General features: G+C 39.6%; 1 protein-coding gene and 1 long non-coding RNA gene across 2 annotated transcripts in view; one reads left to right on the top strand and one right to left on the bottom strand.

The window, feature by feature from the left end:
- Positions 1-60,471: 60,471 nt before the first annotated feature.
- Positions 60,472-111,422, top strand: LOC133065302 (sodium- and chloride-dependent creatine transporter 1-like). Its single transcript, XM_061156105.1, has 4 exons — positions 60,472-60,525; positions 96,432-97,389; positions 107,269-107,342; positions 111,294-111,422. Exons 1-4 carry the CDS (start codon positions 60,472-60,474, stop codon positions 111,420-111,422), a joined length of 1,215 nt encoding a protein of 404 aa, XP_061012088.1.
- Positions 111,423-125,143: 13,721 nt separating this feature from the next.
- The window catches only part of LOC133065505 (uncharacterized), a 23,820-nt gene continuing 4,784 nt past the window's right edge, over positions 125,144-144,179 (bottom strand). The window contains exons 2-4 of the long non-coding RNA XR_009694900.1: positions 128,048-130,354; positions 125,964-126,412; positions 125,144-125,233 (exon numbers count right to left, since the gene is read on the bottom strand). This is a non-coding gene — a long non-coding RNA (uncharacterized LOC133065505). The remainder of the gene's footprint in view (positions 125,234-125,963; positions 126,413-128,047; positions 130,355-144,179) is intronic.

Raw genomic sequence — 144,179 nt, 5'->3', positions numbered from 1 at the left:
ATTCATTGTAAATACACACATACATGTATGTATATATATGTAGGGCTTCCCTGGTGGCTCAGTCATAAAGAACCCACCTGCCAATGCAGGAAAAGGGGGTTCCATCTCTGAGTTGGAGAGATCCCCTGGAGAAGAAAATGGTTACCCACTCCAGTGTTCTTGCCTGGGAAATCCCACGGACAGAGGAGCCTGGTGGGCTACAGTCCATGGGGTTGCAAAGAGTTAGACACGGCTGAGGGACTGAACAACAGCAATGTGTATGGTGCGTGTGTATGTGTGTTTGTGTGTGCATGTGTGTGTGTTTCCTATGTGTCAGAATCATGCTAGGCCCTGGGGATTCACAGATGACTCAGGCAGAGCCTTGCCTTCTTGGAGCTTTAAATGGAGGCACATTAGAGATGATTTAGCCCAAAGCTTTTGTGTTTGATAAACTGAATTCCAGGGAGCTAACTGGAATTCTTTAAGAAGGTGGGATAACTTGAGAAATTTAAGCAGATATGCTCTATCCCATCTCCATCACCTACGCACTATCTTATCCAAAGATCCCATTCTGGTCTTTTTATATAGTGGGATTCCCTGTTAGTCTTCCTTTCTCAAAATAAAAGAGTCCTACTAAAAAAGGAACATGAGGGGAGAAAAGAGAGAGCAATCCAACCTTTTATCTTTTGTAAAGAAAATTTAAGTTTTGAAGATGAGAAGCATTTTGTGACATATTTGGTGACAATCTGGGGAGTCCTGCTGGCCTGTGGTCAAGATGTCACAACGGGTTGCCGAGGAGGCCAATGTAGCCTGCCCTCTGCCACCTGCCACTTAATCTTTTTGGGAGGTAGAGCTTGCCCACCTGTGAAGAAAGAGGCTTAGAGGCAGGTGTCAGCAGCATGACCTCCTTCCGACAGAACAGAAACAGGAGCTGCATTCCTGTCCTATTCACTACGGAAGCTTAGGGACATCTTGGTTTACCAGTTGATTTCTGTTTTTCATCTTAGGTTTTCATGCATAGGAGAGCATCTTGCTCTAATCATAAGAATTGTTTAGGAGCTCCTCTGGACTCCAGAGCATTTGCTTGTATTCTGAAGGACATCAACTGTTATTTTCAAATTTATCATGAAGCAGGGTTTGAAACTCTTAAGACTCCAGTGATGATCCGGGTCAACATGATAGAAGGCAGAACTGTGGCAAAATGTTGACTCAGTGAACTACGAGGGTGGGACAGTGGTGAGAAATCAAGTTCTAGTCGAAGAGCACAGATGAAATTGATTCATAACAAAATTTGAGTCATGCAAAATTAGTATATTCCAGGGATCTTCTATACCATATCATGCCTATATACATAACAAACTGTATAGTATACTTAAAAATCTGTTAAGAGAGTAGATCTCATGTTTAGGGTTCTTACCAAAGTAAAACCCATCAAGGACAGGTAGGAGCATTTTCCTTTCCCTCTGCTATGGATGGCAGGCATGAGTCAGAGAGTGCTCAGCCTTGGTTTGTCTGGTTTGAGAACAGAAATCACCCTGACCCTTGGGCATTCTCTGTAGACAACCAGGAGCTTCTACATCAGCCAAGGCAACTGGGCCATTTCAATCCTTCCCACTCCCTTTCTGGCTGATATCAAGCAAAGGTCCAGCCCCTTTTGTTCATTCTTAAAATGAACTGTTCTTGTCTTCTCAAACTTTGAACTAGAACACCCATTCTTATGTCTATCCTAGAATTTTTAAAAAAAATATTTCAAGGATGAAATCCCCAAGGTAAGATACTACCATTCTGAGAAATTGAAGGAAAGAAGAGGATGAACCTGAGATATTGTGAAGCCAGTACAGGAGATTAAAGAGAGGTGAAAAGATGTTTTCACAGGGCCTAAGACATTGCATTCAACCCTTTAATAATCATTTGTTAATTGAATGAATGAAGGCTGAGCATAAGAAGTTGGATTTTATCAAACTATGATTAGGGATCACTGATCTTCAAACCTTGTATTTGAACATCCAGAAAATTTCCCTGATGAATACAGTGACTCAAGCATATGTCCAGCATCAGAGGTATAGGCAGGGAAATAGAGAAATCTGAGATAGGTTGAAATATAGTTCCTGTGGAGTCCCCTTGTACATCTGTTTCCCTTGCCCTGTATATGCTACATCATGATGCCAGGATCTGGTGGAAAGGAGCATTTGGATGGCTTTTTCAATAAGAAATTGTAGAAAAGGATGAATTCCTGAGACCCTGATCATGTTGAGAGGACTAGGAACTTGCCAGAATGTTAATATAAATGACCTTGGAAAAGAAGAGAAATTGGTATTGAGCTTTTGCCATCTTCCCAAGACAGAGTTCAAGTGGATTTGACATAAACTTATAGAAAGACAGTTTAATTGAAGCCTTAGAATAAGCAAAATCCAGTAAGATTCTCAGTTTAACAGAAAAGAAGTTCTGATTAAATTTGTATTCATTTATTCTCTTAAGAGCTTGTATGGGCATTTCCACAAGATCAGAGGCAAGCTGCTCCCTTCCCTTCTGCAAGGCTCAAGCTGAAGTAGAAAGGAGAGGAAATTAGTATGTGGGTGGGTGCTAAGCCGCTCCTATCAAGTCTGACTCTGTGTGACTCCATGGACTGTAGCCCGCCAGGCCCCTCTGTCAGTGGGATTCTCCAGGCAAGAATACTGCAGTGGGTTGCCATGCCCTCCTCCAGGGGATCTTCCTGACCCAGGAATCGAACCTGCGTCTCATGTCTCCTGCATTGGCAGGCAGGTTCTTTACCACTAGCTCCACCTGGGAAGATAAATGTCTTTAATTTGGTGAAAAGAAAAAAGCAGATGTTAGTATTGGATAAATTAGGATGAAGAACGGTCACATCCATATACTGAGATTATCTATAAATAGTGAAAGGTCAGAACTTTCACAGACACATTTTCTTTGAAACGAAATGTTTCTACTTCTGCAACAGGAAGTGAGCTATTTGGAGATTTCAAAAGAAAGCTTATCAGGCTTCATGTAAATTCAGTATTAAGGGGTCCTTAATTCTCAGGGGTCCTCCAGCCAAATGACTCAACATTGTTCTACAGACAAGAAAACATAGGCTTTGAGAGACAGATGAACACATTTCAAAATTAGTGGCCTAACAGTGGCAAGAATTTATTGATGCACCCTCACTGGTACTCTTTTCTTCATGCGATTGCCTTAGTAAAATTCATTAAATCCTTAATCTCTGTGTTATGTATGTTCACCTTGATTTGGGCACCATGGGAGACTAGGAGACAGATGACATCATATGTGCTCACAGGAAAATGTAAACCTCATTGGGAAGAAAAGACATACAACACTATTAGAAATAGCCTTACACGGCAATTCATGTGCCAGGATTAGTGTTGTCACTAATTCCACTACGTATTAATTGATATTTGATCTTCACAATAGTCGTGTAAGACAAAGCGACCCATTTGACAGATTTGAAGCTTAGGCTAAGTGATTTGCTCCTGGTCAAATAGCTAGTATGGTGCAGAAATGGAATTTGAAGTTGGTACTTACTTAAAATTGAGGTCCCTCCCGCTATATCTTGCTACATTTCACTCTTGTAAAACTCTTGGTTTTTCACTAACAGACATAAGAGGCACAATAATCAGTCATCTCTAGAATCTGTTGTCATAAAATTGATAAGGTGAAATAATTTTTTAAGCGTTTGAATTCAGCAATGCCACTGTTTGAGGAGTGAAAGATACTTGAAAAAATCTGCTGGTTTCACTAACTTGTGCATTACTTGACAGGTGTCAAATATCATGGAGATAGAGCCTCAATCATTTTACTGAATTCCTGCAGAATCAGAATATTCTGAGGACTGTTTGTTAGTCAGTATTAAACCACAGCATCATTGCAGAACTCATGGGAAACTCATGAATAGTGAATGTCATGTCCCCCCCCTAAAAACAGGGACTTTTTTTAGGTTTCCAGATGTGTTTTCTAAAACAGTGAGGGATCACTATAAAAAGGGGGGAGATGTACTACAAAAATGGGCATGATTCATGAACAAAAATGATAATAAAGGAAATAGGTACATTAAACCACAGCTCTGCAACTCTAAAACTACAGTGTTAAGAGTCAGCCAAACACAATCTACAGTAAATAGTTTGAGCTAAAATCTAAGCCCATGCATTAAAAAATACTATAGTCATAAAAGAAAATTAAAAGGAATACATTCTTATTGTAAATAATACTATGAAATTTTGCACTTAAAAAATTAAGGCTAAAATATCATTCTGCAAAGAATAGTTGCATATAAAAATGCAAGCCTTAATCACTGAGAAATTCATGACTTTTTAATTTGCTTTCCAAAATTACCCAAGAGATTTTTCTCGGTGAGAACAAAACACATGGTTAAATTATTGTATCTACTCACCAATTTATTATTGTTTTGTTTGTGGCTTGTTGGATTATTTTTTGGCTTCATAGAAAGCCAAAACTAGTTTGGAAATAAGCTCCTCAAAAATACTAAGCTGGAGATGAAACCAAGCATGGAAAATGTTGGCTTGTAGAATGTGATTATGAATCACTAAAGATGATACCAGAAATCCACATGAAATATCCACCCTAGAAACAAAATGGAGATATGAAATGCATGAGCTGGAAGAGCATATCTAGTGTCACAGTTATTGAGAGTCAGACAACACCAGAGAGAAAAAGAAACCAGGGTAGAAATTACTACAGCTTCTGACTCCTGGTGCAAAATGGAATGAAGTTCCCAAAGATAGGGAATTCAAGAATTATATTTATATATTCTGGGGTTTACCAACTGGAATTCTTGAGCTACATTGGAATTTGCCTTCAGACTAGATTCCAGCAGCCAACTTGCATTTTCATAGCAATAGTAACCCAAACAGGACATCTTGATGCAGTTTAAAGTGGTTAAGTTAAAATAGTTATTTCCTCAAAAGAGGAATACAGTCTTTGGCCATTGTTTCATTCCTCAGTCTTTCTAGAGGATGACTCCTTAAACTTTTATTTTTATGTCTCCTTGGTCAGTTCAGTTGCTCAGTATGTCTGACTCTTTGTGACCCCATGGACTGCAGCACGCCAGGCCTCCCTGTCCATCACCAGCTCCCGGAGTTGACTCAAACTCATGCCCACTGAGTCGGTGATGCCATCCAACCATCTCATCCTCTGTCGTCCCCTCCTCCTCCTGCCTTCAGTCTTTCCCAGCATCAGGATCTTTTCTAATGAGTCACTTCAGGTGGCCAAAGTATTGAAGTTTCAGCTTCAGCATCAGTCCTTCCAATGAATATTCAGGACTGATTTCCTTTAGGAGGGACTGGTTGGATCTCCTTGCAGTCCAAGGGATTCTAAAGAGTCTTCTCCAACACCGCAGTTCAAAAGCATCAATTCTTGGTAAAGATGTGTTGAAAGCACCTGCTAAAAATTTTATTTAGAATCTAAAACTCTAAAGCTTGATAACTTGATATTTAAGCATTTTCAAAATGTTCCCAAGTCAAAATTATGGCATAAGAATGTCTAGGTCAAAAAGTTACATACTTTTTCAGAGTATAAAAGCCAAATGCTATTTAACAAAATATGTTCTGTAAGATCTGTATGAAGAAAACTGCAACTCTGATTAAAGATATCAAAGAAGAATTAAATATGGAGAGATATTACACAATCATTTGTAAGAAAACAACACTGTCAAGATGTCAGTTCTTCTAAACTTGATCTGCAGATTCAATGCAATATACAATCCCCTTCAAAAGACCAGTAAATTATTTGTTGGGTATTGAGAAACTAATTCTATGATTTACATGAAAAGGTAAAAGGTCCAGAATAGCTAATTCATTATTGAAGGGTAAGAACCAAGTTGGAGGACTATACCACTCAAGAGCTACTGTAAAACTTCAGTGAACAAGACAGTAGAGTATTGCAAAAGAACAGACAAATAGATCAGTGGAGCTAAATAGTATGGTAAACTAATCTTTGACAAAGTAACAAAGGCAATGCAATGGAGCAAAGATAGTCTTTTCAACAAATGGTGCAGGAACAGCTGGCCATGCACGTGCAAAAAAATGAATCTAGACACAGATTTTACACCCTTCACAAAAAGTAACTCAAAATGGATCACACACTTAAATGTGAAACACAAAACTATAAAACTAGATGATAACATAGGAGAACCCCTGATTGGTCTTAGGTATGGTGATAACTTTTTCATACTACAGCAAAGGCACAATCCACAAAAGAAATAATTGATGAGCTAGACTTCAAAATTTAAAACCTGCTCTGTGAGAGACAATCCAAAGAGAGTGAGAAGACAGGCTATAGACCGAGAGAGATATTTTCAAAACGTACATCTGATAAGGAACAGTTATACAAAATGTATAAAGAACTCTTAAAATTCAACAAGAAAACAAACAGCCTGACTTTTATATTATATTTTATATTTTATTTTTTATTGAAGTATAGTTGACTTGCAATATTATACTAGTTTCAGGTGTACAACATAGTGATCCAATATTTTCAGAGATTATACTACATTTACAATTATTATAAAATATCAGCTATATTCTTGATACTGAACAGCCAATTTTTAAAAGGGGCCAAAGACCTGGACAAGCATCTTACCAAAGAAGATGCACAGATGGCAAACAAGCATACGAAAAAATATTCAGTGTCACATATCATGAGGGGATTGCACTTTATTTTATTTTATTTTATTTTCAGATAGTGGAGTTTATTACACCGGTGGGCCCAAGGCAGAGTCTCCTCTTAGCCAAGATCCCCGACCAGCATTATGTGAAAATCTTTTATACCCCATGTGTACGTGTCCAAACCCACCAGCCCAAATCCCTCTAGGCTTACAAAGGAAGGGTAAATACAATCACAATAACCCCATCATTCACGTGTTATGTGTTCAAACAGTTAGTAATCAATAAGCCCACGGTTACATTCCAACCAGTTAATAACCGATAAGCCTGTGCTTACATTCCGATAGATACTGTCCGGAGGCAGGGGTGATTAGTGTCTTCCCTGCCCAGAGCGGGGTCTTATCCTTCCATTGTCATTCCCACAGGCGCTAAGCACAGAGTTCAGAGTCCACTGAAGAGGTGGCCATGCACGACCAGCACAGACAGGCCTGAGATGGAGTCCAGGCCCTGTGAATTCCTTTTTCATTCCCCCCTCTTGATGCTGTTAGTTTCCATAACGAGCATTATTTATTGAGATATATTGTATGATCAAGATTACTATCCACCAGTAATATTTTCATGTTAAATGTCAATACCCACCAGGGGAGTCTGTCCATTACCCAACAGTTGGAATTTCGTGCGCACGAGATTAAGACGTTGTCCTGTGCAGGAACAGTGGTCAGGTTCAGAATTGCGTTGGTGAGGCCTAGCAGCAGGAGTCTCCATCCTGTAGAGGGCTCGTCCGGGACCTTGTTTTCTTTTTCCTTCCTAGAATGATCTTGGTTTCCCGTGGGTCGGTGGGGTCCTTCTGTGTGGTCCACTCGGCGTCCTCTGCGTCAGCGTTGTATGCCTTCTTCGCTCTGGTGTGATGGATCCAAGGGGCAACGCCTGCAACTTTAACTGTAAAACAACATAAGGGCCCTTTCACCAAAGGGCTAGCAAATCATGTTTCCAATCTTTGACCCATACTTGGTCACCAAGTGTAAACTCACGAATCTGTTCCCCAAGGGGGAACGGCACCCTCTCTTGTACAAACTTAGTTACCTGATTTATTACCTTACCCAGTTCCATCTTCTGTGAAATCCTATCCCCCCTTACCTGAGGCAAATTGGTTGACACCTGTTTTATTATGGGAGGAGGCCTCCCATACACAATTTTATATGGAGAATAGCCTTGGGACTGTGGGGTCATCCTGAGTCTGAGCAGAGCCATCGGAAGCAAGTCCACTCAGGAGCAGTCAGTCTCTCTGATCCACTTGGAGAGTCTCTTTAAGTGTCCGGTTGGTTCATTCCATCTCAGAACTCTGGGCCTCCTCTTTGTAGATCTGTGCCTTCTTCTTCGACACCGGGTAACCTGCTTCCATCAACAGCTGGCTCAGGCAGCCAGCAGCAGGTCAAGGGGATCACACTTTAAAACAATGAGACAACACTGTTCACCTATTATATGTTGTCACCAAATTTTGTTGTCACCAAAATGCTGACAACACCAAGTGCTGGTGAGGATCTGGATCAACAGGAACTGAAGTAACGTGAAATGAAAGTCACTCAGTCGTGTCTGACTCTTTGCAACCCCATGGACTATACAGTCCGTTAAATTCTCCAGCCCAGAATAATGGAGTGGGTAGCCCTTCCCTTCTCCAGGGGATCTTCCTGACCCAGGGATTTAACCTAGGTCTCCCACATTGCAGGCAGATTCTTTACCAGCTGAGCCACAAGGGAAGCCCACAGAAACACGCATTCATTGCTGGTGGTAATGCAAAATGGTAGAACCACTTTGCAAAACCGTTTGGAATTTTCTTACAAAACCAAATATATGCTTACCTTATGATTCAGCAATCATACTCTTTGATATTTAACCAAATAAATTGAAAATGTATGCCCATCTGCACAAAAATTTTACAGCAGCTTATATGTAATTTCTGAGACTTGAAAGCAACCAAAATGCTCTTCAGTTGGTAAATTGATTGATAAAATGTGATACTTTGAGACAATGGAATTCAAGACTAAGAAGAAATGAGCTATCAAGCCATGAAACACATGGAGAACGTATAAATGCATATTACTGAGAGAAAGAAGCCAATCTGAAAGGGCTGCATACTATATGATCCCACTTTTATGACATTCTGAAAAAGGCAAAATTATAGGACAGTGAAGTGTTCAGTGATCGCGCCAAGGGTTGTGAAGAGGGAGGGATAAATAGGTGAAGTGCAGAGGATTTGGGAGGCCAATAAAATTATTCTGTATGATACTATAATGGTGGATACATGCTGTTTTGCTTTTTTTGAAACCCACAGAATGTGCAATGCCAAGAATGAGTGCTAATGTAAACTACAGACTTTGGGTGATCCAGATGACAGCGTAGGTTTACTGACTGATTGTTACATATGTATTACCATGGCACAGAATATTGGTTGTGAGGAAGTTGTTCGTGTGGGGAGACAGGGAGTATATGGGAACTCTCTGTACTGTACACTCAGGTTTGCTGTAAGTCTACAACCACTCTAAAAATATGTTTATTAACAATAGAAAAAAGCCATGTGCTTATATGACTTGTGTGGAGAGAGTGAGGAGAGGGTGGAGAGTGGCAGTGTTTCCAAGACAAGAGAGGAGGGAAGGCTATTCAACCAGGAATCTGCTCATGATACAATTAACAAGGGAGGTGAGATGACTTTGAAAATATCCACTAACAGCTTAGGGATTTGACTTGTCTTTTTGATTTTTGGGAAATATATACTAGAAAGGTGTATATAATATAAAAACACATTTCTTCAAGACTGGTCTAAAGACGGAGAAGCTCTATACAGTCAGCAAAAACAAGACTGGGAGCTGACTGTGGCTCAGATCAGGAACTCCTCATTGCCAAATTCAGACTGAAATTGAAGAAAATAGAGAAAACCACTAGACCATTCAGGTATGACCTAAATCAAATCCCTTATGACTATACAGTGGAAGTGAGAAATAGAGTTAAGGGACTAGATCTGATAGACAGAGTGCCTGATAAACTGTGGACAGAGGTTCGTGACATTGTACAGGAGACAGCAATCAAGACCATCTCCAAGAAAAAGAAATGCAAAAAAGCAAAATGGCTGTCAGAGGAGGCCTTACAAGTAGCTCTGAAAAGAAGGGAAGTGAAAAGCCAAGTAGAAGAGGAAAGATATACCCATTTGAATGCAGAGTTCCAAAGAATAGCAAGGAGGGATAAGAAAGCTTTACTCAGTGATCAATGCAAAGAAATAGAGGAAAACAATAGGCTGGAAAAGACTAGAGATCTCTTCAAGAAAATTAGAGATACCAAGGGAACATTTCATGCAAATGTTCAATAAAGGACAGGGCTTAATAAAGGACAGAAATGGTATGGACCTAACAGAAGTAGAAGATATTAAGAAGAGGTGGCAAGAATACACAGAACTGTACAAGAAAGATTTTCACAACCCAGATAATCACGATGGTGTGATCACTCACCTAGAGCCAGACGTCTTGGAATGTGCAGTCAAGTGGGCCTTAAGAAGCATCACTACAAACAAAGCTAGCGGAGGTGATGGAATTCCAGTTGAGCTATTTCAAATCCTGAAAGATGATGCTGTGAAACTGCTGCACTCAATATGCCAACAAATTTGGAAAACTCAGCAGTGGCCACAGGACTGGAAAAGGTCAGTTTTCGTTCCAATCCCAAAGAAAGGCAATGCCAAAGAATGTTCAAACTACGGCACAGTTGCACTCATCTCACATGCTTAAAATTCTCCAAGCCAGGCTTCAACAATATGTGAACCGTGAATTTCCAAATGTTCAAGCTGGTTTTAGAAAAGGCAGAGGAACCAAAGATCAAATTGCCAACATCTGCTGGATCACCGAAAAAGCAAGAGAGTTCCAGAAAAACATCTATTTCTGCTTTATTGACTATGCCAAAGCCTTTGACTGTGTGAATCACAATAAACTGTGGAAAATTCTGAAAGAGATGGGAATACCAGACCACCTGACCTGCCTCTTGAGAAACCTGTATGCAGGTCAGGAAGCAACAGTTAGAACTGGACATGGACCAACAGACTGGGTCCAAATAGGAAAAGGAGTACGTCAAGGCTATATATTGTCACCCTGCTTATTTAACTTCTATGCAGAGTACATCATGAGAAACGCTGGGCTGAAGGAAGTACAAGCTGGAATCAAGATTGCCAGGAGAAATTTCAATAACGTCAGATATGCAGATGACACCACCCTTATGGCAGAAAGTGAAGAAGAACGAAAGAGCCTCTTGATGAAAGTGAAAGAGGAGAGTGAAAAAGTTGGCTTAAAGCTCAATATTCAGAAAACTAAGATCATGGCATCCGGTCCCATCACTTCATGGGAAATAGATGGGGAAATAGTGGAAACAGTGGTTGGCTTTATTTTTCTGGGCACCAAAATCACTGCAGATGGTGATTGCACCCATGAAATTAAAAGATTTCCTTCTCCTTGGAAGGAAAGTTATGACCAACCTAGACAGCATATTAAAAAGCAGAGACATTACTTCGCCAACAAAGGTCCATCTGGTCAAGGCTATGGTTTTTCCAGTAGTCATGTATGGATGTGAGAGTTGGGCTGTGAAGAAAGCTGAGAGCCGAAGAATTGACGCTTTTGAACTGTGGTGTTGGAGAAGACTCTTGAGAGTCTCTTGGACTGCAAGGAGATCCAACCAGTCCCTCCTAAAGGAAATCAGTCCTGAATGTTCATGGGAAGGACTGATGTTGAAGCTGAAACTCCAATACTTTGCCCACCTGATGTGAAGAGCTGATTCATTGGAAAAGACCCTGATGCTGAGAAAGATTGAGGGCAGGAGGAGAAGGGGACGACAGAGGATAAGATGGTTGGATGACATCACCAACTCAATGGACGTGGATTTGGGTGAACTCCGGAGTTGGTGATGGACAAGGAGGCCTGGCGTGCTGTGATTCATGGGGTCTCAAAGAGTTGGACACAACTGAGCGACTGAACTGAACTGAATTGAAAGTTCCCTGAGAACTTTCTGGGGGGCTAAAACTATTTTTATATGACAATTGAGACATTATTTGTTTTTTTTTTTCCACTGTGCTGACATTTGTACCCATGATCCCAAAGAGATGGTGAATAAAAATGCTGGAGCCAAAAAATGGGTCAATGGCACCACATAGGAACAGTAGTTAGTATGAATGGAGTGAGTCTATCACTTCAAGGAAAACAACTCAGTATTTGTTGCCAATTGTAAAATTTGAACTTTGAAGCAAATAATTAGAATTTTGGAAAACTTGTATTCAACACTTAGAACTAGGCAGGTCCCAATATTTAAAGACTTTTTAGATGAGACCAGATGTAAAATAAAATGTATTAGCATTTAGACGATTCACATAACTCAGTGAACCATGATTTTCCAAACAACCAGTACATGATATAAAATTATTCTTGGATAAAGGACCAATTCAAAATGCAAGAAGACAAATAGGTTTTGCTATAAGGGTATTAAAAATTCATTGATATAGTTCTAGATACCCCATTGCAATCACCTTTAAGAAACTACCACCTGTCAAGTTTGGATATAATATCAAAGAATATCTAGAGTTATATGAAAAAAGAAAACTCTATTAATATAGTCTGAAATTCTCCAAAGAAATTTGGTAAAATGAAAAATGTTGCCACTCCCCTCATTCATTTTGTTTTACTCTGTTTGGCTTCTGTTTAGGAAATATTCATTTTTATAAGAATAAGTGATTTACATTATCAAGTAAGTTTATTATTGTAATTTTCAAATAAGTAAGGAGAAATATTTTTAATTGGTCAGTTTTCATTTTGAATACAGTAAATGTCATTAGACATAACTCACAAAAACAGAAGTTTCTTGGAGTCCGCAATGATTTTTAAGAGTGTAAAGGGGTTCTGAGACCAACAAGTCAAGAACCAATAATATAAAGAGATAATGAAACAAATACTATGTACCTAACAGAAAGATTAAAAAATGAAACATGAGTAACACTTTTGAAGCCACTGTATGTTCCACCCAGAATATAGCTCTTTCCCTTCTCCTGAGGCTGAGCATATTACATTCATCTTAAATTAACCATTGCTTTTCTGCATAGTATATCTCACATGCATATCTCCCTATACAATATTTCATCTTACTGTTTTTGAATGGCATATAGATGGAACTATCCTATATGTCATAGTTTGGATTTCCCTGAAAATAGGGCCTGACTTGGGTGCAGGTAGTATATTTTGGAGGTGATCCCAGGAAGCAAAAGTGTAGGGGTGGAAATAGAGATTAGAGAAGGGATAGAACAAATGAAAGTACATTAACTGAGCTGGGTGTTGCAGTGGGCAGCTGAGGCATAGTCCCTCTGTGCACTCTCTGAGGTAATGTGTCAAAGACACATTGCAGAACCAGCCTACCAGACCAAAGGGAAATAGACAGGGCTTTATTCACTGACTTAATCTCCATTTGCTAAAATTTGATCTTGGGGTCTTAACTCCCTTGCTTATTTAGGCTAAGTGGCTTCCCATGGTTCTGAGAAAAACCTGAGGCAGAAAAGCAGAGTGTCACCCCCCGCACCTTTGAACTTGAGGTGTAATAGGCATGACTAGCAGAGAAGGCAATGGCACCCCACTCCAGTACTCTTGCCTGGAAAATCCCATGGACAGAGGAGCCTGGTAGGTTGCAGTCCATGGGGTCTTGAAGAGTCAGACACGACTGAGCGACTTCACTTTAACTTTTCACTTTTCACTTTCATGCATTGGAGAAGGCAATGGCAACCCACTCCAGTGTTCTTGCCTGGAGAATCCCCGGGACAGAGGAGCCTGGTGGGCTGATGTCTATGGGGTCGCACAGAGTCAGACATGACTGGAGCACCTTAGCAGCAGGAGCAGCAGCAGCAGGCATGAAGAGTGTCCATCACAGCTGCCTGAAATCAGGTGAGCCAAAGGGACAGGGTGATGGGACCATATGCCATGATCTTAGTTCTTTGAATGTTGAGTTTCAAGCCAGCTTTTACACTCTCCTCTTTCACCCTCATCAAGAGATAAAGTTTTAGTTCCTCTTCACTTTCTGCCATTAGAGTAGTATCATCTGAATATCTGAGGTTTTTGCTATTTCTCCCAACAATCTTGCTTCCAGCTCGTGATTCATATGGCCTGGCATTTCGCATGATATATTCTAGATATGAGTTAAGTAAGCAGGGTGACAATATGCAGCCATGTTGTACTCCTCTCCCAATTTTGAACCAGTCAGTTGTTTCATGTCAGGTTCTAACAGTTGCTTCTTGACTTACATATAGGTTTCTCAGAAGACAGGAAATATATTATTTTATAACTTTCTTTTATCACTCCAGAGTATGTTATTGAGATATTTGGAGTTAATGTGAGTAGTTTTAGTTAATTCAATTGCTGCATAGTATTCCTTTCTCTGTTTCACAATTTAATTTCCATTATATTGTTTGATATTTGATTTATTTCTCCACATGGAAACCTTTGTTAATGCTACTTCAGAAACAAAATCACATAAACATTTCTGTGTCTTTGTATTCCATCTATAGTTTCCATAACCAGTTGAAATGAGTTCTCCACCTCACTGTATTTGCATTTCAAATCTTGCATGAATTTGATTGGCTAACCTAAGTCACATCTGGCTGCAGTGGATTCTGGGAAGTGGAAATTTTAGCCTTTTGGCCTCTGCAGTACAGGAAACACTCTAGAAATAGCGCCATACCCAATATACTAAGCCATCAGGCAACAGCTATGAAAATATAAAATACACACATCCTTAGATCCCATGATTTCATTCTCATAATCTATTCCATAAGAATGAATATATTAATATAAAGGAGCACATGTACAATGACATTTATTGCAGAACTGTTTGTGGTGAACTAAAAGTAAATGTTCTTTAATAAGTAAATGGCTGAACATGTTGAAATATGACCACATATTGGAATATTATGTGGTAAAAAAATGAATTAGAGTAATACCAGATGACTTGGAGTGATTCTCCCTTGAATGAGAGAAGCAAAACACAAAAATGTGCATATTATATAAGCTCATTTTTTTTGTAAAACAATGGCCAACAAAAGGTTATGTGTGCATATATACATACATATACGTGTGTGTGTGTGTGTATGCACGCATGTGATTCCCAGACAGTAAAGAATCCACCTGCAATGCAGGAGATCTGGTTTTAAACCCTGGGTTGGGAAGATCCTCTGAAGAAGGGAATGGCTACGCACTCTAGTATTCTTGCCTAAAAATCCCATGGACAGAGGAGCCAGGCAGACTATAGTCCATGGGGTTACAAACAGTTGGACATGACTGAATGACTAAGCATGCACACACACATACACACACACACACACACACACACACACACACACATATACACAGAGAGAAAGTGACTATAGAAGACCACCCATTAGGCTGTTAACAAGGCTAAAGGTATGGTTAGGAAAGTAGTATAAAACTAAGCAAGCCAAAGAAGAGTAGAGAAAACATACATAAAAACGGATGGCCCCCTCAGTGTGATTATTTTAGGAGGCTAGGATTTTAAGCAAGCTTTACCTTCTTTATATTTGTATGTACTATTTGTTTGTAAATAAATTTAGAAACTTGTATGTTATATTTAAAATTATTTATAATGCTTGCATGCAGGCTCAGTTGCTTCAGTCTTGTCTGACTCTTTGGGACCCTGTAGACTGTGGTCCGCCAGGCTCTTCTGTCCATGGGATTCCCCAGACAAGAATACTGGAGTGGGTTGCCGTGCCCTCATCTAAGGGACCTTCCCAACCCAGGGATAGAACTTACACCTCCTGAGTTTCCTAAATTGCAGGAGGATTCTTTACTGCTGAGCCACGAGGGAAGACCCTTATTTATAATAAATGTATATTATTTACACAATCAGTATAAAACAATAAATTTTTAGTGTTAAAAATTCCTTATTTCTAATGAAATTGGGGATAGAAGAGTGGTATAAAGGATTATTATTTCATATCACCTGCTTCTGTACCATTAAATTTGATACCATGTGCATTTCTATAACTTTGAAAAATGTTTAAAGAAATAATGTTTTTAAGATAGCAAATAAATTACCATTGTTTGGGCTAAGGTAGATTCTGACACTGTGCTTTGGAGCTCACCCAATTCTATCTCCTCATTTCATTCATTAAACTGCTTTTTTCATCAACCATCCATTCCTGTTGGCCTCTTCTCTGGAGATTAGAAAATGCTCACCTATCTCCTAGCTTAGAAGATCTTGATTCTTAGTATATCTAATAGCCAGGGTCTTTTGACTCTACCTCCTAAATCTCTCTCAAACCTTTCCAATTAGTTGCCCCTCATTTGGACTCATGCAATCTTTTATCTCTAGTGATACCACCTTCAAGACATCCTTCATGTCATCAGTGTGAACTTTGTAAATGTAAAACTGAATAAATCACGCCATTTTTAGAATTCTTGAATAACTTCCCATGACCCGCATGTCCAAGTTTAAACTACTTAGTATGGCATATGGGACCTACCCAATTACCTCTCTGAAATAAGTTACCACTTACGCACACGCAACTGACCTATCTTTCAATGTACTCAACTGTTTACATTTCCAAGTCCAGCTCCAAAAACTAATCTATGGCTTTGGGAAGATATCCTCTACCTGTGCATACTTCTCTGATACAACCTAGCCCTTGCATAATTCCATGTTACTGCTAGACTGTGAGTACCTCCAACGGGGGCTACATTTTACTTTCATTCATAGCACATGCTGGATATTTGCTATGTTGTATTTGTTTAATATTGAATGATCTAATATTTGCATACACAGGCACTGAATATCATATAGGGAAAAGTGACTTTCTCAGGTCATATGACAAGAAATAAGGCCATGTGAAATAAAACCCCACTCTTGCCTGGAATCTCTGTTGAGTGCTTTTCTCACCATAAACCATGTCCTTCCTGTTAGTTATACAAACCTTGCAAGATACTTTCATCTTAGACCTCAATTTTCTCGTCTTTGGGACAAATATTTCCAATAAATCATTCAACTCTGACATTTTCTTTAGCATGGTGGTAAGTTCATATCTCCACTCTATCACTGGGGAAAGTTTTACTTTTCTGTGTCTTAGTTTTTTTACCTATGAATTGATAAGAATAGTAATCTAATTCAGAGGGGTCTTATGATGATTAACTGAGAGAATAATTTGAAGGGCTTAGGAGAATGCCTAACTCATGATAAGTATTGAACATGTGTTGGCTATTACTATATCCTATATACATATGGAGCCAAAACACTTGAGCTCTTCTACAATTGAAGTGGGTGACCAGCCAAACTTCAGCTAACTGGATGCTTAAAAGCAATAGCTTAGCCAATTGAGTTTTGAATGACAAACATAGATAATTATTCTTAGCTTGTAGTTAGCTTTCCAAATAACCCATAAGGCAGTATAATATGTAGAGAATCTCCATAGCCAAAAATCCTATATTAAAAATAATTGTCAGAAAATGGCAAACATGTTATCATACTTGGATAGGTTTTTCCTCAACTATTTTGGACTATTTAAGCTCTAACTGTATTGCTAGCTTTATCTCACCTAAATATTGGCAAGGCAGTTTTGAAAGCTAAATGCCTAATATTTCTAACATAACTTTGCTGAAAATTTCTACCAACTCTAATATAAGCTTTTCTCCCCAAGCCTACAATGTATATTTTCATTAAAAAAAAATTGAAAAAGAATTTAGTTATATAGAAACTGAGTTTCTAACCTCTAAATTCATGCTTTTGAGATTTTTCTCTTTGTTTGGTTACTGTAACAGAAGATGGTTAAATACTCATCTTTGAAAATGTGTTGGAAATACATAGAAACTAGAATCACTCCCACATCCAATCAAAAGAACAAGAAAAAAGTGTCATTCAACACAATTATATGAGGCTGTGTATTAGACCATCTAGAATTGCCCCATCTTCAGACTGGCAGTCTGTGTTTCAGATGCCCTAGACAATACTAAATCAAGACTATCTTTGCCAGTGTGGTCTATGCCAGTGTGTATTCAGAAGAAAATCTAATCTGTATGTACCTCATTCATTTATAAATCATCAAATATTGATTTAACATAGCTGGGGCATCACCAAGAAACATCTAAGTTGTTTTATGATTCTCTTAACCAGCCTCCAACCCCCAAACAGAAAGCTATATTTTGCCTGCCATACACAAGACAGAATGTTGAATTTTGAATCACACATAGAAAGGGCCAGGCCAGTGCAATGCAGGGTGGAATTTGATTTTGATGTTCCAGGTTTTTCCTGCTGCTGCTGACAGAGAAGAGAAATCAAAAGCCAGAAAATAAATAAATAGAAGTAAAATAACGGCGAAGGTGTCTGTCTTGGTTCTCTACTAGGGGAGTTTGGCTTGGCTTGTCTTAGGAATCAGTATGGCAGAAAGTCTGTGTTTTCTGCCTGTGGATGTTGGATTGTATCTGGCAGGAGAGGAGGAGTGGGAGCCACAGGAAAATGAATGGCGATCCAGGAACATCTGCCTAGCTAGGATGCTGTAGGATGCCGCTGGGGCATTCCCAGTGGGCACTCTGGATCTAGATAAGCAGATGAGGTATCAGGAGGCAACCAAGATAGTATGTGCCTCCTGCATTCTCCACATGCCTGAGGCTGCTCAGGAAGCTAAGAGATGCTACCAGAAATGGCAACTGTTTCTTTGTCAACACAATCACAAACATGAAATGCAGCCGAGTAACTGGTTGTAAACGGGAGATCGTGCTCTGCTGGCGGCTGTGAGATGGGGCACGAAACTCTCCTCCATTCCGCCTGTTCCTCACCATGGGACTGCCATAACTGTTTGTTGTATGCCAGCTCATTAGCACCTCTCAGGCAGAGCAAACTACAGTCACCTCTGCTTTTAAACACCAGAGAAAAACGCTATAGACTACAGAAAACACAAAATAGAAGAGCCTCTGAATGCCCCTAGGCTGCTTGTGATTGTCATTTTGAAGAATTGTTATTACTCTAGTTTGATGCCAGTGGACATATTGAACTTCTTTCCTTAGTGCCATTGGTGTCAGCAGGATCAAAGGTGTGTGTGTGTGCACGTCTGTGTGTCTGCCCAGGCCTGGCAGGAGGTGAGATGGATGAAATGGGAAGAGAGGAGGAAAAATGGGCAACTGAAGAAGGAATGAAAGATGAGGGTAGATGAGAGCCCTGATTGAGGTTATACTGCTCATGGAAGATGAATCATTCTATAATATAGTTCAAAGAGGGGACCAGCACACATATCTCTTTCAAAGGCATTCTGTCCCCAGTGAACCACATTCTCTGAGCTTATTGAAAGAACCAAGAATCCCATTTATTGTGGGCAAGACTGATCCCAGATATAGAAAATGGAGCATTGGACAGCCTCAAGCTAGCTGTCAGAGCCTTCATGAGAGCAGATGAATCTTTACATACTTCTCTGAATGACATTTGTTTGGTATCTGCTATCCACCAGGCACTGTGATAAATGTCGGGCATATAAAGATGAATAATAAGATCTAGGCCAATCCAAAGGGGATGTAGAACTATCCCCTTTATAATATAATCAAATGTGTCTTATAAAAGGCTGAAGAATGCACAGCTAAGGAAGGAAGCATACAGGAGCAGTACTCAAACTAGAGGAAAGAGTTCCCAAAGGACACCTGAAGAAGAGAGGGAAACAGAATTCAACCAAGTGGACAAAGATAGGGGAGTTCTAAGCAGAGAGAATAATCACAGCTAACACTTACATACCATCTGTACCAAGAACTAGCCTAACCCTTTGCATATCATTTACATATCATTTAATTGTACAACAACCATAATGGAGACACCAAATCATCATGCACATTCCTGTTTTACAGATAAAGAAAGTGGGGCTGGAAGAGAACAAATAACTTAATTAAGAGCAAACAGCTAACAATGGGCAGAAGCAGAATTTTAATCCGGGTTGTCTGTGTTTGGAGTCCATGCTTTTAAATACTGTCATATAATACTGCCTTTTCTTGCTAGGGGAGAAAAAAGAATAAAAAATGGAGTACTGAACTGCCCTTGGTTCAGTTCAAACAGTTCATCTCTGTGGATCAGGTATTGCACCAAATGCTGATGTTACAAATATGAATAAGGCTCAGTTCTTACCCCCAAGGCACTTAAAATATATTGAGAAAGAATCTTAAACAGGTAATTCCAATATAATGTGGACTAATGTATGGATATGTTAGCTGATTTTCTTTTCATTCCCTGTAACTTTTTTTTTTTTTTTTCAACTCTGTAGCTGTTTCCCTTGCAAGCTAGATATCAGAATTATTAAATCAGAAATTCAGAAGAGAGGCTTTTTGAAGCCCTTCTGTGACTATGACTTCCATATTGCTGGCAAATTCTCTTTACTGCCTACTGGGCTTACCTGTTTTGATGAAACAAATTGTCATGTTGCAGAGGCCCACATAGCAAGAAACTGAGGGTGGCCTTCAGCCAATAGCCAACAAGAAATTGAATACTTCAGTTCAGTACCCTGAGAGTAACTGAATCGTACCACCAAACATGGAAGTAGTTCCTTCATTTGTTCGGGCTTCACATGAGAATGCAATCCTGAGTTAACATCTTGATTGTCACCTTGTAAAAGCCATTGAAGTAGAAGATCCAGCTAAGCCATGCCTGGATTCTTGAACCACAGAAACTGAGATAATACATGTGCTGTTTTACACTGCTAAATTTTGGCATAATTTGTTACACGGCAATAGGAAGTAATGCAAAGGCATTGCCAGTGTATACAAAAATCAAATCATTTTATTTACACAGACCTACGTCAGGCTATTAAAGTGTACCCTTCTCATGAACTCAACAGTGTAACTTAGTGACACAAATGTTAACCAGAGCGCATACTTGACTGAGACTTAGATGTCAATCGGACCAGAAATCTACAATCCTGAATTCACCACCACTGCTTCCTATGGTGTTTCCTTAGTATGTGCTTCAGGCCTCTCCCATTGAATCACGATCTTTTCAAGAAGGATGCTGAGAAGCTGGTGTTACTTCTGTGACACAGGAAAGAAAGAGGCTAGATTGCCTGTTCATGGGTACATCACGAAAAGGCAAAGCCATCAGCAACTTCAGTATCACCAGGTTCAATAGGAGGGCTCACAAGACATTTAGGGAGCCCTTCAAAAAACTTCAGGCTTCCCTGGTAGCTCAGCTGGTAAAGAATCCACCTGCAATGCAGGAGACTCCAGTTTGATTCCTGAATCGGGAAGATCCGACTGGAGAAGAGATAGGCTACCCACTCCAGTATTCTTGAGCTTCCATTGTGGCTCAGCTGGTAAAGAATCTGCCTGCAATGTGGGAGACTTGGGTTCGACTCCTGGGTTGGGAAGAGCCCCTGGAAAAGGAAACAGCTACCCACTCCAGCATTCTGGCATGGAGAACTCCATGGACTGTATAGTTCATGGGGTCACAAAGAGTCGGACATGACTGAGAGAATTTCACTTTCAAAAATCCTAAGTGGAAACAAGAAAATTGGAAATAGGGAATATATACAGGCAGTTCTAACAGATAATGTCTTGGAAAGTGAAAGTGAAGTCACTCAGTCATGTCCAACTCTTTGCCACCCCATGGACTGAGGTCTTCCAGGCTCCTTACTCCATGGAATTTTCCAGGCAAGAATACTAGAGTGGATAGCCTTTCCCTTCTCCAAGGGATCTTCCCAACCCAAAGATTGAACCCAGGTCTCCAGCATTGTAGGTGGATTCTTCACCATCTGAGCCACAAGGGAAGCCCAATAATGTCTTAAAGGGATCCAAATGAAATGAAGCAAAACACCATAGGCTTAAAGACTTTTCACTTCCCTTTATTACAGATGTTTTCAACCTGTTTGCTTGAAGTTGATAAGCTTATATTTAATAATCCTAGGGGATTTAAGAATATTACAGAAAAACAAAAATCAAAGTCCCTGCTTTTCAAGACATTCTAATGTGAAAATGGGACCCATAAGATAAAGAGCTACAAATACCAAACAGGAAATCCTGATTTCACAGAAAGTAGTAAAAATATAGTACTCTTTACTTATGTGAATCCAATAAGAATCTCAGTTCACTAACTCAGTTGTTCAAGAAACAACCAATTAAAACTTCTTAATAAAAATGAGTTTCTCATCTGACTAGTGAGAAATTAGAGAACGGCCATTATTTGGAGTACTTCTCCATCAAGGATCACTACAGAATTCCGTCTGAAAGGTGGATAAAAGGCCATTAACTTAAAAAACAGTGTAGCTATCGGTGCTTCCTCAGTGCCCAGGCCTGCAGTGGCCCTTTGAACATGGAGTGTGGGTAGTAATCTCAGGGCACTTCATCTAAGGAGCAGAAGATAGAAATCTGGACCTTCTCTGTTCATCACTTACGGTGGTCCTTCAATAAAACTCACTCACCCTTTTAAGGACTTTGTTTTCCTTCCGTAAAACCAAGGGCAAACATATTTGTATTCCAACTGCCTTATCAAGAGGCACATAGGTGACTTTCTCTCACTTCAACACACCTTTCAAAATGAGTTCTCATGTATTCCTTCTGGGAGATAGGCTGGTCAGGAAATCTTGTGCCCATAGGATTGATGAAAAAAAAGAAAAAATTGTGACATTGGCATACGAAGTTCATTTGAGCACACACATGTCATGTCCACAGCCAATTCAGGGTAAAAGGAAGAGTTCTTGATACTTAATTCAGCGCACTGGATTCTTTTCTTTAAATTTTTTGAATTTTCTTTATTGAAGTATAGTTGATTTACAATATTGTGTTAATTTCTACTGTACAGCAAACTGATTCAGTTATACATTATACATTTGTTTTTTAATATTCTTTTCCATTATGTTTTATCACAGGATATTGAATACTGTTCCCAGCACTAACAGTGGGACCTCATATATAGAATGTTGTTTATTCACTCTACATTTAATAGTTTAGTGCACTGAATTCTTCTATATTGCACTGTAGCTGCCATAATAGACATCACCAATTGTTATACCCCAAGTAGAGATTAAAATATGCATATGAAATAGGGCAAATTGTGGGTTACATTGTACTTCAGGTGAACTATCTCTAGCTGGAGAAGGTTATATATATATATATATATATATATATATATATATATATATATATATATATATATATATATGTCCAGGTAGGGAATTGGGACTAATAAGACACTAGAAAGGAGAGGTAGGCCTTTGTGTTCAGTTGATGAGGATGGTTTCTACTGTACGTTTGTTTTTCATATTGGATCTTTCTCTGCAAATGTATGGATATAGCACAGAGACATCTATTACTTGTTTCTGAAACATCATCAAAAGCCCCGTGGGCAGCAGAATATAATGCAATGTGCCAGCATGACAAGTGTAAAGTGTGTCAAGTCAGGGAACACCATAAATCCTCTATTCAATTCTCAAAGAATATGATACACAAATGTCCATTTGTCTTGCTCTCTCACATCTTCCAACATTTTCAAAGAGGGCTCTGATAGGCTAGTGAGGGCTGCCTCTGTGCTGAGCTCCTGAGGGCAAGACTCATTAGCCATGTGGCCGTCTCTAAAATTATTATATCCAAACACTCAGGGAAAATAAGAACCGGAGGTAGCGCACCACGCCTTGCTGCTATCATTTGTCAAAAAGTGGCACCAGCTAGAAATGACACAGGATAACAAGTCCAGAAGCCTCTAGAACAAACAAGAATGATCCATCACTGAAGACAAGGTGAAAACACACTCCCATCCATCCACATATCAATTATATCAGCCATAAAAATAAGTACCAGTTCACATTCTCAAGGCCTGAAAAAAAAATCAGGTGGATCACAAGGGAATTATATTATACTTAAAATAGAAACCAGATCTAAGAAAAAATTAAAATGTGTTGTACTCTGTCTGTATGTATCCTCATCATTAGTTCTGGTTTTTCAGGGAAAAAAATTACTTTGTGAACACAAACTCAGACTACAGAAAAATGAATGCTTCTCTCACCCTTAATGTGGCAACATTCAAAGAGGTGAAGAGAGGTGGAAGGGATATTTAAGAGAGAGGAACCTTCTGGCTTATCCAGGGCTTGGAAAGATGACCAAGAGGAAGAGGCTCTCTAAGACCAGAGAACGGGAAAATGTGAACAATAATAGCTAAAACATATGAAGTGCACCCTTGGTGCCAGTTCTTGCTAAACTTGTCACATTTACTTTATCAATTTAATGTCACCAACAATATATGAACGATGGTTGATACTAGGATTATCTCATTCATTGTTGAGAAAACTGAGGCAACAGAAGGGTACATGACTTGAAGGTTAAATATTTGAGTTCAGGCAGTATGCCCCAGAGCTCATATTACTAATATTGACAACCAAGCCAATAGTTTTCAAGCTTTTTCTTGTATCAAAAGTCCCCAGTGGCTTGTTAAAACCCAGATTGCTGGCCACAACCCCAAAGCTCTTGATTCAGTAAGTAAGACCTAGAAATTTGCCTTTCTAACAAGTTCTCAGTTGATGCTGATGTTCCTGGTCTGGGGACTCCACTCTGAAAATCACTGCATTAAGCTGTGTTGTTCTTTTAGCAGGTGAGTGTTCTAGTTTGAGGGGAATAACTAGCAAATTCATTGTCAGGTAACAACGAAGAAACATATCTCACTGTAGCAAATCCCTTTTTCGAAAAACTGTCACAATGAGACTTGAAAACCCTAGATTGAATATTGTAGTATACAGACAAAGATGCTGTCCTTTTTATACATAAGGGATAAAACTCAGGGGAGCTATAAATGAGGTAAGAGCAAATGAAGTTTTGCAGGTGAAGTAAGGCAGATAACTGCATCAGTAAAAGCCTCCAGCATGCCCTTAACCCCAGGTATGCTTAAGTTGAAAGAAAAAAATGACAAAAAGAATACTTTGATGCATGTGTGGCCATGTTACCACATGCTGTATCTATACTACAGTCAGCCTGTTAAAAAAAAATTACTAAGGAACTTCAACAATGCTCTTCAACTCTGTGTCAAAATCTGAGAATTTCTTTTACGTTTAGGAACTATTGGACTCCATTATCTTTGGAATGGACAAGAAGAGTTACTGAGACTTATGAAAACTTTTATTCTTGGAGTACAAGTGACATATATTTAAACAGAGATGTTTCTCTCAAATATATATATATAGTGTGTGTGTGAATGTGTGTGTGTGCACACATTTTACATTTTTTAATGCAGTTTTTCCTGTAGTAACCAAAAGCCTCCCAAGCCTGAATACTACTTTTTTTTCACTATACTATAGTTTATAGAAAAGTACACATAAAATAAAATTGGCCATATAACCATTCTTTAGATACTTTCTATGACACAAAGCTCAGAGGACACAAAGGGTTTGATCATTATGACTGTCATGATGAGGTTACAGCCTAACCAGAAAGACTTAATATTTTTTAATATATATGAGTATGCCTTTATCTCTCAGAGTGTCTTAGTTTAATCCAATCATGAATATGTATCGACCAGCTGCGGCTGCTGCTAAGTCACTTCAGTCGCATCCGACTCTGTGTGACCCCATAGATGGCAGCCCACCAGGCTCCCCCGTCCCTGGGATTCTCCAGGCAAGAACACCAGAGTGGGTTGCCATTTTCTTCTCCAATGCATGAAAGTGAAAAGTGAAAGTGAAGTCGCTCAGTCGTGTCTGACTCTTCGCGACCCCATGGACTGCAGCCCACCAGGCTCCTCTGTCCATGGGATTCTCCAGGCAAGAGTATTGGAGTGGGGTGCCATTGCCTTCTCCGATGTACTGGCCAGAGGATGGTGCAAAACATCCTTTCCCATCGAATCCCATAGAAAGCCTAACTTCACCGTGATAGCTTGTGTCTCTTTTCCCTTGGATCATTGAGAGGGAGTCAAAGATATCAATGTAGGGAGAAGAATATTATTTAGCCTGATAGCTAGATAGTAAAATATGTTAAGTATCACATACATTATGCAAATAATAGGTCCTTAAAAGCTTAGAGGACAGAGATTTGGAGATCTTAGCAAAAGTTCTGAGAGACCACGGGACTTTAGATTTGAAGGAAAGTTGATAGGGGAAAGAACAATAGGGAAAGAACACAGCAGACAGGAGGGTCCTTCCAAACAAAGCTCAGCAGGAAAACTTGATCTAGTGCATTCCATGATGAAGAAGGCATTAAGTGCAGTCACATGATGGGGATGGCAATGATCCAAAGAGGGAAAGTGCTTAAGTCTAGTACAGAAAACCATTGTTGAGCAGATCAGAAAGGGACTGGTTGTCATACAGATATTTGAGACGAGTAATGTAAACAAAGTAGTGGTTTAAACAGATAAGATTGCAGCATTTTATGGGACACATTTGAGAGGAGAACGTCACCAAAGAAATTAATGCAACTGCCCAGATGTGAAATAACAAGGACTGAAGTGAGCCAGGCCAGCAGGACTGCGAGCCGGGAAACTAAGGCGAGTATCTGTGTTGGCTCTGTCCATGTCTGGAGGAGAAGGAATAGCTGAGGAATGACGTCAAGCTGTTCAGTCTCAGTGTCTGGCCAGAAATAGCAACTCTGGCCCAGATGGGTTGAATCACTCGCCCAGGCTCAGGTTTAATTGATGGCAGGGTAGCTTTTAGATGTTCAGGATCTCAGCTCAACCTTTCGTCCAGTATGTCAGCTGCTTTTGCATGTTTCCTTCAAAGATTTTGCATCTTGACACTACTCCACATCATAATAACTCTAAAAGCATGTGGACCAACTTAGAACAACAATGAAAATCAAGAGTACATTTTTCTAACTCCCAAGTTTTAATTGAAATGAGTGGCTTTAAAAGAAATCTTTTATTTTTTGCATCCTAATATGTTATCTATTTATAAAGTCATTTATAGACTTTTACTGAACGGAAGTTCTGGTACCTCATTCCCTAGACAGAGTAATCTCTCCCAAGTCCTCATTCTTCATTGATTCTAAAGGTTCTTTTGAGCAGGGTTCCTCAACCTTGTCACTTGACATTTGGGGCTAGATAATTCCTAGTTTTGGGTGTGATGCTATGCATTGGAGGATGTTTTTAGGAGCATCCCTGACCTCTACCCACTAGACGCCATTAGCACCACCCACCTCAGGTGTTACAATCAAAATAACTCCAGGCTTTGCTGTATGTTCCCTGGGGAACAAAACCATTCCTAGTCAATATCCACTGCCTTAGGGGTAATTTTTTAAACTTACATTAATGAAAATATAATTTCTATTCTATAGTCCTCCTATTGGGAAGACCAAGTTCTGTCTTGAGGTGGTGATTTTCTCGGGTGTGGGTGGGGGAGTTGGAAAGACAACTCAGATCAGTCACCGAGTTTTACTTCAAAGTTCCTCTTCATGGGATATCACTATATGCACGTGTGTGTGTGCAGGCGTCTTAACTCGCTTTAGTCATGTCCAGCTCTGTAAGACCCTATTGACTATAACCATCCCCAGGCTCCTCTGTCCATGGGATTTTCCAGGCAGGGATACTAGTGTGGCTTGCCGTGTCCTCCTCTGGGGGATCTTCCCAACCCAGGAATCAATCTGCGTTTCTTATGTCTCCTGCATTGACAGGTTCTTTACCACTAGCACCATCTGGGAAGCCCAGATATCATTATATCTGGAGTCAGATAGGAAGTTGTTTGCTTACAAATAGAACCCAAGTGTCTTCTGTGGTCTTTAAGAAAGAGGACAATGAACTTCTTTCTATAAGACTGTAATAGGGAAGAACAAATCTGATTCCATATTAGCTCTGTTCCTTTTACTTTAATCTTTGTATTCTATTGCTTTTGCTTTCAGTTGAGAATATTTCCTATAGCCTGAAACATACAGGATAGCCCATTCTCAAGGCTCTGACCTTTAAGGGTCTAACACTTTTCCATTCAGATAGAGATAAAAAAGTTGTTGAACAGAGAATAACATTTGTCTTGTTGGAGGTTTTCGGGAACATTGTGACCTGACCTACATGGACAGCCACAAGAACAAAGGATTCCGACACCAAGAAGTTTGCAACACCAACCACACCCCTCCCTCACCTTGATTTTTAATATGCTTTGTTTAAATACTTAAGGGAGTTCAGGGTTTTATGGGTTTTTCATGTCTCCTTGCATGACCCTGTGATAAATCTTTCTCTTTTCCAAACTCCAACATTTTGGTTTGTTTGATTTCAGTGTGTGTTGGGCACACAAACTTGCCTTTAGTAACAAATCCACTCTTCATTGAAAATCATTTAAATATAATTTTTGTCTATTTAGAAGGGATCTTTTCTATTGCAACAAACAAAATTGCAAATAACCTTCAGCAAATTTAAAGTTCAGATTACAAACTCCCAAAGGGGTCTCAAAGTGGAGGACAGATCTGAGCTCCCTGGTCTATCAGACCAGGATGGACTAATGGCCCTGGTCTATCAGACGAGACCAAGGAAATGGCCCTTTATCTGAGAAGGGCATGGCTATTACTGAACACTGATCATCTGCCCCAAACAAACAGGCCTGGGAAGGTGTAACATAACTGATGAGACATAATGTACCATCAACATCAAATTCTATGGCTTCATCTTTCAGATTGGTCAGGAATTGAGTAAAGAAAAAGGAACTTGTTAGGTTTAATCCTAAACTGACAAGATATTTGTATTTATGTGGCAAGAAGTTACATCTGCCAACCAGGCTTCTGGCTGTCTTAAGTAAAAGCTTCGTGTCAGCTCTTCTGTTTACTCAATCTCAGGCTGCTTTCTGGTCGCACTTGCCTTCCCATATATTTATATTGAAAGAATACATTCTCAGCAGCTTTTAGGGTCTTAAATGCATTTCAAGAGGAGACCAAGCCCAATCACTGTTACTTAATTAACACAATTGTGAAGACTTCAATCTAGCTACACAATAGCTTTCCTGACCTTGCAGAAGGAGGCAAGACTTCATTATTGAGTATATTGTTTCCTATAAACATATAAAACCCCTACAATAACAATCCCATCAGCCGAAATGAAGTTATCTGAGAACAGAATTAAACTCTAAATGACCTTTTGCTCTACTCCGTAGCCCCCTATTAATAATTTCTAATCTAATCAGTGTGGATAAATGTACTAAGGCTGGTCATGCCAGGCACAGGGCCAGCCCGGCCAATTGCCGTCCATCTGATTCATTCCAGTCCAGAGCTTGTCTGGAAAAGACGCATCCCTCACGGAGAGGCCACTGCCTGATTTCCTCTTTTGTTATCTTTTAGCGGCAAAGTCATGTCCTTGTAACTGATAGACACGTTTCTTTGTAAATAATCCTGGAGTGACTGATAGAGCTTTTGCCAGACAAAGGCAGCAAATAGCAAGGCATTACTCATGCCAAGCCGGAGAACACTGTGTCACGGCTGACAAATTTATGGGAGATATGAGCTCACCTCTTGCACAAATATATACTTTCCTGGCAAATTCATCACATGCTTTAATGGCCCCGAACTGCATTTGTCAGCTGTCTGTCCCCGTGCCTTGTTGCCTTTGGTTTCCTGTCAAGGATTGTTTGTTGAAATCATCTAGCGGCCCCATTCTTCAGCAGAGAGACCCAAGAAAGATCAATGATGACACCTGTATTGATAATATTTTACATTCAACTATTTGGCTGATAAATCATTTTAACAATGCTGATATGTTTATTGAGTGTCTGCCGGTATCACAATTATAAGGATAGCGATGCCAACTTAAATCTTTGCTTTGTTGGTCTGGATTTTATTTCTTTCTTTTCATTTTTCCATAATTAAATGTGCCCTGAAATAGGTCTGACTTTCCCATCTCAAAAGAGAGCATGTGAAAAAGAAGAGGTGACCTTATACTTCTACACATTCATTTGTTTTAAAAAAAAAAACAAAACAGAAACAGTAGCCTTGTGGTTATCCTTTGTTGACAGGGGACTCATTAGAAGGAAGAACAGGGGTTATTAGGGCCCTGGTAATGTTCCATTTCTTTTTTGTGTTTTTTGTTTTCTGAGTTTTGTTTGTTTGTTTGGCTTTTTGTTTTGTTTTGTTTTAGGCCTTACAGTGCGACATGCAGGATCTTAGTGCCCTGACCAGAAAACAAACCCTTACCCCTGCTGTGGAAGCACGAAGTCTTAACCACTGGACCACCAGGAAAGTTATATGTTCTGCTTCTTGACCCAAGTGTTAGGTATAAAGGTGTGTTCATTTTTGAAAACTCTCTGAGCTCTTCTTTACCATACGTGTACTTTTTTAGTATGTATTATACATCATGCTTCAATAAAAAGTTACACAAAATTAGCAGACACATATATATATTCTTATACTATGAATACACAGGCTCAGATTCAGTGTTTGCTAGAAACTCTATTACATATAATCCCTTCTGTTTCTCCCATGTCTAACATGGAAATTATGTCTGACAAGCATGTTGGAGGTGATAATTTTGTCATCCATACCCCAAAATTTCAAAGAAAATTTTAGGGTTCTCAAACTCCTTAGCCTTTGGCTTCTCTGTCATGGATTCCAAGGTCTCTATGAGGAAATGAAGACTAAGGCATCAATAAGAGATAGAATTCTCCCTTGATTTTTCCATTCAAAGGACCTTTGATTCAAGTCATGTGTTCAACCTATATCTAGGGAAACATTCAGATAACTATAAACATTGAGATGAAAAGTGAAAAAAAACAATCTCCTGAATTGACTAAGTCGTCAAAAACGCCTAGATGTATCGGCTTTCCAGAAGCCCTCAACAGATCTTCACTTACTTTTCACTGACCAGAACTGCATCATATAGCTCCTCCATCTTCAACGAAGTCTGGGAAAGAGACAATTTAGCTTCTTCAACCTCTATATTAGAGTCAGATAATGAGATGGCATTTGAGAATGGTTGGTGAATTGGCCAACACGTAGTTTCAGCTACATGGGCAGAAGCCAGAGCAGGCCACAGGTAAAGTGAATATACAGGGAAAGTCCAGGGAAGAATTCTTTAAATTAGTGGTTTCAACCTTGGATGCTCATTGTAATCACTAGAATGTTACTCACAGGGATTCTAATTTAATTGGTCATGGGTTTGGCCCTGGAATCAGGATCTTTAAAAGTGATGCTAATGCTCAGCCAAGATTGAAAGCTCCTGGCTTAACCAGATAATTCTAATGATTTGTACGCCCAAAGAAAATAGCAAAAGTATTAGACATATCACCAGCCATTACCTTTGTGGATATGAAGTTAAATATTAAACAAAGGTTTAAAAAAGAGCCTTTAATTGGAAAAAAAGTAAGAGTTTGGAAAAATTATCCCCAAATTTTGCAAACACTTGAGTGAAAAATGGGCATTAGCAGAATATGAACAGTTATATTTTTTAAAGTGATATGTTGATTAGTTAACACTTAATTTAATACTTGGATCTATTAGCATAAAATGTAGGCAATCTTATCTCTATAATTAACTGGAAAACTTTGACACAGTTATGTATCCATGTCTTAGCTCCATCACTTCCTAGCAACAGTCTCATGCAAAGAACAAACTTCTCTGAAAGCCTCAGTTTTCCCACTTACAAAGTGGAAGAAAGTATTGGAAATATCCCAAAAGGTTTGCTGTAACGAGGACTGAGATGATTTGGATAAAACTCCTAGTTCATGGTGACAGCTCAATATCATCGTTGCTCTTGGCAACCCATTCTGCATGCTCATTTACAACATTAGTGTTCCCAAGAAAGAATTAAGAGGAACTGGACCTGATAGACACCGAGAAGACAATTAAACAATTGATCAACTGCTAACTGCTATCCAGGAGTAAAATATTTTTAAATAGATAGAAACTGCTGCTGAATTGACTTAACTATGATAAAAAAAAATAATTAACTATGGTGGCAACGAAACATCATAATCCATTACTACGAGAAATGGCCTCTCCTTTTCAGAAGATCTGCCTTAAGAGGAGATGTTTTCATCTTTTTAGAATCATATGAGCCAGAAGTGTGGTGAGTAAATTAACATTCAACATCCTTTTTAAACTTTATAACTCAATAGTTGCAACTGCTGCTGCTGCTGCTAAGTCACATCAGTCGTGTCCGACTCTGTGCGACCCCATAGACAGCAGCCTACCAGGCTCCTCTGTCCCTGGGATTCTCCAGGCAAGAATACTGGAGTGGGTTGCCATTTCCTTCTGCAATGCATGAAAGTGAAAAGTGAAAGTGATAGTTGCAACTGATAAATATCAACTCAGGGAGATGGAATTCAGATTTCTGTTTAAACATGATGCTATTTCACTTGCACTGAGATCGCTAATTTGTTTGTGAAATGCTACAGCAAAAGCCACCTTGCCTCCAAAATAAGAAAGGTCTTGGTCTGAACAAACCAAGGCAGAGGACTCACTCTATAAGAGCAGCACCCCCAAGAGTCTGTGGGCAGAATGGATGTCATTCAGGTTGTCCTGACTGTCCCCAGAACACTGTCTCTTCCTCTCCATCAAGTTGCAGGGCACAGCTAGGGCCACAGCATCCCAGGTGATTTGGGGTTTGGCTCCCCCACTTCAACCACTCTTTAAATAAGAGATCTTGTTGGTTTCTATTAGGTCTGGCGGAGAGTAGGCACTCCATAAATATTTGTTGAATGAGCCTGATCATTCTGATGAAAAGAGCTTCCTTTGTTCTCTTGGGCCATTGGGTTTACCATTTACTCAATGGCCTGTGGCTTCCCAGTCTGACAAATTTATAGCAACTGTTTACATCTTTCTCACCCACAGGTTTCAACGGAATACCTGTGGCTGTACTTACAAGAGGTGGCCAGAAGGAGCCATCCATTTTGGCAAGTACCTCTGGTGTGAAAGGTCCAAATCAGAACTTTCACCACATTCCATCTGGCACTCATTGGTGATGCCAACACCTCAAAAACCCTGCTTGGGCTATTTGTACCGTGTGGACACACACAGACCACTGATGGAAAATAGAATTTTTGAGCCAGTTTGAATGACCAGCCCATGTGTGTAGACAGCCATGGTCATTTTTTCTCCTTAGTATTGAGTGTGCTAATTTCAATGCAGTTCCTACTATGCTGTTATTTTCCTTTAAAAGTAAAATTTCTTTCAGAAAGCTGGAAATTTCTGATATAATTTCACATTCATTCTTTCCCCTTGCCTTCCAAAAGAACTGCTCATAATCTGCATGTTAGTCAGCATATAGAAAGAGAGAGAAAAAAAAAAAAAACCCTATGATTATGACCATTATCATCATCATTATTAGTTTTCCATAGAATCCCAAGGACTTATTGATATAATTTAGAGTAAGCCATTAGAAGGAAATCATTATTTTCAATGTGACTCTTCCTGTGGAGGAACAGATGGAGAAACCCTGTTCCATCTTTCCTAGAAGTGGATACTAAGCCTTTAAGAACAATGCATGTTTCTCAAATCATATAAAATTAATACTATGATTAATCAGTAGTAGGAGTAAACCTATTACGGTCTGATTTTTTTTCCTACCACATTTTTCCATGTCCTCACCAGTAAAACTGGTTTTACTTTACCATTTTCAGCTTTCTTTCTCTCTAGTTCTCATGAGGAAAAATTATGGAGTTTTCTGGTGCCATTCCCAAGTGACAAATGTTCCCCCAGCACCCCACAAGATAGAAAAAGAACCAGAAAATAATTAAATATTCCATTATAATTCCTGCCTCAGAAACATCTGGTACTTAACAGTACAAACATTCCACTCTATATTAGTTATCTTTTTTATGTATGAATCTTATCTCTTCATACAAGAAGCTCCCTGAGGAGAAAGAGACCACCATTTATTGAAAGCAAACCACAGTCCATTATGCAGTTCATTCTATGTATGACCAGGAGCCCTGTGAGTTCTTCAGAGATGAGGAAAATGTGAGAGATTTGAGTCAGTCTTCTAAAGGTGCAGAGCAACTCCAAACTTGATCTTGTCCAGGCACTCAGTGAGAGTTTGCTAAACCACACGGACCAACCTCAATAATCATGGTCAAGAGATTAGTACTGAGAGCCTGGTATTTCCAGGATGTCTGTTACTTGAATACTCCTGAGGCTTCTGGAGTCACCTTTGGCCCTAAGTAAAGCCTGTTTAAACATCAGCATTGGTTCAAACTTCTATATGACATATTTTATGAAACCCAGCATCCTGCACCCCACCCCAATATCCCCCACTCAATTAAAGTCAAAGTTTATTGTGTACCTCTGGGTTCCAGGCTTTATGCTACCTACTTAGGAGAGAATACCAAACAAGGCAGGAATTCCCTTCCTACTTGGAGCTTACATTCTACTGGAGATGTTAATTATTCATTGCTGTGTCACAAATTACCCCAAAACAGAGTCAATTCAAACAGCACATGTTTATTATCTCAGTTTCTGAGATTTAGCTGGGGGCCTCCAACTCAGGGTCACAAGGCACAAAATGTCAGCTAGGGCTGCATTCATCTCAGGCCCAAATGGGAAAGAATCTGCTTCCAACTCACTTATGTGGCTATTTATAGGCCTTAAGCCCTTGCTGACTGTGGGCCAGAGACATCAGTTCCTTACCACACGGACCTCTCCATAGGCTACTCACAGCATGGTGGTTTGCTGCCTCCAGAGCAAGAGAGAATGCAAGAAAAGGCAAAATGGCTGTCACAGTCATTTTTGTAACCGAATTCCATTACTTTTGCTAATCCTATTCATTAGAAAGGAGTTACTAGGTCCTACTGACGCTCAAGATGGTGGAAATTTTCACAAGGGTACAAATAGACAGCAGAAGGCAGAGATCATTAGCCATTTTAGAAGTGGTCAACCTCAGAGAGACAGGCCATAAATAAATAAACAAAAATAGAAGATAACAAAAAGTTAAAAAAAAAAAAAAAAAAGGTAAAGAATAGAAAGGAAGGGGTTGAGGAACAAGTATTTTAAATAGGAAAGCCAAGGACATTCTCTCTGCAAAGGTGACATGTAAAGTAAGATCTGAATGATGTTTGGGAACCAGCTATGCCAGAATCTGGGTAAAGAGCATACCAGGCAGGAAGGGCAGAAAATGTAGAACCCTGAGATGGTAAGGAGTTTGTCATGCTGGAAAAATGACAAGGAGGCCAGTGTGGGCAGATCTGAGGACAGGGGTTACAGAGTGAAAAAGAAGAGGTCAGATGGCCGCTGTGAGCCAGGGCACACAAGATCTTTTTGACCAAGGCATAGAATTTGGGTTTTATTCTAAAAGGGATGAGAAGTCATTATGATCTGATATATATTTTTTCCAATATATATATTTTCCAATATATATTTTTACTGAGGTATGACTGACAAATAAAACTTGTATACATTTAAGGTATAAATGATATTTTGAGATGTATACATCATGAATTGATTATCACAATCAGTCAATTCATACAGAGTTACCATTTTGTGTGGTAAGAGCACTTGAGATATACTATCTTAGCAAACTTCAAGTATACAGTACATTATTATTAACTATAGTCACCATGATATATATTAGGTCTTTAGAATTTATTCATCTTACAAGTGAAAGTCTGTATACTTTGACCAGTGTCTCTCTGTGTCTGTCTCCCCCAGCCCCTGGTAGCCATCATTCTACATTCTATTACTCTGAATTCAACTTTTTTAGATTCCACATGAAAGTGAGATTCTGCAGTATTTGTCTTTATATTGGTTTATTTTACTTAGCCTGTGCTGAAGGTGTCAAATGCAAAAAAATCTTTTCCAAGACTAATGTTAAGTAGCTTTTTCACTATGCTTTATTCTGGGATTTCTATCTTTTCAGATCTAATGTTTAAAGTCTTTAATCCAATTTGAGCTAATTTTTGTCTATAATGTTCAACCTCATTTTATTTGCATGTAGACATACAGTTTCCCAATGCCATTTAGTAAAGAGACTAACTTTTCACCATTGTGCATTCCTAGTGCCTCTGTTGAAGGCTAGTTGACCATGTATACATAGATTTATTTCTGGATGTTTCCTTACATTCCACTGGTCTATATGTCTGTTGTTTATACCAGTGCCATACTGTTTTGATTAACACAGCTTTGTAATATAATTTGAAATCAGGAAGTGTGACTCCTCCAGCTATATTTTCTTGCTCAGGATTGCTTTAACTATTCAGGGTTATTTATATTTCCATATGAATTTAGTGGCTATTTTTTCTATTTTAAGGTAAATGCCTTTGGAATTGTGACAAGAATTGCACTGAATCTGTGGACTGTTTGGATAGTATGGATATCTTAACAATATTAATTCCTTTGATCCATAAACATGAGATGAGATACCTTTCCTTTTATTTGTGATTTCTTCATTTATTTAATCAATGTTTTATAGTTTTCCGTGTATAGATGTTTATCTTCTTGTTTAAAAATACTACTAAGTATGTTATTCTTCTTGATGTTATTGTAAAGGGGATTGTTTTCTTAATTCCTTTTTGGGATAATTCATTATCATCATATAGAAATGCCACTGATTTTTTAATATTTATTTGTATCCTGAAATTTTACTTATTAGTTCAAACACTGTAGTGGTGGAATCCTTAGGCTTTTCTATTTATGAGATCATGTCATAAAAAAGAGACAGTTTTATTTCTTCTTTCTTAATTTAAATGCCTTTTATTTCTTTTACTTAACTAATTACTGATTAGAGTTTCCAGTCCCATGTTGAATAGAAGTGGTGAAAGTGGGTCACTCTCCTGATCTGAGTGGTGTCTCATTCCTGAGCTTACAGGAAATCTTTCAGCTTTTCACCTGTGATTGTGATGCTAGCAGTGGGCTTGTCATATATAGCTTCTATTACATTGAAATATATTTCTGTTATACCTTAATTGTTGAGAGATTTAATTATGAAATGATACTACATGTATCAAATGTTTTTCTGCATTGATGAGATGACCATGTGATTTTTATCTGTTATTCTGTAGTTTCATTTGTTAATTTGCATATGTTGAACCATTTTCCCTTCTCAGGGATAAATCCCGCTTGATCATGGTGTATGATCATTCTAATGTGCTGTTGAATACCATTTGCTAGTATTTTGTTGAGGATTTTTGCATCTATATTCATCAGGGATACTTTCCAACCTGCAGTTTATTTTTTTTCACATAGTTTCCATACCTCTTGTTCCCTCTTGAAGGAAAACTGTTTACACTGTATGCCTTCTTTCAGTCTTACAAAACCAGGCTGGCGCTGAGAGCCTCCTGAGAGCAGTGCTCTGAATTGATCAAGTTTGTGTGATTTCTCCCAATCCTGTAGAGTCAGATCAGTCTCCTGTTCTCCGTGTGTGCTTGTGAGCCATCTGTAAAGGCTTGGGGTGGGGGTGGCATGCTTGAGAAGCCAGGACGTGCATGAGGCACACAGATCATTAGGAGGGCCTGTGAGCAGTTGCCAGGGGCTGGAGAGGGGAGTGTCTTCAAATGATAAGCCCCACACAGCTTATGCGCAGTTCTCTCACAGCATCCATAAGTAGTTTAGTAAGATCTGTGATCCTTTGATGAGTTACAAGTTCTGATTGAGGTGCTACTAGACTCTCCCGGCCCCTTGACTACGTTTATCACTTCATCACAGCTCTTGGCCTCTTAGGCAGCATTGCATGTGGTGGGCATGTTGAGCAGTCACTCACCATGTCCTCACTTTCCCCTGTGGGAGAAATCAGAGGCTGAAGGGGTCTTTCTTAGTGCTTTGGGGAAGAGGTAGCATGGACAAAATGAAACCACTCTTCTTACCATGTTTAATGTATCTATTCTTGAATTTTTTACTCTAACAGTATGCTGGAACATCTCCACTGAACTACCAGCCCTCTCTTCAGGTGGTTGTCAAAAAACCCATGTTCTTTGGGGAACAATGGTAGAGAACTCTGATTCCTCTTTCATCTAATTTACATTTTTAAAAGTCCATCTTGATGGGTTTTGTGCAGAATGGACTGTAGCAGAGCAACAGAGGGAATAGCAAGACCAGCTGAGAGATGATCTTAGCATCCCTGGGAGGCGGATGGCAACTCAGACAACAATAGCAGAGTCTCATGGGCTTAGTTGTCTCTTAATTCCCTCCTATGTGGATATTCTACTGTGTCTGAATTCTGATTCTCTACCCACATCTTTTCATGTAAGAGCAGTTCAGGGCTCCCTTACTTTGCTTTCCTCCCTCTGGCTTCTGCTTGCATGCACACTAAGTTGCTTCAGGCCTGTCTTTGTGACTCTTTGTGACCCTGTAGACTGTAGCCTGTCAGGCTCCTCTGTCCGTTGGGATTCTCCAGGCAAGAATACTGGAAAGGGTTGGGTTGCCATGCCCTCCTCCAGGGGATCCTCTCCACCCAGGAATCGAATCCACGTCTCATTATGTCTCCTGCATTGTCAGGTGGGTTCTCTACTTCTAGTGCCACCTGGGAGCCCCCAAAATACTGGAGGGATTAGCCATTCCCTTCTCCAGGCAATCTTCCTGACTCAGGGATCAAACCTGGATCTCCTGAATTGCAAGCAGATTCTTGATCTTCTGAGCCACCAGGAAAGAACTAGAGCCTGACATGGGGCTTAATGTTTCAGAACCAAAAACCCCACAAGGTCTTTTGCCAAACAACATTAAGAGTAAATATATTTTCTTCAGCAGGACTCTTGAACATTTTTACACCTCTCTCATATTTCATTGGAAGGCTTGGAAACAAGGGCAGAGACGGACTGAAAAGGACTCCAGAAGCAGATTTAGAGCATACAGCACTCTTTGGAGATGATAAAAGTAATGAAAGAAACTGAATGCAAATCAGTTCCAGCAACAATGTCTCCTCGCCAGTATATACTTGTGTTTGGTGTTTGTTATCACCCAGGGAACACAAAAACCCCTATGGACATGAAAGTCATAATAATTCCGTTTTTCCCAACCCTGAAACCCCATCCCTTTGGCAGCCGCATACATTCTAGTCACTATAAACTCAATTCTCCAGAAAATTTCAAGAAAACTAATTTACTTCCCTCTTTAGCCATTTATACTCATTTTAGCTTATTTGTATTAAGAGCCTAGGTACTGTAGAGTGTTCAGACTCTGTTAACAATGTCACAGTTCAGAAGTATAAGAATGATTGAGGAAGAATTAATTTCTGATTCATGCAGCAATAAATTGAGGCATGTTGACTTGAGTATTCATCTCACCAAGAATTTTGCTGCCGGATTTTATTTACAGAATGTTAACATTTTCCAAAACATGGTCGTTTCTCTTTTCAGATCATGCCTTCTGACAAGAGCCGGTAATTTGGGGAGGATTTATACATAATGATAGCCTGAGTCCTTTCATTTATAAAATTGCATAGTACTTGGCTCATTAATGGATGTTGAAAATGCTAGCCTAATAAAATCACAAGAAGAGCTTTTCCTTGATACATTTAATTGCTGAAACCAAGTCGGACTCATTCCCAAATATTATCTTGAAACAAACAATCAATCCTGGTGCTAGATGTTCCTCAAGGCAGATGTTGGGAAGCACAGCCCTGACTGCACAGGCAGCGTGGTGTCTTGGGGCTCTAATCACTCAGTATAGTTGGAGCAATCACCAACCTGTTTATTCAGCTCCATTTGGGCAATTGTGAAATTCCACTGAGGGCACTGACAAGATCCCACATGGCAGTAAAATGTACACAATATAATCCTGGTTTAAAGGATTTAAGCATCTGTCAATGCCCCAGCAATGACACTGGACTTTCGTCATTAAGCACATAGTAGAGTTGTGAGCTGGAAGTTAAAGATTAAAGAGATACCAGGTAAACCCTTCTCCTCAATTCTTGATCTTAACAGCAATCTATTTTGTTTTGTCCTTGCATCTCAGGCTCTGATTTGATACCTGTTAGAAAAAATACTCTTACTCTATATTCTGCCGAAGTAGACCTACAGATTTATTCCTGAAGTTTGAGGAAGGGCAGCACCAGACTTTAAGGGAAAAGGATAAAGTGATGTAGCCCAGACTGAATATTAATTTCCTCTTGATAATTGTGCATTTATGTGTGTGTGTGCGTGCGTGCATGTGTGTGAAGAGTTTGCAGATTATTTCCAATGACTAAACTTATCATCAGAATGACTTAAGGAGCTTTTGAAAAGTTCCCAGATGACTAGATCAACCCATCCTGAGACCCAGGAATCTGTACTTGTGTGATTATTCATGTTTAGAACCTTTGTTACAATATCCATTCCTCACCTTTTCCTCTACTGGCTCTCTTCCAGTATTTTAGTTTCTTAAAGTTTCTATTATCTTGGGTTTCTTTTATATTTTGACCTGCATTTGGTTTATACAAACTGTTTCTTTCTTGGGCTTACAAAGGTGTTCATCTTTCCATGTGAAACTATTACTTTTCTAAGTTCTAAAAACTGACAATAACCTGTTAATTGGGTAACACGATAAATGGATGTTCATTGAGTCCTGGGGACACTTCAACTACAAACTGGTCAAGCATAGCCATGTGAACCACAAATCCTTATCCAAACTAATTCTGACACAAATGGAGAGATGGAGAGTATAGGGCAACACCTAAGTACTGTCCACAGCTCCAGCATCTTAAAAAAAACTTTAAAAAAAAAAAATTTTCAGATAAAATGTAGCAAAGAATTGTTTTCTTATTTGATGATGAAGACAGGCTTAATATGGCTTACACACAATAGTAAAGTACATGTTTTTACAAAACAACTGCTTCATGAGCTAATTCTAAATGTTAGTTATAAATGAATCAGAAACATGTGGCTGCAACTTTCCTCTAAACACAAAGGAGACTAAAAATTCAGGAACAAGAGCTAGAGACAAACATGAAGTAGATTTTCCAAAGGGCTAGATGCTGAGCAATGGTTTAAAACACTTTCTGGAAATTCAAAGCTGTCAGATTTAATCAACTCTCTTTTTTTGGCTTAGTTATCAGAATCTACAGACATCTAAGAAGAATCAGTGTTAAATGAAAGTTTCTAACAAATTCTAACTAGAAGCAGTTTTCAAACTATAATCTAATTATGGTAAACTTGCTAAGGACAGGATATAAAATAGATGAAGACATACTCAAAAAGCCAAAGCTGGGCATCCAACAACTTTCAAGTAGCGTTTAATAAACAGAGAGTACTTCAAATTGAATGATGGTTGAACAAATCAATTGTTGCTGAAGAATTTTTCCCTAATTAAGTCCTGATGGCTTTACAATGAACGAAAGAATGTACTAGGCTTTTGACAACTCCTTCCATTCCCAGTGAAAAGGAAAACCAGCCCAGAAAATCACTTTGGAAGCCCGGACAACAGATGGTACACCAAAACTGAACTGAATAGTGCTCTCGATAAATGAGGCCTCAGAGACATGGTGAGACATTCCACAACTGGGTATCACAAAACTTGGGTACCAGTGGTGCACTGGTCTGACGATCAAAATTATGTTCTTGAGTTACCGGCCAGTATGTATGGTCAAGGTCCAATCACAAGCTGGACAAAGCTGTAGAAAGTATTTGGGGCTGGGAAGGAAGCAAACCTTCTCAGGTTTGCTGAAGTATGACTGTTGCCTTAAAGTAATCAAAATCCCACGTCCCAAGTACCTGTGGTATGAAAGTAAATTCATATCTTCCACCCACCTTATGCAAGAATTCACAATGAAAAAAGGAATTTCTTTTAAAATGCAAGCATGCTTAAGTCAGCTAGTATTTTGTTAAAAGAAAAAGACAAACTTTAGAGCTCATATTTTTAATTCACTATGCTAGATTATAGATGACTACAAATTCTTTGACCCTCCTCTATTAGGAAAGGGACCTGTGGCCTCTCCTCTTTAAAATGAACAGGCTCTGTGACTACTAGACCAATAGAATATGGGGGTGGAAGTGATACTGGTTTCTAGGTTCAGGGCTTGAAGAGCAGCTTCCACTTTCTTTTACTTGAAAGACTCTTAGAAACCAGTCTTCAGGCAGTGAAAAAATCAAGCAGCTCTATTACAAGACCCAGATGGAGAGAAATGTGGCCTGTAGCCAACAGCCTTGGTTGAACTCCAAGCTAACTGCAGCCACGTGAGTGAACCATCTTGAAAGACGATCTGCTCACTTCCAATCGAGATGCCCAGCTGATTCTGCCCAAGTTGCAGATTCGTGAGCAAAATAAATGGCAGTTATTGTTGTTTTAAGCCACTAAATTTTGGAGTGATTAATTGTGCAGCAATAGATAGCCAGAACACCTACTATGTTGTATAATAAAAATTACATAATATAATAATACTAATTATATAATAATGGGTTTCTCTGGTGCCTCAGCAGTAAAGAATCTGCCTGCAATGCAGGAGACACAGAAGATGTGGGTTTGACTCCTGGGTCAGGGAGATCCTCTGGAGGAAGGCATGACAATCCACTCCAGTATTCTTGCCTGGAAACTCCTGTGGACAGAGGAACCTGGCAGGCTGCAGTCCATAGGGTCACAAAGAGTCAGATACAACTGAAGCAACTGAGCATGTATGCATGAATATAACAATCTTATGTATAACCATATAACTATTATGTCATTAACTTATATACTGATTAAGCATTAACTATGTTCCAGGCACTATTTTATGTGCTTTATCTGCAGATCTTCATTAAAAAAGAAATCTAAAAAATTTTTAGAGACTGATTAAAACAGTCTAACCACTTAGGCACACGGCATAACCAAAGAGAGGAGGGAACATCAAGAAAAGCTGGACAACTTTCTCAAAATAGGAATAAAGATAAAAATATCATGATAGTATTATTAGGGAGCTTTTGCTTCTAGATACAAAATTCTGTTGCCCTTGAAGCAGATTACACAAGTCAAGTGACTCTGTCTGGTCCTTCACACACATCTAGGAACTGAAGGTACAGCCAAGGGTATGATCTGTACTAGACTCAAGGGTAAGACGAGTTTGTCAGACAAGAGCTTGGTTTCACAATTACCTCTGTTATTTCAGATAGTTGATCAGAAAGATTGGAGGCATCATAGTGTTCTCAAAGGCATTGCCTTCAACTGGGGTGATTTAAATATCCTGGAAGGGACCACAACTTCACATTTGTGATGCTGAGAACACAATCAGATCATCAGGCACTTGGATGGGTGAGAAGAATGGAACAACAGCCAACACAGCCAAAGGGATCAAATGCCATTGATACCTGGACCAGCACAGTTACCAAGGGTGAAACTGATGTGAAAAGAAATATTTTAAATCATGTAAGAAGAAGAATAAATTGGAGATAAACAATAGAACAAATGACCCGACCTTCAAATGATACGTGTTCAGACTCTAATAATAGAGGTCATGTTGTATGGAACACTAATTCCCAAACTTAGGCTTTGGGAAGTCAGAAGCTTAGAAGAGAGGAAGAGAAGCACAGAGGCTGTTCTTAGAGGAAAGCATATTACATCCCAAAGCTGCCATTCTCTAGCTCAAATCACAGGCTGACATGGCCAAGGATCACGAGGCCACAAGTCCATTGGGCAGATTTAATACTCTGATAGTGTGCAACAGAGCTGACATACAAGGATCCCACCCAAACCACACCCTTCCCAAAGGCCCTGAGGGCAACGCTTGGAGCACTGTTGCTCTGGATGTTTTGCCAAAAGAAACATTCAGATGTTAACACTGTTGGGAAACATGACTGAGCAAAGCAAAATATACAAAGGCAGCCTGAAGTAGAGAAAAACTGTAAGACTCAAGAAAAATCATCATTCTGTCCATCAGGCAGGACAAGGCAATAAATGCTCCACTAGGGACTTGGCTACAGCAGAAATAATAGAGTGACTGGTTAAGGTTGGAGGCATGTTTCCTTAGGTGACCTCCAGATAAATGTTAAAAGAGACAGCTAAAGGAGAGGCTATGTGTATGATGCATGTCAATTTCCATTATTTTGATAAACCCACATTGCAGCTGGTAGAGCATAAAACTCTGGTTTACATTGAGCTATTATTTAATTAGGCCAACCCTTAATGACTCATGGTATTTTGTCATTTTAATGAGTCTTTATTTTTCTCACATCTAATTGGTAAATCACCGCTTATCAGATTTTATGGTCTCTTTCTTTACCCTCTTCTAGCGCTGTCCAAGGTAATGTGAACTTCAGGCTATTGACTTTCCTCATTCCTCAAGGGAGATTGTCATGGAAAATTAAGTTTTTGACAAATCAACAGCCTGTGTGCAATGCTTCTTCCTGGATGTAACTTTGAGGAATTTGGGAACTGTCTCTAGTTTTGGCCTGGAGTCACACTGAAGCTTGAGACCCTGTCATTTACATCAAGCTTGTAAATATACATCTTGATACATTACAGTATTTCTTGGACTCTGATGGTATCTGCGAGCATGATGAAAGGGGTTTTCACCACCAGATTTGAAATGTTCAGCTTTTTTTTTTTCTAATCACAGGCTGCTTTTGTTTAAAACAAGTTCAGACAGTAGGCAAGAGTGAAGAGAGTTCAGATTAATTCATATGATATTTTCTCAGAAGAGTCTCTTTTTAAAGAAGCAATTATTAAGCCATCACATTAGTCCCATGCAAATGAAAAGATCAGAGTTAATTAATCTTGTCCTGAGTAAGAAAAATGACGAATAGCAATTAAATATTTTGTGTTCCTCAAGGAATTTGCTTGCTTACTTACTCCTTGTTTCTCAAGGGAGGGAGTTGCTCTCATAATATGGAAAGTGCTTGGTGGAGAGGGCTAAAGCTAATGATTCATATATCCTGATTATTTTCCTTCAATACAGCACAGGAAACATAATGAGAATTTTTGAAGTCACAGAGAGCTCGCTTCTAATTTATAATCTACCATTTGCTAATTATAAAACCTTGGCTAATTGGGACTTCCCTGGTGGTCCAGTGATTAAGACTCCACACTTCCAATGCAAGGGGTGTAAGTTCAATCCCTGGTCAGGGAACTAAAACCCCACATGCTGTGTGGTGTGGCCAAGAAAATATTAAAAAAAGAAAAGAAAGAAAGAAACTGTGGCTAATTTACATGAATTCCTCATCTATAAAGCAAAACTATATGGTTGACAGTCCTCAGTGATCACAAGATAGTCACCTATTTCTCCCTGGGCTGGAGCTAGTTTAAAAGAAGGCCCCGTAAGAGTGCAACTTGAACCCAAAAATGTTTATTCAAGAACAATTAAAAACATAAATTGTTATGTATTTCTAATACCACACTGCTTTGTGCTTTATTTTATGGAATACTTTGAGGCTAAGTCTGTACGCCAGAATGTTTACATTTATTCAGATAAAACCAGATCAAATAATACCAAAATGATAATAATAATAATCATTGATACATTATGATGATGAAGGAGAGTAAAAAGAAAGTACTCTTTTGACTAAATGACCTCAAGTTATTGGTTTCCTCACTAGTCAGTTGATCTTTGAGGCACCATTAGACTTAATGACCAATGTCTACATCAAGGAAAATAATCAACAGGTATATTAATTAGACACTGCTTACACTTTTACTGAAAGTCTAATGATCTGCTGATTCTAAGTTAGAAGTCTGTCCTCATTAAAGTCATTAATATTCTAAATGAATTTGTGTTTGAAATTCTGTAAGTATTTGGGAATTACACACATTTTTCTTTATATTGAGACCCTTAGGCCATGAACATTTTCCTGTTACAGACATCTAAAGCTACAAGCAGAGTTCTTCAGGCATTTGTTAATAAATGCTTTGCCTTCACAACTGAAAATGGAAATGAAACAAACACAAAAGTGTAAGGCACAGAACCATCAACAAAACTGCTTGGATATTAACTTTTCTTGGCTCTGGGTGTAAGTATATATCTTCCATAACTGGCCACAAATAAGCACAGTTTGTAAGTAAGGTGTGATTGACACTGATATTCACTATTCAGTCTTCACCAAAATACCAGATGTAGGACTCAAACTTTCCCAGACCTTATTGTCTGGTAAGTACAACTATATTATTTTTATAGCACATATCTTCAGCCTATGAGCCCCATGCAGAATCTCCCTCTCAAGTGGATTTTTAGGGGCCTTAGTAGAGGCATAATAGCAATAATTGCAACTTTTTTCTAATGCCCACTCTTTTAATAATTTTTGGCTCTGTGGACCACTGATGGAGCCAGGGCTATATTATGTGAAGACACTGACCTTCCCTTGGACATCTGACTTCTAGGCATCTTCAACTATACCCAGAAGAAAAGCTCCTTTAGTTCTTATGATCAACTCTTTCACAACTTTCTCACAATAGAATTGTCTAGATATTATGGGGGAAGGGAAATGAGAAGATGGAGTGATGGGGGTTGGTGAGATACAGAAACATTTTATGGATAGAATAGAGTTTGTGGTTGGCCTAAAAATTATAAAAATTAGAGGGGTTAATTCAAATATCATTTAGTTATATTCTGGCTTCCCAGGTGGTAGAGTGGTAAAGAATCCATCTATCAATACAGGAGATGCAAGAGACTCATGTTTGGTCCCTGGGTTGGGAAGATTCCCTTGAAAAGGAAATGGCAACCCACTCCAGTATTCTTACCTGGAAAATTCCACAGAAGAAGGAGCCTTGTGGGTTATAGTCCACAGAGTTGCAAAGAGTCAGATGTGACTAAAAGACTGAGAATGATAGTTAATGCTCATACAAGAATCTGTACATAGAAGTTTTACTCATAGTAGCCCCAAACTGGAAGCAATCCAAGTGTCCTTCAATGAGGGACTAATTAAGCAAACTATGGTACATCCATACTATGAAACACTGTTCAGCAATATTCTATTTATATATTCATTCTATTCATGGCAAAAAGATGGGGAAACAATGGGAAAAAAGACAGACTTTATTTTCTTGAGTTCCAAAATCACTGCAGATGGTGACTGCAGCCATGAAATTAAAAGACACTTGCTCCTTGGAAGAAAAGCTATGACCAACTTAGACAGCATATTAAAAAGCAGAGACATTACCAAAAAAAGGCCCACCTAGTAAAAACTATGGTTTTTCCAGTAGTCATGTATTGATGTGAGAGTTGGATGATAAAGAAAGCTGAGCACTGAAGAACTGATGATTATGAACTGTGGTGTTGGAGAAGACTCTTGAGAGTCCCTTGGACTTCAAGGAAATCAGTCCTGAATATTCATTGGAAGGACTGATGCTGAAGTTTAAACTCTAATACTCTGGCCACCTGATGTGAAGAACTGACTCATTCGAAAAGACCCCGGCTGGGAAAGATTGAAGACAGGAGGAGAAGGGGATGACAAAGGAAGAGATGGTTGGATGGCATCACCAACTTGATGGACATGAGTTTGAGTCAACTCCAGGAGTTGGTGATGAACAGGGAAGCCTGGCATGCTGCAGTCCATGGGGTCACAAAAGCTGAGCTACTGAACTGAACTGAACTGATGGTACATTCATACTATGAAACACTATTCAGCAGTAGAAGTTAAAGACCTACTGGTATTATCAACAACTCTAGGGAAAACCCTTGGGGCTTCCCTGGTGACCCAAATGGTAAAGAATCTGCCCGCAGTGCAGGAGACCTGGGTTCAATCCCTGGGTCAGGAGGATACCCTGGAGAAAGGAATGGCAACTCACTCCAGTATTCTTGCCTGGAAAATGCCATGGACAGTGGAGCCTTGTGAGCTACAGTCCATGGGATCTCAGAATCAGACATGACTGAGCAATTATCATGCCTAGGGAATCTTCAGGAAATTATGCTCAGTGAAAATTCCAATAGCAATTCCAAAAGATTACATACTATATGATTTCATTTACATGTTTTTGGAAAAACAAAAATTAAGGAGTAGAGAAAAGACTTTGTCAAGGGTTCAGAGAGGGATCAGGAGACAGATAGGATAATTATAAAGGGGAAACCCCAAAATTCTTGTGGTGACAAAACTATTTAGTATCTTTACCATGATGATAGATACTCAAAGCTGCATACCTGATATAATTGTATAGAACTAAATACACATGCACACAAGTGAGTATACATAAAACTGGGGAAATAAAATATTGTATCGATGTCAGATCCTGGTTATGATACTGCCCTGAGGTTTTGCAAAATGTTGCCATTGGAGAAACTCAATAAAGGATACAGAAGATCTCTCTGTATTATGTCTTACAAATGTATATGAATCTATAATTACCTCAATTTTATTTTTTTTTTCATTTATTTTTATTAGTTGAAGGCTAATTACTTTACAATATTGTAGTGGTTTTTTGCCATACATTGACATGAATCAGCCATGGATTTACATGTTACCTCAATTTTTAAAAAAGTGGGATGTCATTTCAGGTAATAGGGTATGGTATAGACCAAACAAGGAAAGTTTAGATCAGTTTTAAGATCAAATTTCTAACTAGTTGGTTCTATAAATATCTCTTGACCTGCTAAGTTACTTTACATCAATTTGCAAGTCAAAATTTTATGAATAGAAAGTAGAATAATGCAGCCGGAAAAAATTTGGTAAGACATTCAAACTTTCAAAGAAGATGATTTCATTTCATCAACTTATACTGATTCCAGCTTGGAGAGACCATCGCCATTTCAATAAAATTGTCATAGGTTGAGATGATGTCTTGAACAAAAACTGGTATAACTTAACCCTCAAATTAAAACCCCCACTCGCTAGTGTCCAATTAGCCTAAGGGTTGATATACATAAGACTGTATATCTTACATATATGTAAGATTGTATATAAACAGCAGTATACATAAGATTCATATTAAGATGTGAAAAATACAGATTTCTAGACCCACACCTGGAAATTCACATTTAATAGGCTGCCAATGCAGGAAACTCAAGTTCAGTACCTGGGTTGGGAAGATCCCCTGAAGAACGAAAGGGCAACCCACTCCAGTATTCTTGCCTGGAGAATTCCGTGGATGGAGGAACCTGGCAGGCTACAGTCCCTGGGAGAGCAAACAGTCAGACATGACTTAGTGACTGAGTGTGGAGTGTTACATAGGGTCAGGAATTTTCACATTTTATAAGCAACCCAGGTGATTCTAATCTACCTGGAATCAGGAATCAGAGTCAACTGGAATGCTTGTTAAAAATGCAAATTCTTTTTGAGAATCCACTGCTTTCATTGCACCAGTCTGTTTTAACTTTATTCTGATGACTCAATGGAATTTAGACAAAGAGGTTTGGGTACTTAAAGTCCTGGGTTATGTTCCTATATGGTTGGGGGTGGAAAGAGAGAAGGAAGCTGTCAAAGAATAAAACCTTCCCAGCCCTCCTCTTCCAATCACAACTCATCAGAGAGCATTTTGCACAGGGAGATCAAAGGCCCTTGCCAAGGAGAAGTTGAAAGACTTTGCTGTTGTAATTCTGGGGCAGAGGTGCTTGGATATAAATGATTCCTAACTGGGGGTTTGGGGGACCCTGCTACATAGAAATGTAAACACAGATGTCAGGCCTTTTATCCCCACTATGTAAACATACCAGCTGCCAGGGAAAGAAGGAGAAACCCTACGGAATTAGCTGCATTTTTTTGCCATCTAGAGCATAAAAATTGGCTTCACGCTTGAATTTCCACCAGTAACACAAAACACTGCTCCCCAGAATAGGGCTGAACAATGCAGGAAACCTCCACTTGCCGGCTGCCTCTTTTCTCTAAGAGACATTCCCTTCTTGCCCTTCTCTAATACATGAGCAACTGTCCCAGAAGAGGATAATGAGAAGAGATGATAGCACCCTATAACAAGACTGCTGGACTCATGGAAAAAGGCCCTTAAACAATATATGCCCATTTGCTCCCAAGAGCCTAAGACTCATTCCTGGCTGACCCAGACTTAAGAAAAATGGAAGAGACAAACTGTCATGACTTTTTGTGAGAAATTCGGAATGGTTTCCTGTAAAAAAGGATGTGATTATTCGAATGCATGAATACTTGAAGGACCACAACAGCTTTTGCTACACCCAAACCACAACAGACATCTTCTCATACTATTAAATTTTTTTTTAAAAGAAGCCATGAAAGGAATCATTTCTGAAAAAAAAGTAAATTTGAAAAAAGTATAATGGGAAATGTATTTCTAAACAAAATGCTTTAATCCATGGAGAAATGTGTCTTCAATTACATCTTGAGCTAGCATTCCAACTGGCATACGCGTGTAAGCCTCATGTTTTCTGCAGAGTCTCAGTTCTGAAAGACCCAAAGAATTGTAGCAAAAGCATATAAAAAGTGCCTTCACTGAAAGGGAATTTTTTTTTCCTGAAGCTGATTGTTAGGCTATTAACAATATACAACACTCTATGGTGATAAAAAATAAATCTACAATAACCAGAAGACCACATACGTGAACTTATTGGGCAGAGACCATTCTGGTTTAGGACAATTAGTTCTAACAAATGGTCCACCAGAGTGTTGTAAAAAGACTACCACAGCAAGCTTTTAAAGGATCCTCTTGCTTAGAAGGGGGCAGCCAAACTGGTGATATGTTACAGAAAAACCAATCAGTTTATGATAAATACTTCATAGGTATTAGTGAGAAATTCTGTTCTGCTGGTGCTTGGTTTATGAGACACTATTTTCCATAGTCAGGTTATGGACTGCAACTAAAGATCTGTGGAAATGCTATCTTCTACTTACAAATATATTAGTCTAGGAAGGCTGTTCGTAAATCCATTTCTTTCTAATTCAAAAGATCACAAACAAACAGTTCATATGTAAATTTTTCTGCTTTTACAAGACAGTTCTAGATGTTGATCACAGTCCATCTGCCCCCTCTTCCTTATTTCAAAAACTCAAACCAAGACTGTTAACAACCTAGAGGGGTGGGATAGGGAGGGAGGGGAAAGGGAGCTTCAAGAGGGAGAGAACATATGTATACTGATGGCTGATTCATGTTAATATTTGGCAGAAACCAACACAATTCTGTAAAGCAATTATCCTTCAATTAAAAATAAATATTAAAAAACTCATGTATATATGTATGGATGGATGGGTATGTAATTATATTTGTGTGTATATGTGTGTATGCGTGGATGTGTGTGTGTATGTGGTATCTGTTTATATGTATGTGTGTATGTATCCCAGATTCAAACACAACACATACACCAAAACATCTTGAAAATTCAGACTTCAGATGGCTATGCATGACTGTGGGTCCAGGCAGAGTTGACCTTCCTTCACTAGGAGCATGAAATTTGTTAAATTGAGTAAATAATATGGCTAATGTAATTAATATTTAATATACAAAAAAACAGGGGCTTTCCGAATGGTTCAGTGGTAAAGAACCTGCCTGCCAATGCAGGACACATAAGAGACACAGTTTGATCCCTAGGTTGGGAAGAGCCCCTGGAGGGCATGGCAACCCACTCCAGTATTCTTGCCTAAAAAATCCCATGGACAGAGGAGCCTGGAAGTCTATGGTCTATGGTCACAAAGAGTTGGACACAACTGAAGCGACTGAGTATGCATCATATGCATTATAGTTCATCCTGGCATAACTCTCCAGACTGTTCTCTCACCCATTCTGTGCTGCATTCAATCAAACTGGTTCATTTGTTTTAAATTCCCTCAAAGCACTATATTTTTTTGGTCTTCAGTCATTACTTTCTTCCCTTTATTTTCTTTGAGTCTTATCTTCACAAATTAAATGGTTAACATATTCAGTTTCAGACCTTCTTTTAAAAAAATGTTTGAAAAGCTATATATTTTCTTATGGTATCGGTTTTACCTCCCCACGAGTTTTAATAAAGGAATATTTTGGTAATAGTTAATTTCTAAATATTGGGTTAATTTTCATAAAATTGCTATTTTTGTAGGTCAAAAATTGTTAAATGTTGGCAATTCTGTTGTTAAATTTAATATAATCTATTTTCCATTGTAATTTATTTGTTAACCTATTTACCTGTAATTAGTGGAAAAGTGTGCTTCTTAATTTCCAAATGTATAACTTTTTTCCCAGCCAGTTTTCTGTTGTTGATCTCTAAGAATTTCATTGTGGTCAGCAGAACTATACATTTTAACATGCAGTGGTTCAACACAGTAGATCTTTTTTATCTCTTAACAGTCATGAGAAAATTCATAATTTAGGCAGGGTTAATCTCCTTTGCATGGTCAGTCAGGGTCCCAGTTGACAGGATTACTGCTTCTTAAACACATAGCTTTCAAAAGCATCTTCACTGAAGTCAACAAGAAGGAGAAAAGAACCTGTAAGAATATGCATGAAAGGTGTATTATGAACCAGTCTAGAACAGGCACACATAATTTTTGTGTTCATTGATTGGAATGCAAGTGAGTGTTTTGGAAATAGAGAGCTTGGATTCTTTTGAAGAGCTAGTAGTACTTTCTGACAAACTCTTTCACCGCTCATTCTAGAAAATGCTAGATCACTTTGCTCTATCCTCCACTTCTCTTAATTTCTCTTTCATTTTCTCCATGACTTTGCATCTTTCTTTTTGCTGCGTTCCAGCTACTAGAGATATAGTAACTGAATATATCTTCTATTTTGTTAATTCTGTTAATTCAGCTGAATATGCTCTGCCACAAAACCCAACCATTAAGATTTTAATTTCATTTGTTCTATTTTTAATTTCTAGAAACTTTGTTTGGTACCTTTTCAGATCTGCATGGGCTTCCCTGATAGCTCAGATGGTAAAGAATCCTCCTGCAATGCAGGAGACCCCGGTTTGATTCCTGGGTTGGGAAGATCTTCTGGAGAAGGGATAGGCTACCCACACCAGTATTCTTGGGCTTCCCTTGTGGCACAGCTGGTAAAGAATCTGCTTGCAATGCTGGAGACCTGGGTTCGATCCCTGGGTTGGGAAGATTCCTCTGGAGTAAGGGAAAGGCTACCCACTCCAGTATTCTGGCCTGGAGAATTCCACAGACTGTATATAGTCCATGGGGTCACAAAGAGTCAGACACAACTGAGTGACTTTCACTTTCAGATCTGCAAGGTCACTTTTTATAGTTTCTGCACTCAAAACATATTTTTAGTCCTGTTCTATTTATTTTGACTTGTTAATGATGTGCTGTACTAAGTCCTTTCCATCATGTCCAATTCCTCGAAACCCTATGAACTAGAGCTGACCAGGCTCCTCTGTCCGTGGGATTTTCCAGGCGAGAATACTGGAGTGGGTTGCCACGCCCTCTTCCAGGGGATCTTCCCCACCCAGGGATCAAACCCACTTCTCTTATGTCTCCTGCATTGGCAGGTGGGTTTTCACCACTAGGGGCACCTGGGAAACCCAGTTGTCTTAAATAATTCTCATCTAGGAAGTGTCTAGGGGTCTGATTATTCTCTCTTTTGTTTCTGCTGGCTTTCACTCATGGTGTTTTATTTCTTTGTTTGTTACTGTCAGAGAGAGCATTACCAACTTGAAACTGATTTGAGCTAACATCTCATCTTTAGCAATTTTTGTGGGGGAAGGGTAGAATCACCTAAGTTTTGAGCATTCAGAATTCTAAGACTTTGTGGGGCTGGCCTAAGTTACTCTTTCTCAAGGGAGTCTTTTTCCTCTTCTACCCAGAGCCAAGACTAGAAATAACAGCTTTATTTGCAGTTTCCTGGAGTAAAAAGAGAGTTGAGGTATGCTTATTTCTAATTTATTCTACATGGTGGGTATCCAAGCACAATCTTCATGGTTGACCTATTAGATTCTCCACACTGTGGGGACCACATTGGGAAGCCTTCCATTCTCTATACATGTGAGTCTGTGAAAAATGAAGCTCAAGTTCACCCTGATTGGAGAATGCACTTAGAGCAAAAACTAGCTTTTTGTTCTGCTGATCTCTCTGAGTTCTTGTTTTCATCTAGTTTTCAGACTTAATTTTAATTCCTGTTCACTGACACATGTAAAAAAACACAAGATTTTTCAAATAGCTAATAGACCATTTTGGGTTGTTTTCAGTGAGTGGGTCAGCCAGAGTATTTCATTTCTCCTGCTAGAAAAGGAAGTTCACTTCTACTGGTCGAATGCTGTCAGCTCATTTCCTGATGTGATTTCCTCTCACAAGCCTCCTGACTTGCCTTTCCTGAGCGCTCCTATAGCATTTGGAACATACTCTTATCATAACAGGGAAGAACACATCTGATTACATATTACATTTGTTCCTTTTACTTCAGCCTTTGTATTCTACTGTTTTGCTTTGAGTTAACAATGTTGCCTATAACCTGAAATATACAGGATCCTTAAGATGCTGACTGTAAGGGTATTAACGCTTTTCTTTTCAAGGAGAGATACAAAGCTGCAGAACAAAAAATAACACATTTTTCTTATTGGACGTTTACAGGAACATTGTGATATGACCTATGCGGGCAGCTGCAAGGACAAAGAATCCTAATACCAAGAAGTTTGCAGCAAGCAACCACAGTTCAGTTCAGTCGCTCAGTCGTGTCCGACTCTTTGCGACCCCATGAACCACAGCACGCCAGGCTTCCCTGTCCATCACCAACTCCAGGAGTTCACCCAAACCCATGTCCATCGAGTCAGTGAGGTCATCCAACCATCTCATCCTCTGTCGTCCCCTTCTCCTCCTGCCCTCAATCTTTCTCAACATCAGGGTCTTTTCCAATGAGTCAGTTCTTCGCATCAGGTGGCCAAAGTATTAGAGTTTCAGCTTCAATATCAGTCCTTCCAATGAATATTCAGGACTGATGTCCTTTAGGATGGACTGGTTGGATCTCCTTGCAGTCCAAGGGACTCTCAAGAATCTTCTCCAACACCACACTTCAAAAGCATCAATTCTTTGGCTCTCAGCTTTCTTTATAGTCCAACTCTCACATCCATGACCACTGAAAAAACCATAGCCTTGACTAGACGGACCTATGTTGGCAAAGTAATGTCTCTGCTTTTTAATATGCTGTCTAGGTTGGTCATAACTTTCCTTCCAAGGAGTAAGCGTCTTTTAATTTCATGGCTGCAATCACCATCTGCAGTGATTTTGGAACCCAGAAAAATAAAGGCAGCCACTGTTTCCCCATCTATTTCCCATGAAGTGATGGGACCAGATGCCATGATCTTAGTTTTCTGAATGTTGAGCTTTAAGCCAACGTTTTCACTCTCCTCTTTCACTTTCATCAAGAGGCTCTTTAAGTACTTCTTCACTTTCTGCCATAAGGGTGGTGTCACCTGCATATCTGAGGTTATCGATATTTCTCCCAGCAATCTAGATTCCAGCTTGTCGTTCATCCAGCCCAGCGTTTCTCATGATGTACTCTGCATAGAAGTTAAATAAGCAGAGTGACAATATACAGCCTTGACCTACTCCTTTACCTATTTGGAACCAGTCTGTTGTTTCATGTCCAGTTCTAACTGTTGCTTCCTGACCTGCATACAGGTTTCTCAAGAGGCAGGTCAGGTGGTCTGGTAATCCCATCTCTTGAAGAATTTTCCACAGTTTATTGTGATCCACACAGTCAAAGGCTTTGGCATAGTCAATAAAACAGAAATAGATGTTTTTCTGGAACTCTCTTGCTTTTTTGATGACCCAGCAGATGTTGGCAATTTGATCTCTGGTTCCTCTGCCTTTTCTAAAACCAGCTTGAACATTTGAAAGTTCACGGTTCACGTATTGCTGAAGCCTGGCTTGGAGAATTTTGAGAATTACTTTACTAAAGTGTGAGATGAGTGCAATTGTGCAGTACCAACCACACCCATCCCTTGACATAGGTAAGATGGTTCTCCAGAATATTAGTCTACCATCTTCTCAGAATCCTGGCTTTTGGGATAAAGTACTTATTCCTTGTCCCAACACTGTGTCTCCCAACTTCATGGCCAGACATGTGGCAAGCAGAACAAATCTGGATATGGTAACATTAGCTTACTATTTACTACATGGCATTTTGTCCACATTCTTGATAAACTGCAAGTTTTGAGAGAATGGGAATCTTAGTTGTCTTGTTATTCATTATTTCTCTAGTGAAGATCACAGTGGTTTCAGGTTTAGAGAAAGTGCTGAATAAATATTCACTGAATAAATGAATGCATATGTAAATTAACCTCTTTCTTCCACTTACACTATCTGCTTTGAGTAGCTCCTGGACATTTTCTGGGATCTTTTTGCTAAAGTTCACTATTAGTTTTAGGATGGTTTGGTCTTTAGGTAATGTGTTGGAATGTGGGGAGATACAATGAACTTGGTAAAAATTAAATATGCACTTTTCAAATCAATAACATCCTCTGAAATATATTATATTATTGGCTAAATAATTTTCAGATGGTCCTTGAAATATTGTATAACTACTGAGGCACTTGGTTAATTAGGCACTTGGTTAACCAATACTTAAATTTTATGGTCAGAGAGTTAAAGGGATTCAGAGCAGAGCAAAGTATGGTCTTCTTGCCCTCTCACTTTTATTGTGGAATGGAGATTTCTGGAACCATATCCTCCAGTTGAGGTGGTAGTTACCTCCCTGCCGCACCCCCTTCCCCATTAAAAGTCTGTTCAGAAACATGTGGTTATCATCCTAAGCTGTTGCTGTTCAGGCTTGTTACCATTTCCTGTCTCTTTTGTGACTTATTCTTGCTCACCTTCACCTTTAAGGCTTCAACTTCCTCTCTAGTCCTCTGAGTACAAGAGGTTGTTAGTAAAGTTCCACCCAGCCATTTCATTCATCCTGTAGAGAATGCTGCTTTCAGAGGATTAAAGACCAGAATGTCCTGATTAAACACTTAATTAGACATAATAAAAAATATTGCCAGTTTTAAATAATTGATTCACTCATTAGTTTAATATGCTAATGACAGAGCCTTGAGAAAAGGAAATGGAATAAAATTTACCCTCTGAGAAAGTGGGTTGAAATTAGATTTTTACACTAAAATTTTTCAGAGTAAATTACCAGCTCCCAATAGATGAGAGCTGTCTAACTAGTATGTCATTCACTTCATGGACCTCTAATAGCTAAACTTTTTGCAAATGACAGCATACAAGGCTAGCCTTTAGTTATTTACTGTTAGAAACTTCCATAAGCTGTGAGATATAATGGAAAGAGCCCTGCACTCAGAGTCAAAATTCAGCCCTGCACACAGATTGGTCTGTGTTCCAATCATTTCTGTCATTCCCTAATGTGTCTGGAAAAAGCCTGCCAATCTCTTTGAGCCTTCAGTCACCTTGATGTTCAGATGAAGACCAAAATTGTGTCTTAGACAACTTTTTGTCTCTGATATTTTTCTTGGTACCTATAAAGCACTAGTCACTCAGTAAATATTTATCAAATCAATAAAACAAGAAGATTAGAACTGGTGATATCTTAAGTATTTTTCAGTTCCAAAGTTCCATGATTCTCTCTGATGTTTACCTTTTCATGAGTTTTGTCCCAAATTTCTAGGCAAAATGACTTTTGAGGCTTGTGCAAACAAATGACAGATGGATGGATAGAAAATTCTGATTCAGCACCAAAAGGGAGTTGCACTTATAAAAAAGCATGTCTTAATTATTTCTACTGACATCTAGGATCTGGAATATAATATGACAAAATTTTAAGAGGGCCAATTGATATCACAGGTCTTATTCTTTGCCAGCCTCATGAGACGTGTAAGAGAACAAGGAACAAAAAACTTGCAAGATGGAGAAGACTATGTTAAATGTCTACTGACCTGGTACACGAAATATTACCACAGAAATAAAGCAAGATACAAAGAATAGTCCATAATATAGTCTTATTTTAATAAGAATAGAAAATAATTATAAACATTCTTATATATTCTCTGTGTGTTGGTGGAAGATATATATTTGTATGAGCTTAGGAAAAATGTATAGCTGACTATCCAACAAATTGTTGACTTCTGTTTCTAGGAGTGAGGCATGTGGGTTAATGTTTAGATGTAGGAAACTGGGAGGGAGGCATGGGAGGAAGATGGTTTTGCCTTTTTCTTTGCCTACTTCAATTTTGTTTGGCTTGTTTTATAAGCAATTATAATTTGCACTGACTTCCTTCTTCAAACTGAGGAGTAATACAGAGTTTGTTCCCAAAATTAATTGTGATAGTATTCAAAATAATCCATAATTCAAACTAAGTGCCTAGATTGGCCTCCAAGACCTTTATGTTCTGGCCTCTCACTACCTCTGAGTCCTCATCTCCTGTGAGTCTTCCCCTTATTTATTCCCAGTTACTCTCATCCTTCTTAACAGTCTTCAAGCATGCTAAATTTTGTCCTACCACAGGGCCTTTGCACTGACTGCCACCTCTTCCTGGAAACTCTTCCTCCCATGTCCACATGGCTCTCTCCTTCATGTTGTTCAGGTTTCTGCTAAAATATCATCCTTTGGGCCACTATATATTATAGCCCTCTTCCCCAGCACTCTTTCACCTGCTTTATTGTACTTTCTTTTTCTCCATAAAATATATTGCTATGTGAGAGGTTATATATTTACTTGTCCAGTAGCTTACTGATCTGATCTCCTCACACTAGTATGTTTCCTAGTACCTAAAACAGTGCAAAACATACATGTGACACTTGGTTGATACCCACAATTAATAGATACAAAGGTGAATAAGTCAACAGTAGTCCATTCTCATGGAGCAATCTGGTGTCATCTGGGACATTCATTCTGGCCTATACATATTTTTTTTTTTTTTTCCGAAGAGGCAACAGAAACAGTAAAAGCTTAAACTCAGATTTCCTTCTGCTCCTAGCCCCTGATATCTAGTGACGTCACTCAGGTTCTCTGTTAATCTTGAAAGATTTATTACCTCTACTTTTTACTTGAATTTTTCAGGTTTATTAAACAGGATCAGACTGAGAAAAACCATGTCATTTGGCTTTTTAACAACCTACTATGTATTTATTTTATGTCTCCAACTGTATTTTCTCAACCTTGTTTTAATATATCCAGAAAGGAGCTTAGACTCATTCAAGAGGCAAAGTGAGCAGTATATTCTCACCCCTGCCTTCTTCACTGAAATATTCTATCTCCATAACTTTTATGTCCGTAGGTAAGCATGTTCTATTTATGCTAAGATGTTCTTAGGTACAAATGAAATAAAACACACTATATTTGGATAACCAGTCAAGACATATTGGTCCTCAAAACCAATTCAGTCTCAAGGAACAGCAGTTTCATGGTTGATGGATCCACCTTCTCAGTCATGGCCCCAAAGACCCAATTTCTTTTCATTTTTCTGCTCAGTAATCCTGAATCTGAGTTCTACCCTAATACCTACTCTCCTAGTTGTAGCAGGATCAGTGCTTGACAAAGTCAGAGATACAATCATCCTTGCTCATGTCCAGTAAAAGAGATTCCTTCTGCCCCGGTATTGCAACAGTGCTAAGATATAGACTTATAGGGCCAATGTGGGGCATATGTCTTTCCCAGAATTTATAACCATAACCAAGGGAATGGACTGTACTGATTGGATTAAGCCAATCCAAAACCACTCAGAGCAGGGAGTGAGGTCAGCTTACTCTAAAGTCTATGGGAGGAGAGAAGAAGAGAATTGACCTATGGAAGTTAGGAAGCTCTTAGAACAAATGTTCACCACAAATATCAATACAGGGAGGGATGCGAGGGCAAAGGACAAGGGGTCATCTCAACTCTTTATAGCCTCCAAAAAGTTCACAACCACAGCTATTTGATTTGGATTCTCAATGTTCTAAGTCTCTCTAAAGCACATTTATTTTTCTGGAAATCACATGGAATCTAAGAGAACTAAGTCTGAATCTAGTTGATGGATGTGGTCAGTGCATAGGGGTGGTTCTCAGTTAGGAATTTGCCTCTACAAAACGGCCAAAGAATTGCCTGATAGAAGCAGCAATGTTAGAAAAAATTAAGTTTTTTTCCTCCTAATCCCAGTTTAGAAACTAGACATGGGAAGGAAAGGGAGATTTCATTAGAACAATAAAAGTTAAATTTTGTATATGTTAGCAATTCTTCCCCCATTTAAGCATTAATAATCTTCTAACCTAAAAGCAACAGTGTCTATAATCCCACTCTTGCAGGGATATTCCAGCTTGTCACCAAGGAAGTGCTAAGAAAGTTCCAAGAACCAAAGAAAATGTTCAATGTAAATTGATGGCATTATTTTTTTCTTATTGTGGAGAATTTCAAGCACAGAATCATACAATGAACTACTATGTAGCCATAATCCAGCTTCAACAATGATCTGCTCTTGGCTAGTCCTGATTCCAGCAACTCCTCCTCCCACATTATTTTGGAGTTAACTATATGTCGTATCATTTCATCTGTAAATAATTCAGTATGTTAACTCATGTCTCTTTAAAAGATAGTGAATCTTTAAGGCACCACTATACTATTATCACAGCCTTTAAAATTAGCAATATTTTGTAAATAATTATCAAATATCTAGTCAGTGTTCACAATTACAGTTCTCATGTTGTAATTCAGTTCTCATCTCAATGTTGTAATTTTTAAATGTGTATGTTTGAATTAAGAGGCAAATTAAGAAGTCCACATATTATAGCTCATTTATCAGCATTTAAAGCATCTAAGGGTTCCTTCTCACTTCTCTTTTGTCTTTCTTATTATGTGTTAGGAAATCAACTAATACGCCCTGAAGATTTTTCTATAGTCTGGATGCTGCTGAGCACACTGTTACAGAATAGTCTAATACTTTCCTTTCTTCTTTCCTGCAAATTGATAGCTGGAGATACAGAATCTTAAGATGCAGGTGTGGACGGCATTTGAACCATCAGTCAAGAAAACATATTCATGTATCTTCTCATAGATAAATATATTCAAAAGTGCCTGAACGAGTCCAAGCTGCTATCTCATTAACAACAAATACATAACCCAAATGGAGAGAGTTCACATGGCAGATTGCTATTCTGAAATTTACACAGCTAACATTTCCAAGTTGAAGGAAAGTAAACTACACAAGAGTGGTTTTGAAAGACCCTACTGCACTCTGTTTTGTAAAGATGCAAAGACATTGCTGGATATCCCATTGATCAATCTACTGAAGCCATGGTGTGCCGAAACCCAGTATAGAACAGATATGACCCACTTTTCATCCTGAGTGTACTTGTAAAAGGAAACATGACTGCCAGCTATAAACGTGATGAAGATGCTGTTAATGAGAAGGCTGACAATGTGAGGAAGATGAGAATGTTGGCAGTACTGATGAATAACACTGATGATTCTAGAAACAGTGCGACATGCTTTACAGAAATCCTTCTCTTTTGGCCAGCTTAGTCTTGAGTTGTGTCAGTTAGTGTGAAATCATCTTTTGTTGCAATCTACCATTCCAATTCTAATTTTGATAGCAAGGCTACATTTGACTATTTCGTGCTTCATGTCAATGGCTTAATGAACTTATTTGTTCCAGTGGAACAGCAGCAAAGCTTGTGGTTTGATGCTAATTTACATGGGCTTCCCTGGTGGCTCAGCAGTAAGGAATCTGCCTGCAGTGCAGGAGACACAGGAGATGCAGGCTCTATCCCTGGGTCAGGAAGATCCCCTGGAGGAGGAAACGGCAACCCACCCCTGTATTCTTGCCTAAAAAATCCAAGGGACAGAGGAAACTGGCAGGCTATAATTCATAGAATCGCAAAGAGTCAGGAGCAACAGAACACACACATACAGAGTTTTACTAATATACTTTGGTTGGGGACACATGGAGTGCTCAGGCAAAGCACAAAGAACTGAATGCTTTCTGCACAGTTTTTTTCCTTTAGTAGCTATTACCACAATTTCACTCCTAGAAGCTTGGCTTCTGGACGGAGGAAAATACAAGTCTAACCTTACCTCCAATTGAAGAAGCAATGTGCGTGTATATAACCAATATATATATGTGCATGTGTATGACCAAGATAATTGAGATTATCTTGACAATGCATTTCTACATCTAAACTCACAAGAGCGCATGCGCGCGCGCACACACACACACACACACACACACACACACACACACACACTGCACTTTATCCTGCCATTTTACTCTTAAGCTTGGGAAAATTGAAGGTGTGAAGGCAAGCATGTTCTCAGTTCCACTCTGTAGAGGCTTGAGCTAAAATGACGCCTGGAAAGCAAATGCAGTGACCTTTAAAGGAATCGAGGAAGCTATTTCCAGCACATTACTAAATGCTATATTTTAAAGGTTCTAACCTTATTTGCTACAAGTGTATAATATTGGGAAACCCTCATGAAGGAAGGGTCTGAATTCATCACAAGGCACAAGTCACTTATAGAGAGTTGGGAAAGTTATTACTTTCCAACTGGCAGACACCAAAGTTCAACTCAGCTCCTTCTGTTTGCTGCATTAAATAAGGTTCAGAGATCACTTTGAGAATTACAGGCTTTCTGACCTAACAAAAATACAAAGTTTTCTGCAAATAACAATAGCCATATCATCATGCAGAAAAATTTATGACACAAACACACACGCCACCTTTTCCAGTTCCCGCCAGCTGGCAAGAGTGACCCTTCACGTGTCTACGGTATTAATTTACTCTTACAGTTGATTACTAATAGTAATTGATCTATGAGACTCAGTATCAAAATAAAGGATGGGTAAGCAGAAGAAATTATTCATTAAAAAAAAAACCCTAAAACAGTCTTTGAAACCAAAGTTGGACTTCATTATGCAGGTCTGGAGGACTATTTGCAAAAAATAAAAATAGGTAATATTGATTATCTTAACATTTAATAGAGTGCTCAGTTTAGATGTCATAGAATACATAGATAGATAGATGACTGATCAATTGATCCTGATATTGCAGACAGTAATGAAACAAATTACATTTGTGTACTGCTTTACAAAACACTGGAGTTTGGCACTCTTTTTTATTCTTAACCTTATTATATATTATAGATTGAAAGTAAAGATTTCCAGCAAGTCAGCTTCAGTGGATCTTTTTCCCACGCTGATTGCATAACTCACATCTGTGAAGGAGTAAGTTGCCAATTATCTCATGGTGTAGGATTTATAAATCAGCCAAGTCAATAAAACATTGTGTGGGGGCTTCTGTGGTCAAAAGTGTCTCCTGTTGCCCTTTATGCTAAGTGGAGCTGTCAAAACATTAGTAAATAACCCTGATTATCTAACAATGTGCTGGCCTCTATTGCAATGGTCAGACTGATTTTTAATAGCAGACTGGAGAATCTCTTTCAACCTAGTTAGCATAAAATCATTTGTTGCCATTTATCGGTTTTCCATACTTAGAGTTGAAAGATTGAGGCCACCAGCAGAAAGCAGCTATAGGGGGCCTATGCCATGGGTTTCCAGGCTAGGGGGAGGCTCTTAGTCCAGCTTATATCATGATCAGAGAACAACTGTGTGAGGGTTTTGAAAGTTCTCATTTAACCAAAGCCCCAAGCAAAGGAAATCAAGGAGGGCATCGCTCTCTGAAGTGGCAATGAGCAAAGTCAGGGAAGGAAAGGAAACCAAATGGTTAAAGACAGCGAGCAAGCTACACTCAAAAATTAGTTCCATTTCACAAATAAGGGTAGGAAAAGCTGAGAAACTCAGCCATAAGACATTAAATCAAGAAGTCACTTAAACCTAAAGATCTTCCCAATGGTTCCCCTGTGACTTGGGCTATCACGGCTACAAAATACCCTTGACTGAGTTACAGGAAATCTAAGATCTGTTGTTAGTGGCTGACTTCTAATGGCACAATGAGTATCCTAAAGCATTTTAGGCTACTGTTGTTGAAACGCTGTAGAAGGAAACAAAATACACATTGATTTTCAGTATGGAGATATCTGTATTACTGTAAGTCAAAAAATATTTCTGCAAGATAATTCCTGTAGCCTGGGACACAATAAAGTAAACCCAGGGAAGTTCAGGTCTGGGAGTCGTTCACCCTAGCCCATCCTGAATTATCTTGGGCTGCTCATTTTTATTTCAGGCTACCCCACCCTTTTATCTGCCACCCATGTCTGGGGAAATATCATTCCTAAGATGGCTGTATTTAATCCACACTCAGTAAAGATCATGAAAAGACACTGTACTGAAGAGTCCACATGACACATGTCAGGCCTCTGCCACATTTTGTCCTTTGGCAAAATTGGTTGTGGGTTTGACTGGAATAGGGTGTTTTCAGTGGAACTTGAGGCTCATAAGACTTCAGTGGAAGGATGTGTTCATTTGTCTCCTTATAAGCATGCTGGATATTGTCATGCAGGGATACCCAGCAAATTCACCGTTTCTAGGTTTCAGATGGCTGTCATGCCTGTTTGCATGCTCAGCTGCTTCAGCTGTATCCAACTCTTGATGACCCCATGGACTGTAGCCCGCCAGGCTCCTCCGTCCATGAGATTCTCCAGGCAAGAATAGTGGAGTGGGTTGCCATTTCCCTCTGCAGAGGATCTTCCTGACCCAGGGATCAAACCCACATCTCCTGTGTTGCAGGCGGATTCTTCCCTGCTGAGCCATCTAGGAAGCCTGTCATCTAGGAAGCCTGCCCTAACCCTAACCCTAACCCTAACCCTATCCCTACCGCTTCTAATAGCCAGGCACTGTTCTACATACTCGCTGTAGGATAACTCATTTAATCTTCCCAATAATCTTCAGCATCTGCTGCTGTGATTATTCTTATTTTTTCCTATTAAGGAAACTGAAGTTCAGAGAGGCTAAAAGATTTGCCAAAGATGCACAGTTAGTAAGTGAGAGAGTTGGAATTTGAACCCAGCTTATAGATTCCAGGGATATTTGTTGCCTCATAGAGTTTTGTGAGGATTCAAACATCCCTGATACACAGTACCAAAGAAATGTTAGCTACTATTTTTTGTTATTTAGATTCATCTTATTGCTGTTGTCCTATTTTTACTAACTAGTTTTTTATATACTATTTTAAAAATTCTGACTTATATGTTCATTATACCCTTTCCTTGGCTTATCCTCCCCGAATAGTGTGACTTGACCTGATGCAAATGTATAATATTTAACCTACTAGCTGATAGGAACCTGTTGTGATGGTTAATTTTATGTGTCCACTTGCCCGGGCCATAGTGCCCAGACATTTGGTCAAATGTTATTCTGGATGTTTCTGTGAGTATGTTTTCTGAATGAAAATAACATTTTGGTGAACTTTGAGGAAAGCAGGTTGCCCTCCACAATGTGAGTGGACCTCATTCAGTCAGTTGAAGGCCTTCATAGGACAAAGATTGATCTCCCCAAGAAAGAAAGAATTCTACCTACAGGTAGTCTTCAAGCTGAACTGCAACATCAGTTTCTTCATGGGTCCCCAGCCTGATGGCCCATCTGAAGGTTATGGATTTGCCTCTAAAACTTTACTATATATGTGTGTGTGTGAGTGTGTGTGTGTGTGTGTGTGCGCGCGCGTGTGTGTGTGTGCACAATTTTTTTAGTATACAAACATGCACATCCTATTGCTTCTTTTCTCTGGAGAACCCTGACTAATACATGCATGAACTGAAATGTCAGAAACAAGCCTGGGTATTTTTACCAGCCTACACAAATTACTTCACTTCTCCCCATCCATCCTGGCACCTTGAGACTTAGAAGATCCCCAAATTTCTCCTTGGGGAGTGGACTTTTGAAGTAGCATTTGTTTGCTCTTATTCCTTGTCAGTTTGCCTACAAAGAACCTCAGGCTGCAGGGTAAACACAAATGTCAGCAGTGTGGCCAGATTGCCCCAAGTTTTGGCTTCTTCTGGGACTTTCTGGGTCATCCTTTGAACAAGCTCACACAGCTGATGAGGAGGGCAGTCTAGTCCCATGCCCTTACTGCATCTGTCTTTGCCACAGATGACCACAGCCCTCATAGCAGCTGAAACCAATATGTGATTGATTAAATATCCTGCCAGAGATTTTATAACTAATTATTTATGTTACCTAAGGCTAATCTTTTAAGAAAACAGTGGAAAAAGAAAGTCAATAACTTGTAAAAGATAACTCTCAAACCATCAAAACCAAGTGTAGCATTTCACCCAGTTCCACTTGTTAATCCCCCAGCAAGGACGTCCTTTTCATAAGTTAAAGATTTCTTATAGGATGGAAGTTATAAACAGCTGGTGGGCGGTTTAATATAGTTGCAGGTGAGTGGATCTCCACCCTTCTCCCTCCCCACGCTTTTTATTTTCTTGCTCTTGTCACTTTAAAGATAAAAAAGCTACACCCTCCAGAAAGCACAAGATATAAAACCAATATGTTTGCCTTTCAATGAAAAACCTCAGGTTCTCAGCTGGAGTGCAACACTCTAACATCAATGAGAAGGTTTTTCTAAGAACTGTGAAATGCAGGACCAGGAATGTGACTGTTTCTGTAGGGGAATCCTGCTAATGAGCTTTACGATCCCTGACAACTCAGATCCCTCTAGGCTGAAGCATCTTTTGCATATTGTCACCTCAAGCATGCTTTTGTTTCCTAAAATCTTAATCTACTAAGACATATTTGAGATTTAAGAATCAAAACATTTACATGAATTCAATTGTTTTTTAAGTTCTGGCCAATGGAATGATGAAAATGACACATAGATATAGTCCAAAAGCCTCTCTCTCTTTTTTTTAAACTGACCTTCTCTTTTTTAGAGCAGTTTTAAATTCACAGCAAAATTGCAGAAGGGACAGAGATTTCTTTTATACTTCCTGCCCCTACACATGCTATCCCCATTATCAATGTCATCCACCAGAAAGGTACCTTTGTTACAACTGGTGAGCCTATACTGGCACATCATTATCACTCAAAGCCAATACTTTGCATTACAGTTCACTCTTGGTGTTGGATGCTGTATGGACAATGTATTGTGAAAAGAAATATTTTCTATTCTAAGCTTTACCAGTAAACAAGACTTTTCCAACTGCAAATTCATGAGCCCAGGTGAAGCACAGCCAGCTATTTGGTTGCCATCAGCAAGCAAGCACTGAGGAGCTGAGGGGATATGAGAGGTGGCCATTTGCCACATTCACCATCTCCTTATGGAAAGCAAGGACTTCATATGTGAACAATAAACAAAGCACGGTTGGCCCCAGATGGCTAGATGCATATGAAAGAAATGATGTCAGCAAGCCCAGATGCTTGCATCTTCCCTTACATAGAAGAACACTAAGTCTCTTCATGTGAGAGATTTAGTTTTCTTTTAATTAACAGTAATTTTTTAATATTCAGATTACCTGCCCCTTGCTGCAAACTTGTATATAGCCTATCTCCTCCCCTACCTCTTCAGAGTCAGCTCTCTTGTTTCACCTACGATACTGTCTCCCAGGCTCAAGTCCTAACATTCCCAACAAATAAAATCTAACTCTAAGCTTTTAAGTTGTGTTTTTTTTTTTTTAGTTGACAGTATGACGACATGTACCCACCATTATAGTATCATTCAGAGTAGTTTCACTATCCTAAAAGCCCTCTGTGTTCTTCCTGTTCATCCCTCCTTCCCTGCTAACCCTTGGCAATCACTCATCTTCTAACTGTGTCCATGGTTTTGATTTTTTCCATAACATATAGTTGGAAGCATGCAGTATGTAGCCTTTTCAGATTGGCTTCCTTCACTTAGTAATATGCATTTAAGTTTACTGCAAATCTTTTCATAGCTTCCTAGCTTCTTTCTTTTTAGCTCTGAATAATATTCCATTGTTTGAATGTATCACAGTTTATCTGTCCACCTACTGAAGCATATCTTGGTTACCAAATTGCCAACTTCTCTTTTGAAATATCTTTTTGAAAAATAAAGGGATTAGTGGCTCACTTCAGGAAAAAGAAAATACTATATTTTTTAAAGATATATTTGTGGATCAAAGGCTACAAATTTGGTGGATGTGTTAGGCAAATTGGGTGGGAGTGACCTTGAATGAAGAAAGCCAATGAGTTACAAAAATATTAGTCTTCAGTATGATTTAATCTGGCTTAATCACTCAATGTTAAATAGTGCACAGAACTAAGAATTTTGAACATATGTTTAAATACCTCTGAAACTATGGCATTTTTTGGCAATTCCAAATTTTACCTAGTTAGTAACTTACTTCACTCAAGACTTTAAATTATTCTGTTGACTAATACCATTACTTTAAGAGAAAACAATATTGACTTTTATTTTCAGAAGAAAAATGAAGCAAAGTAACTATAAAAAATAGATTCCTGGCATGGTACATCTCAGTATAAGGTTTACTTACTTTGTGCCCTCTTAATGACACACATAGGATCCCTTTAAGAAATTTAGCTGGCTGCCTAGCTAGTTGTTTGCATCACATAATTCAAATTAATTTTTTAAAAATTAAACCAACCCATTGTTTCTGAGCTTTCATAACATCTCCATGATAATGTAAGCTCCACGAAGGCATCCGTAGTTCCCTGGTTGAGTTCCTGGACCATGGTCTTCAATAAATATTTGCTGAATGAATGTCCATTTGTTTGTTTGTTTTAAATGAATAAGAACTATATCTGGTTCACAAGGTAGCTATACCTGCCACCATATTATAACCAATACAGCAGATCTGGGAATCAACCCTTGCCAACAATTCTCAGTCAGGGCAGAGTTATGTTTGGTATACTCTAAAGGGCACCATTTTTATACATGACAATGATGGGAATTGTGGTCTCTGGAGTTAATGTGACAGCCCTAGTTGATTTTTTGATTATCATCTACATCCCCTGGGAAATGCTGTATGGTCAATGTTTACTTCTAACCAAGAAGCAAGATGAACGAATGGTACTTTCCATGTGTCTCAAGATTTTTACATGTTATTTAATTAACTAATTGAAAGTATCTTGGAGTATTACAAGTCTGAGAACTCTTGCTATTAGTTTCTCCTAAATGGGGATAAAAATTCTGCCCTGGCTGCCTCATTGAGGTAGTGTGAATTTTTTACTTCTGTGCGCTCATCTGTAAAATCAGCAGAGGTAGAACTGGACCTGTATGGATTCTTGTAGTTCTGACATTCTATAAGTTTAAAATCAGAATCCTTAGAATTCAGGCCCATTCTATGATTATTGCCTTTGACTTTCAAGGCGCAAATCATATTGCAACTAAAATCTTTGTGTTTTTTATTCAGCAAATATTTAGGGAACACCTATGATGTTGTTAGTCACTAAGAAAGGACTAGATATGCCCAATCACCTCCAGCAGTAATAGCTGACAACAAATGTCAGCATGCACTAAATGCTAACTATGCACCAGCCCCTCTTCTAAGATTTATATATTCTATTAATCCTCTTAACAATCCTATAAGTACAAGTACTAGTGAAAGTCGTTCAGTATGTCCATCTCTTTGTGACCCCATGGACTATACAGTCCATGGAATTCTCCAGGCCAGAATACTGGAGTGGGTAGCTGATCCCTTCTCCAGGGGATCTACCTAACCCAGGGATTGAATCCGTGTCTCCTGCATTGCAGGCAGGTTCTTTACCATCTGAGCCACCATGGTAGCCCTAACAATCCTATAATGTAGGTATAAATAAGGAAACTAAGGCACAGACAGGGTACATCCATCACCAGTAAGTGAAAGAGCTAGGACTCAAATAGGGGCAGTGTGACTCCAAAGCATTTGCTCTTAATCACTACACTATCGTAAAAAAATTACAAAGAAATTACAAAAGAAAACAAAGAATGTGAAAAGTTACTTATAGAGCCTGCATTTCCTACCTGGATTTAACTTGTAAACTGAAAGAAAAGTATCCACATCATCTAATGTAGATTCAGTGGGAGGAATCAGGATGAGAAACAACAATGACAAAAACCAAAGTCCCCATGTCTTAATATAGTCATAAGTTCAGTTCAACTGTTCAGTCATGTCCGACTCTTTGAGACCCCATGGACTGCAGCACTTGAGGCTTCTCTGTCCATCACCAACTCCCAAATCTTGCTCAAACTCTTGTCCATCGAGTCAGTGATGTCATCCAACCATCTCATCCTCTGTCGTCCCCTTCTCCTCCTGCCCTCGATCTTTCCCAGCATCAGGGTCTTTTCCAATGAGTCAGTTCTTCCCATCAGGTGGCCCAAGTATTGGAGTTTCAGCTTCAGCATCAGTCCTTCCATTGAATATTCAGGACTATGAATATAGTCATACGTGCTCATATTATTATGTTAGTTTAGAAGGAACACACTGGGAACAAACTGAGAAATTTAACTTTGGGCCAATGTGAGGCATTTCCAGTGTCGAAAGTGAAGTCGCTCAGTCGTGTCCAACTCTTTGTGACCCCATGGACTGTAGCCCACCAGGCTCCTCTGTCCATGGGATTCTCCAGGCAAGAATACTGGAGTGGGTTGCCATTTCCTTCTCCAGGGGATCTTCCCAACCCAGGGATCGAACCCGGGTCTCCTGCATTGCAGGCAGACGCTTTATCCTCTGAGCCACCAGGGAACGAGCTCACTCTAAATAACCTGGATGAAGGCCCAAGTCCCACTTCTGTGTGTAAGTGGGAAAAGTCCACTGATGACTCCAACCCTCGCAGGTCTTTTCCTCCCGACTCCAACGGAGCGGACTCTGCCCTCTAGAGGTGACACTGGAGCGAGGCCACAGGACAGAGTGAAGATGGAGCGCGGGAGCCCCCACTGGCTAAGGTCTCAGAGAGAACTGAGGGGGAATCCAGGCTTTCCTGGAAAAGCAGTCCTGCCAAGTCCTCAGGCACGCCAGCTTCAGGTTCTCTACCTGAATAATGGGAGAAATATAGCACCTACCTAATAGGATTGTTATGAGAGTTAAATGAGATGATTCACGTATAGGTAACCCTATTCTGTAATAAGCTAAATGGGAATAGAACTTGCAAAAGAAAAGATACATGTATAACTGAATCACTTTGTCGCACACCTGAAGCCAACACAACACTGTAAACTACCTACGTGAGGGTGTGAGAGTGTGTGCATGCCAAGTTGCTCCAGTCGTGTCTGACTATTTGTGACCGTATGGACTATAGCCTGCCTGTCCACAGGATTCTCCAGACAAGAATACTGGAGTGAGTATTCTCACTCCCTCATGCCCTCCTTCAGGGGATCTTCCCAACCCAGAATCAAACCAGTGTCTCTTATGTCTCCTGCATTTGCAGGTGGGTTCTTTACGACTAACACAACCCAGGGAGGCCCGTAAACCACCTATACTCTAGTAGAAAATAAAAATTTTTAAGAAATAGTTTATACTATATGACTCTCCCTTCCCCAAAATAAAGATGACACTAAACCTTGGCACATAATAAACACTCCGAACTATTTGCTATTAGTATTATTTAATGCTACCCCATTTCAGCAGGTCCCATCTCAGCAGGACTATGTACCTCATGGGTGGGTTTCAAAGACTTGCTTTTCTGTATCTACCTTTGTGACTAACACTTATGATGTTCAGTAAATACACATAGGCAGATAGACTGGCCAGGAAGGGGAAAACTGAGAGCTCAGTTCTATGACCAGAAAGTTGCAAAACGAAGATAGTAAGTGAGTGGATTGCCATTTGGTCTTTTCATCATTCTTTTCAGATTTGTACAATCAGATTTCTTCTCTTTCATAAATCACAGGAATAACTTCAGGAAGCCTAAGACATCCTCATGTAAGGTTAAATATTTAAAACAGAGCTGCCTGAGCCTTGAAAAGATCCAGACAAACATATGCTGAGAGCCTTTGGCAAAGCCCACTGCAGCACGACGAGCAAGGCAAGGCTGAGCACCCCTGCACCCAGCATCAGGGGCCATCCATCTTGCGCACAGCTTGCAGACCTCTTCTCAAGAATGAGGTCACCCAGAGCCCAGATGGGCAGGCGGGCTACAGAATAAGATATGTCTGGGTGCAGATGTGAAAAGAATTGAGGCTAACAACCATAATGGAAACAGGAAATGAGAGTTAGGTCAGCCCAACTGCACAGTTGTTGAAAAAGCAAAACTTAGCCATGTGGTGTAATTTTCATGCTCCATGATGTTTACCACCAATCAGCCAACTTTACCAACAGATGAAGCTGTCACTATGGAAAAACCCTCAAAGGTGTCTGTCAGACCTCCTTCACCTCCCAGTCTTCCTAATTTCCTTCCTGCACTCCATATCAACAATCACTAGATCTGAAGGGTCGCCGCATTCAAATGCTTCCATCTACTACTTTCCCCTTACTATTTAAAGCCATTACAATGAATTTGGCAAGGCCTTTGAAGACTCAAGGCCTTCACTGATACATGAAACAAGAAAGAAGAAAATAAAAATGCATTGCTATGAGTGAGCCCCTTCCCTTACTGTACACTCAGACATGTATGTTCATAGCAGGCATACATATACTCACAAACTCGCCCATACACACACACACACAAGCACACACACACAGTGCTTCTGCCCTTTATGTTGTTGTTTACTCACTAAGTCATGCCCAACTCTTTTGCAACTGCATGGACAGTAGCCTGCCAGGCTTCTCTGTTTATGGGATTTCCCAGGCAAGAATATTGGAGTGGGTTGCCATTTCCTTCTCTAGGGCATCCTCCTGACCCAGGGAATCTTCACGATCCAGGGATCGAACCCGCATGTCCTACATGGCCTGGTGTATTTTTTTTTTTTACTGCTGAGCCCACCAGGGAAGCCCCTCTACCCTTTTTATGGGGACTTATTTTGAGAAAATTGTGAATAATTAATCTGTCAAGATGGTTAGCCTATGCTTGCGTTATGATGTTATGACCTAACCTCCCAGAGTACATCCAAGGCTGTTTGTCAACCTGAAAACTTTGAACACTCTCTGCCACTCTGCCCTTGGCCTCACATGGACGCTGATGCCTTTTTGGCTAATGATAATGGTCATGCGCAGCTAAGATGTGGTCTCACAAAATTACCAGAACCAAGCTCTGTTATTTTTTAAAACTATCTACAACAGACTGGTTCCAAATAGGAAAAGGAGTACGTCAAGGCTGGATATTGTCACCCTGCTTATTTAACTTCTATGCAGAGTACATCATGAGAAACGCTGGGCTGGAAGAAGCACAAGCTGGAATCAAGATTGCTGGGAGAAATATCAAGAACCTCAGATATGCAGATGACACCACCCTTATGGCAGAAAGTGAAAAAGAACTAACGAGCCTCTTGATGAAAGTGAAAGAGGAGAGTGAAAAAGTTGGCTTAAAGCTCAACATTCAGAAAACTAAGATCATGGCATCTGGTCCCATCACTTCATGGCAAATAGATGAGGAAACAGTGGCTGACTTTATTTTTCTGGGCTCCAAAATCACTGCAGATGGTGAATGCAGCCATGAAATTAAAAGACGCTTGCTCCATGGTAGGAAAGTTATGACCAACCTAGACAGCATATTAAAAAGCAGAGACATTACTTTGCCAACAAAGGTCCATCTAGTCAAAGCTATGGTTTTTCCAGTGGTCATGTATGGATGTGAGAGCTGGACCATAAAGAAAGCTGAGCACAGAAGAATTGATGCTTTTGAACTGTGGTGTTGGAGAAGACTCTTGAGAGTCCCTTGGACTGCAAGGAGATCCAACCGGTCCATCCTAAAGGAGATCAGTCCTGAATATTCATTGGAAGGACTGATGTTGAAGCTGAAACTCCAATACTTTGGCCACCTGATGCAAAGAGCTGACTCATTTGAAAAGAGCCTGATGCTGGGAAAGACTGAGGGCAGGAGGAGAAGGGGATGGCAGAGGATGAGATGGTTAGACAGCATCACCAACTCAATGGATATGGGTTTGGGTGACTCCTGGAGTTGGTGATGGACAGGGAGGCCTGGCGTGCTGCAGTTCATGGGGTTGCAAAGAGTCGGACACAACTGAGTGACTGAACTGAACTGAACTGAAATGATAGCACTACTATTTCTAAAAATCTGTGATTCTACTCTTTAATACATACCACCAGCATGTTTAAAAATTGGGAAGCCTCCTACACAAAATGCTTCTTATTCTTCAAACTTTCTGTGGTCACTTCATTTTCTGAAAAGCTTACAGTCTGTGTGCCACATTACGTAATTGTAATACATCTTATCCAATCCTCTCCTAGTTTCACTTTATTAGGCACCTGCTTCTTCAAAGGAATTGGGGCCCAGAAAGAGGAAAACTTCAGGGGAAATGCTGAAGAAAGAAGCTTTATTTATTTATTTGCTATTTTAAAGTGAGAGTTGGAAGGAAGACAGAGACTGCTGAGTTCATTAACTGGTAATTAATGTATATCAGAATTAAATAAAATGTCCCAGACTTCATTTTATCTGTTAAAGATAAAGATGTTGAATCTAGAAAGATGAATATGGACAAACTTCAGTGATAGAAAATAGAGTCTAAGTCAAGAGTCAAATATAAGACTAGCAAGCTAGAGGGAATGAATTTAAATCCTGTAGCTCAGAAGAAATTATACACTCAAAGTAAAATTGTTGAATTTCTTAGGAAACCAAAATGCATAGAGAAGATCTTAGGAAAAAAGAGGATCAAAGAGCTTGTCTGACTACAAAACTCAAGATAGCCTATTTGTTCAATAATTTATTCATTAATAAATATGTGTCTGGAAACTACTAGTGCCAGGGGCTACCTAATATGTGTCTGAAATTATTCTGGGAACATTTATACAAAAAAAAAAAGTTTTCACTCTGATGGGACTAACTTTCTAGACATAGAATCAGAAATTTTTAAAATGAACAAATAAATATAATGGCAATTGGTGATAAGTGCCAAAAAGAAAAATAAGAAAATACAATGTGAATGTGGGGAGATGTAAGTTTTCTATTTTAGATAGAGTGGTCAAGTGTGAATTTTCTGAGTAGGCAACATTTGAGCAGCAATGAGTTAAGGAAACAAATCAAGAAATGATCTAGAATATTCCAGGCATAGGAATGTAAAGTGTCTTGAGTAAGGATAAATCTTAGTGTATTCAAGAAACAGGAGTCTCCCAGTAGCTGGAGCAGAGGAAGGGAAAGAATGAAGTAGAATAGGTGAGCAAATCACAGAGGGTCTTGGAGCCATAGTAAAGATTGAGTTTTGTTTGTGTGAATTGGAGGATCGTGAAGAGTTTAAAGCAGAGAAGCATCATGATGTGATTTACACTTTAACAAGATTGCTCTGTCTGCTTTGTGGAGCATATATTAAAATAAGACCCCAGAGAGCAAACCCTAAGACAAGTTAAGAGGCTATTCGATCAGCCCAGAAGACAGATGAAGGTGACTAGGGAGGTTGTGGTAGAGATGATGACATCACTGAAAGGAATTACAGATGGAATTTGCCAGTGTGTTGCTTGAGGAGTCAAGAATGGTAACTAGGTGTTGGCTGGAGTGACTGATTAAATGATGGAGATGTTTACTAAGAATAGAAATGTTGGTGGAGGCACAGAATTGATAGTAGAGTAGAGAATCAAAAGTTATGTGGGTGATGAGATTAATAGCAATGAAATGAAATTGCTAAAAAACAACAACAACAACAACAACAAAACAAAACCACCAAAAAACTAATGAGATCCTTGACTATATTGACAGAAATATAACATCCAGTTCAAAGGACACAACACATCCCATCTACTGTGAACTGTTTGTACCACATTGTAACTATTCTGCTCAATGTTAGACCCTGTGTTCAAGAGGGATATTGACAAAGAGATTGACATTCAGAAAATAGAGTCCAGGAAGGAAAAGATGAAAACTCAGAAAGATGAACATAGCACAAGCTGGTTGTCTTCAAATATTTTTAAAATTTAACTTATCTTTTGGGATTACAAAAGGTGCTTGAGTAAAAGCAGGTAAAAGATACCAGGAGACAGATTTCAGAAGGAAGTCTATCAATTAGAAAGCTGTTCCAGAAGGGACTAGCTCAGCATTCATCAGGGGAGCATCAAATAGCAGGTTGGACCAGATAATATCAAAGTCCTTTCCATCATGTGGTTTTCATCACTCTAGATGTAAACTCTCTCTGGTTAGAAATCATCATAGTATTTTTTTTTAAGTCTCTAATAAGGTACACAGCATAGGTTCAAAATATACTTAAAATTTCAACTACTTTTTTTAACTTGGCATGCTTATCTAGCCAATGAAACCTTTTAAGTTGTTAACATTTTTTTTTATTTCTGTATTTTGTTTTTTATGTGGGAGCACTGATAAGAAATCTTTTCTTAGTGACAAAAAGTCTCAATCAACTCTTCCAGATTTTAATGATGGAATAAGAACCCTAATAAGGCACTTGCTGATATTCTTTTGCCCCTAAAAATAGCTGGATAGAGGGACAGCCAAAGTGGGGAGAGGACAGACATTCCACCTAAACACATCTACCAGTAATCTTGAACAATTGTACTTCAAATGATTGCTCTAAGGAAAAAATAAGTTGATCCTTGTAAAGCACATAGCACAGTGCCTGGACCTTCAAAAAGGTTTACTGCTATTTTATTACTATAATTATTCACAAATGTTAAATCATTTGTGTATATTGAACTGTTTAATCTTTAGTTTAAGGATCTCCAAGAAGATGGGGTGGGGCGTTTCCAAGACCTTAATTTCACAATATTTAGAGCATGGTGCTGGGGCTCCCTAATGGATCACCTATAAAATGAAAGGGTGAGATGACCTTTAGAATCTTCCAGCTCTCACAGCCTGTTTCTGTAAGATTTACCTCTGTGGAGGCTATTCTAAAAAATGTGCTAAGTCTCCAAAATTGGAATTAATGAGAAATTTTCATAAAAGTGGTTGAGCATGATATGATTATGTAGAAATAAATAATGTTTCTTCTTACTGGTTAGAAAATATCATGGAAAATGTGATATTTATAAAAACAAACTCCATAAAATACTTTAAATTTAGCAAGATGTGCAAGAGAACTATGGGAAAAAAATAGCAAATTGTTCCTGAAAAATGTAAACTAATTATTGAATAACTGGAGACGGAATACTCTCAGATGGAAAAACTAAATGTTGTAATCATATTAATTATTGACAAACTGAGTTGCTTGCTTAAAGCATATCCAATAAAAACATCAACAGATTTTTCTTCTTTTAGCATACTTGAAAAATGTTTCAAAATTTCATATGGAGAATACATATGTATGAACAGCTAAACATATTTTGAAAGGGAAAAGACTGGGTACAATACCATAGAATTCATATTTCACTATGCATACAAAGTTCTTACTATACCCAAGAGTTCAATGCAAAAGCCAGATCTTAACAATCAGGAAGAAACCAAATGGGTGAATATCTATCATCTCTCCAGCATGGAAAGACTTGAAAGCAAGCCCAAAAGAAAGAAGGAAGGAAGAAAGGGGGAGGAAGGGAAGGAAGAAAGGGAAAGAAAGACCCCATGGGAATGTTCTTAATTCAAACACATTATCACTTTTGTCCATGAAAATAGTATAAACTAAATTTAAATGCATATAAGCTAGAAGAGTATTTGCAAGATATAACAAAGGTTTAATATTCAAAATATTAAAAGCTCATATAAAGTGAAAGTGAAGGTCTCTCAGTCGTGTCCAACTCTTTGCAACCCCATGGACTATACAGTCCATGGAATTCTCCAGACCAGAATATTGGAATGGGTAGCCTTTCCCTTCTCCAGAGGATCTTCCCAACCCAGGGATCAAACCCAGGTCTCCCACATTGCAGGCAGATTGTTTACCAGCTGAGCCACAAGGGAAGCCCAAGGATACTGGAATGGGATCTTCCCGACCCAGGAATCAAATCAGGGTCTCCTGCATTGCAGGTGAATTCTTTACCAACTGAGCTATGAGGGAAGGAAGCCCAAAAGCTCATGTAAAGCTTATCTTATTTCAAGGGCCCAAGGAGCAGACAATAAGAATTAAAAATGGGACAATTTTATTAGGCATATTACTTACCTGAGGCTACCATACAAAATACCACAAACTGGGTGACTTAAACACCCGGAATTTATTGTCTCACAGATCTGGAGACTAAAAATTGGATACCTAAGGGTCAGCAGGTTGGTTCTTTCTGAGAGCTTTAAGGAAGAGTCTGTTCCATACCTTCCCCCTAATTTCTAGAGGTCTTGGGGGTTTCTTGGCTTGTAGATGGTATTCCCCTCCTGTCCTCAATCCATCTTCCTTCTGTAAGCATCTGTATCTTCACATGGTGCTCTTTACAGAAGAAGGGCTATCATTTTGGATTAGGGCCCCATCCTATTTCCGTGTGACTTCAGCTTAACTACTTATATCTGCAACAACACTATTTCTGAATTAAGTCAGGTTCTGAAGTATTGGGAGGTACAACTTCGAAATAAGAATTTGGGTGGAATGTAATTTAACTCATAACATTAGGAGAACAGCTTGTGTGAGAGGGAATTGGGAGGGAGCCTAGGCTGGGAGGGTCATCAGAGATGGAGAGAAAGGGTGTAGACTGCCTCTAGTCTAAGGGAGGGTCAGAAAGGCATAGAGAAGTTAGATTCAGATAGCAAAGGAATTCTGTTTCTCCTAGGAGTGGATCTGCCTCAGTATCCCCAGTGCACTCCACACTCGGCCGTTGGCCGGAAGCAGCCCATCAGTGGTGTGGCCTCAGCATGAGCAAACCAGGGATTTCCGAGAGCTCCATTTGACAGAGTGCTCGGTCAAGGGCTCCTGCTGTAGTAGAAGGCCTGGGGGCACTTCTCATGACGGCCATAGTAACCATAAGACATGAAGGGTTAGGGGGTGATTCACAAAAAAGGAAATAGAACATGTTCAGTTTCACTGGTAATCACAAAAGTGAAATGTAAGATAGCATGCCATTTTGTTGTTGTTGTGTTTAAAATTATCAGAGTTCTTTTTAAAAATGAGGGTGGCACAGTGCTGGTGAGGGTGAGGTGGGCAGGCTGTTATTAATATAAGCTGGTACCTCTGTTCTGGAATGCAATTTGGCTGAAAAAAAAAAAAACTGTCTTTTTGTCATCACATGTTTTTACCTAGTCATTCTTTATTTAGGAATTCATCTTAGAAAGCAGTCAGAAATGCCTACAAAGACACATGCCCAAGGATGATTATTAGTTATTGTTTAGTTGGTAAGTTGTGCCTGACTCTTTTGTGACCCCGTGGACTGTAGCCTGTCAGGCTCTTCTGTCAATGGATTTCCCAGGCGAGAATACTGGAGTGGGCTGCCTTTTCCTTCTCCAGGGGATTTTCCCAACCCAGGAATCGAACCTGAATCTGCTGCATTGGCAGACAGATTCTTTACCGCTGAGCCACCAAGGGAGCCTACGATGATTACAATATTTATAGTCATAAAAACAATAGATGCAATTAAAAGGAACGGCTTAATCACAAAGGAATCTACAGGAAATGTTGATGTATTCAGTTAATGGGATAAGATAAGGCTATCCAAAACCACACCTTTGAAAAAGCTGTTATGTTATAGGAGCACATTTAAGATAAAAGGCTGTTAATAAAGATAATTTGTATTTCCATATGTAATCTGAACTCAATCATGAAAACATACATGGGCATGGAAAAAAATAACGAGAAGGAAGCATGTCAACATTTTAACAGTAAACCTAGACAGCATATTAAAAAGCAGAAACATTACTTTACCAACAAAGGTCCATCTAGTCAAGGCTATGGTTTTTCCAGTGGTCATGTATGGATGTGAGAGTTGGACTACAAGGAAAGCTGAGCACCGAAAAATTTATGCTTTTGAACTGTGGTGTTGGAGAAGACTCTTGAGAGTCCCTTGGACTGCAAGGAGATCCAACCAGTCCATCCTAAAGGAGATCAGTCCTGGGTGTTCATTGGAAGGACTGATGTTGAAGCTGAAACTGCAATACTTTGGCCACCTGATGCGAAGAACTGACTCACTGGAAAAGACCCTGATGCCGGGAAAGATTGAGGGCAGGAAGAGAAGGGGACAACAGAGGATGAGATGGTTGGATGGTATCATCGACTCGATGGACATGGGTTTGGGTGGAGTCCGGGAGTTGGTGATAGACAGAGAGGCCTAGTGTGCTGTGGTTCATGGGGTCGCAAAGTCAGACCCAACTGAGCAACTGAACTGAACTGAACTGAATTCCTGAGGTATAGGAAGATTTTGCATGATTGCTGATTTCTTCTTTTCTCTTCTCTGTATTTTCTGAAACAAGCATTAAAATTAGAGATTTACTTATGTTATAAAATTGCAGTTCTTCCACACTTGAGAAAGAGTTAAGATTGAGCCTATTGACAGGAGGTTTAGGTGATCATGACAGCCCTGAAGGAATTGGGACCACCTATTTTCTCAGTGATGTAGGAATGAAAGTGAAAGAGGAAATAAAATAAACAACTCACCATGCCTCTGAGACTTCCTACTCCCCATTCAGTCTTTGTGCACTGGGGGAAAGAGGATCACAAGTTAGCTCAACTCAAGTTAGGACCAACTGGCTCAATTTCATCCTCTATAACCACCTCCAAATTTATATCTAAATCAAAAAGAAGAGACAATGCGCTTTCAATAAATCACTCTGTAGTCCAGAAAACAAGTGTCCTCTAACTAGACAAAAACGCCTAAATGTGCTATGATGGACTCCAAGGCATCATCTCCTTCAGTCTCCCGGGGCTTGTGCAATTATGTGATATCTACCTGCTCTCTCATTCCCTTCTGGTCAGAAAGAGAGGGAACACAGAGGAGTGAGGTATCACTCGGAGGTCTTCTTCCCATCCCCTGCATTTCTAGCCTCATGATGCTGCTGCTCAGTCATATCACTAGTGTCTACTCTTTGCGAACCTATGGACTCTGGCCCACCAGACTCTTCTGTCTATGGGATTCTCCAGGCAAGAATACTGGAGTGGGTTGCCATGCCCTCCTCCCATTTCTATCCTCATTCATTTCAGTTGCTCATTCATGTCTGACACTTTGAGACCCCATGGACTTTGGTGGGCCAGGCTTCCATGTCCATCACCAACTCCCATAGTTTACTCAAACTCCTGTCCATCAAGTCAGTGATGCCATCCAACCATCTCATCCTCTGCTATCCTTTTCTCCTCCCACCTTCAATATTTCCCTGCATCCAGTTCTTTTCCAATGATTCAGTTCTTCCCATCAGGTGGCCAAAGTATTAGAGTTTTAGCTTCAGCCTCAGTCCTTCCAATGAATATTCAGGACTGATTTCCTCTAGGATTGACTGGCTGGATATCCTGGCAGTCTAAGAGACTCTCAAGAGTCTTCTCCAATACCACAGTTCAAATGCATCAATTCTTCAGCACCCAGCTTTCTTTATAGTTCAACTCACATCCATACATGACTACTGGAAAAATCATAGCTTTGACTAGGTGAAACTTTGTCAGCAAAATAATGTCTCTGCTTTTCAATATGTTGTCTAGGTTGGTCATAGCTTTTCTTCCAAGGAGCAAAAATCTTTTAATTTAATGGCTGCAGTCATCATCTGCAGTAATTTTGGAGCCCAGTAAAATAAAGTCTGTCACTGTTTCCATCGTTTCCCCATCTATTTGCCATGAAGTGATGGGGCCAGATGCCATGGTCTTAGTTTTCTGAATGTTGAGCTTTAAGCCAACTTTTTCACTCTCCTCTTTCACTTTCATCAAGGGGCTCTTTAGTTCTTCTTCACTCTCTGCCATAAGGGTGGTGTCATCTGCATATCTGAGGTTTTGATATTTCTCACAACAATCGATTCCAGCTTGTGCTTCATCAAACAGAGAATTTTGCATAATGTATTCCGTATATAAGTTAAATAAGAAGGGTGACAATATACAGCGTTGACATACTCCTGTCCCAATTTGGAACCAGTTTGCTGTTCCATGTCCAGTTCTAACTGTTGCTTCTTGACCTGCATACAGATTTGTCAGGAGGCAAGTCAGATGGTCTGGTATTCCCATCTCTTTCAGAATTTTCCACAGTTTGTTGTGATCCACACAGTCAAAGGCTTTGGCATAGTCAATTAAACAGAAATAGATGTTTTTCTGGAACTCTCTTGCTTTTTCAATGATCCAACGGATGTTGGCAATTTGATCTCTGGTTCCTCTGCCTTTTCTAAAACGAGCTTGAACATCTGAAAGTTCACAGTTCACATACTGTTGAAGCCTGGCTTGCAAAATTTTGAGCATTACTTTACTAGCATGTGAGATGAGAGCAATTGTGTGGTAGTTTGAGCATTCTTTGGCACTGCCTTTCTCTGGAATTGGAATGAAAACTGACCTTTTCCAGTCCTGTGGCCACTGCTGAGTTTTCCACTTTGCTGGCATATTGAGTGCAGCGCTTTCACAGTATCCTCTTTTAGGATTTGAAATAGCCCAACTGGAATTCCATCACATTCACTAGCTTTGTTCATAGTGATACTTCTTAAGGCCCACTTGACTTCACATTCCAGCAGGTCTGACCCTAGGTGAATGATCACACCATCGTGAAGATCTTTTTTGTGTAGTCTTCTATGTATTCTTGCCACCATCTTTTGCTTCTGTTAGGTCCATGTCATTTCTGTCCTTTATTGTGCCCATTTTTGCATGAAATGTTCCCCTGATATCTTTAATTTTCTTGAAAAGTTCTCTAGTCTTTCCCATTCTGTTATTTTCCTCTATTTCTTTGCATTGATTGCTGAGGAAGGCTTTCTTATCTCTCCTTGCTATTCTTTGGAACTCTGCATTCAAATGGGTATATCTTTTCTTTTCTCAGCTATTTGTAAGGCCTCCTCAGACAACCATTTTGCCTTTTTGCATTTCTTTTTCTTGGGGATGGTGTTCATCACTGCCTCCTGTACAATGTCAGGAACTTGCATCCATAGTTCTTCAGGCACTCTGACTATCAGATTGAATCCCTTGAATCTATTTGTGACTTCCAATGTATAATTGTAAGGGATTTGATTTAGATCATACCTAAATGGTCTAGTGGTTTTCCCCCCTTTCTTCAACTTAAGCCTGAATTTGGCAATAAGGAGTTCATGATTTGAGCCACAATCAGCTCCCAGCCTTGTTTTTACTGACTGTCTAGAGCTTCTCCATCTTTGGCTGCAAAGAATATAATCAATCTGATTTCAGTATTAACCATCCATTGATGTCCATGTGTAGAGTCATCTGTTGTGTTGCTGGAAGAGCGTGTTTTCTATGACCAGTACATTCTCTTGGCAAAACTCTGTCAGCCTTTGACTTGCTTCTTTTTTGTACTCCAAGACCAAATTTGCCTGTTACTCCAGGTATCTCTTGATGTCCTACTTTTGCATTTCAGCCCACTATAATGAAAAGGACATCTTTTTTGGGTGTTAGTTCTAGAAGGTCTTGTAGGTCTTCATAGAACTGTTCAAATTCAGCTTCTTCAGCATTACTGGTTGGGGCATAGGCTTGGATTACTGTGATATTGAATGATTTGCCTTGGAAATGAAGAGAGATCATACTGTCATTTTTGAGATTGCATTCAAGTACTGCATTTTGGACTCTTTTGTTGACTATGATGACTACTCCATTTCTTCTAAGGGATTCTTACCCACTGTAGTAGATATAATGGTCATCTGAGTTAAATTCACACATTCCAGTCCATTTTAGTTCACTAATTCTTAAATGTTGATGTTGATTCTTGCCATCTCCTGTTTGACCACTTCCAATTGGCCTTGATTCATGGCTTAGTGCAATATTTCTCTTTACAGCATCAGACTTTACTTCCATCACCAATCACATCCACAAATGTGTGTTGTTTTTGCTTTGGCTCTATCTATTCATTCTTCTGGAGTTATTTCTCCACTGGTCTCCTGTAGTATACTGGGCACCTACCAACCTGGGGAGTTCATCTTTCAGTGTCCTATATTTTTGTCTTTTCATGCTGTTCATGGGGTTCTCAAGGCAAGAATACTGAGGTGGCATACCATTCCCTTCTCCAGCAGACCATGTTTTGTCAGAACTCTCCACCATGACCCAGCCATCTTGGGTGGCCCTACATGGCATGGCTCATAGTTTCATTGAGTTAGACAAGGCTGTAGTCTATGTGATCAGTTTGGTTAGTTTTCTGTGATTATGGTTTTCATTCTCTCTGCCCTCTGATGGATAAGGATAAGGCTTATGGAAGCTTCCTGATGGGAGAGATTTTGAGGCATTTATAGTATAAGATGGCAGAGTAGAAGGACATATGCTCATCTTCTCCTGCAAGAACTCCAAAACTACAACTTGCTGCTGAACAACCAGTGACTGGAGAATGTTGGATCCCACCAAAAAAGATAACTCATGTCCAAGGGCAAAGGAGAAGCACCAGCAAAACAGTAGGAGGGGTGAAATCACATTTAGAATCAAACCCCTTACCCACCAGAGATGCTCAGAGGGTTCAAACAAACCTTGTGTGCACCAGGACCCAGAGACTCCACAGAGACTGAGCCAGAACTGTGTTTGAGTGTCTCCTGTGAGGATATGGGTCAGCAGCGGCCTGCCACAGGGGCAGGGGCACTGGGTGCTACAAACATGGGAATGGCATAAGCCCTCTTGGAGGAGGTCATCATTAACTCCACCACAGAGCTGCCAGAACTTACGCAGGACTGGAGAAACAGACTCTTGGAGGGCACAGACAGAACCTTGTGTGCACCAGGACCCAGGAGAAAGGAGCAGTGACCCCACAGGAGATTGACCCAGACTTGCCCATGAGTTTCCAGGAGTTTCCAGTGGAGGCGTGGGCCGATGGTGGCCTGCTGCAGGGTCGGGGCACTGAGTGTGGCAGTGTGTGCATGGGACCATTTGAATGAGGTCACCATTATCTTCATTACCTCCACCATAGCTTGGCCTCAGATCAAACAACAGGGAGGGAACACAGCTCCATCCATCAACAGAAAATTGGATTAAAGATTTACTGAGCATGGCTCTGCCCATCAGAACATGATCCAATTTCTCCCTCAGTCAGTCTCTCCCATCAAGAAGCTTCCATAAGCCTCTAGCCTCATCAGCTCAGTTCAGTCACTCAGTCATGTCTGACTCTTTGTGACCCCATGAACTGCAGCACACCAGTCCTCCCTGTCCATCACCAATTCCCGGAGTTTACTCAAACTCATGCCCTTTGAGTCAGTGATGCCATCCAACCATCTCTTCCTCTGTCGTCCTCTTCTCCTCCCACCCTCAATCTTTCCCAGCATCAGGGTCTTTTCAAATGAGTCAGCTCTTCCCATCAAGTGGCCAAAGTATTGGAGTTTCAGTTTCAACATCTGTCCTTCCAATGAATATTCAGGACTAATTTCCTTTAGGATGGACTGGTTGGATCTCCTTGCAGTCCAAGGGACTCTTAAAGAGTCTTCACCAACATCACAGTTCAAAAGCATCAATTCTACAGCGCCCTGCTTTCTTTATAGTCCAACTCTCACATCCATACGTGACTACTGGAGAAACCATAACCTTGACTAGACAGACCTTTGTTGGCAAAGGAATGTCTCTGCTTTTTAATATGCTATCTAGGTTGGTTACAGTTTTTCTTCCAAGGAGCAAGCATCTTTTAATTTCATGGCTGCAGTCACCATCTGCAGTGATTTGGGAGCCCCCCAAAACAAATCTGCCACTGTTTCCACTGTTTCCCCACCTGTTTGCCATGCAGTGATGGGACCGGATGCCATGATCTTAGTTTTCTGAATGTAAATGTTTCTAGCCTCAAAGCCACCCACAAATAGAGCCGTACTCCTCCTCCTTCAGAGGAATCTCACAGTCCCAGAATCATACCTATAGTGGAGAAACAGGACATCCAGTGGCCGAGTGACCTTCCTTTCAGAGGTCAGTTTGCTGTTGCTGCAGTTTTAATAACCTAGCTTTCCAGTGTCAACAGTTTTAGGTTTATGCTATATTTTGCACATCAGACAAATGGTTGCACATCAGTGAAACCTCTTTTTTTCTTCCTTCTCCCAAACAAGAATAAGATCTTTAGAAACAGATATACGAACTTCCTTGCAAAATATCTGATCTAATTGTCAACACAAATGGTTCGGTGGACTTTTCATTCATCAGACACAGAAGAAACTAATTCATGTTCAGTTTTGGAAAAGAAGGAGTCGAATGAAGAAGGGGAAATTCACCATCCCATGAACAACTGATTGTGTTGTTTACATTAACTACTTGTGAACAAGCTTTAAAATTCTCATACTGTTATGGCGGCATGCCCCTGAAACTCCATTTCCAAATACCTCCCTATCATATTACTTATGTGGTTTCACCCCACATCCCTCCAACTCATTCCAGTTTATCAAGACATCTCGTCTTTTAAGTTTCCTCTCTCCAGAGTACCGTTGTATTGTTTCTTGGATTTGACCACAGTGCCTTAGTTTGTCCCATCAACCCTTTTCCCTGGGAGGCAGTCAGCACATTTTAGTGGACTTTACAGCATTAAAGAAAAAAAGGGGGGAAGAAAGCTCTTTCTGATATCTGCTCTGAATTTGTTTCTGTTTTATTCTGTGTGTATCCCTCCTTTGTTCTGTCCTCTGCATCAGACGGAAAGCAATCATCCTGCCTGAAATGTATCTATAGCCAAGGCTCCATGTAAATTACAGAGAGAGATGACAGATTTCATGGCCTGGTTATGGTAAAAATGTGAAATTTCACAGTTTGTCATGGATTAATAGAAAGGGAAAACAAACACAAATGAAGTCATCCCAATTGTTAGAAATAATTCCAGAGTGACTATTTGATGAATTTAAACAATGGGATGGAATGCAGGCCGTTCAACACGTAATCTATGATTTTAAATTTAATAAAGGACCTTGTAGTTTTATACTCAAACATCCTCATGCTGAAGGTTGAATTTAAACAGCCTGAACCCATAATGAGCAATCCCTAAATTCCAAAAACCTGAGTTTACCCTTCTTCACAAAAAATAATAAAGCATCCATGAAATGTTTTCACGATGAACCACAGATTGTAGATTTTCGGGGTCATTGGTGACATCATGATAGATGAGGAGAATTATCTACAAGTTTGGAAATGTTACACAGCTCAGTCGATCCACCTGGAAAATATCTTTAAAAGATTAAGGGACTGAGCCCATCTTCATAGTTCATTCTCTTTCATTCTAGTTTCATCTTTATTCCCTCTTTTTGCTCGTTCTCTGTAACTTCTGCAACCTTGTGAAAAACATGTTGACCAGGGCTTCATTCACCATGGGATTCTGAAAAGGGTCTTAAAGAAGAATTGGGTAATCCATCATCATCTCTTTAAACTCAGATTCTGTAGCCTGGGCTTAAGGCTTGGCATTCCTGCGGCTTTGGTAACAGTTTCTCCACATTGTCCAAAATCCCTCAAAAGAATTCCTCATTGTTTCAGAACCTGAGTGGTGTTTTTGCACTGTACCTCATTTCTGTGTCTGTATTTCACTTCTGATCCATAGATTCCTTGTGTTTCTCTATAGCATTCATTCAGGTTTGAAAAGCAAATTCCAAGATTATAGTAGAATTATAAACAGGCAAAATTACATTCAGCCAAAACTACCTTCATTGGGGCTAATATTTTCAGGTTGCCTGATACTTGTCAATCCAGTCAAATTAGCCATAAAAATTTAGTCTTAATAAACCTCTTGAGCACTTTGGATTCTTCCACAAAAATAAAGGCCTCTACTGAGAATGTATTAATAAATGCTAGCATATATGAAGGTGAACAAAGGTAGGAAGATAAAATAAGTCATGACAATTGATGCCTCAAGCACTAAAGGTTTAGGGACTGTCCAAAACTCATAAATGGAATAAGCAAAAGATGGACTTTATATTATAAAAAGTACTAATATGGAAGGCAGAGTTCATTTTTCACCTCCGCATATGCAATCACAGTTTACTGTTAGCTTTGAAAATCATGCCTAAGTCATCTGGAAATTGAAAATAAACAAACAGTAGTCAGATACTGATGCCTCTTTTCTTAGTTTATCACAAGATTTTTAATTTCCATGGAAGGGAAAAAAAAGCAGAATGATCCTGGCTTCACTTCAGTGACTTCATTGCTTATATAAACATTTTGTTGCATACTATCACCATGCTCACATATGTCACCTTGTAATGTTTCTATGTGTATGTCTTCCCTACAAAACTAGACTGTAAGTTTATTTTGGAGATGGTCTTTATCTTCTTTTAACGCATTCTGGCAGCACAGAGAATAATTCAAGACCATAAGTTTTAGCTGACTTGAGAGACACTCCTCAGGACCACATCAAGGCCATCAGCTACACAGCTTGCCAATTTCACTATAGTCATTTGCAACAGGTCTTCCTAAATCACTGCTAAGGATTCAAGTCTCCAGAGCTCCATGGAATATCACCACTTAATATTCCCAGCACTGCCACAGAAAGCAGTTTCATATGCAAATATAGCCACTCAGCTTTCTGATCAGAGAAGCTTCACATTAAGAAAAGGCTGCTGGAACATCTGGTATCCCATCAAGTTCCAAATATCACCATCAGTACAGAGTGAGCTCCACTTGGAGAGCGAGGATAAAGGCACTAGCCTCTGGCTGAGCCTCCTTTCCTCATTGCTGATGGAATAGTAGTCATTTGCTCCAAGTCCGTGACAAATAATATGGGTTCTGGCAGATAAGGAAGAACTTAAATTTGAACCTCTTTAAGGCCACCAGGTCTTATGTTTAGTAGTGTTTTACTGTCTTAACTCTCATTCCATGGCAAAAGAAGACTGAAATTTTCTGGGGAGTGAAGAAGGGATTGGTGGGCAATACTACTGAGCCACTATAGAGGAAGGAATTTCCTTCCAAAAATCAGAGGTTGAGCAAACAGTTGGGTGTAAATCCATAAATCTAAAGAATTCAAAGCAGTCCTTGAAGCAGAAGATAAAACCAAGGGGCCAGAAGCAGGAATGGAAAGTAGAAATCCAGAGTGAGAAGCTGAAACTCTGGTCAAAAGTGACCAATCGAATACTAAAAAGCTACAGTCTAAAAAAGAACCATTTTGTTTGCTTGCTTTCATATACTGATTTAAACCAGTATATAGAAAAAGCCATAAAGAAAAAAAGAGGGGGGGAGTACATTGCCTCCTCTTGATGTTTCTCTCAACTCATAGGAAAAATGAGAGAGCTTTCTAAACTTATCCAGTGGAAAACTCAGACTCAATTTGAGTATTCTTGAAGTAGGAGGCTGGATTGACCTCTTGACCTCTCTTCTCAACCTTATCCAGTGCATCAAGTTTAGGAACTAACCCTGACCTTCTTCAACTACATCCTTGAGTTCCCCATTTTGTTTTCTGCATGAATCGTAGGGCTTGGTCTTATCAGGTTGGGTGCAGGTAGAAATGATCAGATGTAGTATATGGTCTATACTCTTCAGTAGAGATTATTAAAAATGCAAGACAATGCACTTCAGGCTAAATGAACAGCCAGAGGTCCCACACAGCTTCCTCTTTTTCTGTCTGATGCCTGTTAGGTATATACCAGCTCTTATTGCTCTTAAATCTGCCAGAAGGCAACTGGTAGACCTTTTTAGCCGACCTAACACTTTCAGGTATCCTGCTGCCAGAGCTATGGCAGCAATCAGGTTACAGGTTAATGATTAGCTATGAGGTTAAATTAACTTAAATCTGTTAATGCGCATGGATCTCCCATTTACTTAAGTCCTTGAGCAAACTACTTAATTTCTTTAAGACTGAGGTTTAAATTTGTCAAATAGTTATTCTTCAAGATACATGTATTCATTAGACAGGCATATAAGACTGTTGATGATGATACGGTGATGATGATGGTGGTGGTGGTGATGATAATGATGATGACATCTGTCAGCTAGTTAATCCAACAATAATTAATATTCTCCAGGTATAGATCAGCCAGCTCTGTTCCAAGCAAGACGCTGGGATTCAGGTTATAACTTGTAAGTGGGTCTGACTGGAACTCCATTAAGTCCTCTGCATCTGCCCAAGAAAAGAGGAAAGCAAGAAAGCCAAGAATCTCATGGAGTTTTAAGGGCCAAGGAATCTATTTATACCACGTTGGCCAGAATCAGCTCCACAGCTTTACCTACATTCAGTGGAATGTCCCAGGAAGAAGAGAGGAAACACAGACATTGGTGAGGATTGCTAGGACCTGCCCTAACCAATGTGGAGGCAGTTCATCTAGCTATTGGCAGTGGTTTGTGTAACTGGGCATGGAGCATCTTGAATACTCAAAACCGGGATATGAATCTAAAAACTGAATGCTGTAGTAGGAATTAGGAGGAAACCTCTTTGTAGATGGGGAGCTGACAGGAGATAAATATAGCCATTTTAATGGGCCTGCTCATCATCACCCAGTGCTTTCCTGGATAAGTGAGAGTGGTAACCCTTCCTTAGTCCAACACTAACTAATATGATGTGAAGCCTGGATATCTTTGTAAGCCTACTTTGCCCAAGCTGCAGAGATCACTATAAATTGGTACAGTCAGAAAAGCCTTCAAAGAAAGCTAAGAACTTGACCTATGTTTTTCAAATAGGCAAAGACCTAGATAATTGATATAATGGTAAATACAATGGTAAAAATTTCATATGCTGTTAGCTCTCTTGTCCCCAAATTACTAAGGAAGAGAATGAAAATTAAAGAAGGGAGGATCACTAAAATTTTTGGTCATAGAGTGAAAATGATCATAGGATGAGAAAACATCCTTCTATTTAAAAAATTTTTTAATTTTATAGGCAAGTTATTTTTAAAAAGATAGCTTATTCAGCCATAAGTTCTGAACTGATGATACAGGCTTCATGTTTACATATGATGGGAGAGTTGGGATATAGAAAATTGCCAAAGAGCATCCCTAACCTTCTTATGAAACTGTCTAAGAGTCTCATGATACAGGTGCTTTCTGCTTTAACTGAACAAAAAAAGGGGGGAGGAAAGTAAGTAGTATGAAAAGGAATGAACCTAAGGGAAAAGAAATACTCAGAAAATGATGAATAATTCTTCCATATTTTCTTCTAGGGTATGAGGGAAAAGTCAATGGTTTTACCACAAAGTTTGGGTAAAGTCTAGTAGTTTGAAAACTTTTCATGCCAAAGCATCAGTGTTCCAATCCCTAGGGATACTGTATGTGTATTATGAAAAGTAAATGGAACAAAACTACAATTCAAGCACTTACAGATCTTCCATATTTGAGTGACTTCTCAATTATTAGAGACCTGTAGAAGAATGAAAATGTAATTCTGTTATGTAGCACCTGATAACAGCAGAAATATGGGGAAGCTGATATATACTTATTATCCAGTTATTGTATTTATTGTATTTTACTTCAATTAGCTTTCTTCTTTTAATGCTAAAACATGATCACAGGTTATGGAATTTAATTAACTTTTACATCTGTTCCAACAAATAATGTAATCTACTTTTAACACACTCCTAAGAGCAGAAGCATTTACCATTATCTGTGATAGAAGTTATCTATAACAAAACAACTTATTTTCACTCTAACCATATCTTCCTCATGAAGCGCCTAATTCTTGTAATTTTTTTTCTCATCTGATTATTTATCTTTTGTTTCTCAGTCCCACAACTTTCCCTTCTAAGCTCTGCTCTGTATTGCTGGGGCTGGAAGCCTACAAACTACATTTCCCAGACAGCCTAGCCAATTGGCTTCTTCTTCATGTTCTGCCAGGGGGAGGAAATGTTTGAAGATTAGAAAGCTGGAGAAACAGAAGCAGTGTTTTTTACTTATTGTTTTCTTCTGCTTCTGATTTCAAGAGCACAGCAGTTGATAAGAATTTCTGGTGGTGTGGGACAGTGGGTGCAAAGGAACTATACATCTTCTAGAGCCCCAGATTAAGCAGCCCTTCATGCATGGTTCTGGTTACACTGAGGCAACACCCACTGGCACTTTCAGCAATAGTAGGTCTGGGTTCTTGAACTCCAGTCCAAGAGCACCAGAAGCTTCCTCCTTTTCCATTAGTTCCAGTGTAAAAACCTTGAGATCACACATGACCATTCTCCCTCTGTTACAGCTATCAGTTCAGTTCAGTTGCTCAGCTGTGTCTGACTCTGCAACCCTATGGACTGTAGCATGCCAGGCTTCCCTGTCCATCACCAACTCCTGGAGCTTGCTCAGACTCATGTCCATTGAGTGGGTGATGCCATCCAACCATCTCATCCTCTGTTGTCCCCTTCTCCTCCTGCCTTCTATCTTTCCCAGCATCAGGGTCTCTTCCAAGGAGTCAGTTCTTCCCATCAGGTGGCCAAAGTAGTGGTGTTTCAGCTTCAGCATCAGTCCTTCAGGACTGATTTCCTTTAGGATGGACTGGTTTGATCTCCTTGCAGTCCAAGGGACTCTCAAGAGTCTTCTCCAACACCACAGTTCAAAAACAGCAATTCTTTGGTGCTTCTTTCTTTCTTTATAACCCAACTCTCACATCCATACATGACTACTGGAAAAGCCATAGCTTTGACTAGATGGACCTTTGTTGCAAAGTAATGTCTCTGCTTCTTAATATGCTGTGTAGGTTGGTCATAGCTTTTCTTCCAAGGAGCAAGTGTTTTTAATTAATCTTCTCTTTTCTATTCTGATTTACTCTTCCTGCTTATCACTCCCCATTTATTTTATGGACTGCCACAACATTCCCCCACACATAAAACTGGGAGAGACCAGCATTTAAATTTCAGTTCTTCCACTTAGTTGCTATGTGGTCTTGGATGAGTTATTTAACTTCTTCAAGACTCAGGTACCTCATCTGTATTAATAGTGAACAAAAACTGCTAATAGTTATTGAGAACCTACAATGTACTTGGGGCTCTGTTAGCACTCTCTGTTTTAACACTTATATGATCCCATGAGGTGAGTGCTTTCAGTCTTTCACTTTTATGCTGAAAAAACTGAAGTTTAACAGTTAAAGAATTTGCTTAAGACCTCACTGCTGACAAAGGGAGGAATTGGGGGCTGTACCCAAGTATCTCTGACTTAAAAGACTGTTCTCTTAAGCTTATTTAGGTGCAGATCATAATACAGATATTGGAAGGTTGTTGCAATGGTTAAATGAGATGTGTAAATCATGTAGAGGACCAATATATAATAAGTATTAAATAAAGGATTTTATGTCATAAAACAATATAGTATTCTTTATATCTTCTATAGTATTCTTTCTATGTTATTAATGTGTACATCGATAGCCTGCTTTGGTCATCTTAACCCAAATGATTGGATGTTTTTCCCCCGTAGAAACTTGTATAAAAGTTAACAGGAAAACAGGTTTTGTCGTATAGTTAGTTCTGCTGGAATATACAAATTTATTTTACAGATAAACTATCACTGGCATTAAAGAACCCTTACATTTCCTCATGTGTTAATTTGTTCAAAGTTGAATATATCCTTTGCTTTTTGTGTAGTCATAGTCTTAGCTGACACTTAATAAAACTTACTTAAACTTGGATCTTTAATATTTTTGACATTAGAAGAACAATAAAGATAAATGGGAAAGCCAATTTTCAGGAAGAAGGAGATGGCCCAGGGATGTCAGGAGCAGTCCAATTAGAGACTAAAGGAGGGAAATCCTAAAGACAGATCCCATGCAAGCCTAGAGTTAGAACACAGATCCACTGAATTCTGTTTCAAAATGAAGTATATTTTTTCAGATAGTTTAGCTATGTTCTTTGCTGAACTACTGGATTTATTAATTTCAGTAAGAATGCTTTATACCCAGGGGTCAAAAATTAGCAACTAGCTATCCAAGTGAAACTTCTTGGTATCTTCTGTTATCAGTTCTTAAAATTTCTGGAGCATCACCTCATATTCAAAGGATTCTATTTGTTTTTAAAGGAACCTGTCTCTCCTCTTCTATTATCAAAGGATAATTAGAATTAGCTACTCAGAAGTCTCATAGTATAACAAAAAGAGGAGTGAATGGGGGTCAGGAAACCTGGGATCTGGTAGCTGACTCTGACGCTAAACATCTTTGTGAACTTTCTGAGCCTTCATTCTCTCCTTTGTACAACGAGACCCGCAGTTCTATCCTGTGCATAAATTTTATGATTCTAATTAAGAATGATTTTCCATTCTGATTCATAGCAATGAACTGAAGCACACCCAAAATGTGAATTTGGCTGCATTCCAAAATTCTGCCTCTGGGAACTCTAATCTTAACAATTTCACAGAACATTCAGTTGACCAAATACTCTGAGCAACCACTCTGTGTGCAATTGCTTAATGTTCTGGAGGATGTAGGACCCAGTACCAATCCCCAGGGAGCTTATTGTCAAATTGGTGAAGCAACATCAAAAAGAAGATGCAATTACAAGGTGAAATGGAAGTGAATCATTTTTTTTAAGTGCCAAGCAGACATTGTTAGGGACAATCACTGACAAAGAACAAGACATGGACCATTTGAAAGAGTTTAAAGGCAAGTCTGACTAAAGTGGAATGTGTGCAGAAGAGTAAGAAGATGAGCAGAAAATAGTTTGGACAGAAAGTGAAAACTCTTAAATGCCCATATAAGGAAATCTGAATTCATTCCCACACAGGAGGAAATCATAATTAGGTTTTAAACAAGAAAATGATAACTTCTAAAGAAACATGAAGGCTGTCAAAATTATATTATTTGTCAGGACATTCAGATATTTCATACATCTGAATGAACTCCTAGGCCTTCAGAATTTGGCCTTTATCTCATTAAAATTGGGTGAGTTAGATGGGTTCTCATAAGTCATAAGAGGTTGTCTCAAACATACAAGTCGCACTTACAGATATTCCTTTAGGTGTCTTTTGCTTCAATTTATATACCTTCAACTTAAAGTGAATAAAGATCAAAACTGGTAACTAGTGATAAAGTAAAAGTATCAAAGAATTCCAGCCTCTAGAACTTTATCTTTCTTATTTATTTTTTCAACTAGATATTATTTCACAAGAGCCCCGTGAACTTTTACACTCTTCTTACACCTTATACACATGTTGTTTAGTCATTTCTGAGGTTTTATAGTGAAGTTAAAAGTTTGTCTTCATCCCAAGAAGGCAATTGATTACATTTTAGGGGGTGACCATGCCAATCACTTGGGCTGCTGGTGAGTATTTCCTTGTTTTGTCATTTTAAAATAACCAAACAGAAAACTTCCAGGATTCACCACCAAGGGCTGGAGAGAGAAGAAATTTCTATCTGTTAGCAAGAAACTTTGCTGTTTTCCCTACTGAATTAACTCCAATCATTTTCAAGAAAGAACATTTCAATACATTTTTCTGACAGGTGGGAAATTAACTACATACCAGAAGCTATTGAATTCAACTTTAACAGTATCAATAAACATTTCTGATTAAATTATGAAATTGATTTTATAATTTTGACCATTATGTTTTTACATCAATATCATCATATGACAGTAAATGTAGTTACCGCTTCCTTATTGATCTCAGACATGGCACTCTAAAGTACTCATTTGACTATATTACAAAATCAAACTTGATTTCCTGTAGTACTGCAGTAACTTCAGGTCATAATCTAGTCTGAAGAATCAAAATAGATGAATTATTCAGTTATTAAAAGACATATTTTTCCTTGGAGGAAGAGGAACACTTTGGCCAGATCATCGCTAATGGTTGTGTTATGGGAAGGCTATTTCTCCATGTGGGATTACTCTGTGTGGGTCTCACATAAATATACTATCACCTCCCACTTGTGTTATCAATCATGTTTCTGGTGAATAACATAAACACTACTTGAAGAGAAAGAAATGTTTATTCTTCCTACACAGAAATTCAACAAAAATGCAGTGTTTTCATGACTTTAAAACCCAATGTCTTGGTCTTCCCAACTCATCTCACCAAAATAATACTAATACATTGAGACATTGCATTTCCCAAGAGAACTACATATCTTATGTGTCTTTCACTGGATACATTTTTTAAGGCAACCGAAAATGATGCACCAAGCATCAGACAGAGTTAATACAAAACTATGAGTGATCATGCTAGAAGTCCATCCCTGGGTAAGCCCACATAAAGATATTTCATGTTTGTCAAAGCTTTTCCCCAAAAGAATTTATTTTCACATTGTAGAATGTAGGGATCTGAGAGACCTCTCAATTTTCCCCATCAGCTCCTCCATTAGGTAGATGAGGAGAGAAAGGTATAGAGTTATGAAGGAAGTCATTGAGGGAGAACAGCTGTTTCATGATTGACTAGGACGAGAGCCTAAGTATCTTGTCTCCCAGCCTAAATCCTTTTTTTATATCAGGTGCACCCTGACTATAACTTTTGAAGTAGCCCATGAGATGAGTCACAATATCAAACCAAAGTAAATTATATCTACCCTGGAACCAAACAAATCAGTCCATATTAGAAAAGTTCTAAGGTTGAACTCTTGGAGTGATATTCATTTAATCTACTTCCTACTTCTATAGAAATAGGAATCCTGTGAAAGGTCTACTAGAAATAAAGAAGAATACCTTTCATGCATTTCACAAAGGACCAAAGTATAAATTCATAGTGGCTCAATCTACCAAAAAAGATATATGAGCTTTTCTATAAGAATCTGCCAGTTTTGAGTTTGGAAGACCAGATTACAATCACTCCCTCCTTGCTTCTCTTCATCCTTGGATTAGCATTTATAAATACATTCTCCTTGAAAGGGTTTCTGTTACATGGCCAACATGTAAAATCAATGGGCATCTGTACTTATCAAATGAGTAAATATAATAATTTATACATCAAATAATAGATTTTCAATAAATAGAACTCCAAAATATTCAAGTTGGAAGTAATTGTAAAGTTCAATTTATCCAGTCTTCACTAAAGCAGAAATGTCCTGTACACCAACCCAGAATAGGCCCAACTGATTTTTCTCATCAGCACTGAAGTCAGAGGACCTGCTCTTTTTCCGATAGGTCATTCCATTCATGAATGACAGTGACCATTGGAAGTTTTTTCCTTATAAAACACTAAAATTTATTTACTGACTGATTGATTTAATGCTTGGCAGAAGGAGGCATTATTAAAGCTGTCACTTCAATAAAAGTGAGTGTAGCCCTAGATATTAGTCTCCTATTTTAAGAATGTTTTCCTGGTTTAATTTGTGGAGGATAAGCAAATCTCTGAAAAGAAAGATATTTCCAGAAAGCTTGAAGGAGATAAAACAACAGAAACCTAACACTTTTATTTTACTGACCCATATGTTGGATTTCTACAGTGGGAGACTTGAAAAGCACATGACCTGTTGCTCTAAACTCATTAAAATGAGCACCGCTCTCACTTGAATGATAACTATTCATTTTTTTTTAATTGAAGTATAATTGCCTAACAGTGTTATGTTAGTTTCTACTGTACAATAAGGTTAATCAGCCATATGCATACATATATCCCCTCCCTCTTGGACATCCTTCCCATCCCACCCTCTCAGCCTTTCTCTAGGTCTTCTCTTACGCCATCGGCTTGGGGGCCCTCACTGCCCTGGGCAGCTACAATCGCTTCAACAACAACTGCTACAAGGACGCCATCATACTCGCCCTCATCAACAGCGGGACCAGCTTCTTTGCAGGCTTCGTGGTGTTCTCCATCCTGGGTTTCATGGCCACAGAACAGGGCGTGCACATCTCCAAGGTAGCAGAATCAGGGCCTGGCCTGGTTTTCATTGCCTATCCACGGGCCGTCACGCTGATGCCCGTGGCCCCGCTCTGGGCAGCCCTGTTTTTCTTTATGCTGTTGCTGCTTGGTCTCGACAGCCAGTTTGTAGGTGTCGAAGGCTTCATCACCGGCCTGTTGGACCTCCTCCCGGCCTCCTACTACTTCCGGTTCCAAAGGGAGATCTCCGTGGCCCTCTGCTGCACCCTCTGCTTTGTCATCGACCTCTCCATGGTGACCCATGGCGGGATGTATGTCTTCCAGCTATTTGACTACTACTCGGCCAGCGGCACCACGCTGCTCTGGCAGGCCTTCTGGGAGTGTGTGGTGGTCGCCTGGGTGTACGGAGCTGATCGCTTCATGGACGACGTGGCCTGCATGATCGGGTACCGACCTTGCCCCTGGATGAAATGGTGCTGGTCTTTCTTCACCCCACTTGTGTGCATGGGCATCTTCATCTTCAACATGGTCTACCACGAGCCGCTGGTCTACAACAACACCTACGTGTACCCATGGTGGGGCGAGGCCGTGGGCTGGGCCTTTGCGCTTTCCTCCATGCTGTGTGTGCCCCTCCACCTCCTGGGCTGCCTCCTCAGGGCCAAGGGGACCGTGGCTGAGCGCTGGCAGCACCTGACGCAGCCCATCTGGGGCCTCCACCACCTGGAATACAGAGCTCAAGACTCGGATGTCAGGGGCCTGACCACCCTGACCCCGGTGTCTGAGAGCAGCAAGGTGGTGGTGGTTCAGAGTTCAGAGCATCTTGCTGAACTTTCTCTGCTTTACAGAAGCTTCCCACTAGCTATTTATTTTCCATATGATAATGTATATATGTCAGTCCCAATCTCCCAGTTTGTCCCACCCTCCCATCTTCCTTGTGCCCACATGTCCGTTCTCTATGTCTGTGCATCTCTATGTATCAATGCATATATGTGGAACCTAGGAAAATGGTACAGATGAACCTATTCATTGTTTTAACAATGAATGGGTAGGATCTGAGATAGAAGACTGATTCAATAATTTATTTGTTAGGCAACTTCATGGAGTGTCTTCGCTGTGTCCAACTGTCTACAAGACTGTTAAGAATAAGCTGAGTATAATCTCTCTTCTCACAAGTCAGTAGGAGAAACAAACAGCCACTAAGAATGCGGAGAGAAGGTAAGAGCGAAGAGAAGTTTCTGTGATCAGAAGGAGAAAGCCTAGTTCCCACCAGGAGTTCCATCCAGGTTTGTTTCTATAGCTTGAATTACACAACTGGCTGCCTAACAACCAATTCAATTCTGTTCCACTCAAATTCATCTTTTACACTTGTTCATGATGATTTTTCTGAAATACTAACCTGACAATGTTTTCCCTTGCCTTCAAGTTTGCACATATTCTGTGGCATAATATACAGTCATTTATAAAAAGTCCCATCTGTCCTCTACCCACTTCTCTTAGTACCAGCCCCACCTCAAACCTTGTCCTCCAGCTACACTGATCTCTTTGTGGATGTCCAGATACTCAGGGCTCACTCACCTCTGAGTCTTCATCCACATGGCTCTCTTCACTGACAGTTCTTCCTTATTTTCTTTGTACAACAAATTTTGATTGAAGCTTCAGAACTCAACCCAAATATCTTTTAAAGCAGTCATTCTGAGTCTTCCAATCTGGGTCTGGTATTTTTCTTCTTGGTACAGGAGCACCTTGTGTTTACCTTAACTCTGGATTGTAAGTTATTGAAGGCCTGTAGAAGTCTATGGGTCGCACAGAGCTGGACACAACTGAAGCGACTTAGCAGCAGCAGCAGCAGTGGCTATGATCCATACCACTTGGGTATTGTGATCACCATGTCCAAAGAGAGAGAGAAAGAAAGAAAGGGATTAGGGAGAGATGAAGAAAGAGAAGAAATGAGGAAGGAAGGAAGGGAATACACTTGTTTCATAGGTAATTATTAAGCTATAAATAACAATTTTGTGTAAATAATTATATAACCCACACCTTCCACAGATCTCAACCAGGCTTGAGAATCAATAATTATTTAATTGATAAATATGTGATAAATGGAGCTTCCCTGGTAGTTCAGCTGGTAACGAATCACCTGTAATGTGGTAGACCCTGGTTCAATTCCTAGGTCAGGAAGTTCCCTTGGAGAAGGGATAGGCTACCCACTCCAGTATTCTTGGGCTTCCCTCATGGCTCAGATGGTAAGGAATCCACCTGCAACGTGGGCGACCTGGGTTTGATCCCTGAATTGGGAAGACCGCTTGGAGGAGAACATGGCAATCCACTCCAGTATTCTTGCCTGGAGAATCCCCATGGACAGACAAGCCTGATGGGCTACAATCTATGGGGTCACAAAGAGTCAGACATGACTGAGTGACTAAGCACAGCACATGTAATAGATGAATGAGGTCGCAAGATGCCGTTAGTGGCATTGAGTGGCTCAAAGAAGTATCTACAATGTTCACAGATTATATTCCAAGTCCTGTCTACTGTCATTCTTTCAATAACTTAGACCATGAAAACTCCAGTTTGACTACAGGTTTCAAAAGTAGCTCTAGTGCTGATGGAGGGAAGATCTGACTCTTCAGATTTGGGTGGCACAACCTCTTTCTTTACTGGTTCCTAAACCAAAATTCATCCAAGGATACGCAACAGTAGACAGACTTGCATGGAACCAGATTCTAAATCAGCAACACGGACAGGCAACCTGAAGACGTTTGTCCTTAATGTTGTTCAAAGGAGAAGGTTGGTTCATTCCTATAAAAATAATCATCAGTACTATCTTAAGCTTCAAAGCTTGAATTCAACTTAGAAAGCAACAGGGCTTTTTCTTTTCCTTCTTTCTCTGTAGTTTTTAAACTTTTGATGCTTTTTAATTTTTAAATATATTTCTCAATTGAACTTCACAGCAATTTTTTCTCTAATATTGGAACTTTGGTCCAACTTTGCAGATTAAAATAACATTATTTATTACCCATGGAAAGAGGCTAATAAGTCACATGACTTTGGTGACATTGGAAAGTCGTTCTGGAAAATAAGTAAACATTACTCAACATAAAACTTCCTTAGGCAAACTTATAAGATCTAAAATGGAAAATCAGGTACTCATACTGTATAGATTCATCATGACTCTTGGAAGAGGAAATATGTAGGGTATGATCCAAACTAGACATTGGCACACTTTTCTGTAAAGATTCAGATAGTAGATATTTTAGGCTTTTGAGGCCAAGTGATGCCCAATTTAGCTACTCAGCTCTGCCATGGTAGGCAGAAAGCAGCTACAGGAAAAATGTAAACAAATGAATATGGCTGTGCTTTGATGAAACTCTGTTTTGGGGCACTGAAATTTCAATATCATGTAATTTTTCCATATCACAAAATATTCTTTTAAATTTTTTTTTCTCAGTCAGTAAAAAACATTCTGAGTTCCCAAGCCATACAAAAACAAGCAACCGGCTGGACTGTTGGGCTGTGTTTTTCCATCCCTACTCTAAAATATGTAACAAAGCACCTCTGAGCTGTTAGGTAGAAGCCAAGCTATGCTGCTTCACTGATGGCTCAGCAGGTAAAGAATCTGCCTACAATGCAGAAGATACAAAAGATACAGGTTCAATCCCTGGGTCAGGAAGATCCCCTGGAGGAGGAAAATGGCAACCCACTCCAATATTCTTGCCTGGTTATGAATCGTGTGGGTTATCTTGACACTGTCATTCAAGGCCTTCCATTATATCCTTCCATGATACTCATGATGTGGTTTCAGTCCTACTGTTCAGCTGCTCTCCCACTCTTCTCTTCCATAAACTCTTTGACCCCTGAAGATGCCCTGGCCCTGTGATTTTGCTGAGACCAGAAATGTCTTGCAGCCCAAGCCCACTTCAAACGCCATGGTACTAAGAAACTTGCATGGACATGAACCTGAAAGTGACCCCCTTGTCATGTGGCTGCCTTGTACCTCCCAACTGCACTCAACATTATAGTCATTGATGTTTAGGTCTTATCCACTTGTTGATTATCAGCTCCTTGAGGGCAAAGTACAACATAACTTTTCAAATCTTCATATGTATTGCATAGGTGGAAAACTCATATATTTGTTAAATGAGTTAACAAAAAAAATTTTATCACTGCCCCCCCCCCAAAAAAAAACTACTATCATCCTCAGTAAAATAAAACATAGATCCTTTAAGATGGACAATGGATGGATGCCCTCCAACAGGGATAAGTGATCTGGACACTTGATTTGTCCCTTACATTGGAAATTCAGCTCTCCCTTGGCTATCAGCTCAATGAACCAACTCTAGGGGGAGAGGAGCATCTGCCTCTTTCACATTCTGTCCCAAGTATGGACACATCATCTTTTCCTGAATTCCCCATAGCATAGCCATAATGAGGCAGAAGTATTTAAACAAGAATTTATTAGAATCTTTAGGATAACAAGAGGGATACATAAAAAGGAACTAGAAAATGGGATATTTGAGTTACATCTAGTTTACAGCTCTGCAGTTGAGTTCAGCCACAAGAAAGCCTTTGTGTGGCTGATGCCATCTCACTTCTTCACTCCTGGGAGAGCTTGCAAGTGTCCCTGGATTCTCTGAAATTGAGACTCAGGAAGCATGACCCCAAAGAGACAAGAGTTTGCTTTGACTCTGGATACAACCTGCCATCAAATACTTCCATGTCTTTTGTTAGGAAGCTACTCTATCAGAAAAATAAATTCCAGTGTGTTCACCTCCCTTGGTTCATAAATCATCTTGATCTGATACATAACCTCAAATTCGGGGAGAGGCTACATCAAGAAGAGAGAATCTGATACTGGATACAGAAAGAGAATAACTGTTTGCTTACTCTATTGAGAGCAGAGTAAGGTGAAAGTGGTTCAGACTGCAGAGGAAAGGACTTGAATAGTTGTAACAGAGACTTCTTACTCAAAAGATAGTTGGACCAGAGAAGGGCTATAAAAAGTCTGGATATAGAAAATGTTCCAAGGAACTGAGGGCAATCACTCTCAGAGTGTCTCAGTTTATGACAGTTTGGAAGTGGGGACCAAGAGGTCAGGGTGTGGACTAGGGAACATTTAAATTTCTTTTCAGCATTGGGTGTCTTTAAACCATGGATTATGGAATATGGTACTTGAAATAAGAATTCAACATTTAATATAAAATCCTGGGCAATTGATATGACTGCATTTTCTTTTTTAAATATTAAAAAATTCAATTGTGGTATAGTTAATTTGCAATGTGCTAGCTTCAGGTGTACAACACAGTGATTCATACACACACACACACACACACACACACACATATGTTCTTTTTCAGTTTCTTTTCCTTTATAAGCTATTACAAGATACTGAGTATATTTTCCTGAGCTATACAGTAGGTCCTTATTGACTATCCATGTTCCATATAGTAGTGTGTTAGTCACTCAGTCGTGTCTGATTCTTTGTGACTCCATAGAATACCAGACCAGGCTCTTCTCTCCATAGAATTCTCCAGACAAGACTAGAGGAGTGGGTAGCCATTTCCTTCTCCAAGGGATCCTCCCAACCCAGGGATTGCACCCAGGTACCCTGCATTGCAGGCAGATTCTTTACCATCTGTTAATCCCAATCATAACAGCTATAAGAAAATACACTGAGTGGTGTTAAGCAGAAACACTAAAAAGATGCTTAAACTTTAGTAACTTGTTTATAATAGTTGAGAGAAAGATAAAAAGGGAAGGAGAGAGAAAAAAAAACAGGAAAAACTGGTTGACTGGCCATGAGCAACTCAATTTCTTCTGGGTTTCCTCATCCATAAAATGGGAAATGTTTCCAGGGCTAAGTAAGAATCAAATGAGAGAATAGATGTGAAAGAGCTTTGAAAAGCAGAAGGCACTCTCCCAAATGGAAGGGATTATCATTACCTAAATGCATTACAGACCCAGCAGCATCAGGAAGGCTCAACCTCTGGCAAACAGCAGTCCAACAGGTGATTTGAGTAAGGCTGAGGTTACGTTTTGATTAACCCACATGAAGCCCTGACATCATCTAATGCAATGTGATACATCTAAACAGAGCACCTTCAAGCCAAATTGGGCCTCTAGTTTCATGTTGTTGGGATTGTGTTTCTCATTAATTTCAGTGACCTTTGCAGCTCCTCATCTAAGGAAGAGGGAGGGGGGATGGTCTGTAAGGAAGCCTGGGACCGAGGATAGAAATTTGGATGTTAAAGTAAAGGGACATTAACTTTCACAAAAGAGTCAATTTCAAAAACATAAAAATCATTAGGTCAGTTAAACAAGCGGGTCATTGAGACTTGCCAAAGCATTTAATGAAATAGATAAAAACAAGTATAGGGGTGGTTTTGTTGTTTGCTTCATCCCCCAAGGGAAATACCTGGCAGGGTCCTGCTTCCTTATTAATTAATCCCATGGTTGATATCTTTGCTTGGTTTTATACATAAATAAAATAAGGGACCAAATCGAATTCACTTCTCCATATAGAATAAAACCCTTACTACAAAAGCAAGAGTGGTGGGAAAGTGTTCTATGAATACTGTTTCTATAAGTCCATCATTATAGATTTTTTAAAAGGGGGAGGGAGACTATTTGCAGGAAAAACACTCACCCAAGCCCAAAGCAAGGGAAGATCCCTGGTTTGGCCTGTTTGGTTTGAAAAGTGGCATTCAGTTCAGCATGACTAGCAAGATAACCAGACAAATGATTCATCAGGCTCGTAACTCAGCAGGTGTATTGCTGCATGCCCGCCAAAGAACCATTCACGGCTTGTTTCAAGCTGTGACTTTCTCTGTGTGGCAAGAACAAGAGAGGAAGATCAAGCACTCAGGTTTCCTCCTATGGGTGCATCGCACATCATTCTAGTCCATTATACTCAGAAAATATTTAGCAAACACTCCTCTGTACTCTGAAATGACCCTGGTGATGATGGGAATGGGAATGGAGGTGAGGAAGCTGAATAATTGCTTTTATGAAGGGAAACCAGACTATGCACTGCAAGGAAAGTCCAAAACTGTATAAATAAGAAAACAATCACCCATCATCCGTAAGTGGAGATAACCAGTATCCACATTTGGGGATGCGATTTTATAATTATTCTGAGATGGCTGGATGGCATCACCGACTCGATGGACATGAGTCTGAGTAAGCTCCAGGAGTTGGTGATGGACAGGGAAGCCTGGCATGCTGCATCCATGGGGTTGCAAAGAGTCGGACATGACTCTAACTAGTGTGTATGTGACCCTTACACACACACACATACACACACATATGTATAATTGTTAAATCAAATTTTTGTTTTGACCGTATACTTAGTTTTATGTCTCTTTTCATTTAGTAATATATCCCGTGTCCTGGTTGTGGGGTTTGTACTATTATAGCTTGCCTTTTAGTTGAATAATTGCTTTCATGAGGGGAAACCAGACTTTTCTAATCTGTTCATACATTTCTGAGTACAGGAGTAGTTTCTGTTTTTCTTCTTCTCCTTTCTTCAACCTCATTTCTCTTCCCACCACCACCAGTGTCACTTAGGAGTACAGAAAGAGTACTATTGAAAACTATTTTCTGAGTAGAATGAAATAGAACTACAAGGCAGGGTACAGTAATACAAATCCAAAAGGCAGGACATAGGATACAGCACCAGATAAAAAAGAAACAGAAAACTAAGAATACACTCAAAACAAAAATTTGAGTTCACAATTATAGATGTGTGTGTGTGGAAGAGTCACATACACATTAACAGATAAAATAACATACCCAAATGTTAATACTGGTTATCTCTGCTTATGGGATTATAGGTGATCTTATTGATACAGTTTTGCACTTTAACTTTCCTTGCAGTGAATAGAACACACTTTCAAACTCAGGGAAAGAAATTACTAAAAAACACACACATACACATACTTCACAGGGGTTAGAGTTACAGATAGAAACAAGACTATCAGAACTCTGTGATTTCATTTGTTATTTTTGTATGTGATTCCCTACAATAATCAGAAGGGAAAACCTCATGAGGAGAGAGGGCTTATTTTCAGGGGCTGTCTTATAGCAGGCTGTATTACACCTGCTATAACAGAATACCACAGATGGAGTGGCTTATAAACAACAGAAATGTATTTCTTCTGGAGTCTGGGAAGTCCAAGGTCAAGGCACCAGCAGACTGTGTGTTCAGAGAGGGCAGCTTTTTAGACAGTCATCTGTTTTCTGTGTCCACACATGGCAGAGGGGACACGGGAGCTCTCTGGGGTGTCTCTTTTCTACGATGTTTCAGGTGTAAAGAACAGTGATTCAGCTATATATATGCATATATATATACACACATATACATATATATACACACATATGTACATATAATTCTTGTTCAGATTGTTTTCAATTATAGGTTATTACAAGGTATTAAATACAGTTCCCTTTGCTATATGGTAGGTCCTTATTGTTGCTCTATTTTATTTATAGTAGTGTGTATATATTAATCCCAGACTCCTAGTTAAGCCCTCCCCCTATTCCCTCTTGCTAAACATAAATCTGTTTTCTGTGTCTGTGAGTCTATTTTTGTTTTGTAAACAAATTAATTTGCATCATTTTTTAGATCCTGCATGTAAGTGATCTGATATTTGTCTTTGTCTGACTTACTTCTCTTAGTATAATAATCTCTAGGTCTATCCATGTTGCTGCAAATGGCATCATTTCATTTTTTTTTTTTTATGGCTGAACAATAGTCATATATATATATATATATATATATACATATGCTAAGTCACTTTAGCTGTGTCTGACTCTTTACGAACCTATGGACTGTAGCCCACCAGGCTCCTCTGTCCATGGAGATTCTCCATGCAAGAATACTAGAGTGGGTTACCATGCCCTTCTCCAGGGGATCTTCCTGACCCAGGGATGGAACCCGCATCTACTGTGGCTCCTGCATTGCAGGTGGACTCTTTACCATTGAGCCAGTGGGAAACCCCCATATATGTGTGTGTGTGTGTGTGTGTGTGTGTGTGTGTGTATTTTAAAGGGGACTAGCCTCGTTCATGGAGAAGGCAATGCCACCCCACTCCAGTACTCTTGCCTGGAAAATCCCATGGACGGAGGAGCCTGGTAGGCTGCAGTCCATGGGGTCGCTAAGAGTCAGACACGACTGAGCGACTTCACTTTCACTTTTCATTTTCATGCACTGGAGAAGGAAATGGCAACCCACTCCAGTGTTCTTGCCTGGAGAATCCCAGGGACGGGGGAGCCTAGTGGGCTGCCGTCTATGGGGCTGCACAGAGTCGGACACGACTGAAGTGACTTAGCAGCAGCAGCAGCAGCAACCTAGTTCATGAGGGCTCTGCTCTCATGACCTAATCACCTCCCCGGATCTGCACCTCCAAACACCACGACATTAGGAATTAGGTTTCAACATATGAATTCTAAGGAGATTCAAACATTCAGTCTATAGCAAGAGTGAAACAAAAGAGAGGAGGAGCTGGAGCACTGTATGTTAATCCAATTTGCGTGGAGAAGAACCTCAAGGGGCAGAAAAGGTGGTGACAGATAAAAAGAGGAAACTAAAGTTATCTAAAGAAGAAAAGCAAAGGGCCTGGAGCAGGCTGTTCTGGCTTAAGGAGAAGTCTATGTGGTTTCTTAAAAAATCATTATTCACTCAGTCAATATAAGCCACCTCCTACGTGCACAATACCCAGACAGGCTCAGCATAACAAGGCAACAGGATATGAATTCTGTCCTGGAGGAGATAGTCTGAGAAGAAGCAAAAAGAAGAGACTGTTGTGAGAGAAAAGGAAGAAAAAGTATTCAATATAGCTGGTGAGGAGTAAGGCTCTACAGAGAAGAAAATCAATGTCATGCTGCTCCTTGACGGAAAAGGAGATCTGAACTGCCTGGAATTGCCCACTTTTGCATCAACATATATTTGTTGAGCCACTGAACACATGAGAGGCAGGAAGGAAAAACCAGTCTTTCCTTAAAGATGGCTTTGTAATTCCAGAGTAGGACAGGGCTGACCTTCTAGCCATCTCATATGATATGAGTTTGGATGGGTTGTTTTTACCCGTGTACTCACAGGGACTCAAACATCTATGGTGGCAAGACACCATTATTTCCTCCAAGAAAGATATGCTAATTGGCTAAATAGATGTTTGTTATGTATGTTGCTAAGGATCCAGATAGTTAGAAATGTCCAGCTGACTAACTACTTCTTCACTTTTCAGCTTACTTTTGGCATGCCTTAGAAACAGCTAAGATGAGATGATTTCTACACAAGTCAAAACAAGTGTATTATCACCAAGGGACTTCCTAAGAAAATGCTGTTCCCTATTTAAATAACAGAATCACCCTTGAGAACACAAAGATAGACATGGCCTTGTCTGAGCCATTTTGGTTCAGTACAATTGGCCAGACTCATGGGAAAACCTTTCTGTTTGTGATGAGTGACGATGGCAAGAGAGCACAAGGCCTTCTTCTTAGTTTGTGTTCCTTCTATTAGGCCACTTTTCTTAAACTGTGTGGTCAAATTTTGTGCTGCCCTTTGTAGACACTGCTGCTGTGGAAAATTCCAAAGCATCAAAGAATCCTAGAGCTTCTACAACCAAGGAATAAGTCTCAGGAGCCTTTTAACATGTGCCCACCTAATATTTGTTTCATTTCAATGTTGCAGAGTTTAGTGAGATTAGAGAGGAGCAGAATGAAGAACAGCTCTGCTTTGGACTGACCTGCTGGGTCATGGCTGAGGTACCTTGCTTCCTGACACAGGCAGAGATGCCCAGGCAGGATCTAACCCAACACTGTAATGTTGCTGTAAATTTCATGTCTTATTTCCTTCTCATATCCAGTCATCACAAAGACTTAAGGTAACCTTGTGTTGCCTTGCTTTCTATGCCCAATCAGCACAGGGTTGACGGTCATCTATGGAACAGAGAAGTTAAGCAGTCACGGATTTTAGGGATGTGGGCTTTAACCATGTCCACCTGACAGTACTGACCTTCACATTCAGTTTTTCTTTTCCTCTGCTTCCCAGTGAGTCCAAATATCTCAGGGAGAAAAATGACTTTCAGATCACCCAGGGTGTCAATGGTGGATAGATGGCAAATTCACATCCATCATCACACTCCAAGACTCAAGGGCTCTTGGGCCAGAATCACTTTTGCTTTCAGACTGTGAACTCTTAAATTTTTATTGAAATGTAGCTGATTTACAATATCATGTTAGTTTCAGGTGTATAGCACACTGATTCAATTGTAGATAGATAGATACTCCTTTTCAGATTATTTTCCCTTATAGGTTATTACAAAATACTGAGTATAGTTCTCTGTGCTGTAAAGTAGGTTCTTATTGGTTATCTGTTTTATATATAGTAATGTATATATGTTAATCCCAAATTCCTAATTTATCCCTATACCCCCTCCCGCTTAGTAACCATAAATTTGTTTTCTATATCTGTGAGTCTCTCTCTATTTTTAAATAAGTTCACTTGTATCTATTTTTTTAGATGCCACACATAAGCCATGTTATATGGTATTTGCTTTTGTCTGACTTACTTCACTTAGTATGCTAATCTTTAGGTCCATTCACACTGTTGCAAATGGCATTATTTCATTCCTTTTTATGACTGAGTAATATTCCATTGTGAACATATATGCCATCTTCTTTACCCATTTATCTATTATACTATGAAATCTTATTCCAGTATTTCTCATGTTCCTCTTTGAAAGAAACACTGTGGAATTCAATTTTGATATATTTTGGATTTTGAGTGGAGATGTATATAATATCAGTCCCCTCCTGTGTCATGGGTGTCCAGATATGTTCACAGGAAGCCACATTCATTCAGGTATTTTTATGTTTCTTCCATCCTCCATCCAGTGTCTCTCCCTCTCCATTTGTAAGAGCTCCCTCCACACTTGATTCACCTATTATCCTCCATTTTCTTGACTCTTCAGCAAAACCCTGATACTGAGCCTCCTCAACTCTCTAATGGTTTTTGTCTTCCTTCTCAGTAGTTCTTCTGATTAACCTCTATTCTTCCTTTTTTTTCCTCTAAAGCCTGATGGCAAGGTAATCCCTGTTTTCCCTTCAAGACTAGCTATCTAGCTTCTCTGATTTTCAACTTGGAATCCTGGGGTCATTTGACTTTAATAATGTGAGTAACATGGCACGCCCTTTCTCCGCTACTGACGGCAAGGCAAACTCCTTCTGATCTCACTTGTCCTCTCAGATTTCCCCTCCAGAAATGCTAACCTAGCACCTCATAGAAATAGAGATTCATCAAGATATTAACTCCCCAATCCATCTCCACCTTAAACAGTCACTATCTCCCTCTTTAACATGTAACTTTTGTTTATGAAGTTATTAAACCTTGAGAAGAAACCACGTAGTCTGTTCTGCTCATTTTATAGTTGAGGGAATTCTGGTCTAGATAGCATAGTGACTTGGCCAACGTCACACAGCCAGGACTACTTACTGGCATTCGCATCAAGGACCTGCTCTCCATCTTCTTTCTGTGCGGTCTTCTCACTCTATTGTCCCCTCCCTTAGTCCTGTCAGTTTCTCTTCAATAAAATCTTACATCTGTAATATTGACATACCAGTTTTATGCCTTCTAGGACCTTAACACAAAATCAACTAAATTGAGTGATCGAATTTTTGATTCAGTAATTAGCAGAATAAACCTGACTTCTAGATCTTTTCCTGACCTCTGAACAGTTCCCACCCTTCCCCTCTTTGACTGACTCACCTTCAATTTAGGTAGTAAATGACGGTGAGCCCCCAAGTGTGTTCTCGTGAGTTGCTTTAGTCAAGAAGGGCCTTGTGTCAAACATGTTTGCAAATGCTCATAGCACATCTGATCTCTGCCTTGGCAATTCAGGATGTGTGTCAAAGGCTCTGGGAGTGCTGTAATCAGACAATTTTCATGACACTGTTTAATTTAATATTTATCAAGTCTCTTTGGTTATAGAGTTCTTTTCCTGACAATAACATCTATTGAAATCTTGCAGCATACATTTTAGGAAAAAGTAGTTCTAGACTCTGTATCTCTATTTTTGTCTGGATCCCTGACCTTCTCAAATTCTTGGCATACTTACACTGCCCTACAAAAACATTCCCATTCTATGGACTATCTTTTTAAGTTCCTACCATGTTAAAGTATTAATAGGGGCTCACTACATCTAGAAAACCAGTGAGCTTGGAATCTAAAATGGGTTGAATCTCATTGACTTTGAATGAATAACTTTACTTTCTGTGAGCATTGTTTCTTTACCTGTAACCCCAGCATCATAATTCCTGCCTTGCTTATATCAATATTGCTTTAAGGACTGGCAGAAATAATGGACATGAAAGCATGTCATTTACTCTAAAAAAGTGGTATAAATGTTAAAAATTGCTATGATGGTAATGACAATGATGCTGAACCTCTCTCCTTAAATTACAGATTTACTTTAGTGTCAAAAGTTCCCAAAGAAGCTTAAAAACTAGTCATATTGAGTTTAATCTATCACCTGGGTTTAGGGAAATACAGCTAAAGAATCAAAAGCAGAAATTTGCAGACTTCCCTGGTGGTCCAGTGGTTAACAATCCTCCTGCCAATGCAGGGGACATGGGTTCAATCCCTGGTCTGGGAAGATTCCACATGTACAGGGTAACTAAGCCCATGTGATCCAGAACTTATGCTCCACAATAAGAGAAGCCACCACAGTGAGAAGCCCAGGGACCACAGCTAGAGAGTAGCCCCCTCTTGCTTCAACTATCAAATGCCCAGTTCAGGGCACCAATTCAGGGCAGCAATGATGACCCAGTGCAGCCAAAAATAAAATGATAAATAAATAAGAATTTTTTTAAAAAGCAGAAATCTGCCAGCCACAAAAGAGAAGAAGGAAGATGTAAAGCTAGTGGGGAGAAAAGTTAAGGAGAATTTAAAATCATTCTCCAAGGAGGAGGCGGGGCTCTCATATAATTTTCAGTAAGAGATTTCTCCTGACCTAGGGGCAGGGGTAGTCAGCCAGGAGCTAGGCTCCTGGTGGAAACATACATGAAAACCTGTTGAAGAAATGAAAGGCTTTGGCTGAAGCAATAGAGACCCCCTTCTCAGTGATCTGAAGGAAGCCAGAAACCGTTGGAGAGCATGCAAGGTCTTTTCTCAGACATCCCAGAGATTTATCCTTTTTGCCCTGAAAGAAAAAGGGCAAAGAGGGCCAGACAGCAGTTCCTGGAGTTCAACAATTCAGAGCTGAACCAGAAAAATACTAGTTTCTCATAGATGGGTTTATTTGAGTGAGTTCTTCATGTTTGCCAGGCTGGTGGCCAGAAAAACATCTGTTACACATTTTAATAGGGTCTTCGGAACACATCACATGACACTATAATCCAAAGGAGTGATGTAAATGATAGGGAAATTTAGAGATCACAGCTGGCCACAAACGAAATGTGACATTGGCCCTTTAAGGCTTGGCCCTTTAAGGCTTTGTCCTTCTGACCACTCCAGGTTTCTAATCTTCCTGCCAAGTGGGCTGGAGGCCAAAATATTTCTTAACTTTGCATTTATTTCAGGGTGTTAATCTCATAGGCAACCAACTCCTATTTAATAAACTCAAACTCCCCAGGCCCTCCCCCTCAGGGATGCCTATGTCTGCTCTCCCAAAGGCTCAGCATAAATGTGCCTGCCCCTGTCTTTTCCCGCTTGCCTAGGGTGTTGACACAGCAGTGTCAGGGCATCATGCAGCTGTCATCAGCCCCATGCCACAGATGGTACCTCAATTATGCATCCCCTTCCCAGGGCGCCTGCCTCAGCCACACGAGCAGTCTACCTGCCTCTGAGTCTTACTTCGGCTCCAGATGCTAGGAGGCGAGGCAGAGTAGCTGAACTCGAGACCAACTTAGGAGTTTTGAGCTCTGATACCGATCACAGAAGGAGTGGGCTTCCCTTGGCCTATCTGCAGCCTTATTTTTAATCACTAACCAAGAAAGGTAATGAGAAAGTACTTGAATTACAAAGATTCCCATTTATTACTCTGGCTGACCCTCCACAAAGCATCTCTTTTCCCCTTTGGCAAGAACAGATCACTATTGACACTTTTAGAAGGCCCTGGGCCCCTCTCAATTATTGGCCTAATCTCTGCCTGCTCTGAAAGCAGAATTCTTTCCTAACTAGATTTTTTTTAGAAAGTTAAGAGGCTCTTCTTTGCTTTATTCATTGGAATGACTTGGTGAGCTAATATGTTCTCCTGTCAGTACATTTCATGGGTTCAGCAACATCTGCAGGATGTGGAAAGAGCAGGAACAAACCAGATGTTTCCAAAAGGTAGCTCCACTAAGCCTTCTTAACATAATTATTGCAATAGCACGTCTGCATTTTATGGTACCTCTTCTATCTTTATATGCTGTGAAGTTTTCCCGTAGAAATCCAAACTCGTGGACCCAGGTTCCTTCTAAAAAGATTTGCAATCTTAAAAAAAAAAAAAAAAAATTGACATATATCCTCCATTAAATCCAAATTTCCTTTATCAAATTTTAGAGGGGAAAAATAGATTAAGGAAATGTGGATATTTATCTCAGCCTTCAATATTTACACTTATTTGGTTAATTACCACTTAATTACACTGTCAAAGGGGAAAATTTTACCCTGGACTGATCAGTGCCCACCCTTCAGGGCCTCACTTCTTTGGAGAGGTAGACCTCTGCTCAGAGCCAACTCCTACGTCCAAGAAACATTTGTAATGATTACTTGACAAGAAGTGCAGATACGAAATTGCGCAATGGAGAGCCATCACTCACCAGAGTCCTGCTCTCAGCTCTCAAGCTAGAGCAACAGTGCCCCCCAAAGCAAGCAGCAGAAATATCCTGTAAACTGACACTGGGCTGCCCAAACTTCTATTTTCTGCTTCATAAGCTGAGGAGCTATTTTAAGAGTTGCTGGCCGAAAAGCAGGCTCTATTACAACCAGACGAGCATTCCAACCAAGCTGGGGAGCCTCGGCTGGAAACAGAAAATGTTTCCACCTATTTTAACTCAGACGCCAGGAATTCTCTACGGAGGAGATGGGGGTGGGGAGCAGAAGTAGGAGTAGAAAATCAGAAAACTTCTGAAGTTTGCCAAACTGGAGGGAACAAAGTATAACTAGATTAATGCATAAATCTTATTAACCGAAAGGCAGCTGAATAGAGTCATTTGTCATCAGAGTTTCTCCATCTTTTAACAAATGGCAATATTTTTGAGTCTCACAGTTCTCTGCCAAGTGGAAGACCTCATTAAAGCTGTTGGAAAATAATAGTTTCTAATTAGTTTAATTATGATATGATGAATTATCAACCCAATTTTTAAAACCAATACTCAATTAGTCTTTTTTTTTTTTTTAAGCCAGAGACTGTTTTCCAAAACAGGAAATGAAGCATAACACCCTTAATTTCATCATTAGAGTAGAATCCTAGACACTCTGATGCAGTGGTTACAATGACATGTAATGAAACCAGCAGTCCCACCCCAGCAATCCCCTCTGTGCATAGACTAGAAGGCCTTTTGGCTCCAAGAATGGAAACTGCATTAAGCCAGAGCCTGACCCAAATTTTCTCTTTCAAGTTCTAAGCCCTGTTTTCTCTTTTTCCTTCTAGCTTGGAATAAGGTCACTCTATAAAAAATGAAATTTCACATTCCTAAAAGACAATGAACTGATGATGTCATATCAGCCTGCTTAGTCTTTATGCTGCTCTTGGGGGTATTTCAAGGGGAAAAAAAAAAAAAACAGTAATAATGTACTGTTGGAAAAAGAGAATGAAAGCCAGGAAGCCTGAAAACCAATCTTTTGAAACCAAACTGTATAATTAACAACATAATCATAAGAACCTATAAGGAACAACCCCTTCCACTCCTTTGCAAAAAGCTACAATGAGACCCCTCACCCATAATATTCCAACCCAAACAGCTAAAATTAAAAGGACTGATATTAGCAAGTGTTTGTAAGAATGGGAGAAATTAGAATTCTCATGCATTCTAAGTAGGAGCATAAATTGGTACAACCACTTTGGAAAACTGTTTGATAGTACATACTAAATATATAAATCCTAAGACCCAGCAGTTCTACTCCTGGGTATATATCCAACCTAAATGAGGATGTATGTCTACCATAAGGCTTGTACAAGGGTCTTCATAGCAGTTTTATTTAGAATAACCCCATCCCAAAGGTCCATCATGTGTAAGATAAATTGTGAGATATTCAGTTCATAAACTATTACATAGTGATACTTTGCATACACAAAAAAGAGTGCATACTATGTGATTTCATTGACATTTTGTTCAAAAACAGACAAAACTAATCTGTGATTATAGAAGTGTTCATATTAGTGATGGAGGTAATGACTGGACAGGGCATGAGCAAGCCCTTGGGATGTGTTGGGATTGCCTGTATCTTACCATGGGTGTATTTCCATGGGTATATACACATGCTAAAATTCATGCAGCTGAGCAGTTATGATGTATGAACCTTATATATGGTATAACACTCAAAAAGGAAAAGCAATAGAAAAAGAAAGACAAAGGGTTAGGGTTAGGATAAAACCTCCCCCTGAGTCATCAGTTTTAAGCACATCTCACATAATGTTACTTCCTACATTAAGCTCTCCTGCACTTTCTGCTTCCAATGACAATGATCGCAAGCTCTTCACTTGGTTTACCAGGGTCATGCATGTTTTAGGCCCAGCCTACCTCGATATCTCTCACCACTTGTGTTCCACTTCCTCTTTCTGACTCCCTTCCAGCCACACTGATGATTTTCTCCTCAAAAATATCAAGCTCATTCTGACCTAGGTCCTTGGCATTTGCTCTTCACTCTGAGTGGAAAACTCTTCTGCCAGAACCCTTGCCCAAGAAGGCCCCCAACCCATCATTCCAATCTCAGTGCAAATACCAACTCTTCTGCTTGACCACCCTAGCTAAAGTGGCATCCTCTTCTCACCAATCCTCTGTCGCCTACCACCTCACTTAGCTTCTTCAATTTTATGTATAGAACTTGTTCTCTAAAAACTATTCTGTTTATTTACTTTATCCTTCACAAAAATACATGTTTTTTGAAAGAGTGGTCAAGGTCACTCTCTTAAGGTGGCCACTATGTCTCCAGTGTCTAGGATGGAGCCTCGCACCCCAATAGACACTAAATAACTATTTACTTAATGATGCGTAAATGGTTCAGTAAGTGTATAAATCATCTCCCTCAGAAGTTAATATGCTCACGCTCAGCTGCTTCAGTCATATCCAACTTCTTGCAACCCCATGAACAGTAGCTTGCTATGGGATTTTTCAGGCAAGAATACTGGAGTGTGTTGCCATTTCCTACTCCAGAGGATCTTCCTGACCCAGTAATCGAAACTGCATCTCCTGAATTTACCACTGAGCCACCAGGGAAGCCCCAGAAGTTAATGGGAATGGTCATGTTAATCAGGGGTATTATGACAGTCAAAAGAGCTCTGGATCAGAAGTTTGAAAACTTAGAAATCTGCAATAAATGATCACCTTCTCTAACATCTTTCATATTCTTCTATCTATGGTTAGTTGGAAGGCTGAACCGGTAGACATGAGAAGGGCATAAACAATTCAAATCAACAAAGAGCCCAAAATAGAGACCTCAAAAAGAAAGACATCAGGTCAGGTTGGTGTGGTCAGGGGACCTTGCAAAGGCTGTGGGGTTTTCACTGGTCCTGGAAGGCTGGTTAGAAGCAGTGGAAATGGATTGAGGGGAACAGAAGATCTGCAGTATTGGACTTGGGCCAGCAAATATGCAGAGGTTAAAAAAGCCAAGGCATCATCAAGGACCAAAGCAGATGAATATCACTCGGGATTAGTATTGAAGATTGGGCCCCCACCAGTGTCCAAACTTCATTTTTGAACACACCCAGCTCTTAGAAGGGGGATTAGCAATTGCCAGTGAACCAAACTTCTCCCAAAGAGAAGCACCTTGTATTACATATATATATACATAATATACATAAATACATACAGAATGTAAACATATATATATAATATGTTCATAAGTACATATATATATATACATAATTTATTAGCTGAACACTGGCCTCACTTGAAACTGTGGCCTGAAAGCTGATATGGATCAAATGTTAGAAATGTATCTTATTATCTTTGGCAAGATAGAAATTTAAATGTATTCCCTATGTGGAGGTGAGAGGTTTGTATATAGAACCACCAATCTGTAGAAATGCATTCTTTTATTCATTTGCCCTAGTATTTTGGCTGTATAGAGCTAATATTATTGCTTGTATTTGAGTGTTAAAATACTATCTCATTACTATCCACTACTATCATTAAGCCAGTCATAAATTCTTTAAAACTATAATTAACTTTCAAGCTATAAACTTTCCAAATAAATTCTTTGATGGAGTAGGAATCACTTGATTAAATTGAGCATGTGATATAGCAATTGTAAAGTGTGTGTGTGTATACAAAGCCAGAGTGTAATGAGTAACACACTTGCCCAGTAACTTATAGGTTAAAAAAAAGTTTTTAGAACATAAATAAGTTCAAACTACTGGAAGTGGGATGCAAGAAGAGATGAAAAGAAAGCTCACTGAAACCAAATATTCCTTGTTTGAAACAGTTGGGAGTTTGATCTGGAAAAAAGAAAGAAGACGATTCTGTTGCTATTTTTTCAGAACTGATTCATTTTTTCTTACTGCACAGCTGGAAACACATGGAAAGAGGAAAGGTTTTCACTACAGAAGACTCAGGTGGAAGTAACTTGAGCTAGTAAATTGTGAATTTCATACCTCTAGTGCTCGAGTTGGGGCTCAAGTTTGGCAATGGCCACCTTTTGGTTACAGAACCAAACCAAAGAATTCTAGTGTCAGCTGAGGATTCTCTCCTTGACTCTATAAGACTGGCAAAGTTGAGGCTGCTTTCCACTGGACCAATCAATTGGGTTAATCTTGTTGCTTTAGAGTCTGGCAGAGATTTCAGAAAACTCTCAATGGGTAGGCCTACTGCCATTTACAACATCTGTACATCCTGATATTGCTCACAGTTCCCAGGTATCTGCCGCAGTCAAAGAAACCACCAGTACACTCTTATTTAAAGAAGAAGGTCAAGGGAAGAGAAGGGGAAAAGAAGGTACTTTTCATTTATATGACGTGATAGAAAAGCCTCAAACAATGAGAAAAGTTTCAAATTTCTGCTTTCAGCATTTGTCTCAGGCTGTGTGTACATGCTTGGCAATGAAAGACTGCTATTTCTAACTTTTACTTAAAATGACTGCTATATGTATGTAATATATAACATCAATTCTCCAATCTTAATCAATAGCTCTGCAATGATGATAAATTGGTCTATCTGAAGGTTTCCATTTAAAGATGTTGCAGTACCATTCAATCATTCTAAGCTGTCCAACTCCACCTACAACTGCCTATTAAAAAGCAGTTCTCTTCAGGGTTTTGTTTTATTGTTTTGCTATTCAGCCATCATAGTTTAGCTATTGTTCCCTGAAAAGTCTGTGTGAATCCGCAACCACAGGTCCTTGCTCCGGCCACTCTGCATATAGTTCTCTTTACTTCCCTACGAAAATACATTCCTCTGGGTCTGCATTCTTTGCCCTACGCATCCATCCTCTTCCTCTTCCATTGGACCTATTAGTATCATTTAGTTCCTAACATGTTTCTTTTATTGTCATTTATCTTTTTCCTTAATGGCAAAGACTATGGATTTTTACTTTTAGATATTTTTGTGACTGGTGAGCTATGCCATTCATAAGGAGTGTTTTAACGGCATATTAATGGCAGCACTGAAAACAAAAAATTTAAAAAATTGGACTCAAGCAGATCTGGGTCAAACCCCAGATCCACTACTTGCTAGATTTTCCCTTTCCCTGGCCTCCATATTAAATCACCAAGCCCTTTTCTTCTTCCAAAACATGTGTTTAATCCAGTTACTTTCCTTCTTACTGCCATTGCCTCTAGTCACACCACCACCACCTCTTCCCTCAACCGGAATAGACTTGCGACCAGCTTCCTTGTTTCCACTCTTGCTCCTTGCCTTCCATGCTCCATAATACAACAAAATCATCTTTTTGTTTAAGGAAATGGCAACCCACTCCAGAATTCTTGCCTGGAAAATCCCATGGATGGAGGAACCTAGTAGGCTACAGTCCATGGGGTCGCAAAGAGTCGGACACGACTGAGCAACTTGACTTTCTTTCACTTTCATACATCACATTCCCTTGCTCAAACTCTTCAATGTTTTTCCACTGTGCTTAGAATCAAGTCCAAATCTTTGACCGTGGCTTCAAGGCCCTTGTGATCTGACCTCTGCCCCAGCAGCATCTCTATCCCTCTCCCACTATAATTTAACCACATTAGCCCTTGGATAGTTTCTAGAAATGGCTGAGTTCTTACCTGCCTTCAGGGCCTTTGCTTGGAAGTTATCTCAACCTCGAATCCTCTCATTTGATGCTCAACTGGGCTGGCTTCTTCTCATCTCCCAGGTCTCAGGACAAATGGCCTTATCATTTCATAATCTTCTTGATCACTCTAAGTTATTCCTATCTATCTTGTTATCCTTTATTATAGCATCCTGTTTATTTCCTCTGTGACACTTACAACAGTCTATAATTATCCCACTTATTTGTGTACACTTCTCTGTTAACTGCCGACTCAGTGAAATGTACCATCCATGAAATCAGGCGTCTTATCTGTTCTGTTCTCCATAATATCTGTAGGCACTATGTATCTAATACATAATAGATGCTAAATAAACAATTTTTGCATCCTTACTGAACAACAAATGTTAACTTACAAGTGTATTCACAATGCATATATCAATACTTCCATTACTCCCCTCCTGGCCTTTGTGTTATTGTTATCATGTGTTTTACTGGTACACATGTTACACCATACACTGTGTATCATCATTTTTAAAACAGTTGACTGTCTTTTAAAGAGATTTAGCTAATAAGAAAAAAGAACCTTACATATTTACTTGTGTAGCTAATGTTTCTAATATTCTTAATTATGTTGTTTAGATCTATATTACTACATGATATCATGTCTCTGCTTTAACATTTCTTATAATACAGTTCTCCTGATGATACATTTTTCCAGGTTTCATTTGTCTGAAAAAGTGTTTATTTTGTTTTCATTTTGAAAGCTATGTTCACTGGGTATACAATTTTAGCTTATGTTAGTTTACAACTTTAAAGACATTGTTCTACTGTCTTCTTGCTTACATGCATGCTAAGTCACTTAAGATGTGTCCAACTCTTTGCAAAGCTATGGTCTGTGCCCACCAGGCTCCTCTGTCCAGGATATTCTCCAGACAAGAATACTGAAGTGGGTTTCCATGCCCTCCTCCAGGGGATCTTCCTGACCCACTGATCAAACCCAAATCTCTTAAGTCTCCTGCATTGGCAGGTGGGTTCTTTACCACTAGCACCACCTGGGAAGCCCCACCTTCATGCTAACATCAGGTCTAATGAGAAATATGCCATCATTTGGCCTTTGTTCCTCTCTATATAATCTGTTTTTTGTTTGTTTGTTTGTTTGGCTTTTCTTCTGTTTTTAAAATCTAATATTTTGCTAGTTTTGAGCAATTCGATTACAGTTTGTGGGGTGGTTTTCTTTATGTTTCTTGAGACTGGAATTCATTGAGCTTCTTACATCTGTGGATTCACAGTATTCATCAAATTTGGAAGCATTTTAGCCATTATTTCTTCAAGTATTTTTATGTTTCATTCCTCTTCCCTCTCAAGTAACATGCGTGCTAGGCTGATTTCAGTTGTTTGACTATTCAATGATGCTCTCTATTTTACGTTGAGTTTTATTTCTCTGTGTGTTTCCCTTAGGACAGTTTCTATTGCTATGGCTTCAAGTTCACTAATGTTTTCTTCTGCAATATCTAATTTGCTGTTAACCTCATCAAATGTGTTTTTCATGTCAATCGTGTTCATCTTTAAAAGTCTGGTTTAGATCTTTTTTTACATCTTCCATGTCTCTAATTAACTTGCTCAATCTTTTTTCTAGTTTCTCGAACATATGAAGTATAAGAACTATCTTTAACGTCCTGTCTGGTAATTCTAATTTTATTGTTAGTTCTAGGTTGATTTTGATTAATTGATTTTCACCTCAGATGGGTTACATATTCCTGTTTATTTGCATGCCTGATAAATTTTAATTGGATGCCAAGTATTGTGAATTTTATTTTGTTGGGTGCTGGATATTCTTGAATTCCTGTATATATTTTTGAACTAGACTTTGAGATATTAAGTTATTTGGAAATTTTGGTCCATGTTTAGCTTGCTTTTCAGATTTGCTAGGTAGCCTTAGCTACAAGGCTATTTGTTCTTCACTACCAAAGCAAAAAACCTCCTAAAATTCTGCAGAATGTCCAAAGAATAGTGGTGTTTTCCGATCTGACTGGGGTAAAGAGGCACTATACTTTACCTTGCATGAACGTCAAATCCTGTTCCATGTAACACTTACAAGTAATTCTTTCATCTTCCAGGGTAATTTTTTCATTCACATCTGCTGATTAGTGCTCAGCTGAATTTTCAAAGAGAACCCTCTACAGATATCCAGCGTTTTCTTTCTATTTAGTTTTTCCTTCTGTGGCATTCTGTCCTGTGACCTCTAGCTGCTTTGGTCTCTCCAGAGTCTAAGCTTCATCTCTTTATTCAGGGAGACCTCTCTCCATGAGCCACAGCCTATTATTATTCTCAAGGCTATAAACTGTAGCAATTGTAGGGCTCAATTCAATTGTCTCATCTCTCAAGCATCTCTGTCCTTTGATGCTTGAAGTCCAATGGGTTGATTTTTATTTATATCAGAGGAGACCATATCTGGCCTGTGTTACTCCATCTTGACTGGAAGCAGAAGTCCCAGAAATGCATGTGAGCATCGCTTAATCCTCCTTCTTATAGAGCTACTATCTGGGGAACAGGTCTAATGTATATTAAAATGGTAACAACTAGGAAAACATGAAAAAAAAAAATAAGAGAAGGAAGAATGTGCAGTGAAATACCACATCTTAGTTATGCTGGAGCTGAAAGATATCAAAAAGAGAAGGGAATCACCTTTACTGATTACTACATTACTGGGGGTATATGAAACAGGCCTTGCTACATGAAATTCTCATCTATTTGGTGAGGAAGAAAAAATCAAGGTAAAGTTAGTAAGGAAAAATAAAGCCATTTTTCCAACTCATCCCTCTTCTCTGTGTATACATGTTGCCTCTTAGTTCATTAAGCGATGTGACCCTCCTCACAAAGGAGGGTCATCAGCAGATACAAGGGCCTGTGAACACATCATGGGATGTGCTCATTATACCACAAAGACAGAATAGGGACCAAGCAATCACAGGGCAACACAGAAAATTGTTTTATAAGCTGACTTTTACAAATTGATTTCAAAACTGGGGAGCAATTACCATTAAGCAAAATAATTTGCTGCCCCGAAGAGGGTAGGGCAAGGCAGTAGGTCCAAAGATAACCTAAGCCATCATTAGAGAAATCCAGTTATTTAGTCAATTTTACTTATTTACAGGACTAAAGATTAATGAGTTCAGATACTCACTCAGACAGTAATTAGGTTTCAAAAACATACTATAACACAATCAATCATGGCTCTTGAACATAATGGCATTAGGGCAGAGCCCTCTTTCAGCTCCAGTTATTAGCAAGTGATTGGTGAACACTGGGCTAAGCTGAGAGGCTACCCTAGGGCCTTGCAATAAAATGAAAGAAGACCCTTAAATAAGAAGAAAGAGTATCTTTGATCCTTTGTCCTTTGCTTGGATATTCTGAAATACTGTGCTAAGGATGTGAGATTTATATAACAGAACTTTAATGATTGGTGGCATTTTAAAATGTAGTTGGTCTTTCACTTGAAACACAGCCTTACTTGATAATCTAGCTACTTACAGTCTTCTGAATCTAATCTTTGGGAGATAATATCACTTTCTTTTAGATTTTTTGAAAATTTACTTTCTCATGACTTTACGAGTAAAGATAATTCAAGAGCTTTATAAATATATTGAGACCTCATGGCACCAAAGAGAAAGCCAAAAAAATAAAAAAGCCAAAGAGCTTTAAATGAAGAAGTATTTTTAATCTGCTTCTACTTAGCAAAGAATGGTTTCTCCTGTCATGAAACAGAGGAATTAGGTAAAGGTACAAGTCCTACACTTGTGGAAATTAGGATGGAGAAGAGACATGAGAAAAAAGAAAGAACAGTAAACATTTGTGGTAATTTTAGATTTACAGAGAAGTTGCAAAGATAATAGAGAGTTCCTACATATACTTTACCCAGCTTCCTTCAATACTGACATCTTACATGACCATGACATACTTGCCAAAACTAAGAAATCATTATTGGTATGTTACTATTAAGTAAACTCCACACTTCATTTGGATTTCACCAGTTTTTCCACTAGTATCCTTTTCACCATTCCAAGATTCAATTCAGGATGCCATTTTGCATTTAATTATGCCTCCCTAGTCTCTTCCGGTGACACCCACTCAGTCTTTCCTTGTTTCCCATGACCTTGGCCATTTTGAGAAATACAGTCAAATACTTTTTAATTTAATTTTTTTGGAGTATAGTTGATTCACAATGTTGTGCTAGTTTCAGGTCTACAGCAAGGTTAATCAGTGTATATACATATGCACACACACATATATATATAAACACAGTGTGTATGTACATACATATATATATGATCAGTGTATATATATATACACACACACACATATATATATAAACACAGTGTATATATACATACATATATATATAATCAGTGTATATATATATATATATATATACACACACATATACACACACACACATATATATAAACACAGTGTGTATGTATATACATACATGTAATCAGTGTATATATATATATATATATACACACACACATATATATATAAACACAGTGTGTATATACATACATATATATATAATCAGTGTATATATATATACAAACATACATATATATATATATATACATATATGTCAAGTTCAGTTCCCTGTGCTATGCAGTAGGCTCTTATTAGTTGTTTATTTTATATACAGTAGTATGTATTGTCGATCTCAGTCTCCCAGTTTATCATCCCCTCCTTCCTCCTTGGTAACCGTAAGTTTGCTTTCTACATCTGTGACTCTGTTTCTGTTTTGTAAATAGTTTCATTTGTACCATTTTTTAAAAGATTCTACATATTAGCAGTATCATATAATATTTGCCTTTCTCTGCTGACTTACTTCACTAAGTCTGACAATCTCTAGTTCCATTCATGACACGGCAAATGGCATTATGTCCTTATTTTTTCTGCTGAGTAATATTCCACTATGTGTGTGTGTGTATGTATGTATATCACATATATATGTATATACATATATACATTGCATCTACTTCATCCATTCATCTGTCAGTGGATATTTAGGTTGCCTCCATATCTTGGCTATTGTAAGTAGTGCTAATATGAAGACTAGGGTGCATGTATCTTTTTGAATTAGAATTCTCTGGATACATGCCCAAGAGTGGGATGGATGGACCATATGATAACACTATTTTAGATGACCTCTATACTATTTTCCATAGCGATTATACCAAACATATTCTTACCAACAGTGTAGGAGTGTTCCCTTTCCTCCACACCCTCTCCTGCATTTATTATTTGTACTGGTCATGTATTTTGTAGAATATTCCTCAGTTTAACAAATGTTCTCTCATGATCAGACTGGTATTTTGGATTTTGGGAAAGAATACCACAGATGTCAAGTACCCTTCTCATTGCATCATATAAGAGGGTCTATGGACATCAACATGATTTATTAGTGTTGATATTTCATCTTGCTCACTCAGTGAAGATGAGACCTGCCAGTTTTCTCCACTGTAAAGTTCCTATTTTCTCCTTTTCATACTCTATTCCTTGGAAGAAAGTTATTACATCTAATACCCACTCAAGAGGGAAGAAGGGAGTTAAGCTTTATCTCCTGGAGAAGGAAAATCAACTTACAGTATTTAGAGTTCTTCTTCCAGGATGATTTGCATCCTCTCTCCCATGTGTTTATTTATTCAATCTTTTCCCTCACTTATTTTAAATAAACATGTTCTCCTAGCTGCTTCTCTCTCTATTGGGTTTCATGTCAAATTATAACAAGCTCATTAACTCAAGCTGTGTTGCAAAGACGCACCGGACCTCTTCAGAAGACACATGCTTGTCCTTCAAGAAGCCACTGTGCAGCTTATTAAATTTGTAATTTTACTTTTCAAATGCTTTTCTTGCTCTTTTGAATGTAAAGTTTATTTTTCTGCAGTTGTTTGCGTACACTCCAGACATTTCCTTTTCTGTAATATTAGGTCTATCTCTGATGCAGTTAATTTTTTTCCTACAGATTATGCAGGTTATGGAATTAGTCTAAGACATGTAAAGTCAGACAATGTCTCCACAAGTTTTTAAGAACGGCTGAAAAAGAAAACTGTAACATTAGGATCATTCAATTCAGCAGTTGTTTGGTTTCCATAACAGCAAACAAAGGATTTGACTGACTTTCTCTAAACTAATCATGTTTCAATTTGGACCTACAATCCCTTTTTCCATGTGAAGTGAAAGTGAAGTTGCTCAGTCATGTCTGACTCTTAGCGACCCCATGGACTGCAGTCTACCAGGCTCCTCTGTCCATGGGATTTTCCAGGCAAGAGTACTGGAGTGGGGTGCCTTTGCCTTCTCCTACCATGTGAAAGTCCATGTGAAAAAAAAAGAACTTACTCACCCCCACCTCCCTACATAGTCTCCTCTCCACCTAACCCCTCTCCAAGGAGAAAGAAAAATCCTTTAAATTTCTAAATTTCATCCTGAAATAGCCTCAGAAGAGCATAGGGGTTTGCACTTTAAGTTTGGTTTATCTGAGTCTCGATCAGCTGGCTTCCTGAATGAGCCACACCAAATTCCTTGTGTCCTATGCCAGGCTCCTGTGAGTCACAAGTCCAGTCCTGTTTTCTTACCAGCTTTTCCAGGGAAGAGCAACATGAGACCCATGGGACCTGCATTCCAGCTCCAAAGAAGGGTTCTGCCAACAAGGCATTGATTTCAAATATGGGTAAAGGCATCCCCTTGGTGTGTCATACTGAAGGAATATTACCAATGCTAACATGTGTTGTAAGTCAGCCATTCCCTCCTTCTGTTGATAATAAGAGCTTAAAGGAAGAACAGGGAGGCGTCTTCCTGGCAGATGCCCATCCTGTTCTTGGTACCCACCTGGACCTGCTGAGGATAAAGAGGATGTAGATCCCTTTATTCTCCTCCCTACCCACTGATGTTCTTTCTGTCAAGAACCCCTTCTTTCTTCTCTTCTCAATCTCCTTCATCTTTCAAGGCCAAAAATCACTGGATCTTCTTGCAAAGTTTTCCATAGATTTCTATCCTTTAGAAGTTCTGGTGTCTAAGCATATATTCTTTTTATTATATACTATCATGTTGCTCTTTCAAATGTGTTTTTTTTTTTTATTCCAATCCAGCAATTTGAGGTTTAAAATAAAAAAGTCTTCCATATTTTATCAGTTCCTTCTGCTAGAATGTAAACAACATGAAAAGTCTTAAGATGTCTTTACTGCTGTGCTGGTTGCAATTCCCAGAGGACCTAGAAGATAACATGAGCTCAATAAAAATTTTTGCATGAGAAAAAAAATTAAAGAATCCTCACAGTGCCTAGTGTATCTCTTGCACCCTGTAGTATACTGACTGTCTAATTAACTCAGACCTATTCTCAAGAGGCTTAAGATCTAAAGTAGCCATAAGAGGTCCATCTCTAATGTCTTTCCAGTAACAGGTAACTGAAAATGTTTTATTTTAAGTTTACAGAGCCATTGAAATCCCCCCTCCTTCAAAATGCTTTTTTTTTGTTGTTGTTATTAAAATAGATTTATTATCCCTGAGCGTGGCCTATCTTCCTGTCTTAACAACAAGCTTGAGAGGACGCAGGAGACGATGCCAGGGACCCCGAGGTCATGGTGAGCCCTTATCTCATTCTCTGAGCAATTCCATGTTATAGGTTTAGTGACTTCTTTCTTAGCATTCTACTCTGGGAAAATATAATTGAACAACTCTCAATATTTTTGATCCATTAGCACTGACAACATCAAACATTAACCTCAAAAGGAGTGGCTGAATATTGAAAGTTAATTTCTACATCTTTTCTTCTGTAATCTCAAAATGTGAAATCATGACAACAACAAAGTCAGGAGTCTTTCTCAAGTGCATTTTTAGTTTCCTGAAATTAAAACACAAGCATTTTTCTCTACATAAATTTTGTTTATCCTACTACACAAATCTCAACTTGTTACCTGTTGGTGAATTTTTGTTGAGCTTACTTTGTTTGCTGAGGTTTTTTTGTTGGAGCCTTGTTCAAGCCCTCTTATCTCCAGATGATACAAGCATGGTCATTTGGTGTTGCTGTTTAGTCACTAGGTCATGTCCAACTCTTTGCAACTCCATGGACTGCAGCATGGCAGGCTTCCCTGTCCATCACCATCTCCCAGAATTTGCTCAAACTCATGTCCACTGAGTTGGTGATTCATATCTCCAGATGATTCAAGCATGGTCATTTGGTAAACATTCAAAATTCTTCATTTATTTAAATATACTTATATATTTATAACTTTAACCTGACAAATAATGCTAAAGTGTAACAAAACTTCAAAGATATGTATCATTTATTGCTACAGATACACATTGATCGTCTCAAAATGTGTTTTCCCAGTGAAAAAATGATGGTGACAATTTCCCATTCAATCCTTCTTTGCAAATGTAATTTCTGCAGCTAAAGAAAACCAAAAAAAAAGAAAGAAGGAAAATGTTTAATAGTTTATATAAAACTTGATCTGGTCAAAAGTTACTTTCAAGTTTGTATTCTCAAAGGTAATTTGGTGACAGTTAATCCATCTGCTAGGGTTTTGGCTGTGTGTTTGTGCACATGTATTTATAAAAATACGCACCCATAAATGCTTTATTGCATTTCCTTATTTGGGATTGTGGTTTATCACTTGAATTTCTCATCCATCCTTTCTCATTTCTTTTTAGATTTCCCTTTTATCCTCCTTACCTCTCTTATTCCCTTGTCCCCCTACCTTACCCCACTCCTACATTCCAGGGATCTGGGACTTGTACCTTTACTGATTTGCCTAAACCCCCATTTTAAATACATGTGTGTGACACGGGGAGGATCTCCCAGCCCTGTCCTATCACCGCAAACTGATCAGAAGAGCCTGCTGAACCTAAGGAGATCAGAATATGAACATTTCAATGGATAATAGTAATCAAGCCACTAAGGATCAACCTCTTTCAGAACCAGTTAAAGGACCAGCCAGCAGGCAAGACAGGGCAGAAGCAAGACCCCTGAAGGGAGGCAGAAACCTACCTCTGAAGCTTCCGTGCTGTCGTGGCTCTATCTGAGTACCCCCTAATTCAAAATTCCTCCCTCTTCCCCTATCCATGGACAATAAATTCAGATTCCAGGGCTAAATACATTTCCCTTTGTGAAAAAAGATTAACCCCTCCCCCATCCCAGTGAATACACATTAGTTGGGTGAGCATTCCTGAGTTTGAATTTCTCTCTGCTGAGACCAGTAAGTCTTTTCAGACACAGCACTGACCATTAGGATGAAGCTTATGGTCAGTCCTTCATGTTCAGAGTTTCTCACATGCTGTCCCCTCCTCTCTGCCAATCTGTTTGGTGACAACTAACCCTGGGTGCAGAGGAAGCGTGCGGGAGTGGGGACAGGGAGGTAAGGAGTGTGAGGGAGCCAAGGCAGGACTTTCACTTTCAAGGCATAAAAGATGAACTTCAGGCTGCCAAATCCCACAACCTAACTGAAGCTCTGTCCTGGTTTGAGCTATTACTCAATGTTCTATGCTTTCATATTTTAAGAAAAGTTTATTATGACAAGTCAATGACAGCACTTTTAGTAGGTCAATAAATCATGGATGTATCATATCACAGAGATGACAGCTATGTAAAGCATCACAGGGAACTTGATATTATTTCAACAAAATAGCAACTAGAGCCTCTTGGCACTTACTGTAATTTTAAGTCAAGGTTTAAAAATATATTATTATTAATATTACTGAATGGGAAATTTTCTTGGAAGTGGTACTGAGAAACAAAATAACTCATCACAAAGTTTTGTGTGAGAAGGAATAACATATTAAGTGGGGAAGATTTCCAAAATGTTTCTTCTCGTATTTATACGTTGGTTAGATTCTATAATTTGCTAATATCAGGATGGGGGAGGGGAGAAACTCAAACCAGATGAAAAATAGGATAAGAAGATTGTCAAGAGCTTTTCTTCATGGTCTCTTTCCAAGCATATGGTAAAAGGAGAGATGATAATTTTTTAATAAACTTTAGATAGTAGCAGAGTAGAGATGGGAGGCTGACCCAACCCTGTTTTCTTACTTTCAGAGTGAAAACTTCGAAGCAGCTGTCAGAGCTGGGGTGACAGATGTTAGCAGGAAGGGTGCAAAGGCAACAACTTACTCCTCCTTCAAAACTGTGAACATCATCCTGTGCCAACATGTTTTCTGTTCTCTAAGGGGAGAGGGCAGTGGAATGGCAGGATTAAGAAAGTTTAATAAACCCTGATATTTGGGTAGGACTTTCCCATTTTGAAAATGCTTTCACATGTTTGATTTGATTTGATTCTTAAATCAACTTTATATAGGAAGCAATTTGGGCTCAGCTGTAATTCTTTTCACAAAAGGCAGAGCAAAGTAAGTGACTTTCCCCAAACTACATCACTGCCCATGAGAAGAGGACAATGCCCAGTCTCCCCAGTGTCATTTCACTGCTTTTCCCACTGTACATGTTTATCCTGTTTTCCATCTGTTTTGGGTTTCTCTCCCTTCCCCACTCTGATATTATTAAACAACGAGCATCAATTTGAGAAGCTGCATTTGCAACGCCTTTCCCACTTAATATTACCTTCCTTCTTACATCCAACTTTGCGACAAGTTGTCTGTTTCCAGCGTCCCATTCAAGACTATGCTAGTCTCAGGTCACTATTTCTTTTAACCACTATTAACCTGGTAACACTGAGATTCAGTGATTACGGCGGCCAGTGTTCCATTAATGCCTAGAGGGAGAAGTAGACCCTGGCATTCCTCCTCCCCAATCCTGGCCTCAGAGCTGGCTCTTTGGCTCCAGCTTTTAACCACAGCGGAAGGTGTTCCACATGACAGAGGGCATGGTGTCCAGAATAACATCTTGGCTGGGGCAAAGAAGGGCCTGCCTTCCCTTGGCTCCTGGAAGGTACTAAGAAAGTATTCAAGGAGAGCTTTGTCATTCAAGTGACTCTGTTGCTCTTCAGTTGCTCACTCATGTCTGACTCTTTGTGACTCCATGGACTGCAACACACCTGACTTCCCTGTCCTTCATCATCTCCCAGAGCTTGCTCACACTCCTGTCCATTGAGTTGGTGATGCCATCCAACCATCTCATCATCTGTCATCCCTTCTCCTCCTGCCTTCAATCTTTCCCAGCATCAGGGTCTTTTCAAATGAGTCAGTTCTTTGCATCAGGTGGCCAAAGTATTGGAGTTTCAGCTTCAGCATCAGTCCTTCCGATGAATATTCAGGACTGATTTCCTCTAGGATGGACTGGTTGGATCTCCTTGCTGTCCAAGGGACTCTCAAGAGTCTTCTCCAATGCCACAATTCAAAAGCATCAGTTCTTTGACATTCAGCTTTCTTTATAGTTCAACTCTCACACCCATACATGACTACTGGAAAAACCATGGCTTTGACTAGATGGACCTTTTTGGTGGCAAAGTAATGTCTCTGCTTTGTAATATTCTGTTTAGGTTTGTCATAGCTTTTCTTCCAAGGAGAAAATATCTTTTAATTTCATGGCTGCCGTCACAGTCTGCAGTGATTTTGGAGCCCAGGTTACTCTAACAGTCACCAAATTCAGGCAGATCACTGGTTTCTACAACTTTGAAGCAGAGATGCAAAAGGAGGTATAATAGAATGAGATTTAGGCTGTCAATACTCTGAGACAAAAACCTCCTATAATCAAAGTGAAGTAAGTCACGCTGCTGTTCCCTCAAGTTATTCATTCCCTCAAATTGCTTTCAGTGGCTTCTTTTCCCTTCCAAAACTGCTCTAGAAAATCATTTCATATAAATATATAAATCAATTGTAAACACACATCAGCCTTGAGCTGTCATCATCCGCACCCCTGGAGGCACTGGCACTAAAGCCCAGCATTCTCCATTCTCTAGAATGTGCCTCCTAAAAACAGCCAGAGAATCCTTTGCTTGATTTCCTTTTGTGGGCCAGGCTTGGGGAACAACCTGAAATGAATTCAGCATATAACTTTCAATAGCCCTGCTGGCCAAATCCGTGTCTGAACAGAAATAAACCCAAATTGGCAGAGAGGTAGGGAGTGTAGCAATGAGATTTCATCATAGCACCATCCTCCCAAGAGATCTATAAAGAGGCAGCTCTAGGTGAGAGTAAAGAACCCAGAGAGAAAGAGGCAGAAGGAAGAAGGGACAGGGCACCAACAGGCACTAGTGGTTTAAAAATAACCACATCCCAGCAGGCAATCTGAGTCCAGCACCGAAGCCACCACGGGGCTGTGTCTGGGATACGACAGTTCTGGGGTGGGCACCACCCCTTGTGCGCCAGATCAGCTGCACGATATATTTTCCTTGTGTGTTTCTCTGCATGATCCATTTTTCTGTTGGTTTCTCTTTTTGCAGATCTGTGAAATGAAAATGATAACATCGATGTCATAGCCTGTTGATTTCACATGATGGGTGGGCAGGACACAGCAGCAAAGAGGAGAAAACGCTTTGAAGCCACGCGAAATGTTTTTGCTTCTAGTTCTTAATAACTGTGACTTTGGTTATGTCACATAAACTCCTTCAGGCTCAGACTTCTCAAAAGGGGACAAAAATGCCATCTTCGTGGGAACAGCGTGTGTGTGTGTGTGTGTGTGTGTGTGTGTGTACTAAGTCACTTCAGTCATGTCTGACTCTTTGTGACCCCATGAACTGTAACTTGCCAGGCTCCTCTGTCCATGGGGTTCACCAGGCAAGAATACTGCAGTGGGTTGCTATTCCCTCCTCCAGGGGATCTTCCCAACCCAGAGTTCGAACCTAGATCTCTTCTATCTCCTGCACTGGCACATGAGTTCTTTACCACTAGCACCATGAGAACAGGGAGAAGATAAATAAGATAATGGACATAAAAGTACTCAGCATAATGCCTAGCTTCTAGTCAGTGCTCAATAAATGGTTAAAAACAGGCACACTCACATATATTCTATAATTAGTCTGAGACCGCAAATAAAATTGAATATGAAGGAACTTGGAACAAAATAAAATATTCTATTATTTTATAATTTATCATAAGAATAAACATATGCTATTCTTATTAATATTTACCCTTTAAAAGTCCAACCATCTTTTAAACACCTGAGCTTTTAAGCATGTCCAATAGTTTTAATATTGGTTAATTGGAGCCTATATTATACTTAATTATTGGCCCCAACCTCCTACAGTTTGTGTTAAATATTCACTCCCCCAACATGCCCTTCTGGTCAAAAAAATTCTCTTTCTCTTTCCTTGACTTTGGGTTTGGTCGTATCATTTGCCTTGGCTTATCAGAGTTTGCTAGAACAACTGGAAATTGGCTTGCTCAGCGAGGTTGCCATCTCATGTGTATACTAGATCACTTTAGTCGTGTCCAACTCTGTGTGACCCTATGGACTGTAGCCCATCAGACTGTCCATGGGATTCTCCAAGCAAGAATAGAGGGGTTGGTTGCCATGCCCTCCTCCAGGGGATCTTCCCAACCAAGAGATCGAGTCCACGTCTCTTCTGTCTCCTTCATTGACAGGCAGGTTCTTTACCACTGGCACCACTTGGAAAGCTCCAAAACAACCTTGGGAATTTATTTCCTTATAATCTCCCACTTAAAGGCCAGTGTATCACTGGATGTAGCCTCCCAGGTTTCTCTGTCCATAGAATCCTCCAGGCAAGAATACTGGAGTGGGTAAGCCATTCCCTACTTCAAGGAATCTTCCCAATCAGGGGTTGATCCCAAGTCTCCTGTATTGCAGGTAGATTCTCTTAAGTGTGGCCATAAAAATAGCTTCCTGGAGCTGCAGATCCCAGAGTGACAAAAGACACATGAAGCAGATCTAAACCCAGACATAGACTAAGCCACACCCAGCTGAGCCTGGATCAGCCAACCAACACATATATAAGCAAGAAATAAACATTTATTTCTGTATGCCACTGGGTTTTGTGGTAGTTTTCTATGAATCATATGGAGGCAATAGCTGACGGGTGAAAACAAAATAGCTCATCATTAGGGGTAAGAAGGGAGAATGCTGGCCTTTCCAGGTGTGTCTGCCCCACCTGAAACTTCTGCCCTGAGTGGCAGGAACAGAAGCCACTGGAGAAACAGGGTCCTCTGACACCCTCCTGGCAGAGGGGAGTGGGGAAAGCTGATTTGTTTCCTGATGATTTTCCCACAGCCCTGGACCCATCTCCACCAGTCTGTTCTGTGGCTCTTGTCTCCACCTTAGTCAAAAAGCATAATATCATGGACTCTGAAGAATCAAGAGCACTGCACAACAAATTAAGGCGTTTTGAAAGTAGCTGAGATCTTGTATAATCCTTAAAAATTGTGAGTCACTATGCTGTATACTTGAAAGGTATATCATACCATAAATCAACTAAATCTCAATTTAGAAAAAATTAATGGTAGCTGGGATCGAGTGATAAGAGGGACTGAGAAAATGCAAAGACAAAATTGTAAGGGTGACAGAATCTATTTTCAGTTCCACTCCTACTGTTCAGGAACCCAGGATATCTTTCCATCATACAACCAAATCTGCCCAGGAAAGAGTACAGTATCACTTGTTTAAACGTTGGGTTAAATATAAATCTATATCACTCCTCCTAGAGCTATTTTGTTACCAAGGCTGTATTTAGTGGAATAAAATGTTTTTCTGGAAAAAAAAAAAATCAGGAACTGCAAAAGGATGGGAAAGTTATTTACTGATTTTCTTAGGGGAGGAAAGGGAAAATTACCCTAAATCCTGACTGTATGCCACACATAGCCACCTTTTAGAAGATGATCCAAGAATTGAAGGTAATAACACAGCATTGCATATATCCAAGGTATACTTTGCTGCTGCTGCTGCTAAGTCACTTCAGTCGTGTCCAACTCTGTGCGACCCCACAGACAACAGCCCACCAGGCTCCCCCGTCCCTGGGATTCTCCAGGCAAGAACACTGGAGTGGGTTGCCATTTCCTTCTCCAATGCATAAAAGTGAAAAGTGAAAGTGAAGTTGCTCAGTCGTGTCCGACTCTTAGCAACCCCATGGACTGCAGCCCACCAGGCTCCTCCGTCCATGGGATTTGCCAGGTGAGAGTACTGGAGTGGGGTGCCATTGCCTTAAAGGGTAATAAACACTTCAGCAATGTATTTCAAAGATGATCATTTTGAAGATGTATAACTGAGACACAGAAAAAAAAAATGGAAGTGATGGCTATCAAACAAGTGTAAAAGTTCTTGTACTCTAGAACAGTCTGTAAAAGGCTAGGACAGGTAAAAGCTATCATCTTCTGTATCATCTTTAATTCCAGAAGACTTCAGAGAATAGAGCTTTTGGAGGACTGGTGACTGGAAATCTACGAGCAAGCCTGTTAAACCTAACATCATAAATGCAAATCTATTTAACTAGTGATGGTAACCAGCACCTGGCTCTTCCTTTCTGTTGATTTCTAGGGCCACATCATATCACACTCAAGGCATCACTGGGATCCAGAGAGAATGAAAAACATTGTCCTTAAGATATATACACTGAAAAAGAGACATCAACAGTCAATTCCTTTACCCCAGGGTGATCCAGCAGTGAAGCCCAGAGAATAGCCCATGCCTGCTGATTCCTTTCCACAAGCACTGGGTGTACTAATGACTATGTAAGACACCACAACTCAAGAAACCTCTCAGTCGACAGTAATCAGTCAAGATCTAACAAACAGGTATGGACGACAGCTATGGGAAAATGAGTTATACCAAACTGTGTGAAAATGGACTGGGTCAAAGTAATGATATGGCCAGCTTTGTCCCTGTCCTCAAAAAGTCTTTGGAGTGAAGAATGAATCAATGAATGAGTCAATTTGCACATAAGTGGATTACTTTGAGGCAGAGCCAAGCATTGCCATTGTGAACGGTGTAGAAAGTAGCCCTGAACCCACTCACACAAGACCCCAGAAACAGAATCCACTTAAATGAAACATGCCTTTTGGTTTTAATGTAATCTTTTATTCATAGGCTACAGAGAAATAAAGCCTAAGGTTTATATTTGTACTAAGATTAATCCTCTGGCTCGTGAATTGAAGAAAACAAAATAGGTCAACAACTCAAAATTGACTTTCTTAAAAAAGAAGCACATGCAGAGGTGGGCATTGGGCTAGAAAAGTTGTGGTGCTCTATAATGTTGAAAGTCACGTCTCTGTGAATGGAAGAAACATTCTAGATGTAGAAAGTGAATTTTCATGAAAATATGCACTCCCTGGGGATTTTAACATCTTGGACTTCCCACGCTGTGCTGGGGAAGTGAAAACTTGTGAGGAGCAAAACATCGGGGAATTTTTATTTGCAGCCATAAGTTATCCCATATGGCTGGAGAGTGATTTCTTATACGATGGATAGGAACTTGAATTAACTTGGCTGTTTATTGTAAGAAGAAAGCGGAGATGGGTGGGCTGGCTTTCTGTGTCATACTAAGGCCTGCTGTAGAGGCAGCAGCAAATCATCTCAAACCACAATAGTCTTTGGTGGCTGAAAAATTATGGCAAGAGTGACAGTGGGATAAAGCAATAGGATGGCAGGGAGAAGAAAAAAATGGAAAAGCAATGTAAGTGACTGCCAGCCAATAGGCAATGCTTGGTAATAAATAGCAAGACAAGGGAGAAGAAGGAAATGAGGCGAGAGGAAGTAGGTGTTGGGAAGATCATTCAAAGGCAACAAAGGAGCATTTAAGCAAGATGTAAAACACAGGTGGAGGAGATCCTTGACTATTACAGAGGAAAATCAAGGCAGTGTAAAAAATAAGACAAGCAAAGGTGCAGAATGAACACAAGATAAATTATATAAGACGTTGAAACAAATAAGACATTTTTAAGTACATAAAGAACAAGGGGTCAAAGAAATGGCAAGGGAAATTTACTGCCAGAAGAAGCAAAAAAAAAGAAAATTAAATGAATACTCTGCCTGAGTGTTCACAGAGAACAGGACAGATGCCAGAAACAAGCATAAATTTCCAGAAGAAGCAAGAAGAAATATTTAAGGATCTCAAGATCAATAAGTGGGGCCAGTCATCAAGAAATTTCCATGTTTCCAAACCTCAGAAATCTCCAGAGTCAGAAACGACCTCCAGCCCAGGGCCTGAAGGGAAATGGTGGAACTGGTCTCTGGAACCTTCTTTCAGGGCTTTTGCAAAACTAGAAAGGTAAAGGCAAGAGCAGTCCAAGGGAGGCAGTTTGATAGCAACTGGGGATGAACCAAGAGCCGTTCTTGGGTGACCATGTGAGAGGCCTAAATGCAGATGGAGGTTGACAGCCAACTCCCTCATGACTGGCATTTTCCCTTTGAAAAGCAGTTGTCAGTACAGGCTGGTGTCAGTAATAAAATGGCTGGTATTTGGACACCCTCCGAAGGCCAGTTGTTGTCACCCCAGCCTTTAGCAATGGTACCAACAAACTGTTGACTAAGTGATCACAGTGCCTTTTGACCCTGAGCTATGAGAAGTTATCTCTGACCTGCTTCCAGGGAGAAAGATCAACAAGATGAGCAAGAGAAAAGAGCAAGGAGTCTCTGGGGAATCCAACTCATGGCTGAGGCTGTGTACTAAACTCACTCTTCACTCATGTCACATTCTCTATCCCAACTCTCTTCATGTCTCACTCTTAAATTTCTTTCATTTTTTTAATTAACTTTTTTATTGGACTATATTTGATTTACAATGATGTGTTAGTTTCTGCTGTACCGCAAAGTGAATCAGTTATACGTATACACATGTCCACTCTTTTTAATATTCCCTTCCCATATGGCCATTACAGAGTACTGAGTAGAGTTCCCTGGGCTATACAGTAGGTTCTTATTAGTTATCTGTTTTATATATAGTACTGTGTATATCTCAGTCTTCCAATTTATCCCTCCACACTCTTTCCTCCTTGGTAGCCATAGATTTATTTTCTACACTTGTGACTCAATTTCTCTTTTGCATATAGGTTCATTTGTGCCATTATTTTTTTTTTTTTAAGATTCCATGTATAAACAATATCATATGATGTTTGTCTTTCTCTGTCTGACTTACTTCACTCTGTATGATGATCCCTAGGTCCATCCATGTCACTGTAAATGGCATTAATTCATTCTTTTTTATTGCTGAATAATATTACCTTGTATATACGTACCACATCTTTATCCATTCTTCTGTCAATGGACATGTAGGTTGTTTCCATGTCCTGACTATTGGAAATAATGCTGCAATGAACACTGGAGTGCATGTATCCTTTTGAATTATGATTTTCTCTGGGTATATGCCCAGGAGTAGGATTGCTGGATCATATGGTAGCTATATTTTTAATTTTTTAGGGAATCTCCATACTGTTCTCCATAGTCACTGTACCAATTTACATTTCCACTATTAGCATAAGAAGGTTCCGTTTTCCTCTCATCCTCTCCATATTTATTATTTGTAGACTTATTGATGATCGCCATTTTGACAGTGTGAGGTGATACCTCATTGTAGTGTTGATTTGTGTTTCTCTCTTCCCTGATAGCTCAGCCAGTAAAGAAGCTGCCTGCAATGCAGGAGACCCTGGTTTGATTCCTGGGTTGAGAAGATCTGCTGCAGAAGGGATAGGCTACCCACTCCAGTATTCTTGGGCTTCCCTTATGGCTCAGCTGGTAAAGAACCTGCCTGCAATGTGGATACCTGGGTTCAATCCCTGGGTTGGGAAGATACCCTGGAGAAGGGAAAGGCTACCCACTCCAGTATTCTGGCCTGGAAAATCCCATAGACTATACAGTCCAAGGGGTCGCAAAGAGTCGGACACGACTGAGTGACTTTCACTTTCAATCATTAGTGACGTTGAGCATCTTTTCATGTGCCTCTTGGCCATCTGTACATCTTTGGAGAAATGTCTATTCAGATCTTCCACCCATTTTTTTATTAGGTTGTTTTTTTTCTAATATATTGAGCTGCATGAACCATTTGTTTCACTCTTTCATTCTTTTTTTCTCTCTACATTCTTTTTTTTTCACTCTACTGTAAATATCTTTGCTAGCTGCCTTAAATATTGTTTGAATATCACTGAGAAAGTAAAAAGGCTTGAAGAAAGAAGAGAAAAGAAGAAAGAGGCAAAATGGGGAGGAGAGGGATGAGGAAGAAATTGTGAGTTCATTTCTCAGGAGAGATGATGCAGCAAAAGAAAAAAGCATTGTCTGAATGGGGAAGAAAAATGGGTTGAAAAAAGAAAAAGATCTAAGAATTCAGGAAATGATATAACAAGGTGGGGTTGAAAAATGGAAGAGTAAACTAAACTGTAAGAAACGAAGAAAGGATTTGAAATAGAAGTCAATTGTTAGCAGACTTACTTTTGGCTTTGAAGAGAGTCCTAGGAGACAAGTCACTAAGCTTGTGAGAGAAGAAAGGAGCTAGGCGTGAAACCAAAACATCAAGCAAGGAGAAAGACAAAGATTTAGGGGTAATCACAAGAACTTCGCATCTTACAAAGTGGGTGTCTTAGAAGGGAACTTTGGCCACACCACTGAGTCTGTAAACACCAAAAGCTATTCCCTGGGAAAACACACACACACATACACAGGCACACACCTTACCATAAATACGTGCACATGAACACCCAATACAATACACACACACACATTTCCATCAAAATAAACCAATTTTGGCTCCCTTTCTTCCCCTTTTTGAAGGGGAAGAAATTTTCTTCCCCTTTTTGAAGGGGAAGAAATTTTCTTCCCCTTTCTGAAATAAAGATGAGTGATCTAAGAAAGTTGCTAGTGGGAGACACAGATTTTTCTAATATTCTAGTTATTTGACTCCATAAAATTTAACATTCACAATTATAAACTGAACATGAGTGATTATAATTCTACATACAGATAAATGATAATAGCTTTAAAAGATACCTTATTTACTAATTTGATTAAAAATTCTTAGCTTAAACTTAGAGCTCACCAATAAGGAAAATAGTTCATAAATCCTAAGTCAGTTATTGAATTTCATAAAATTTCAGAATTGAAAGTGAAGATTGATGGGGTCACATAGGTCATTTCCCCATTCAAATATGCTTCAGTTCCTTAGTATTTGTCAGAATGGTATGCATAGTTTTCATGTTGATTAAGTCAAATAATAGCCTGGATGTTATGCTTTTCCTCTTCTCCATGTGGCCCTGTTCCTAGCACATTGCTCAGCCAGAGTCATCTGTGTCTATTCCTTTATTTTCTGATCTTCCATGTGAAGTAAAGATCAGGAAATTTTCACTCTGATTTTGTAATTAGGCAAATGGAGTCCATGAGGAAGGAGCCATGTGAAATTCATGTCAACTAAATTAGAACAAGAAAAGGGTTGCCCCATCACCTAATGAAAAAGAAATCTGTTTATTGTAGGTGATGAAATGTAAATTGAGTCTGGAAACAAGGTCTCCAAGATGTCTTCCTTCCCCTTTACACTCCCCCGTGCCCCAGCCCACACAAGAACACAGGGCACTTGCTGGAAGTGGGTAATCCTTGCTAATAAGCAGCCATGGGTACTTATTTGCATTTTTGCAAATAAGTGGAATTTTCTAATTTTTTATAAAATATAAAAAATTTTAAAGTGTAGTTTTTTATTCCCTAGCCAACATTCCAAATCTCCCTGTGAAGATGATCTATGTTTTGTGAAAATAAAATAGTTCTGACAACACTATTCCCTCTGGTCAAGTGCAGAAGGCTGGTCACTTGAAACTGGACGTGGCTCTTCAATTCATCTCAGTCCTCATTTTGTTGTCTACTTGGCCCCCTGTAGTACCTTGAGTTTTTGACATCTGTGCTGAAGAAAGCATTGCTGTTGATGATGCCGTTCACTTACTAAGTCGTGTCTGACTCTTGCCACCCCATGGACTGTAGCCTGACAGGCTCCTCGTCCAGGGGATTTCCCAGGCAAGAATGCTGGAGCGGTTTGCCATTTCCTTTTCCAAGGGATCTTCCTGATCCAGGGATCAGACCTGTGTCTCTCGCATTGTAAGAGGATTCTTTACCACTGAGCCACTAGCGAAGTCCATGAAGAAAGCATGAAAATCCCTAAACACATCACTCAGCCTTTCAAAACAATGGTCAGTGTTCTAATCTGCTTCTCTGAGAAGGCAGAGAGCAGAGGACAAGTCAAAATCACCCAGTCAAGCCTGGTGCTTCATACACATTTATGAACAACAAAAGAGCCACAGAACCAGATGACAGGGCTTAATTAGCCCCTGCCTCACTCTAAATTACAGAATAAAGTAGACTTCTGGTTTTTGACATTCTTTGACAAATGAGATTAAGAATTACATTATCCCCCCCCTTTTTTTTCAACTTAACTACTTATGTTCTTCCCTTATTTTATTGTTGTTTTCCTCATTATACTGTCTTAAACTTGATGTTGATAATCTTACTAATAATTATAATTATATTATGGAACATTTACTTTCTAATGTCTTCTTTCAAATACTCAATATATATTTTACTATGACTTTACCAAGGATTATATGGATAAACTAATTTGTTATGATGTTGGCATTTTTCAGCATTTACCTTGAAAAATAACACTGGGTCTTTTGAATGTAATGACCTGAAATTTCTAGAAGTAATTTGATGATTTATTTTAATTATTATCAAGTGGAAGGATGATAAACAAAACTGAAACTCCTTACTTCATTAGGATGCCTCATTCTGTACCCACGGGGAAAACAACAGATGAAGTATCTGGGCCCTGACCCATGGTAACCTGACTGCCAGCGAGGCAAGCATTGGTTAGAAAAGGTCATACATTGAAGTCTCAGGATCTATAAGCCAAAAATAGCACAAGGCACTGAAAAAAGACGAGTTTTTTAACTTATGAATTCAGTGTAACCACATGCTTCTCATATAGTACAGATTCTTTTATTCAAAATTAAGTGTGTATTCTTATGATAGAAGAAGTTTTATTATAAAAAGGCTGCAAACCAAAATGGATCATAACTCTTTTGCAAACATAACTTTTCTACCCTGCCGTCACCACAAACACACATATCCCAAACTGGGCTGTAGCCAAGACAGGCAACATGATTTGCAGGGCCTGGTGCAAAAGAAAAATGCCAGACTCCAGGTTCAAAAATGACTAAGAATTCAAGATGGTGACTGTGGAGCATTAACTCAAGGTAGGAGTCCTTCTGAGCCCAGTGACTTATACAATTGCCCGGGTCAGCTGCCCATGAAACCAGCCCTGGGTGCAAGGAAGACATTTTGAAAGCTTTGGGAAAAAAGTAATTCCTCCTTTCAAAGATATAAAAGCCATTTAGCCTTTCTTTCTAGATCCTTGTATCCAGTCTTAGGGAAGACAACATCCATACTTGAGAACAGAGCCTGGGGCTACAAAAGAGAACCAACCAACAACTGATGAACCTACATGGACCCATCATTACTGCCCAAGTCTGTTGTTTACACTAGGATTCACTCTTGGTGTGGTGCATGCTATTGATTTGGACAAATATACCCACCATTATAATATGCTTCCAGAGTAGTTTCACTGCCCTAAAAACACCTCTGCGCTCTACCTATACACTCCTCCTTCCCTCCAACACTTGCTAATCACTGATTTTTTTACCATCTCCATAGTGTTGCTATTTCCAGAATGTCATATAGCTGGAATCCTATAGTATGTGGCCTTTATATTTTATTTATTAAAGTTTATTTTAATCTGGACCATTTTTAAGATCTTCATTGAATTTGTTACTATACTGCTTATTTTATGTTTTGGTTTTTTGACCCCGAGGTACGTGGGATCTTAGGTCCCTGACGAGGGATCAAACCTGCACCGCCTTCATGGGAAAGCGAAGTCTCAAGCCAGAGAAATCCCTATGTGACTTTTTAAAATTGACTTCTTTATTTACTAATATACATTTTATATTTCTCTATGACTTGATAGCACATTTCTTTTTTTTCTTTAGTGCTGAATAAATTTCCGTGTTTGGATGTGCCACAGGTTAATTACCCATTCACCCTCTCAGGGATATCTTTGCTTCCAAATTTTGGCAATTCTGAATGGAGCTGCTATAAACATCAAAAGAAAAAAGAGAGAGAGAGAACATCAACCATCCCACCAGGTAACTTTCCAGGTGTTACCGCCACCCCTGCATCCTGAGGTGCACTTTTGCTTCCTCCCCAGAGGAGGGAAGATTTGCTCAGGCATGAACCCTTTGGGCCCCCATAGTGGGCACATGAATAAGTAACTAAGGCTGAATTTCAATAGGACTGCCTGCACCTTTTTAACCTCAGGGCAGATTTATGTTCCTTCAGTTCAGTTCAGTTCAATCATTCAGTTATGTTCGACTCTTTGTGACCCCATGGGCTGCAGCACACCAGGCTTCCCTGTCTGTCACTGACTCCCAGAGCCTGCTCAAGCTCATGTCCATCGAGTCGGTGATGCCATCCAACCATCTCATCCTCTGATGTCCCATTCTCTTCCTGCCCTCAGTCTTTTCCAGCATCATGGCCTTTTCTAATGATTCAGTTCTTCGCATCAGGTGGCCAAAGTATTGGAGCTTCAGCTGAAGTTCCTTAGGGGAGTTTGAATTAAAAATGTCAAATCCCTTTCTTTGAGAAGGGGAAGACCACTAAAAGGAGGAAAACAAGGGCAGTGAATTCCTCTTTAGAAAAGGGTGGAATAGCTCTCTTAGAAGGGCCTTAGCACAGCAAAGCAAAAGAACCCAGATCCAATGGATCAATAAGGCAGGGAGGCTGGGTTAGCTTAGACCCTGAAGGACACTGAAACCAGTGTCCTTGGTAACAACTGAAACCAGTTGAGAAATTCTAAGAATAGACCCTCAGGCATTTTGTGGGCAAGGTTTTGGGAGATCAGGCTTTGTGGAAACTGTGGCATCAGCTCTTGGCAGGGACATTGAAGGTCTGGTGCTATTTCCCAATTGAACTTAATTGTATGTTTCCATAGAACATTCTAGTTATTCCTTGGACTTGGCCTACCCAGTTACTTCTTAGCTCTGAGAAATTTATACAACAGAATTTCAGGTGCAGGCAGGTGTCTCGGTGTTGCATTTGGGGAGTTTAGGCTGGCAGTGGCCAGGGAAGCAAGATAACTGGGTTGTGACACCAAGGGGCTATGTGACCTTGAGGCAATGCCCAGCACCTTCAAACATAACTTCTCAGCTTCATCAGCCAAGAACCTGGGAAAACTTGATTAAATCAGGAAGTTGGCTCCTCTTAAGAGCCCTGGGGTAAGAGGGTAACTGGTGAAGGATCAGGTCTGGGCTGCACCCCACCCTAGTTCCAACAAGTGAAGCTCCCTGATTTTCTTTCATTTTATTCCCCCACTAGGGCACAGAGGTGACAGAGGACAGCCCCACCATGTTCCATTTGGGTTCCACTAGCTCTGACACCAGTTTCCAGGGTCCCATCCCAGCCCCACCTCTTCCTAACTGTGTGACCTCACATGTGTTTTTGAACATCTGTGCCTAAGTTCCTTTGTTTGGAAAAGAAAAATGATCACACTATATACGCTGTGAGTCTTTGTGCAGCCTGAGGTCAAATGTGTAAAATATTTAGCTCACTCCCCAGTTTCTAGGACAAGCTCAATGAATGTTAATTATAATAATCCTGTTGGATAATGAATTCCACAGCAAAAGAAAGGCTGAAAAAACACTGGACCTGATATCTTTAAAGGTCTCCCTAGGACTAAGGCTTCCCAGGTGGTGCAGTGGTAAAGAATCTACCTACCAACGCAGAAGATGCAACGGACATGTGTTTGATCCCTGGGTCGGGAAGATCACCTGGAGGAGGAAATGACAGCCCACTCCAGTATTCTTGCCTGGAAAATTCCAGGGACAGAGGAACCAGGCAGGAAACAGTCCATGGGGTCGCAAAGAGTTGGACACAACTGAGTGACTAAGCACAGCACAGGACTGAATTTCCATGATTTTTCGACCTTTCGCCCCTTGTTGTCTTTATCCCTTCACTCCCACCCTACAAAAGCCTTGGAGCTGAACCAAAGTCAAACAGGAATCTTCCCTTGGATATGGGTGATGATGACAGAAAAGGGAGAACATTGGGTGTGTCCAGTAATTTCAAGTGTTCCTGAAAATGCTGTCAGAAAGCCCAGGATCATGGGATTTCTCCTGGCCTGTTTTAGTGGGTGTAACTGAACCCTTCCTCCAGGGAGAGAACTGTGATGGCCTCTTGTCTCTGTAAGAGCAAGGCCTAAATCTCTATTTACCTCTGCAGACAACAATGCTAAAGCCAGTGGGAAGCACTATCACAAAGAAAAAAACCTAAGCCGAGGCCGGAGCAATAGCTAAGGCCTTGCAGAATCCATATAATTTATGTCCACTCCATGGCGCCAATTCACAAACGACCTCTCAGCTGGCAGTTCCCTTCCCAGGCTTTTGCCTTCCACCTGCTTAGTGAGAAAACAGCCACCGATGACAGGAGTCCAGGATAAATCTGTCAGCGAGACTTACAGGACAAAATCTCCCGAGAAAGGCTTGAGGAATCCAGAAAATAAATCTGTGTGTCCCAAACAGTAGCAAGGTCACTCAAGTTTATTATGTCTCCTTTTAACCCCTCGGGTATGAGCTTATTGACTATAATTATCACCAACCTCAGATGACACTAAGTAGCATCCTGTCTCCTGCTACCACAAGGACTGCCCCAGACCTTGCTTCCTGGGGAACAGACTCAAACACAGCAGGTTTTGAACAAGAGGTCATGGTTATCTTCTATCTGACAGGTGAGTTGGATGCTTCATGCTTCGGATATTTCAGGAAGGGGCTGGACATTGACAAAGGAAGTCAGGCATTTAGCATAAGCTGGAAAAGGATTTCAAGTGACTTAGAGGACAAGAGGGTAGAAGGGTCACAGGCTACAAGATAAGAGAAGTTCCAGAGCTGTCATCCAAGCCTGCAGACTTGACCACAAATCCACAGTGATTCCAAAAGAGGTCTGAGGACACCCTCAAAAGTTTGACCCTGTCTTTTAGAAACCCCTTCAGTTTCCTCCTTTGGATATCAAGGGCACTTCCAGTAATATCCAAGCTGCAGAAACTGTGAAAGTTAGCAAAAGATAAGAGCTCCTCCAAAGGCTGCACCGGTTAGACAGGCAAGGAAAAGGTGGAAGAGTGGAGGCAATTTAAGATTCCCTGCTGCCCAGGAGATAAAATCCTGCCTCCTAAACTTGATGCTCAAGGGTCTACCCAACAAAGCCAGCTTTCTCTGGCTAACTGTGCCGTCTGGACCACCCAGATGCAGCT

Source organism: Dama dama, chromosome 11 (genome assembly GCF_033118175.1).
Source record: "Dama dama isolate Ldn47 chromosome 11, ASM3311817v1, whole genome shotgun sequence".
NCBI lineage: Eukaryota > Metazoa > Chordata > Mammalia > Artiodactyla > Cervidae > Dama > Dama dama.
The sequence above is the reverse complement of the archived record's forward strand: the minus strand, read 5'-3'. Positions and strand labels throughout refer to the sequence as shown.

Bases quoted from the DNA above. Each gene is read 5' to 3' on its own strand.
- LOC133065302 (XM_061156105.1), top strand. From the start codon at position 60,472: ATGACTGCCAGCTATAAACGTGATGAAGATGCTGTTAATGAGAAGGCT. The intron at 97,390-107,268 runs GTTCAGAGCATC...TCAATGTTGCAG, and splicing joins CAAGGTGGTGGTGGTTCAGA to AGTTTAGTGAGATTAGAGAG. The intron at 107,343-111,293 runs GTACCTTGCTTC...CCGCTTGCCTAG, and splicing joins CCTGCTGGGTCATGGCTGAG to GGTGTTGACACAGCAGTGTC.